The sequence below is a fragment of the Acinonyx jubatus genome, chromosome X (assembly GCF_027475565.1).
Source record: "Acinonyx jubatus isolate Ajub_Pintada_27869175 chromosome X, VMU_Ajub_asm_v1.0, whole genome shotgun sequence".
Taxonomy (NCBI): domain Eukaryota; kingdom Metazoa; phylum Chordata; class Mammalia; order Carnivora; family Felidae; genus Acinonyx; species Acinonyx jubatus.
The window spans coordinates 19,620,883-19,749,436 of record NC_069389.1 but is presented as its reverse complement, the minus strand read 5'-3'; the positions used below and the strand labels follow the sequence as shown (position 1 = coordinate 19,749,436).

Genomic DNA, 128,554 nt, shown 5'->3' with positions numbered 1-128,554 from the left:
GGAATAAGTGGAAGAAAACAAGTACGGAGGACCACTAATCCAGGTGCTCTGGTCTGCACAGTTGGACTTTCTCCTGCAGATCCCATTAGTTTCCAGGCTGAAGACACTTTGCCAAGGTGACATTACCCTGGGGATTTCATGTCCCAAGGAGGGTCCCACTTTCTCCCTCAAGGAGAAGGATGAATTTGTATAATTTGTACAACTTGTGTGGTTTACAGAGCAGGACTTCCAGAGTGGCCAGTTAAGGAGCTCAGCCGATCCTCTCCCTTAAAAGCAATGGTAAAGTTAAGCAAACTTGTCCAAAAAATGTAGACTCTGGAAATTGACCAAAGGCATACAACAAATCAGAGAAGCATTTATTCAAGATGTGCTGAACCTCTAAGAACAGTGGGAGTCTGGGATGTTTCGGCCAGGGGCTGTTCCCATCTCAGCTCCCCTTCCCCCAGCCATGTGGCACAGAGGTTCTACCAGGCCCTCAGAGGGGCCTGCCTTTATTTGGTATGGACAATCCCATGTCATTGTTGCCAACTCTGCAGCTAGCCTGGGGTCTCAGTAGGGATTGGTTTTGAAGGGTGGCAGAGAGACCAGCCAGAAATTTAACAGACCTTGGGAATGAGACAGCCTACTTTATCCCTGGTGGTCCAGAGAAGGCTGTGTTCACGGACAAGGCTGTGTGCACCTAACGGGAGACTGAAGAGGGCCCTAGCGAGCTACTGGTCCCCGAATGGATGTGAAACCTTGCAAACCCAAAACAAAAGCTGGAATAGGGTTGGAAACTACTCAGAGTTTGAGTGCATTCCCCAGGCCACACACAAATTCATTAGCAAAAGATGGGAGCCTTACTGGCTCAAGGTGTTGAAGTGTGTAGCTTCTGCTTAACCGCTGGCTGACCACTAAACTATGCAAACTCGGGCGGTGCCTGGAAATCCAGGCTTAAAAATAAAAAATTTAAAAACCCAAACAGCACACATAAATCAATGGCCATACACCGTAGGGGAGGGGAAAAGGTGGGGAAAAGACCACAGAATTCGTCGAGGCAAATCACAAAACACACTACAAACCAAAAAATAGCAAAAACACCACACACAATCCAGAGTTGCTACGATACATTATCTAAAATGTCAAGTTTCCAACAAAAAATTATGGGACATGCAAAGAAACAGGAAAGTGTGACCCAGGAAGATAAGGAGCCAATAGAAAACTATCCCCAAGGGATCAGAGTGTTAATGGAAATCAGTATAATTATAGTTTTGTATCCCGTATTTCACGTAAAATTGTATTAGAAATAATTTCACCAGTCATTGAAATTTCTTTGAAATTAATATTTTTAGTGATTGTTTAGTGTTCCATAATATAGTTATACCATAATTGATCTAAACATGCCTCTGTTGTGAGACGTAACTACATTTTTAAACTTCTTTACACACACACACACACACACACACACATGCACACACTGTCCAAATTTAGAATTATTTCCTTAATATAATTTCCTAAAGATGAAGTTTTAAAATGAACCATTTAAAGTCCCTGGCAAGTATTACTAGAATAAGCTCCAGGAAAGTTGTACAATATTATACCCACATCAGCAGTGAATATGAGTTTCTTTATTACACCTTGACACCTTGTACTTTAATAAAGAGGAATAAGCAATGTAATAGGTGAACACTGTAGTTTAATTTCAGCTTCTTTGATTATTGTGATTGTTGAGTAATTTTTCACATCTATTTGCTATGTATGTCCTATGACCTTTTTCAATGTCATTTTTTTCACTGGCATTTTGAGATTTTATTATGGATTTGGAAGAATTCCTCATCAACTATGCCTTGCCACACTTGAGCATATTATTCCAAATGATGACTAGGTATCTTTAATTACTGGGGCAATTTAAAAAACCGTACAATCAAATTTCATTAAATGTGAAAAGCAAAACAGAATTTAGAGAAAAGAGATGGGAATTGTACTGATGGAGCAAAATGATTAAGAATCGAATGTATCTGAGAGATAGCAGCTGATAAAGTTAGTGAGAGGCATGGTGTACATTACAGATTTTTAAAAACCCATTCAAAAGTTAACAAATAGCATTCTTAGATCTGGAGTATGAGAGGTTTCTCTGTCATGGAAACATACATTCAGACTTTTACTGAATACCTGTAGTGTGTGCTGGTAGGAGTGGAGTTAGGTGGGAGTGAAAACAAGATCCGCTCTGCTCTCAGTCTGATGGGGAAATAATTAAAAATCACTTAAGGCAAGAAAAGGTGCTAAATAGAGGAAAAAGCAGGCTGCTATCGGAGCTCAAAATTACAATTACTATTGATGAGAATCAGGAAAAGGTTTATGGAGGAACTGGCATTTCTACTTCATTATGGAGATTAAGATTTCTCTAGGTGGGAATATAAAAAAGAGTTCTCAAGAAAGGATGTGCAAAAAAAAGTACAGGAGGTCACATGAGGCAGGAGGTTCTGACCCAGGCATGCACCCAAATCAAATCTATCAGTCTTCAAGTGGATTCTAGTACTGGTAGGAATAAACATAAAACAGCGCCTACAATAGTTGCTGTGAATGAACAAAAAAATGGCTGAAGACTCATTTTAACTCAGTAACAAAATGTTTGACTCTGAGAATTTAAAAAACCCTGACTGGGTGCCTGGCTGGCTCAGTGGGTTAAGCGTGTGACTTCACCTTAGGTCATGCTCTCACAGTTAGTGGGTTTGAGCCCTGCGCCGACAGCCCAGAGCCTGGAGCCTAGAGCGTGCTTCCGATGCCGTGTCTCCCTCTCTCTCTGTGCCTCTCTGCCCCTCCCCCGCTCGCACTCTGTCTCTTGAAAATAAATACATGTTAAAAACGTTTTTTTTACAACACCGACCATGGAAGATTTAGACCCCATAAAAATAACACAATAAAACTGTCAATAGCAAAACTTTATACAATTACATTTGTAACCTTAAGTTGGGGTCCCTGGAAGCTGACTTCTAGAGGAGAATCAGAGTATAAGTAATTAAGAGGTCATTTCAGAAGGCATCAGTAGGGTGGGGGAATTAAGACAGATGAGGATGAGCCAGTAAAGGGTACATCATCAAGCAGCTTTCGACCAGAGGTAACTGGCTTCTATACCGCCCCCCCGCCCCGCCCCCACACCCCAGGGAACTAGGAAAAACCATGTAGAACATAGCTAAGAGTCATCCCCCCAGAGGACATGGAAGCTGGGGTGTTTACCCTCCAATTTACCTGTCATTGGCTGAGGATTGTCCCCGGGGCACATCAGCTCCCCAGCACTTCTGGCCTGGCTGGGGTGTCGGGCTCCAAGAACGCCCGCAGGTGGGTGGTCGCAGGTGTTTGCACTCAGAAGCCAACCACTGTTCCTGTGTACTGAAGGGTGGGTGCCAAGGGGGCCTGGGGGGGGGGGGTCACTACTACCTGCTACATTTGTGAGCGATTCAAAACACTTGGAAGAACCACATTTTCTTGGGGCGCCCGGGTGGCTCAGTGGGTGAAGCATCCCGACTCTTGACTTTGGCTCAGGTCATGATCTCCGGTAGGAGAGTTGGGAGCCCCTCTTAGGTCTCCACACTCACAGCCTGCTTAGGATTCTCTCTCTCCCTCTCTGTCCTTCCCCAGCTTGCACCCGTTCTCCCTCTCTCTCTCTCTCTCAAAATAAATACAGAAACTTAAAAAACTCACATTTTCTTTAAAAAATTTTTTTAATGTTTATTTTTGAGAGGGAGAGAGAGAGAGAGAAAGAGAGCGCGCGCGAGCGAGTGGGGGAGGGGCAGAGAGAGAGGGAGACGCAGAATCCGAAGCAGGCTCCAGGTTCCGAGCTGTCAGCACAGAGCCCGACGTGAGCCTTGAACCCACAAACCGTGAGATCATGACCTGAGCCGAAGTGGGACGCTCAACCGACTGAGCCACCCAGGCGCCCCAAAACTCACATTTTCTTGACAAAATTTAGGCCCACAAAATTCACAACATGGGAAACTGGCAGACCTAATTGCCACAGAAGTAAACTCACTTGAAAGAGGTTAAAATGTAAAAATTTTGATTTAGACAAGTTTTCAAACAAATCACAGTGACATTTTTACGAATAAGAATTTTCCAGATGAAAATAATTTCATTAACATAAAAGCAAATAAAAAACACTAGAAATGTTTTATCTGCATTAGGTAGAAAATTGATATTAAGGAATTGAAGTGATTTGAGATTGCTTGGGAAAAGATGTTCTTCATAAAATTTCTTCAATGTTGGCGCGATTCTGATTAGAATGTTTGTACTAACAAACATGGAGTCACGGTGTCCTCGGGCTCAAAACAAGCGGAGGATCGAAACATCCTGTTCTTGAGTTGCTAGAGGCCAAAAACTGAAGAGGATTTGTGCCAGGGGAAATTGCACGGGTAAATGCAGAGTGGAAAAGCATATGGAATGCTTTGGGAATGATGAATTCCTTACTGACAGAGCTATGGGAGCAGATGTGAAGCAAAAAAAAAAAAAAAATTATGTTCATGAATATTCTGTAGATCTGCAGATTTCTTTGTTGAAGGAGGAGGAGAGAAAAATTGGATCTACAGTCCACCAGTAAACTCCTCACAGCTTTCCATTAAAACATCCCATGTCCTCATAGAAAAATAATAAAAATCCATTAAAATAATGAGAGTTTGACAGACAACATAATATAAAATTGTGAACGGCCTTGAAAATAATTGTAAGGCAAATAGAGTTTGAGAAAAAGGGACACATACTTCACCGAATGGAGCACTCGGGCTTCCTTTCATGAAAGAGAGCAACTGGAGATAGATTAAAACAAACAAACAAAAAGGTACATTGTTCTTGCTACACCTATTGTGTCCTGACGCAGAAATTGGGGCCTTTACTCGCCAGAAGACTGCGCATTCATAGCTCTTGATCCCAAGGAACTATACTGTCAGGCAGGAAGTCTTGTTCCTGAGTTTTGCCCCTTGTCTGGAAACCCCTCTGTGTCCTCTGCCCACCTCGAGTCCCCATCCTCTCTGTCCCCTCTTGTCCCCCAGTCCCCCACAACCTCCAGTCTACCCACTGCATTTTTACATTTTTACATTGAAACAGAACAACCTTGGGGAATTTTTTTGTTATTTATTTTTTTAACGTTCATCTGTTTTTGAAAGAGTCAGAGTGTGAGCGGGGGAGGGGAAGACACACACACACACACACACACACATAGAATCTGAAGCAGGTTCTGGGCTCCAAGCTGTCAGCACAGAGCTCAACGCGGGGCTTGAACTCAGGAACCTCGAGATCATGACCTGAGCCAAAGTTGGACGCCCCACCGACTGAGCCAGGCACCCCGAAACAGAACAACCTGGTTAATCAACTAGGTAGGAAGTAAGGGCAGACTGGCCGTGGCATAAAACGTATCCTCCCCCATTACTCACTCACTGTAGGTGACCACAGACATAGGAAGAACCGTTTCGCTTACTGTCATTGGGTTCCAGTACCACAGACGGAGACAATAAGAGGAGGGTGATAACCACAGGAGAACAAGGAGGTACAAAAAGGGAAGGCCTGTTAGAAGCTGGAACGTGGACAGGAGGCCATGCCCATCAACTAACCCGCTTTGCAGCTGCAGATATCAAGGGGTTGGAAACTCTACCCAAACGCATACAAGCGGGGACTAAAGGCAACCCGCACATTCTATTGACACACTAAGTCTGGAAGGGTCTTAGATCTACAACCAAAGACAATGGGATAAAAGAAACAGTTGGAAGACTCAAAGAAAGGAAATACTTGTGGAAAATTATTGGCTTTCAGAGACAGAAGAAAAAATCAAACTATTTGGCCTCTTCAAAAGATCGCAAATAACCATAACTTCTGTGCATGAGAAGCAAAAGGTCATAGGTAGACGAAGAGCAAAAGTTGACAAGGTAGTTGACTCAAGACTGTAAGAAAATTCGTAAGGCATCAACAAAATTAAAAGCCATATACAGTCAGTAAGGAATAGAAAGGCTAACGTGAAAAACATCCTTGAGATAGTTTCCCAGAATGCAGGTGAAAATGACAGAGACGTTCAGTTCTTCACCACACGCTTCGTGAGCACCTACTAGGTGCCAGTTACATCCAGGTACTGGACCCAAAGACCCTCACGTTCTTTGTCATCAGAGTGGGAGAGGCAGCATTTGAACACAAATTAACATATAACTGCAAATTATGGTGGTTGCCACAACTAAAAACTGGCACTATGAAGATTGCCTGGGAGAAGCTAGTTCTGATTGGGGGGTTAGGGAGTGTCTCTCTAAAGAAGGAGTAGATAAAAAAAAAAAGAAGGAGTAGATAGCTGGAGATACAAAGGATGAGTAAGAGAGGACGAAACAATAGAAAATGGGCAAGGGTCTGTAGCCTTGCAGCAGAAAAGCATGTGGGGCAGCAGAGAGACTGAAAGGGGACCGGAGCACCTGGCTGAGGAGAGGAAGGCGGGGAATGTGGTGCAAGGTGTGGCGGACAAATACGAGGGCCACATCACACAAGGCCACCGAGGCTGGGTGAGAAGTCTGTATTTTACTCCAAGGGAAAAGGGAAATCATCGAAGGGCTCTAAGTAGGTGGCGGATGTGATTTATGTTTTCAGAGGCCCTCTGGTCCCTAGAAAGGGGGCAGCATAAAACCGGAAAGCTCACCGAAGCAGGCAGGGCCCTGTAAAGGGTGATGGCAACTTGGACGACGGTGGTGGCTGACACTGCAGGCAGAGAAGAGAATGGCATTCGGACACGCTCTGGACATTACAGCTGGCAGAACCTGGCAGTGAATTGGTCATACGAGGTAACGGAGAAGAGATGGCGCCCAAATGACTCCTGGGTCCCTCTTGAACACAGGGCGTGTGATGATGCTCTTAGCTCTGCTGGGAAAGACAGGGGAGCAGTTGGGGAAGGGGTAGCAGGAGTGCAGGTCCCGGCCCATCAGGTCTCAGAAGTCTGTGAGGTGTTCAAGAGTGAAGAAGTCAAAAATGTCACCAGATATGCCAATCTAGATGAAACGGAGAAGGAAGTCCAGGACCGGAGAGATACATCGGCCAACCATCTGCCATGACAGATAGTACTTAATCGTTTTGACTCCGTGTCCCTTTTCCTTATGGAAATATTCAAAAAGGTAGGCAAAACAGTACGCTGAATCTTTACCCATCATAGTACACATAATATTTTGCCATGAGAATGCTAAGTGTCCTGAAGAGAATGAGAAAGATTCCAATTCCCACCGACTGCTCCAGCCTGAGCTTCCTCCTCTGAAAAATGAGAATATTTCAGCCCACCTCAGGGAGTTCTGGTGACAATAAAAGAGATGAATGATGTCAACGGTGTGTGGTAACCAATGTTAAACATTAATATTGTAAAAAAAAAACCCATTAATATTGTTATTGTTGAGTGGGCAATATTGATCCAAAGTGCATCAAAGTTCGTGAGTGGAAGCTCAGGGGAGAGTACTGAGATCAGGGAGCTCTTACGGAGAGAAGAACGAAGAAAACAGAAGCTGCGGCCACAACTCTGGCAAGTTTGGGGTTCTCTGAGAGGTGAAGGGAGTCGAGGACACGGCAGGAATGTGACGGAGTAAAATTAAGGTTCCAATGAAGTGTGAATTGTGCACGTAAGACTCAGGCAATGGGCAACGGAGTCCCCAGTTTATGGTCATGAAACTTCACGTGAAAATGCAGTAAGAAGTAGTCAGAGCCTGACATGATCTGGTCCGGTGAGGAGTTGGGAAGGTTTTCCCCGTAAAGAAAGACCCCATGAGTAGCCAGAAAACAAACGGATTATGAATAAAAGGGTTACCGAGTCCCGTGCTCTGGAGCACAGCGTCTGCAACTTTAAGGCGCACACAACCCCCAGCCCCCACCACCGGGGGCGTCGTGAACGTGCTGTTCCGCCGCAGCGGGGCCAGGACCTCCCGGAGGCTCTGCATTTCCAGCAAGCCCCTAGGCCGGGCCTCTGGGCTGAGCAGCGGGGGTTCCTGGGATCGCCCGCGCGCGCGCGCGGTCGGTGGCTCCTCGCGCTGACCGCTCAAGTGTGTCGCTGAGAAGTCGTGTGCCGCTGCCAGAAGGACAGTGGGCAGGGCGAGGGGCAGAAACTCATTCCCTAAGCGGCCGGGCCCGGGGCGGCCGGTGCCTCGTAGGCCCTTCCAGGGCCTCAGGGCCCAGGAGGCTGGGAGGAAGCCCTCCGGAGATCAATACCGGCACCCACGTCCCCGCCCCCGGGAACTCAACGTTCGGAGGTGGGGAGAGATGGTAGAGACGGGGAACACAGACCATCGCCCACGGACAGGTGCTCACCGCTCCTAGCCAAGAGACGCAGTAACGAAAGCTCGCAGTAACGAAAGCTCGTCGGGGAACCAAGGTTTTCCTAAGCTTGGGGAAGATCTCTCTCTCTGTGTGTGTGCAGACTGAAAGAGCTCCCCGCACTTCGGGGAAAATCACCTACCCACGCACAGACACAGTTGGCAACAATCTGTAACCACAACTTGGAACTACAAAAAGCCCCACAACCACTGAGGCGGGAGGAAACCGTCGTTCGCTGAGGGCTCAGCCCGTGTTCTGCACGCTACTCGCGGCTCTACTGAATTCTCTCCCCTAAACCTCACGGCTTCCAACCAAGCCGCGCGCGGTGCCCGCCTTGACGTCGACTGGCCTCGGGAACCCTGAGCGAGTCTGGCGGGAGCCCTGTGCGCTCCAGCCGCCTCCGCTGTCCTCCAGCCCTTGCCGGAGCAGACGGGCGCCTCTGGGCTCCCCGCGGCCCAGTCACCCTGGACGAAAGAGAGTGTGTCTTCCTTCCGGTCTCGCCGCGGAACCGCTCGGTCGGTTGTCTGCCGCGTGCGTGCCCTCGGGTCGGTGGCGGAGGCCGAGAGGCCGCAGTGAGATGACTGGCCAGAGGCTGAGGCCGCTACGGTTAGAAGCCCTGGCAGAACGAAAAGGTCGGAGTGAGGGAAAACAAGCCGATGGAAGGGAGGAAGGATGGCTTGGCCAGCAAGTGCAAAGGGCCCAAGGCGGGGAGGCCTAGGACTTGCCCCGCTTTACACACGATGCGGGCAAGGACTGCAGAGGTCAAGTAACTTGCCCAGAGTCACACATCCAGAGCTCTCCACCGCTAGGCTAGAAGGCAACAAAGTCAGTTTGATGTCAGGCTTCTCTGCAACATCAGTCTTCGGAAGAAAATGGACCAACAGCTAGGGTTTTTAGAGAACAGGGTTATACCGGAGGATTCCTACGCGCGGCCAAATGGTCTTTCGCAGTAATGGCTGGCAAATACTAAGCACACGCTGGCAGGCACTCTTCTAAGTGCTTTGTATATATTGACTCATTCACTCCACCAACCCCCGTCATTTTACAGAGGAGAGAGCTGAGAGTTTAGGTAACTTATCTAAGAGCCAGGACGGGGCCCAGGCAGTCGGGGCGTCTGCGCCCCTGCTATGAACTGCTCTTCCCTACTGCCAGGGTTCAAATGTGTATCATCAACACCCACTTCCTGAAAAAATTTAATACACACCATAATAACAAGAGATTAAAAAATAGTTCAAAACTGAGAAAATTGTGTGAAAATGACAGTTTTTAAAAGTCTAAATGATTACTCTGTATCAAAATGTAACATTTTAGTAACAAAGACAAGAGGGAGGAGAGTAAGAGTGAGCTCAACTTGGCCAAATCAGGAGGAATGAAAAGATGACCATTTTGGGGCACCTGGGGGGCTCAGGCAGTTAAACGTCCAAGTCGTCATTTCGGTTCAGGTCGTGATGTCACGGGGGGGGTGATGTGGACCTCTGTGCTGGGTGCGGAGCCTAAGATTCTCTTTCCCTCTCCCTCCCCCTCTACTCATCCCCGGAGCACACACTGCCATTTCGCTTAAGAAATACTGATAATTTAAGAAATATAGGCCACAGAATGCTTTTTCAAACTGTTGTCCCATGTCAATATTTTATTTAGCAGTTTTCCAAATACAGCTGGTGCCATAAACTCCTCTAAAGGAAAGGAATAAAGTTTTTGTCTTTTTTAAAGGGTAGATGGTAAGGGTTTGGTTTTTTTTTTTTTTTTTTTTTTGGTACTATGGACTCACAGATTTACCCTTATGTCATGTATTTCAAACCACTGCAATTATGTTTACTGATGCTCTAATTATCCCAACTGGGCAGGGGGTACTTTGAGTCCTTTTGCCATGTCTTCGTGTCTCTGATAGATTTATTGCCATCAAAACATCTTGTATGTGTTCTTCCCCAGACCCACAGAATGCTTAAAGCCCATAGCTACCAGTCCTAAAAGGAGTGTATGTGCCTTCCAAAGCAATGAAGTAGATAAAAACAAAGAAAATACTCATGAGAGAGAAACAAATCATAAAACAAAGGAAATGGCAAAGAAGCATTTAAAAACAGCATAGAAGAAGATGAAACGTAATATACTAAATATATTCATTATAATGATAAATATCAATGGAACCTACTTTTATATTTAAAAATAAAATTTCCCACACTGGATTTTTAAAAATCAGTTCTATGTTAATTTAAAAAATCACACAACTGCACAAAAAAGATCAGTGTAAGAGAATGGGAAAAAATACAAGAAGCAGACACAAATAAAGGAAAACAAAGGATCAAAATACTTAAATTAGTAGAATTTGAGACAAAAAACTAAGCAAAATGGCATGAAATGTATACAATCAAAATATGAAGGACAGAGATTCAGTCACTTAGTGATAAAAATCAATGTCTTATTTAAAAGCTTCCTGGAAAAAAGACATGTATATGTACTAGACAATATGACTTTTTTCCTAGTGCCCATGGGACACTTACAAAACTTGAATATATATGTGCACTAACAGTGGCACTTAACCGGGGTTCAACTGCTGAAGAATACGCGCAGGTCCCAAAATGACAAAGCCTACAAATGTACAGTTTATTACAGGGAAAAGACATGCTATGGCAAAAGCCTGAACGTCAGAATATACATCACAGCCTATGGCTCACAGTAGGGGTCTGCCGCAGCCAGGTGCAGGTTCCTAACGTCCCCTTTCTGTAAGGGCCAGGCCAGATGTCTCCTGGATTGGGAACCACTGACGTGTGCACAGAACCCTTCAGACCCAGGCAGACTAAAATGAAGTATCTGCTGATGTTGTGTATTCTATGCTGGTCACCGAGGCACATTCTGGCTGCAGAACGAGCAGAGCCCTGGGGTGGGGGCTGGGGAGGATCACTCCAAGACCAGGTGCAAGTCTTCAATCTCATTGTTATTAATAAACAATGCCGACGAGCTGTGTCAGACTGCTCTGAAATTCTTTGGACTCATGGTTACAGAGACACTCTACATCATTGTTTCGTGCTTTGACCAGGAGTCGTGTCAAGCAGGAGCTTTAATTTAAGCAAACAGCTCAGGTTAATTACAGAACTGCTGTGATTAACCTTTACAGCACAGTGGCAAAACACTAAATGTATCTCAATAATTTGCAACATGCTGAAACCATACAAACCCTATTTTTGGGCCATAATTCAAAAAATGAATAAATGTGATGAATACAAAGTAATCAAAATGCTGATTAAAACCAGGTACTTTTCAAAGGATGCAAGTCTGATGGAAATTAAGAATGTTGATATCAAGGGTCAGCAAGGATCTAGGGGAACTAGGCCTCTTCAATCACTGCTCCTGGAAACATACATTAGTAGAACTTTCCCTGGTATGTCATGGTAATCTGTATCTTAAAAAGGTACATTCTCTTGACCCAGAAGTCACATATTTGGCATTTCATCCTGAGCAAATAATTGAGGGTATGGGCACACTTGGATGTTTATCACAGCGCAGTGGATAATAGCAGAATATTGGCAACGATCAAAACCTCCAGAAAAATGGGCCTGCTTCAGTAAGTTATATCCATATATCATTCAAAATAATTTTGTAGAGGTCTATTTGTGGCAGGCTATGTTAGATACATGTGTAAATTCCTTTATATCTTTTCTATACTAACAGAACCCAGATACTATTCACGGGAGCAATGTTCACTGCTCCAGGCACAAAATCATGCAAATTCAGTCCCCACCTTCCCAGCTTCCCTCTTACCTGGCAGTGACCATGTGATACGTTTCTGGTCAATGAAATGTAAGGAGAAGTCTACTACGGGCTTTGAGAAAGTTTTTTTTGCTTTCCTAATGAAAGAGAAAGATGATGTTGATGCCAAAAATCATCTACCGCAGACTTTATATTAAGTGAGATTAAGCAAGAGTTGGTTGGATTTTCTGTTATTTGGAGCCCCAAGTGTCCCTCGCTGGGGTGGACATTATGATGTTCTTCCCCAGATCCCCCTTGGGGACTTCCAGATTCTGAGAGTGCTGCAGGCTGACCATCGTCATCTGTCCGGTGTCTCTAGGAATTGCATGCAGTAGAAGTTGGCTGCCTTGCCTTCCCAGGGACAGCCCACATCAGACTCCACAGGAGTAAGAAGGCCCAGCCTTCTTTCTTCAGTTTGGGATAAGGCTGCAGGGCCCCTTCCAGATTCAGAGCTGAAGCCTTGGGACTGATAACTGCATCATTGCCTAACGTCCCCCCGAACCGACTTAACTCCTTCCCTGGTGGCATTGATCTTAAAAATACTCCTTAATAAACTTCCTGCACTCAAGTCTCTGTCTCAGAGTCTGTTTCCTGCACCCAGAGCATCAGTGACACATTTATTTACATAAACAGTTGTTCAAAATATGTTGCTAAATGACAACAGGTTAGAAAGCACTATGCATGGTGTTTTCTTATTATACAAATCATACATCTGCATAGGAAAATTTTCTGCAAAGGAAAACACTAATATTTTAACAGTAGGACTTGTGTTTGCAACAATATGCTGGCTAGATGTTTGGAGAAACTTCCTTCTAGTTCAGAAAACAGTAAATGCCAAAGAAAGGAGTTTTAATATTTCAGTCTGTAGAGCAGTGGTGGGAAAGTAAAGGAATTCCTGGGAGGGGGGTGGGGCCGAAATGATAGGAAAGCACAAATCCACAAGACCTACAGATCATATTTTCTCTGGAAGCACCTGCTGATTCATGGTAGTCTAGAGCCAGGTTCTGACAAACTATCACTGTGGGGGATAGTCGACAAATCACAGAGCCCAAGCAGTGTGAGAGGTCAGCTTGGAGACCCTCTCATAAAGGCAGGAGAGCCCAAGAGCACCAGCCTCAAGAAGTTCAACTGGAAAAAGCCCACCCTGCAGACAGAGCCGTAAGAAGCAAAGTCTATGGGAACATCCAAATACAAGCAAGTTGACACAGGTGCGGGCCAGGTCCAAACCGGAATCTCTGTGACCCAAAATGAACCCTGTGCCAAAAGCAGACTTCAAAGTGGACCTTGGTAGTACCCATAGAAAACTGCCAGAAGAAAACAGAAATTTTTCTTTGGAGGAATACATTTACAGACTTCAAAGAATTACCATAAAGTTACAAACTCAGAATTTAAAAAAAATCACTAAACCCCCAAGGGTCCGCATAAACATCAAACATCAGCATCAAACATCAAACAGAATCAGGCACGCAGACACAAACACCAAACCATAGACAGTGGGATATTCAAATACAGAGTATAAAACAACGACGTTAACTGTGTATAAGGGATTAAAGATAGGGTTGCTAGAATAAGGATGCAGGGAGTATAAACACTGGACAGAATTGAAAGAACATCTAATAGGAGTTTATACGATAAAAAGTAATAATTTAAGGTAGAAACTCAAAGGATGCTATAAGTAGCAGACAGGACTAAAAGGAAAATTAAAGCATTAGAAGATCGATCTAAATAAATTACCAATACAGGGCAAAAAGTCAGAATGATAGAAAACAGTATTAGGAGTGAAGAGAAACAGAGTATAGATAAGGTTCAATGTATGTTCCAAGTAGAGTTCTAGAAGGAGAGAAAAACAATAATCGAGGAAAAGGCAACATACAAAGAGATAAGGTTTCAAAAATTATGAAAGACACCAATCTTCAGATGTAGAAACCCAAGAATTCCAAGGAGGGTAATTAAAATAAACCCATATTTAAGTACATACTAATAAACCTGCAGGATAACAAAGACAAGCAGAAGACTTTCCAGTAACAGTAGCTGGGAGACAAAGGAATGGTATCTTTGAAGTGGCAAGAGGAGTATCAAGCTAGAATGCTAAACCCGGCAAATAAACTCTTATGAGTGAGGGTGAACTAAAGGTATTTTCAGGCACAAAAAGATATCATTAAAAGAACTTTTTATTTTAGAAAGAGCACGTACCGGGATGGGGGACAGAGAGAGTGAGAGAGAGAATCTTAAGCAGGCTCCAACCCCAGCTCAGAGCCTGACGCAGGGCTCGATTCCACGACTGTGAGAGCATGACCTGAGCCAAAACTAAGAGTCAGACGCTCAAGCAACTGAGCCACCCAGGCGCCCCATCTTCCAGAAGGATAAAAATGATTCTGGGAAGAACACCTGAGACATAAGAAGGAACAGTGAACAATATTCGACATTGGACCGGGAGTCCTAGCTACTAAAAAAAGGCAAGAAAAAGAAAAGGCACACATATCAGAAAAGAAATGAAACTTTCTATTGACAAACAACTTGCCTATGTAGAAAAATCCAAGGAGTTTACCAAAAAACTACTAGAACTAAAAAGTGGCTTTACCAAGGCCATAGGACATGAGGTCATTTTTGTATACAAAAATCAACTGCATTTCTGTATGCTAGCAATTAGCAATTTGAAATTCTTTGAAATTCAAAATTTTAAATAGTGTGGGGCACCTGGGTGGCTCAGTCAGTTAAGTGTCTGCTTTTGGCTTGGGCCCTGATCTCAGGGTTCATGAGTTCAAGCCCTGCGTCAGGCTCTCTGCTGTCTGCATAGAGCCCATTTTAAATCCTCAGTCCCCCTATCTCTCTGCCCCTCCCCACTCGAGCACTCTCTCTCTCTCTCTCAAAAATAACATAACATAACATAACATAACGTAAAAATTTTAAATAGTGCTAGTTACAAAAGTACCAGAAACATGAAATCCTTAGGTATGATTCTTTTTAATGTTTATTTATTTTGAGAGAAAAAGAGAGAGATCATGTCCGAGCACATGAGCGGGGGAGGGACAGAGAGAGGGAGGGAGAGAATCCCAACCAGGCTCCACTCTGTCAGCATAGAGCCCAATCCGGGGCTCAATCACACAAACTGTGAGATCATGACCTGAGCAGAAATCAAGAGCTGGACGCTTAACCGACACAGCTACCCAGGTGCCCCCTCAGGTCACATTCTTACAAAATACGTGCAAGATATGTATGCTGAAATTTCAAAACATCAATGAAAAAAATCAAAGAAGACCTAGACAAATAATGTCTTCATACATTGTAAGACTCATTGTTAGAATGTCTGTGGTAGGCAGCCTTTGAGATGGCCCATAATGGGGGGGTGCCTGGGTGGCTCGGTCGGTTAAGCGTCTGACTTTGGCTCAGGTCATGATCTCACGGTTCATGGGTTTGAGCCCCACGTTGGGCTCTGTGCTGACAGCTCAGAGCCTGGAGCCTGCTGGGATTCTGTGTCTCCCTCTCTCTCTGTACCCACCACCGCCCCCCCACCCCCTCCGCTGGTGCGCTCTCTCTCTCACTCTCAAAAATAAATAAACATTAAAAAAATTCTTTTTAAAAGATGGCCCGTAAAGGTCCCTACCTTCTGGCATTCATGCGCTTGCACAACTCCCTTCCCTGGAAGGTAAGCTATATCTAGTCATGCACTTCTACTAAAAAAAAGGTTGGCAAAAATGATGTTTCCTAAATGAGATTGTAAAGGTCTATGGCTTTGGTCTTGAGCACTCTCTCACTCTCTCACTCTCTCACTCTCTTGCTCTGAAGAAGGCTAGGTGCCATGTCGTCAGCTGCTCTGCTCTACAGAGAGGCCCACAGGTCAAGGAACTGAGGTAGGATTCCAGTCAATAGCCTTCAAGGAACTGAATCTTCCCAACAACCATGTGAGTGAGTTTGGAAGCAGAACTTCCCCTAGTTGAGCCTTCACCTCGGCCCTGGCTGACAACTTGATCACAACGTTGTGATAGGCCTTAAGGCAGAGGCACCCAGCTAAGCTGCTTCCAGATTCCTGACCCACAGAATCTGTGAGGTCATAAATATTTTCTGTTGTAGACTGCTTACTTTGGGGCTCGTTTGTTATGCAATAACAGATAACACACTGTCAATTCTTCCCAAATTGATAGGTAGATTCCATCCCAGAAAGACTTTTTGTAGAAATTGTGAAGCTGCCTCTAAGCTTTATATGGTAAAGCAAAGGAACTAGAAGAGTGAGAACAGTTTTGGAAAAGAACAAAGTTGGAAGACTCACAGTGCCTGATTTCAAGCTGTGACATACAGCGGGAGTAATCAAGACAGTGTGGTAAAGGTAGACCCATGGGGATGTGGAACAAAACAGAGAGTCCAGAAATAAACACACACATATATGGCCAAACTGATTTTTGACCAATGTGAAGGTGCAATTTCTAGAAAGATAATGTCTTCAACAGATGTTGTTGGAACCACTGGACTTTCATATGCAAAACAAACAAACGAGAACTTCACTTGGCACCTCACATCAGGTGCACAGATGAACTAAGTATAGATCACAGACCTACGTGTAAAACCCAAGACGATAAAACTTTTATTTACGTACTTATTTATTTATTTATTTACTTATTTACTTATTGTATTTATTATTTATTTATTTATTTACATCCAAGTTGGTTAGCATATGGTGCAACAATGATTTCAGGAGTAGATTCCTTAATGTCCCTTACCCATTTAGCCCACCCCCCTCCCACAACCCCTCCAGCAACCCTGTTTGTTTTCTGTATTTAAGAGTCTCTTCTGTTTTGTCCCCCTCCCTGTTTTTACATTATTCTTGCTTCTCTTCCCTTATGTTCATCTGTTTTGTATCTTAAAGTCCTCATATGAGTGAAGTCATATGATATTTGTCTTTCTCTAATTTCGCTTAGCTTAATACCCTCTAGTTCCATCCATGTCATTGCAAATGGCAAGATTTCTTTTTTTTTTTTTTTTTGATTGCTGAGTAATAGTCCACTGTGTATATATGTCACATCTTCTTTATCCATTCATCCACTGATGGACATTTGGGCTCTTTCCATACTTTGGCTATTGTTGATAGGGCTGCTATAAACATCAAGGTGCATGTGCCCCTTCAAAACAGCACTCCTGTATCCTTTGGACAAATACGTAGTAGAGCAATTGGTCGTAGGGTAGTTCTATTTTTAATTTTTTGAGGAACCTCCGTACTGTTTTCCAGAGTGGCTGCACCAGCTTTCATTGCCACCAACAATGCAAAAGAGATCCTCTTTCTCCGCATCCTCACCAACATCTGTTGTTGCCTGAGTTGTTCATGTTAGCCATTCTGACAGGTGGGAGATGGTATTCTCATTGTGGTTTTAATTTGTATTTCTCTGATAGTGAGTGATGTTGAGCATTTTTTCATGTGTCTTTTGGCCATCTGGATGTCTTCTTTGGAGAAGTGTCTATTCATGTCTTTTGCCCATTTCTTCACTGGATGATATGTTTTTTGGGTGTTGAGTGTGGTAAGTTCTTTACAAATTTTGGATACTAACCCTTTATGTGATATGTAAGACAATAAAACTTTTACGAGAAAACACAGAAGAAAATCTTTGTGACTTGGGTTGGACAAAGATGTCATCTCTGACACTATAAGGACAGTCCATGAAAAACTGATAAATAGGGCTTCATCAAAATTTTGCTCTTGCAAAAACAGTTATTAAGAAAAGGAAAAGAAAAAAATAAGAAAAGGTAAAAGGCAAATCACAGCCTGAGAAAAATCTTTGCAAAACACATATCTGATAAAAATATTGTAAGCAGAATACATGATGAACTCTCAAAACTCAATAATATGAACCCAAACAACCCAACTGAAAAACAGTAAAAAAACAAATTGTAACAGGGGCGCCTGGGTGGCTCAGTCAGTTAAGCATCGGACTCTGGATTTTGGCTCAGCTCATGATCTCACGGGTTTGTGGGATCGAGCCCTGAGTGGGGCTCTTCACTGTCAGTGCAGAGCCTCCTTGGGATTCTCTCTCTCCCTTTCTCTGTTCCCCTCCCCCACTTGCGCTCTTCTGTATGCACACAAGCTCTCTCCCTCTCTCTCAAAATAAATAAATAAACATTTAAAAAGTTGTAAGAGATAACTTCACTAAATAAGATGTATGGATGACAAAAAATACCAGGAAAGTTGCTTGACATCATTAGTCATTAGGGAAACGGAAATTAAAACTATAATGAAACACCACCCCATTCCCTCTATAATGGCTAAGATTAAAAAACTGATAATATCAAGGGCAAAGCAAGGATGTAGGGCAACTAGAACTTTCATATGTTGCTGATGGGAAATGCAAAATGTTACAGCCCCTTTGGAAACCAGCTGGGCAATTTCTTACAAAGTTAAACACACATAGGCTAAATCATAGCCCCCCAGATATACCCACATCTAATCCCTGGCATTTGTTAAAGTCCCTTTATATGGTAAAAAGAACAAGCTGCGGGTGTGATTCAGTTAAGGATACTGAACCGAGGAGATTATCTTGGATCATCTGGTGGGACTGATGTAATCACAATGGTTCTTATAAGAGGGATACAAGGAGTCAGAGTAAGAGGAAGTGACGTGATGATGGAAGCAGACATTGGAGTGATAAGCTGTGAAGATAGAAGGGTCTCCATTCATCCTCCTGTATTCCACCTAAAAAAGAAATGCAAGTGGCCACTAGAAGCTGAAAAAGGCAAGGGAAAGGAGTCTTCGTGCAGAGCCCTGAAGGAATCAGCCCTAATGACACCTTTATTTTAGCCACTTAAGATTCCATGCTGGACTTCTGACCTCCAGAACTGTAAGAGAATAAATTTGTGTTGCTCAAAGCCACTAAGTTTGTGGTAATTTGTTGTAGCAGCAATAGGAAACTAATACAACTTGCCACACCACTCAGCAATCCCACTCCTATTTATCCAAGAGAAATGAAAACGTGTTTAGACAAAAGGCCGCACGCTAATGTGTATGGGAGCTTTATTCAGAATAGTAAAAAACTGGATACAACCCAGATATCCTTCAACTAGTGAGTGGGTACACACACCGTGGTACATCAGTAAGATGGAATAATATTCATCATTAAAAAGGAATGAGTTACTGAAGCATGCAACAATGTGGAAGAACGTCAAATACGTTATGGTAAGTGAAAGAAGCAAGGCTCAGAAAGCTGCAGACTGTGTGATTCTATTTACATGGCATTCTGGAAAAAGGCAAAACTATAAAGACAAGAGAGATCAGTGGTTTCCAGAGGTAGGGAGTTAAGGTTGGACACAAATATTCATAGCAGCATTACTCCTTAGAGTCAAAAAGTAAAAACTATCCAAATGTCCATCAGCTGATGAACAGATAAATAAAATGTGGTCTATCCAAACAATGGAATACTACTCAGATGAACCATTGATACGTGCAATGACAAGATGAATCTCAAAGTTCTGTTGAGTGAAAGAAGCCAGACCAAAAAAGAGCACTTACTATTTGATTCCATTTATACAAAACTCTAGAAAATGCAAACTCATTTATACTGACAGAAAGCACATGAGAGGCTGCTTGGTGGTGGGGGCTGGGAAAGGCAGAAGGGAGGGACTAAAGGAGCACAAGGACACTTACGTGGATGCTGGAGGATATGTTCACTATTTTGATTGTGGTGATCGTTTTATGGCTATGCATGTATGTTGAAACTTACCGAATTGTGTCCTTTCACTACATGCAATTTACTGTATGTCCATTACACTTCAACAAAGCAGTTGAATTTTTTAAATTAAAACTTGTATATTGTGTGTTATGTATTGAGAATATTTTTCCCTGGCCCAATTTTCTATGTGAAGATTGTAATCACAGTCATGCTTGACTAGGCACCCACCATTTATTAGTTATCAGAAGCAGAAAAATAGGGATTAAAAGGCTGCTATGTTTCTCCTCTTTGAAAACTATTCACCTTTTACTCACAGAATTAAATTTCTTCAGTCACTGCCCTTCAACATTTGGCTAAAATGTGAACCGTTTTAGTAAAGTCAGGGAGGAAATAAATAAAAGGTGAGAAAACATAAAACTTAAATTTAAAAAGTCCTTTCAATACTGCTTTGTCCGTTATCATCCTTGATCTCTCATCTCAGTCTGACCAAAATACTATTAAGTATTATTAATTTCACCAGGATGGATCTTCAAGTCTGAAACCAAAGGAAAGAAAACATGGAGTTTTGTCAAAAAAGTAATGTGACTGTAAGTCAGCCCCTGTTCCAGCTCTTCTTCATGGGCAAAGGCAAACATTTTTGGACATTTAAGGAGTCATGTCCCTTCTCAAAAGATTACTGGAAGCACTATTAATGGCATATGAAAAATTAACAAGAATGAGACAAGCTCCAAATAAGAGAAACACTGGTGTGAGGTCCAAGTTAATGTTCTTCCCCACCCCCATTATGGATGTCCAGTTGTTTAAGCACCATTTGTTGAAAAGACTATTCTTCCTCCATTGAATTGCTTATTCCTGTTTGTCAAAAACCAATTTGGTGGATTTTTTCGGTCTATTTCTGGGTTCTGTTCTGTTCCACGGATTTATGTGTCTCTCCTCCACCAACATCACACTGTCGTGAGTACTGTGGCTATAGAGCGTATCAACATCTGATAGAGCGATTGCTCCCACTTTATTTCTCTTTTTCAAAATTGTTTTAGCTATTCAAGTTCCTTTGCCTTTCCGCATAACTTTTAGAGTGAGCTGGTCTATATTAAAAAGTCTTGCTGGGATTTTGACAGGAATTGTGTTAGACCTGTGTATCAGTTGGGAGAGAACCGACATCTTACTATATTGTCTGCCAATTCATGAATACGGTATGTCGCTCCATTTATTTAAATCTTTGGTTTCAGCAACATTTAAAACCTTTCAGCATACAGATCCTTTACATGTTTTTTTTTTCTTTTTTAGATCCCTACCTAGTTTGGGTGTTTTTTTTTTTTTTTGAGGGGGTCGTGATTTTAAACAATATATATTTATTTTGAGAGAAAGAGAGAGAGAGAGAGAAAACGAGTGGGGAAGGGACAGAGAGAAGGAGAGAGACAAAATCCCAAGCAGGCTCTGCACCATCAGCAAGGGACCTGATGCGGGGCTCGAACCCATGAACCTTTTTTTATTATTATTTTTCAATATATGAAATTTATTGTCAAATTGGTTTCCATACAACACCCAGTGCTCATCCCAAAAGGTGCCCTCCTCCATGCCCAGCACCCACTTTCCCCTCCCTCCCACCCCCCATCAACCCTCAGTTTGTTCTCAGTTTTTTTTTATTTTTTATTTTTATTTTTTATTTTTTTCAATATATGAAATTTATTGTCAAATTGGTTTCCATACAACACCCAGTGCTCATCCCTAAAGGTGCCCTCCTCAATACCCATCACCCACCCTCCCCTCCCTCCCACCCCCCATCAGCCCTCAGTTTGTTCTCAGTTTTTAAGAGTCTCTTATGCTTTGGCTCTCTCCCACTCTAACCTTTTTTTTTTTTTCCTTCCCCTCCTCCATGGGTTTCTGTTAAGTTTCTCAGGATCCACGTAAGAGTGAAAACATATGGTATCTGTCTTTCTCTGTATGGCTTATTTCACTTAGCATCACACTCTCCAGTTCCATCCACGTTGCTACAAAGGGCCAGATTTTGCTCTTTCTCATTGCCACGTAGTACTCCATTGTGTATATAAACCACAATTTCTTGATCCATTCATCAGTTGATGGACATTTAGGCTCTTTCCATAATTTGGCTATTGTTGAGAGTGCTGCTATGAACATTGGGGTACAAGTGCCCCTATGCATCAGTACTCCTGTATCCCTTGGGTAAATTCCTAGCAGTGCTATTGCTGGGTCATAGGGTAGCTCTATTTTTAATTTTCTGAGGAACCTCCACACTGCTTTCCAGAGCGGCTGCACCAATTTGCATTCCCACCAACAGTGCAAGAGGGTTCCCGTTTCTCCACATCCTCGCCAGCATCTATAGTCTCCTGATGTGTTCATTTTGGCCACTCTGACTGGCGTGAGGTGATACCTGAGTGTGGTTTTGATTTGTATTTCCCTGATAAGGAGCGACGCTGAACATCTTTTCATGTGCCTGTTGGCCATCCGGATGTCTTCTTTAGAGAAGTGTCTATTCATGTTTTCTGCCCATTTCTTCACTGGGTTATTTGTTTTTCAGGTGTGGAGTTTGGTGAGCTCTTTTTAGATTTTGGAGACTAGCCCTTTGTGCGGTATGTCATTTGCAAATATCTTTTCCCATTCCGTTGGTTGCCTTTTAGTTTTGTTGGTTGTTTCCTTTGCTGTGCAGAAGCTTTTTGTCTTCATAAGGTCCCAGTAATTCATTTTTGCTTTTAATTCCCTTGCCTTTGGGGATGTGTCGAGTAAGAGATTGCTACGGCTGAGGTCAGAGAGGTCTTTTCCTGCTTTCTCCTCTAGGGTTTTGATGGTTTCCTGTCTCACATTCAGGTCCTTTATCCATTTTGAGTTTATTTTTGTGAATGGTGTAAGAAAGTGGTCTAGTTTCATTCTTCTGCATGTTGCCGTCCAGTTCTCCCAGCACCATTTGTTAAAGAGACTGTCTTTTTTCCATTGGATGTTCTTTCCTGCTTTGTCAAAGATGAGTTGGCCATATGTTTGTGGGTCTAGTTCTGGGGTTTCTATTCTATTCCATTGGTCTATGTGTCTGTTTTTGTGCCATCGAACCCATGAACCTTGATATCACGATCCAAGCCGAAATCAAGAGTCAGACACCCAACTGACTGAGCCACTCAGGTGCCCCTGTTTTAATTCTCAGTTTGCACATGTTTATTGCTAGTTTACAGGAATAGATGGATTTTTTTTTAAAAGAATAGATGGATTTTTGTCTGTCTTGTACTCTGCAGCCTCGCTGAACTCATTAGTACAAGTGTTGTGTAAGAGTCCTTCGGATTGTATATGTAGACAATAATGCCATCTCAAAACAGCCCAGTTTCAATCTTTCTTTTTGATCTTATTTCTTTCCTTTTCTTTTTTTTCAGTAAAGCACTGGCTGGGACTCCCAGTACTATGGTTAATAAGAATAGTGAAAGTGATCCATTCATGATAAAAACCCTCAGCAAAGTAGGTTTAGAGGGAACATACCTCAACATAATAAAGGCCATCCATGAAAACCCACAGCGAACCCATCCTTAATGGGGAAAAACTGAGAGCTTTTCCCCTAAGGTCAGGAATAAGACAAGGATGTCTACTCTCACTACTTCTATTCAACACAGTGCTGGAAGTCCCAGCCACAGCAATCAGACAACAAAAAGAAACAAAAGGCATCCAAATCAGTAAGGAAGAAGTAAAACTTTTGCTATTTGTAGATGACATGATACTATATATAGAAAACCCTAAAGAGTGCATAAAAACAACTGCTAGAACTGATAAGTTCAGTCAAGTCGCAGGATATAAAATCACTGTACCGAAATCTGTTGCATTTCTGTACACCAATAATGAAGCAGCGGCAAGAGAAATTAAGAAAAACAATCCCATGTACAATTTCACCAACAATACTAAGATACCTGGGAATAAGCCTAACCAAAGGGATGAGAGACCTGGACTCTGAAAACCATAAAACACTGATGAAAGAAATTGAAGAGGACACAAAGAAATGGTAAAATATTTCATGTTCATGGGTTGGAAGAACAATACCCAAAGCAATTGACGCATTTAATGCAATCTCTATCAAAATAACAACAGCATTTTTCACAGAAGTAGAACAAATAATTCTAAAATGTGTATGGAACCAAAAGACTCCAAACAGACATAACAATCTTGGAAAATAAAAGCAAAGCTAGAGGCGTCACAATTCTGAACTTCAAGTCATATTACAAAGCTGTAATTATCAAAACAGTATGGTACTGGGGGGCCTGGGAGGCCCAGTCAGTGAAACGTCTGACTCTTGATTTCAGCTCAAGTCGTGATCTCATGGTCCATGGGATCAAGCCCCACATGTGCTCCATGCTGACAGCGTGGAGCCTGCTTGGGATTCTCTCTCTCTCTCTCTCTCTCTCTCTCTCTCTCCCTCCCCCATTCTCTCTCCCTCTCTCAAAAAAAAAAAAAAATAAATAATAAAATAAAATAAAATAAAATAAAATAAACCAGCATGGTACTGGCACAAAAATAGACACATAGATCAAAAGGACAGAATGGAAAGCCCACAATTATATAGTCAATTAATCTTTGACAAAGGAAGAAAGAGTATCCAATGGAAAAAGGACAGTCTATTCAACAAATGGTGTTGGGAAAACTGAACAGCAACATGCAAAAGAAAGAAACTGGACCACTTTTTTACACCATTCACAAAAATAGATTCAAAATAGATGAAAGACCTAAATGTGAGACCTGAAACTACAAAAATCCTGGAGGAGAACACAGGCAGCAACTTCTCTGACATCAGCTGTAGCAACATTTTTCTACATATGTCTCCTGAGGCAAGGGAAACAAAAGCAAAAATAAACCATTGGGACTACATCAAAGTAAAAAGCTTCTGCACAGCAAAGGAAACAATCAACAAACCTAAAGGCATCTATGGAATGGGAGAAGATTATTTGCAAATGATGTGTCTGATGAGTGGTTAGTATCCCAAATGTATAGAGAATTTATACAACTCGACACCCAAAAAACAAATAATCCAATTTAAAAAATGGGCAGAAGACATGAATAGGCGTTTTTCCCAAAAAGACACACAGATGACTAACAGACGCATGAAAAGATGCTCAACCTCACTTACCATCAGGGAAGTGCATATCAAAACCACAATGAGAATCACTTACACCTGCCAGAATGGCTAAAATCAATAACACAAGAAACACCAGGTGATGGCAAAGATGTGGAGAAAAAGGAACGCTTGAGTAAATGCAAACTGGTGCAGCCACTGTGGAAAACAGTATGGAGGCTCCTAAAAAGTTAAAAATAGAACTATCCTATGATCCAGCAATTGCAATGCCGGGTATTAACCCAAAGAATACAAAAACACTAATTTAAAGGGACACATGCACCCCTATGTTTATAGCAGCTTTATTTACAATAGCCAAGATATGGAAGCAACTTAAGTGTCCATTAATTGATAAGTGGATAAGGAAGATGTGGTATATATACATATATATATATATATGCACACACATACACACACAATGAAATATTATTCAGCCATAGAAAAGAACGGAATCTTGCCATTTGCAATGACATGGATGGAGCTACAGAGTATATTGCTAAGTGAAATAAGTCATTCAGAGAAAGATGAATGTCATATGATTTCACTCATATGTGGAATTTAAGAAACAAAACAAACGGAGGCACCAGGGTGGCTCAGTCATTTAAGCACCTGACTTTGGCTCAGGTCACGATCTCACAGTCCATGCGTTTCAGTCTCGCATCGGGCTCTGTGCTGACAGTGTGGAGCCTGCTTAGGATTCTCTGTCTCTTCCTCTCTCTCTGCCCTTCCCCTGCTCTTGTTCTCTCTCTCTCAAAATAAATAAATAAACTTAAAAAAAGAAACAAATGAGCAAAGGGGAAAAAACCAGAGAGAGAAGCAAACCAAGAAACAGGCTCTTAACTATAGAGAACAAACTGATGGTTACCAAGGGAAGACAGGTCAGGGGATGGGATAAATGGCTGATGGGCATTAAGGAGGGCACTTGAATGTCTGGAAATGTTGAATCACTGTATTGTACACCTGAAACTAACATTAGACTGTATGTTAACTAACCGGAATATAAATAAAAACTGTTTTTAAAAAAAAAAGAGTGGTTAGGGGCACCTGGCTGACTCAGTCGGTTGAGCGTCTGACTTCAGCTCAGGTCACGATCTCATGGTTCATGAGTTCCAGCCCCGCATCAGGCTCTGTGCTGACAGCTCAGAGCCTGGAGCCTGCTTTGGATTCTGTGTCTCCCCCTCTCTCGCTGCCCCTCCACTCCCCCGTCTCTCCAAAGTGAATAAACATTTTTAAAAAATGGTGAAAGTAGACATTCTTGCCGTATTCCTGATCTTAAGAGGAAAGTCTTTTACCATTAAGTATGAGGTTAGCTATAGAATTGGGTTTTTTTAGAATGCCCTTTATGAAATTGAGGAAGTTCCCCTATTTCCTAATCTGCTCAGTGTGCTTATTATGAATGAGTGTTTAATTTTGTTAAATGCTTTCTCTGCATCAATTATATCATCATGTAATTATTCTACTTTAGCATGTTGATATGATAGATTACACTAATTGATTTGTGAACACTGAACCTTTACATAAACTCTACTTGGTCATGGTGTATTCTTCTTTTTATACATGGCTGGATTTGATTTGCTATTTTTTTTTTGAAGATTTTTGTGTCTAAGTTCATGAGTGAAACTGTTCTGTAGTTTTCTTTTTTGTACTGCTTTTGTCTGGTTTGGGTACTCTATTGTCCTCGAAATGAGTTGGGAAGTATTCCCTCCTTTTCAGTTTTCAAGAATAGTTGCTATAGAATTGGTGCTAAGACTCATAGAATTTTAAATCTGGAGGACACTTGTGAAACCACCAAGTGCTGATTGCGACCTTGATATGACTATAGAGGCACCAGAGACTCCATTTTTTTTCTCTCTAGGTAGCCAAATTCAATTGTAGATATCTATACCTTGGAGGATTAGCAAAGGAATTAAAGTGACTATTTTTGACACAGAGAAAAAAGAAGATAGGATGGTCAGAAGGAGCTGAAGAGTCATTTCCTAAGTTGACATTTGCTCTCTTCACTGCCTTACAAACTCAGGAAATGACAACTGAATTCAAATACTGAGGAAAGAATGAGCCAAAGCAGTAATGGCTGGTGAGCCTTAGGTCCGTTTTCCCCAGAAGCTGACTCTAAGGATTCCAGTGCAAGTAGTTTATTTGGAAGGTACAAAAACACACAAACAAAAATCTCAGTAGGACAATGAGGAAGTTACTAGAGAAGTAAGACAAGGAAGACAAGACAGCCAATAGTATGCGTTAAGTTTGTTACCACTAAGGGTGACTAGAATTTAATGTGCTGGGGAGGTTCTGAGAACCAGTATCACACACACAAACACACACACACACACACACACACACACACACACACCTCAGTTCTCCACCGAAGACAGAAAGAGCTGGGATATTTACACACCGACTCATTTCAAGCACTGAGGGAGAGCCCCTCCGGAGGGGTATAAATTGGCAGTTTGTGGCTTGCTGCGTAAAACCCAGAAGCAGTGGGCTCCAGTGGGAAAATGCCCTGAACAAATGTTGGTCTGCTTACCACCAACCACACCAGTTTTACCGTTGCTCCCAATATTTATTTCTTTTCCAGGTTTGGCATTTGTCTTTCAATCCACTCTTGTCTACTTTTTGTGGCTGTCTATGCTGACAATTTACAAAATCACAATTTCCCAGGTTTAAACTTAAGAGCGAGGCCATTAAATATGTATACAGAATTTTATGAATAAGAAAAGAAAGGCAGCCAGGGGCTGGTAAGCTGGCAGTTAGGCTGTGTGTACCAAAGTAGTAAAGGCAGAGGGACATGGGCAGCATGTCTACAGCACCTGCTCCAGCTGGGTAGGGGAATCGCATTTTGGAGACAGAAAAATTACCTTCCAGAGGAAGAGTTGTATTTTTTTAGGAGGAAAATATGAGCACCATGATTTCATTTATTCCGAAACTGTTGAAGATGTAGAGATATATTCCTAGGAGTGACACCCTAACATTTTTGTCAAAAATAATATTCATTTGATGCCATGCTTTCAGAAATAATTGGGCAAGAGACTGGCGATGCATGGTCTCTGCATAGAGCATTTTTTCTTACTTGAAACTGATATAACCTGATTATTATGCTCTGATCCTACTGTCTTTAGTATGTTACAAGAATTACATTAACTTACTTGTGCTAAATGAGAAAGCATTCTCAATGAGAAAAAAAAAGTAATGGATTGCATGCTGAGAATAACCTAAGGATTAATATTTAAAGTTTCTCCAGAGATGATGTCATAATAAACCTCACCGGGACAGATAGTATCATGGCACTAGTCATGGACTTCCGGAAACGCTGATCCAACATCTTTGAACACTGGAGGCCTTTTATTTATAGAAACCCGTAATAATTATTGATCCCAAATAAGCTCAGGTTGTGTTTGATTCTTTCTTAATATTCCATGATGGAATGGTGTAATTTGTGCCATTTATTTTTTCAGTCTGGTCCATAACTATCATATCTCAATATTTTCACTTTCAGAAGTTTGCATATCTCTGCACGTGTTAGACAATTTTGGAGAATATAATTTGACAGGTTAATTTGCATGCCAAGGATTGTCATAATTTAATATTATGAGGCAGAAATGAATATTCACTTTTCCAAAAATACAGAAGGAAATGACTTCCTCTTGGAGAACTTTAAAAAATGATACACATGAATATTTTAAACTTAATGTCATTTCTATGAATCATAGCTGAAGATAATACTGTAAAATGATAGAGTAGGGTTGAAAAATTTGAGGTTTTGGGCAATCTTCACTTTCCTATCTTCTTGGTCCACAAATCTGAACATCTTACCTTACTTGCAAGCAAAGATTTAATAGTACAAGTGAAATAAGCTTGTGTTCCTAAAGCCTCATTAATTTTATAAACATTATATATGTATATGTATATGTATATGTATATGTATACGTATATGTATATGTATATATAAGATACTCACTAGGAAACTACGAAAATAAGCCAGAAATCTATTTTAAATTAAACTACAGTTAAAATACTTTACTCAAGTACTGTTCATAAGCAGGAAGCCTTGATGTTTGATTTTAAGCAAATCAACGTTTCTTCAAGTTGTATTATTCTAGAAGTAATTAGCATTAGTTAAAGAGACTACTATTGCTTTATCATAGGAAAAAGTTGTAGAGAGCAGCAAGTTATAAAATCTTATTATTCAGTGTCCTTTTTTAAACTTAAGATTCTGATTATTTAGAAATATGTAATGAAATTTCCTCCTCTTCTTTTTTTGTAATTAAAAAAAAATCTTTATTTATTTTTGAGAGAGAGACAGAGTGTGAGCGGGGGAGGAACAGAGGGAGAAGGAGACACAGAATCTGAAGCAGGCTCCAGGCTGTCAGCACAGAGCCCGACGCGGGGCTTGAAACCACGAACTGTGACATCATGATCTGAGCCGAAGTCGGACACTCAACCAACTGAGCCACCCAGGTGCCCCTCCTCCTTTTCTTTTTAAAAATCCTTTATTGCTGAGTCCCTACAAATAGTTCCTATGAAATTTGCAATCATCGGCAGCAGTGCCTGGTAAATGTACTAGCGCTAAAATCAGCCTTGAAAACAGACAGAGGTTTCTGTACAAGCGGTTCAACAGTTAATAATTTCTTCGGGAAGGCATTGCTGCACGAATTCTATTCTATTACCAAGATTCCCTTTGTTAGCTAATATATGTTTTGCACATAAGGCCTACCGCTTTTGGAGATGCCTTCTGATTTGGCAACCAAGCTAACGTTGCAGCGCGAACTGTAACAATTTGTCCCTCAAGAAGATTCTGTCAGTTGCCTGAAATAATGAAAGTCTTTAAAAAATTACTTAAAAAATAAAAATATTTTCATAGTGCCCCATTCAGACATTTAATAAATGTTCAGTACATAGTTGCTGAATTAGTATTTTGGTTGTCATTGTTGTTAATAATAAAGAGCAAGTGTCTAGATACACCTACCAAGTCACCGGAAACACAGAGGGCAGAAGAACATGTTAAGCTATCCCAGAAGAATTCAATCAGCAAAATTCAGATCATGGGAGATGCTACAGATAAACAATCCAGTTTGTCAATAAACTGTAAGGGGGGAAAAGAGGTGGATGGGGGACCCACAGATTAAAAAGAGGTAAAAGCCATATAAAAATAATAGGCGAAACAAAAGCGTAGTGTTTGTCATTTGCGGATGCATGTTTACGTGACGAAACTATAAAGCAATGACATGATTACCATCAAAGTCAGAATTGTGACTACTCGCAGGAGATGGGGAGCAAGTGGGGAGCTGCTGGGGTGGTCAGCCATGGTGCTTTTGCCGACATGGATGGCACTTACAAAGTTCTGTGGCCTTACAGTAATTCATTAAACTGTGTATTTGTTTTATGCGGTTTCCTACAAATGTGTTATACTTAACTAAAAAGTTTAAGAAATCAGCAGCCAACATGAGGGCACAACACAGAAGGGAGAAGAGATGTCCAATAGCACGCTGTTTTGGCATTTCTACCAGACAGATGCAATACATACAAACGACATTGAGATTAGAGGGTCATAGTAAAATGTAGTAAAATAATTAGGAAGTGATGAGTTTTGAATAACTAACTGTGTCTTTAATACGATAGTTTACTTCATTGTAAGTTTATACAATGTCATTTTTAATAATGGCTGTATTTAACAAGTGGCTTATGAAATTTCCAGAAGTTTCACAACCAGCTTGAGCCAGCTAAGCATGACCTACTCTGGCACACTCATGTCTTCGTCCCAACAATTCTGCTTTCTTGTGTTAAATTTTTTTTTTTTTTTGGTTTTAAAATCAAATGCATACTTGCAGAGAGTTTTAAATGTCAAACAGCTCTACAATGATAATTGTAAAATCTACTAGACTCTGCCTCTCTTTCCACCATTTCCTGATCCTTAGAGGCAACCATTTCAATTCCTACTTTAACTGATTCTGTTGAAGACACCAGTCCTAATGGATGAGGGGCCCACCCTACTATAGTATGACCTCATCTTCACTAATGACATCTGCCACACCTCTCTTTCCATGTAAGGTCACACTCTGAGGCAATGAGGGTTAGGACTTCAAAATATCTTTTCTGGGGGAGAGGACGGGACACATTTCAACCCATAACAGGGGCTTGGAGTTCTAATTGCTTACACAGATTTTCAGCCAAATCCTTTTCCTTCACCCTTCACTTCCAAAGGTAACTAGTTTGTTACTGCCAATTCCTGAGTCTTGTGGGGGGTCCCATGGTATAAAGTGCTTTGTTTCTTAGCTTTCCTCAAGGTCAGTTTAAGATACAGTTTCTCAGGCCTGCTATGTCAACTACCACTTGTAAGTTTTCCAACCGACAAAATTTTGTCGCTCTTCTCTCTGCTATTATGATTGAAGGTTTATGCCTTAAAAAATCTCTTTACTGTTATTTTATTGGGGTTTGAGGGTGGAGCTGAAACTGAGATAGATAGTAAAGCCAGCATTATTAACCGGAAGTTCTTCTACATGCATCTTCATTCTCTCCTTCTCAAATGACGCCTTCTTTCGTAATTCTCTCGCATCTCAAACCACAACAAAACTTTTAAGGAAAGAATTTCTCTAATCTCTATACGTGTGACTAGTGGATGGATAGATAAAGATGGGATGAGGAGAGGGAGAGCCAAATTTGGTTGATTTAAAGCCCATCTTCTTTGATACCACTCTGCCTCCGTGAAGTGGATGAACAAACAAATATAGTGGTCACCACTCACAAAGAGAATGGCTGGAAAGCCATCCGACAATGCGTATGAACAGCTATAAGAATGTTTAAAATCTCTGATGCGGTAAGTAGTGCCACTCTCAAGATTTTATCCTGAGGATAGAATTCAACAGAATGAAGCGACGATGTGGACTTTCACTAATGAGAAAATGGTGGACTAAATATTCTGAACCATTCCACCGCAAAAACCATAGAAAGTCAAAAAAAATACAGAAAAAAAAACCCCATCTTTTTTTTTAAAGGTCAACTTTTCTTTTTTAACGTTTATTTATTTTTGAGACACAGAGCACGAGCAGAGGAGGGGTAGAGAGAGACGGAGACACAGAATCCAAAGCAGTCTCCAGGCTCCAAGCTGCCAGCACAGAGCCCGACACGGGGCTCGAACTCCTGAACTGTGAGATGAGGACTTGAGCCAAAGTCAGATGCTTCACCGACCGAGCTACCCAGGCGCCCCCAGAAAAAACATCTTTTAACATGTATTGTTGGGCTTGTAAGAAGGAAAATCCTCAGGAGTGAAAAAAACAGAGGGAGCTCCAAACTAACTGTGGTCATGACTGATGACTACAAACATATTCGCCACTCTCAGGAACCTAAAGTCTTGGGTTTTAATGACCTCATGTGTGTGGGAGACAAGATGCTGGACTCGGGGAAGGTAGTGAATTGGAATGGAGACTTCTGCATAAAGGACCTCTGTCTCAAAGGACAGTAAAGTAAGACAAAATGGAGGTAGAAGAGAGAGAATGCAGAAGAATCAATCTGCAGCATAACTGAAGAGCACAAGGTACAAACAGAAAATTTTTAAGCTTGTCAGAGAGAAAGGAGAGATCATCTAAAAGGAACAATAACTAGTCTGGCAGCAACAACTAGACTGGTTTGCTGAGAGAAAACCATTGTCTAGGTAGAATTTGATACCTACTTAAATTATGTATTTAAGAATAGGGTGAAATGAAGGCATTTTTCAGAAAACCCAAACCTGAGAGTTATCACCAAAAGAGGCTCATTAAGGGAACTTTTAAAAGTATACATTAGGATAAAGAAAAACACGATCCCAGGAGGAAAGTCTGAGATTTGTACAACAACGATAATGTCTGATTTGGAAGTTAATAAGATGGTGCTAAAATATTGAGTAACAATAACTTTTAAGACAAAAGGATGGTGATTAGCCATCCTAAGGCCCCTGGATAGTTTGGGACGGAGGGCGGAGCTGTTGACTTAGATTTTCAGTACACATACTGAAATTTAACAATAATCACTAACAAGAGAAAAAGAGTGTCTAACTTCCAAAACAATAGAGGGGAAATGTGGAATCAAAAGAATAATCTAAGAGAAAATAAGAAGGGGGGGAAGATATAGAAAAAGCAGGATAGAGATTACAAAGTAAATTGGCAAACAGAATTCCACATACCGACAACTAATTAAAACCACAAAAAAGTGTAAATGATCTAAACTCACCACTGAAAAGAAAGATATCCTCAGATTGGACTAAAATGAAACAAAACAAAACAATCCAGATATTTGCTATATCCTAGAGAACTTAAAATACAAAGACATTGGTATATCAGAAATAATTAATGGGGCACCTGGGTGGCCCAGTCGGGTAAGTGTCCGACTCTTGGTTTCGGCTCAGGTCATGACCTCACAGATTGTGAGATCAAGCCCGGCATCGGGCTCTGCACTGCCGGTGCAGTGAGCAGGGGAGGGGCAGGGAGAGAGGGAGATGCAGAATCTGAAGCAGGCTCCAGGCTCTGAGCTGTCAGCACAGCGCCCAATGCCAGGCTCGAACCCACGAACTGTGAAATCACGACCGGAGGTGAAGTCGGACACTTAACCAACTGAGCCACCCAGGGGCCCCTAAAAACATTTTTTTTAATTAATATTACCTGCTGGAATAAACAACCCCTAAGATCACTGGGGCTTAACACAACAAGGTTTCATTTTTGCTCACATCATAGTTCATTAGGCCAGGCTGCTGCTCTGGCTGTCATTCCTTCAATCAGTGACATAGGAATCTGGGATCTGTTGATCCTAGTTCTGCCATCTTGGAGTTCTTTGCCTTTGCCTTGCCTTATATGAGAGAGCACATATAAGGCTATGCATGGCATTTTAGGGGCCAAGCCTAGAAGTGGCATAGATCTCTTCTGCCCACATGCCTCAGTGGTCCCAACATAACTGCAGAGAGCTGGGCAATGTGGTCCTGTGTTTTCCCAGGAAGAAGAAATGGAATTGGTGAGCGTCTAGCCAGGCCCTGACACATAAAAAGGTTGAAAATACAAAAAGATGGAAAATGATATTCCAGGTAGACACTAAGCAGAAGAAAGCTGGGGTGGCTGTCCATATTGGGCAAAATTGTCCTCAAAGCAAATGTGTTATTAGAAATAAAGATAGTAACTACATAAAGATAATGTTCAACTTGCCAGGAAGAGACACTCATTCTGAAATTATAGATGTATCCGATGATATCTTTAAGTAACATAAAGAAGAAATTGACAGAATTATGAGGAGAAAACACTATATATACCTTGCTCACTAATTGTTGTCATGCAGACCAAAAATTAGTAGTATATAGAAAATGTAAATAATACAATTAACAAGCTCAACCAAAAGGACACAAATAGAAACTTGTATCCAACTACAGAAAATGTGCACTTTTTTTTAAATTTTTTTAACATATATTTATTATTGACAGACACAGAGAGACAGAGCATGAGCAGGGGAGGGGCCGAGAGACGGGGAGACACAGAATCCGAAGCAGGCTCCAGCTCTGAGCTGTCAGCACAGAGCCCGATGCAGGGCTCAAACTCACAAACCGTGAGATCATGACCTGAGCCGAAGTCAGATGCTCAACCGACGGAGCAACCCAGGAGCCCCTGCACTTTTTTCTTAAGAGTGCAAGAAACATGAATGAAAACTGACCATGTACTTGGCTATAAAGCCAGTAAGTTTCCCAGAATTGGTATCAAATTATGTTCTCTGATTACAGGGCAATTAGGTTAAAAATAAGTAACAGAAAGATAACCAAAAGTAAAAAGATTGTATGAACATGTTCACTCTAGTGTTAATCACCAACAACAGTGAAAAATTAGAATCACTGAAATATCCAATGATATGGGTATGGTTAAGTACATTATGCCACATCAACCCAATGGGCTACCATGTGGCCATTAAAAATTATTTTTTAAATGCACTATGTTTAGATATAATATTAAGTAAAAATTTTAAATCTGTAAGTTACTTATGATTACCACCATGTGAACATATGTGTGTATTTATTTTTTAAGTTATTCATTTATTTTGAGAAAGAGAGAGAGAGAGAGAGAGAGAGAGAGAGAGAGAGAGTCCCAAGCAGGCTCCTCACCACCAGCACAGAGCCCTATGTGTAGCTCGAACCCACAAACTGTGAGATCATGACCTGAGCTGAAACCAAGAGTCACACACTTAATCTACTGAGCCACCCAGGTGCCCCCAAATATGTGTGTATTTAGATTAGAAAGATAAAAGCAAATGAAAACGTTGTTATAGTGATGAGATCATGTGTAATTCTACCTTTAAAAAGATTTTCTGTGATGTGGTTACACTGTTTAATGTGAGTTAAGATAATCAATAGAAGACATAAACTCTGTCTGGCAGCTGATGCTACTTATGCCTTAATATCCATTATCCTTTTCTTTTATAACAATAGAATTTTGGTTGGGTACATATCTGCCCCAAACAAGTGTACATTTCCCAGTCTCCCTTGTAGCGAGGCATTGAAGTGGGACAAAGTCAGAGCCAATGAAATATGAGAAGTGGGTGCCCTGAAATGTAAAGACTCTGTCCTTCCTTTGTCTTCTTCTTTCATCTTGTTATCTCAAATCTTCCTTAGTTTTGTTGTTACACATACTATGGATAGACTGAACTGGATATACATTTGATTGAATGAGGGACTGCCTCCCAGTTTAATGAATGACAGTACATATGACTCATGAGGACAAATACGTGTTTTCTATTCAACCAGTGTCCAGTACAAGGTCTGAAAACAAGGGGATTGTCCATCCTAATTTTGGATATCAAATGATAATATATTATAGTGAAGAGTACATGTTTATATTAAATATATTCTAGTGGGAATCATATGCATTTACTCCAATATTCCTTATCATTTAAGAGAACGTTTTAACAGGGGTACCTGGATGGCTTAGTCCGTTAGGCGTCCGACTCTTGATTTTGGCTCAGATCATGATCTTACGGTTTGTGACTTCGAGCCCCACATCAGGCTTTGTGCCGACAGCACGGAGCCTGCTTGGTATTCTCTCTCTCTGCCGATCCTCATCTCGTGCTCTCTCTCTCAAAATAAATAAATAAATGAACATTTAAAAAAAGAGAGAGAGAATGTTTATGGGGCACCTGGGTGGTTCATTCCGTTAAGCATCTGACTTCGGCTCAGGTCATGATCTCGCAGTTTGTGAGTTCGAGCTCCCCGTCGGGCTCTGTGCTGACAGCTCGGAGCCTGGAGCCTGCTTTGGATTCTGTGTCTCCCTCTCTCTCTGTCCCTCCCACGCTCATGCTCTGTCTCTGTCTCAAGAATAAACATTTAAAAATTTTTTTAAAAAGAGAGGATGTTTTAAAAGCAAATGAGATTCATTTATAGGCTGCTTTGCCTGAGTTAAATCAGCAGTCGATCTTCACATTTTAAATTGTAAACCAAATAAAAAATTGTATTTTTATAGTTCAATAAAGAATACACTTTGTTTAATTATCATAGCTGCTGGTAAGGTTTGATATAATCCAATAGCCTAGATCACAAGAAGTATCAATAATTTATACTATATCAGGAATAAAATTATCAATTCAAAAGGAAATTGATGAATATTCCTCAAAACAATTTTAATATTTGAAAAATATTCACATACAAGTTGAAAGCATGCACAACGTTCTGCCCCAGGTCCTTAGGATCCTGGATAATGATTAGGTATGCTATGTCATGCCTACTGTAGCAAAAAATTCATTATTATTTTTATTATAATTTAGAATAGGTCTATCACAAGGTGCTCTGTGAAGACAACATGGCAGTTTAAAAAAAAAAAGGAACTGGAAGCTGACTCAAGAGCAACCTTTTCTTCTGTGAATTCTGATATTTATGCTAAGCATGACCTGTTCAGATGCTTTTCAAAAATGAAGGAAAATCAAAATTGAATAAAAATTCCAGGGACTAATTTGCACATCATTTCTTGACTCAAACTGTATACAGCTAGTTCGAGGGCATCTACTAGAAATAATTTATTCAGATTAAAATTTTGTCAGTAAAAAATATTTGTACTTCTAGTAATACAAAAAGGGCTTAAGAATCGGTCACACATTTATTTGGTTAAGAGAGCATCCTGAGGGCTTGTGGACATTTCATTGTCCTTTAATACTCATATTAGCAAGACAAGCACATTGTTAAATGATTTGGGTTTCTATCAGTTAGCTGTGCATTAATATGATGGAGAACTATTAATACATAAGCCTTGACACCAGGCAAATAATTCCTTTTCTTCTTTTTTCAATTCCTCATCTGACATGGGTTCAACTTTCATGATGTCAGAAGATGGGGAGGAGAAGATGACTGTCTTTTTTTGCTTTGTACGTGATGTATCTGTCTGTGGTTCCTAGGTAGAATTATAAATAAAAGACGGAAAAAAACTGGTTTTTACTACTTTGTTTTTATAGTGACTGTTTATACTTAGCCTCCTCGTAAAAAACTTAGAGCAGATTCTTTAAGAATTACAAAGTAACACATCAATACGCACTGGTTGTCAATATTCCTACAACGTAGGAATATACTGAGGGCGACTTTACACATACCGCTTTTGTAAGTTTAGATAGAAATGGATTTTGTTTTGACAAAAATCACCATTAGCATCATGCTGAATTGACAGCGTCAACGTACAGAGACGACAGTTTTTCATTGCTGCTGTTGTCGTTCACCACCTCATACTGATGCGGAGCCCAAACAGCCAATATTTATCAGGTTAGCTCTGTTGTTGAAGAATTTTTAAAACATGGGGCACCAAGAAGAACATAGCTTTAGACTATCTAAGTAGATACCAAAGGCATTTCAACCTTCACCGTGGAGATAAGGAAAATTCTACTTATAGAAGTAGAATTACATACAGTTTGAATAGTGTACAAAACAATGAATTCAGTACAAGTTCAACTTACAGTCCCCACAGAAGCATTTTTTTCTTTAGCCATCTTGTAAGCTTTTTTCATTTTTTCAACTTTCATTTGAGCTTGCTTAGATCGACGACCCAGATGTTGAATTTGACTCTGCTGTTGGTAGGGCCCATACAAAGGTTGGCTAGTTGGAAAGGATGAAGGGCATCTAGAAAAGATTTGTATTATAGACAGAAAAAAATGCACAAAATAACATTTAAATGTACAGCAAGTTCCCTATTTTTTTAAAGCATCTTCCAGCAAATGTATCATAGACCTCAGTTTTTGGAGCAGTACTGCATGTAATTTTTTAGGTCAAAGTTATCATTTCTGCTTAAATTCCACAGCACAGTTCCTTATCTGTCACCTATGAAGGTGTATATATGAGGACGTGGACCACAATGACGGTGAAAATGATAAAACATGGTACCAATCTAAAATCCGTTTTCCTGGAAAATACCATGTAGTAGCCACTTGAATCTTTTTTAACATACCATATACTAACACCAAAAAATGGGTAAATTTCATAATGGCCGAAAACAAGCTGTTTTTATCAGTGCTGGGATCAGATACAGGTGGTGCCACGCCCTAAGCCTTACCACTGCAAAGCACATAGGCCCAGCTTCCAACTGACAGCATTGGCCTCACTCAGCCCGAGGGCTTGCTTGCGAAAACAGGAGCCCATGTGTGGAAGAAGTGCCCGAGAGTTACTACCTCACCTCCTAAGCAGTCCTTAGCCAATGACTACTGCACATTGGCATATACATATCCCAGCTCCCTTGCCCCCGCAGGATAAGTTGAGTCACGTGTTCTACAATGGCTTGGACATTCCCGGGAGGGATTAAACTCCACTTACCCGCAGAGATAACCTGTTTGCTGACACACACTGTTTCGGCAGCCTGCCCCTCCCTGTTTCCCTTCCATGGATGGTTCTGGGGATCACCTCCCAGATAAACTACTCATACTCAAATCTTTGATCTCCCAGGAGATCCCAAACTAATACTGCATTCATAGAAACCTGTAAGAAAATACTTTTACCTCTTTAATTGATTTAGAATTTGGCTACTTAATTTGGCTCTTCCAGTGACTCATCTTAGACAATCAATGGCAAGGGTTCAAATAGCAAGGAGCCGACGGTTATACATGGTGGCAGAGAAAATTACATCATTTATTTGGCCTTGGTGGTAATAGGGTTAAGTTCTATATTCAGTGCTTATATGGATGAGTTAGAGAAAGTCTATTTCATGATGACAGACTGCCCCCTACACCAGGCCATCTGTCTGGCAAATGTATACCCTTGATCATAAAATATATGGGCTAAATTATATTATTGGGGCAGCACCACTCATCTCTAGCCCTGAAAAAATCCAGCGCATTTGCCTGATGCTGCGTCACCACTGTCTTCTTCATGTACTAACCGAGTATTTTTTTCCTTTCAAGTATGACTCTGTGGAAATTGACTACCAATACATCCTCTTCAATCTGATTACCTCTTTCTTTTTCTCAAGAAAGAAAGCTCTTCACTTGTAAATAAGATGGGCTAGGTGAAACTTGTAATGGAAAGAAAAAAGGAATATAATGAGAGCAGTCGTATTCTGTCCATACTGTTTCAGATCATAATACAGTCTATTTTGCTACAACATGAGTTTCTATAATATGAATTGGCTCACATGTTATTGCTAAAGAAGGGAATAATGTCACTGTAATTTATATGCAATTTGTCCTCAGCAAGGAGAGCCGGGGTAGCAAGAGGAGAATTAGAACCTTCGGCAGAAAAGGAAAGAAGGTCCTCAGCCCTGTGTGCCACAGGCAACGGGAGCCCTTTTGGCTGTATTTATGAAAACGAGAATTAGCACCTGCATCTAGGGCTCTCTCCCCAGAGTGGCACCCCTCAGCCCACGATCCACCCTTACGGCGCTCCACCATACTCCCCACCTTGAGGGGGTTTCGGTTATTGGCAGGTTGCCCAGCCTCTCGTGTCCACTTACAAGGCAACCACACTAGCCCAGGGCCACACTTCCATCTGCGCTAGCACCGTGCCCACTACCTGCTCTCATTAAAGAGATGCCAGAATTTCCACTCGATCGTTCTACATGTTTTATATTTTCTGTGCTGGCCTCCAGCCATCCTGAGCTGCCTGTCTGCTGGTGCAAGTTATCTCCCCAGGTTCCAACTGTCCTTTTTGTTAGTGTTCTGTTTACAAAGATGCAGAAGTTTAGAGCAATCTGCCCCAACCCTGTTTTTCCCATATGCCCTATTATTATCTTTCATGAGCTATTTGGCAGAAAGTGAACATTTTCAGAAATGCCCCTAGTATCGCAACCCAGGTAAAATGTCACTTTTACCTAACTTCAGAAACAATCCGTAGCTGGTGCTTACGCATCTCTTCCGTTTGTGGCTTCTGTAACAGATACTTCATTTCTTTTTGTAGACGGTGTGAGATTATTCCAGACTCTGCATAATGAACTATGTCATATATTATCATTGTCCTGGGGATGTTTTTGAGGTTTAATTTTCGCCAGTAGTTATTTCTGCCACCATAGGATGCAGGAGTCTCATCCAGAAGACTGGAGTACTATATGGAAACAACAGGTAAGAATGACTGGTTGTGGGTACTCTAGAATGTTTTTAGACACATTTCTCAAGGTTCACGTGTCCAATGTCACTTCATCAAAAAGCATTCCCTGATCCCATCTCTGAACTTTATCAGCAACGTTCTTCTATGGCTTCTTACCGACTACTTGATGTTTCAGTTATCTGTGTACTTAGCTCCCCACCGGAAGTGTGCAGGGTCCTTGTCACGCAGTATCATGTACACAGTACCACACTCACTAAGTCTTTATTTAATGCATAAACATTTTAATGGCAAATATATGATCTGCATACCTGGTGGTACTTGTTCCTAACATGCTTAGGTTGAGAGGACATTTGCATAAGCCTTTTCAGAAATAATGAGTTCATCTCTGGTACTAAGGGTCGAATTTCACTATTTTCATTTATAGTATTCGTAGAAATCCCACTGCTATTTATTTTTTGAATTTAAAATATCAAATTAGGAAGGTTAAAATTCAAATATATATAATCAATTCAACCTTATAAAATGTTCATTTAAGAAATAAAAATAGGGGAGATGCTCTAGCCACTGCCCTTACCACGGCAGCCATGATCTCCCTAACGGACACCCAGAACGTTGGAATGGGATTAACAAGATTTGGAGTGTTTTTCCTGTTCTTTGGAATGATCCTTTTTTTAAAATTTTTTTTTAATGTTTATTTATTTTTGAGAGAGACAGAGACAGAATGCGAGTGGGTTAGGGGCAGAGAGAGAGGGAGACACAGAAGCAGAAGCAGGCTCCAGGCTCTGAGCTGTCAGCACGGAGCCTGACGCGGGGCTTGAACTCATAGACCTTGAGATCATGACCTGAGCCGAAGTCAGACGCCCAACCGACTGAGCCACCCAGGCGCCCCATGATTCTCTTTTTTGACAAAGCACTACTGGCTATTGGAAATGGGCTTCTTTCCTGTGGTCACTGGCTTTATTAGAAGAGTGCCAGTCCTTGGATCCCTTTTGAATTTACCTGGAATTAGATCGTTTGTAGATAAAGTTGGTAGCAACAATATGGTATAACAACAAGTGAACTGAAGACTCATTTAAAATATTGTATTATTTATAAATCCTTTGAGGAATATTCAGCACAAAATGAAATGACATGAAATAGCTTGTAATGCTCTTCACAGAAGTTTAAAACGTACAGTCTACAAAGTACCAATAGCAGTTAACAAAGAAGAACTGAGAACAGGCTTCTAATCAAGTGATCTGAGAAGTCAGCGAGCAAACTAAAGGAGATGAAATCTATGTTACAATACTTATTGAAACGCTTGAAGGCGATTTTTATTGTTTATCCACAATGTGTGAAACACAGCCGTCCTTGGAAAACTGCAGTGCCTGTTTCTTTCCTTTTTATTTTGAGGGTGCAGGAACACGCATAGGCATTTGTTTTCTAGAAATATCCACTGGAATGGCAAAAATATTTCTAGTTGCACTGTGTCTCTGAAAGTGATGCATGAGTTAGCTTGGATTATGTCATTTTAATGTATTAAACCCAAGAAAAACCTAGTTTTGATGGATGAATCACCTTTTTTTAATATATAAATGTATGGCTAAAATAAAACATTGGTGGTTCTTCTGATTCCTAATATTTTAAAGCCAGATGAAAATCTGAACTAGATATTCACTGTTGGAATACACAAAGGTCATTTATTCTTCATAAATGAACACTCAGAACTACTCATGTGTCTTGAGAGTCTGACCTGATTATCTGTATCCTACATTATATGTAAGCATCTAACAAAAAGAGTTCTTGACCATGAAGTAGTCTGTTACATTGAATAGTCTTTTATTTAAGATACTAAATGATGCAAACCTAATGGATTTTTCCATGTCATGGTGTTTTCCTTTCTTTCTTTCTTTTTCTTTCTTTCTTTCTTTCTTTCTTTCTTTCTTTCTTTCTTTCTTTCTTTTTCTTTTTTTAATTTTAGCAGTGGTTTTACTATTTTGCTTTTCATAAATCAAATAACTATTGGTAATGTTTACTTTAAGATGTAATATGTTAAAAGGTTAAACTTATAGGTATTTGTTAAGGGCTTTTCATGTAAGGCCGAGTTTTCCTTTATTTTTAGCCTTTTCATAACATAAAAATCAATACACATGATGAATGCTTCATAAGATGCTTTGTCTTGAGTTCATGGAGAAAATATCTGAATTCACATGCTAAAGTTAGTTTACAGTAATTAAATGGGCTATAGTTTCTTAAAAACATGACACTAAAAAAATGTGTTGTTTTTTCTACTATTGATGCTTGACTGGCAGTAAGAAACAGTAGCTGTTTCTTAGCAGTTTTCCAAGCTGGCAACTTTTCTGGTAGATGTAAGAACACATTTCAACAGCCATAGTACTATTTGTTTTACCACTAATGACTGCACTATTTACCTTTTTTTTTAACAGTTGCAAAGCTTTTTAATGCGCAAAATTATAATTTAAATCTGTGATTTTTATTTACAAACATGTCTACAAAATATATCATAGATTGCATTATTTTTGTATGCACAATGCACAAAGAACTCCCATTTCTGCTTGTCAAAAGAAGGAAAGACTTGGTCCACAGTTTAATAGTTCAGTCTTGTGGATTACTGTCTTTTGGTACTGGCATTTGACTTATGACATAATCAGTGAAACTAGATGATATTGACAAAATGAGACTCCTACCTCAATAGTTCATGGAATAATAAAAGACCTAGTGTTGTGTCTAATGTTCTTCAAAAAAGTAATATCCTCATTTGGAGAGTGTCAGATATATACATATTTTGGGGATCGACTTATACAAGTTGCCCTGTAGGACTCTTCTACATATTTTTGACTGATCCATATTATTTTCAGTGGCTAGATAATTCTACCTTTTTAGAACAAGAACAGTATCTGTTAATGTAATGAACATTTGTATTATTTAGCTCCTCTGTAGACATGTATTTCTACCAAAATGTTCTTTGCACCGTAACAGATAACTTTTTCAAAATCTTATTTCATAAGCATTATTAGAAGTTGTGTAAAGGATTTGATAATTTCCCAGTCTTTCGTAAGACTGAGGGGCTGGAGCAGTTTTCAGTTTTCAAAGAGCCAACAGTTAATCTCAAATTTGAGTTTGGGACTGCTTGGCAGCGCTATTTCTTATTCAGAACCACTGATGAGGCTCTATTTTTAAACATATTAGTCTTCTGACAGAAATCACTGTACATTGCATTGTTTCTTCCTTTCCAAAATGAGCCTTCTTTGTGACAAAAATGTACTTTGATTATTGCTATACAGATGGAGGAAAAGGTCTAATACTACCTAGCCTTAAGTGTATCTGGCACTGTTCAAATGTATTTTCTGTAACACAAACATTCTTGCAATGTTTTTCTTTTCCCCTTATAAATTGTAATTCCTGGAATACTGCTGCTTTAAAAAGTCTCAGAGTCATTTTATATGATCTAACAATGGAATATTGTAAATACACTAGTCTTACCTCTCAATAAAAGGGTACTTTTCTGTGGAAAAAAAAGAAAGAAAGAAAGAAAGAAAGAAAGAAAGAAAGAAAGAAAGAAAGAAAGAAGGAAAGGAAGAAAGGAAGGAAAGGAAGAAAGAAAGAAAGGAAGAAAGAAAGAAAAATAGGGCCAGGGGAGCCCAGGTGGCTCAGTCAGTTAGGTGTCCAACTTTGGCTCAAGTCATGATCTCGCGGTTCGTGGGTTCCAGCCCCGCATCAGACTCTCTGCTGTCAGTGGAGCCTGCTTCAGATCCTCTGTCCCCCTCTCTCTCTGTCCCTCCCCAACTTGTGTACCCACACTCTTCTCAAAAATAAATTTAAAACTTAAAAAAAAACTTTAAACAAAAAATAAATAAGTAAATAAATGGAATAGGGCCAGAGGATCTACAATGCTGGGAAACAGAATATCAGCTAGGCATTTAGGGTATCTCTCGCTCTCTCTCTCTCTCTCTCTCTCTCTCTCTCTCTCTCACACACACACACACACACACACACACACACACACACAAGCAGTCTTTCTGTTGATTATTTAGGCAGGTAGAAATTTTAATTACTACCATTTGATTGAATAAGCCCAGTCCTCCAACAACACTTTCAATTTCAGTTTCCATAGTGTAAGTTAGTAATTGTATAAAATGCAAACTTTGCTGAGAGCTCTTCAGTCCATAGGTCACTACATAAATAGCAGATGTGTGTAGTGATTAGTGACAAATCAGGTCGCTTCTTCCAAAATGTGTCACTGATTGGTCACCAAGGATCTGTTTTGTTCAGTTCACACAGAGACAGCAAAGTATGTAGTTGTATCACCTCTTTGTCTCCCGGTGATAAACCCATGTGACATTTACCAAAATATATATATATAATAACACAGAAATAAAAGATAATCAAAAGAATAGGCCAACAGAGAAACACAAAGTGATAATGTTGGAAATGTAAATGGAGTTCTACAAGAAATAGGTGACCAAGGGGATACTGACATTGCCGTCATTCAAGAGCTTGTGGCTGGGCAGCTAGAGGAGCTTGGTGAAGGTGAATTTACCAGCATAAATGAGGAAAGTGGTTGTGACAACAAGGATGAAGCTGGCCCAGAGGAAGTGACGCTGACAAAAAAGATACTTCACATTACCAGAACTCTGAGATTTCACAACATTTAAAGCGTAGGGGTGCCCGGGTGCCTCAGTCGGTTAGGCGTCCGACTTCAGCTCAGGTCATGATCTCATGGTTCATGGGTTCGTGCCCCACACCGGGCTCTGTGCTGACAGCTCAGAGCCTGGAGCCTGCTTCAGATTCTGTGTCTCCCTCTCTCTCTGCCCTTCCCCCATTCACGCTCTGTCTCTCTGTGTCTCTCAAAAATGAATAAATGTTAAAAAAATTTTTTTAAGTGCAAAGGACAGGGGCACCTGGGTGGCTCAGTCGGTTGAGCGTCTGACTCTTGATTGCAGCTCAGGTCGTGATCGAGCCCCACGCCAGGTTCTGTGCTAACAGTGTGGAGCCTGCTTGGGATTCTCTCTCTCCCCCCCTACCCCGCTCTCTCTCTTTCTCAAAATAAAGAAACAAACATAAAAATTTTTAAAAATAAAGTGCAAAGGATAAAATGTTGGTAGGTAATCTAAACTTAGGAAGGAGTAGGACAATTCACCAAGGCATAGAAAAGATGCTCACTACGTATTGTAAGTTACACGAGAAGAAGAAGAGGCAAGTGCAGTTGAAACCACTCCTGATAAACTGTTTTTTAAAGCTTTATTGGGATTCACATCCCATACAATTCACCTATTTAAAGTATATAATGCAATGGTTTTTAGTATATTTACAGTTTATATGTTTTTTACAAAGAAATGAAACACTCTTGATCCTCAATGTTCCTAATGTTTAAAATTATAGGGTGATAAATGTTTTGCTTTTTTTCCATTTTCCTATATAACAGATAGCAAGAGAGTTTTTAATGTTTTGATAAGATTTAAAAAAAATTTTTTTAATGTTTATTTTTGAGAGAGAGAGAGAGAGAGAGCAACAGCAGGGGAGGGGCAGAGAGAGAGGGAGACACAGAATCTGAAGCAGGCTCCAGGCTCCAAGCTGTCAACAGAGCCCGACGAGGGGCTCAAACCCACATACTGTGAGATCATGACCTGAGCCAAAGTCAGACGCTTAACCAACTGAGCCACCCGGGTGGCCCATTGACAAGATTTTTTTTAAAGGCATGGCACAATCATGATTTTTCCCATTGATTATTAAATTTGCTTTGCACAGTTTCAGCTTGCACGATCTTTTTTTTTTTTAAAGATTTTATTATTAAGAAATTTCTACACCCGATGTGGGGCTCGAACATACAACCCCGAGATTAAGAGTTGCATGCTCCACCAACCAACCAGCCAGGCACCCGTGCATGGTCATTTTTAGGGCCCCGCACTACCGTGTGAAGTGAGCACTGTTTTACTTGCTGAGAGTGGAGCAGTAAAATGGGTAGACACCTCAGAACTATCAATGACCTGCTCTAAACTTAGCTATGTGACCTTGGGCAGGTTTTTAAAAATCTTGTTAAACTCCATGTTTCTCATCTGTTAAAGGGTCACATAATTCACAAATTTGAAGATTGAAGGAGATAGTAGGCAAATGAAGAGCTAAAAACAGTGCTGTGTCCATAAAGGGCTCAATAAATGTCAGCAATCATCATGTCTCTCTCTCCCAATATGTCTATCTGGGGACTTCTTCCTATGACACCAATCCTTGGCTTAGCCACAGTCTGCAAGTACGTGACCCATGTCCTTAGCAAAGACAGTCGGCATCCCCAAGCGCTACTTATTTCCCGGTTCAATTCTCTCATTTTCCAGGTTAAGGCTCTAAAGGAAAGAAAACACAACTGGGAGTCTCTAAGGCACGGCAGTAATTTCATGTGTCACACTGACACAAGTGAGTGAATAGTTATTATTATGAGCCAGAATTTTGGGATCCCTTGTTTCTTTAGGACTTGTAAAATGGCGGTAATAATAGTACCTACTTCTTAGGATTGTTATGAGAACAAAAGGAGTTGGTATTACAGTAGCGTTTGCTATTATTATTATTTAGGTATCTAGTTTACATTCACTGATTTAGCACTGCTGTCCAACCTGTTATGCAAACCAGAAACCGAGGAGCCGTGTCGGACACCTTCCCTTAGCTTGCCTCCCTGTCACCAAGGCTCCACTCATTTTATTCTCTAACTATCTCTTGTGTCTCTAGCCTCATGGCCCTCAACCAAGAGACCACCATCTCTCCTGAAGTACAGCAGAAGCATCCAAACTAGGAGAAAGCTCTTGCTGTCTGTCCTCAAATCCATCCTCTACACTGCAGCCACATGGGTCTCTTCACTTACTAGATTAGATTACCTCATTTCTTAACACACTGTACCAGCTTCTAGTTGGACACAGGATGAAAGAAAAGAAAAACACCTCACTATGGTCCAAAGGCCTGCCTGAAGCTCTCTTACCAGCCCTCCAGGCCACCGACATGCCAAACCCTCTGCTCTCTCTTCTCCAGCCCCACAGACCTGCTTTCAGGCCCTGCGTTTCTTCCTGCCACAGAGTCTCTGCCTGGGGCGCAGCACCTGCTCAGCCCCAGACTGAGGCTGTGACACATTGTTGATTGCCTGCCCGTCAAGCATTTCCCACTTCTCCCTTGCCTCCAGAACCCTGTTTTGTTTTGTTTTTTTTTTTCCAAGTATGGAACAGTAATATGTTCCAGGAAGGAGGGCCCCAGCATATGAACCATGACTGTTCTAAGTCAATCATGGAAAACGGTCCCACGTCCTTTATCAGTGATTAGTTTAGGGGGAGCATGTGATCCAGTTCTGACCAAAGGAACCCGAGGGGAAGTCTGCTGGGGGCTTCTGGCAAAGATTTTTCTTCTTGAGATAAAAAGGAGAATTACGCTTAGGAGTCCCCTTGTTCCTGCCTTTGAAGGAGGTTGAGAACGTGATAGGCATCTTGTTACCATGTGAAGGAAGAGAAGAGCACTGGAATGAGCTGACCCAGAGCCCTGACGTCCTGGGGCTGCTGCATTAGCTAGCCCAGGACCCACCTACCTGTGCACTTTGGACATGGGACAATAAACGTCCTTTGTTGTCTAAGCCTCTTGTGGCTGGGAACATTCTGTTACTAGAAGCACACAGCATCCAAACAATAATCGGACCCTTCATTACCAGGCCAAATCTCCATCTTGCACTATTTTAGCACCATGTATTTGAATTTTTGACTTTTTTACTGAGATAAAATTCACGTAATCTAAAATTCACCATTTTAACCATTTTAAAGTATACAATTCAGTCTAAATAAACATTGTATCACTACTATCTAACCACAAAACATTTCCATCACCCCCAAAAGAAAAGCCACATTCAGTAGCTATCACTCCCCAAATGTAAAAAGCCAAATATTATACGATTCCATTAACAGAAACTACCCAGAATAGGTAAAGCAGAGACAGGGAGACAGAAAGCAGATCCGTGGTTGATAAGGGCTGGAATGATGGAAGAATGGGGAGTGACAGCTTAATAGATATGAACTTTCCCTTTGGGGTGACAAAAAGGTTCTGGAACTAGATGGGGGTGGTGTTTGCACAACATCATGAATGCACTTAATGCCAGTGAATTGTACCATTTAAAATGGTAAATTTTGGGGGTGCCTGGGTGGCTCAGTTGGTTAAGCATTCAACTCTTGATTTTGGCTCAGGTCATGATCTCACAGTTTGTGAGTTCAAGCCCCACGTCGGGCTCTGCAATGACAGTGTGGAACCTGCTTGCAATTCTCTCTCTCTCCCTGCCCCAACCGCCCTCGCTCGCTCACACGTGCTCGCTCTCTCTTTCAAAATAAATCAACAATAAAATGATAAAATGGTAAATTTTACATTGTGTGTATCTTGTTACAGTGAAAAACATGTATGATCCTTTCTTCTTGGAGTACAAGGCCAGAGGCTTTTTTTAATTGTTGTTTCTAATATCTAAATCTCAATTCCTTACTTGCATGTAATCTTGCAGGGTGACAATATCAATTTCATCAGTTATTTTGAACTTCTGGAAAAAACGTTCCTCTTCCATAACTTGATGACAAAATCTCCTTTTCCCCATTATTTTGCAAGCATCGGCCACTGCCTATAAAGAGAATAGAAAATAGACTTTTAAAACAGTAGTATAATAGCAGTAATTACCAGTGCACGATTCACATGTTGTTTCTGACAAACACATCAAATGTTGTTCCTTCCTTCTGGCAGCTTGCTGGTCAATAAAAATACTGTATTTACAAAGAAAAGACTGTATAGGAATTTTTAAACCACTTAAAATTTGTTTCCATAACCATGTCTACATAGTTTTAAAATGTAGGTGGAGCAGTAATGAGTTTACAATTCTCAGAGAAACATGTTTTTTTTTTAATCTGTTTTCCCCCCTCAAAAAAATCCCATTCTTTTCCCTTAAAAAAACAAAACAAAACAAAACAAATCTCTAACGTCACTCATGCTGTCAGGGCAAAGAAAACGTCCTTGGTTGTTACATCGGTCGCCCTGGGAGCTGCTCTGAAAGGTGTCACCGGGTGCCTCTCTTTCATGTGTTAGCTAATCCCTCACCCCCAAATGGAAACAGGGACGTTTCAGATTGCTTAGACTTCCCTGTTTCACACTTCATTCTCAGGGGCCAGAGAGTAGCAAAGCAGTTTTTTTTCGGTCCGAAGTGTCAGCATTTTATACTCAAGGAAAGCACCTGAGAGGGCAGAGGTACAGGAATGACAGTAAGTGCGGAGGACCAGATCCCATCCAGCCCTATTTGCACCGTACCCTTCCACATACACCCATCCTTTGCTAAGCGCTATACATAGACTGTGAGTAGAGACTTAAGTACTCCCCACCCTTGTTCCCACCCCCCATAAGTATGTGCTGACTCTTCTAACACATATTTATATTACATATCTATGCTTCTGGCCACAAAGCATATGCTTATGAGAAGGGAGACTGGTGTAGATGAAAATCCAAATATCTTTAGATTCCAGATTAGTCTCTCTTTTCCTTTGTATCTCAGAATGTGTATTTGTGAAAGCATGGGAACTCCGTGTTATAAGGCTGATAGGAGGCTGGCTGAGACGAGATCGAAATTTGGAATCTCTGTTCTTTTTTACTTAACATACAATGTAACAATGAGGCTGAATGTATTTCCCATTTCAATTTTTCACTTTTGTTATTAAGAATATTGCTTTTTAAGTTTTTCTAATTCCAAAGCTTAAAACACAGACACATATGGAAAAGGAAAGAATATTCAAATGGTTATAGTTTTATTCCTAATGCGCTACCTGCAAGGGACAGAAACAGCTTATGTGATGGAACCTTCCTTTACGCAGATCATCTTTGTTTTCCATTTCATTAGTTTCTTTATACACTATGCCTCTAAAGAGAAGGCAGTATTGGCACGTATCTCCATTATGCTTTCTTGCAATTAATTTCCTGTGGGTTCTCATTAACCATCCTCACAACGATACTAGAGGTAAAAGCAAATAAATTGTACAGTGAACAAGTCTGAAAGCCATATAATTTCTGTTCTGAGGATTTCTTTAGATATAACTATATTTTATTTTAGCTCAAGTTACTTGGTAAGGGTATTTCTTGTCAGTTCTTCCCCACTCTACTCCACTCAGCCACCACCCAATCCCTCCCAGCCCTGGTTTCCTTATTTGCACAGCGCCTCAGCTGTGTGGCTCAGCTGTGTCGGGCCCAGCCCAGTATCCAGCCAAAAAAACCCTATGCCTGGCAGCGCAGGGCAGGCTCGCTGCCCACTTGCGACAGGGGTTTGAAAAAAGTTTGCCCTCCGACGGCCAGGATGTTCTTTCTCAGGCATCTGCCGCGTAAGGCCAGATTCGGGAAAGTACTTCTGGGTAGGAAGGGATGGGAGAGAAGAGCCCAGACCCAGGTGAAGGGGAAGGGCGGAAACTGGGCAAGAAGCCCAGGACAGCAGCCAATCAGACTAGAATTCAAGAGGCAGGTTCCATTCTTAGTGGGTGACTCAAAAGGCCCAAGAGGGGCATCTCTAAATGTGACACCTCCCCTGATACCTGGCATCACTGTGGCTCAGAAGCCCCCACAGCCCTGCCGCTGGCCCAGATCCACACCTGCGCTTGTCAAGTTACTCTGCTATCTGAAGTCACTTCCCCGCCCGCCTGGAAATTGACACTCTCGAAACTAGCAAAAGCTGGCATCCCTGCACGGGAACCGTGTTTCTGGTTTGGAGCAGTACAGTGATATACAGGCTCAGAATTAATAAAACCACCACAACCGCTGGTGTTGTTTCAACCTCAAAGTGCGCACAGGGCAGCGGACAGACTGAGAGTATGCAAGCCTCAGCTCTGCCCCTGACAAGCCCCTCCAAGTTGCAGCTTCCTTGCAGTCAGAATGGGAGTAACATGCACCTCACCAGAGTTATCAGGGGGCCGTGGAAGAGAACACATTTAGCAGGCCTCCTGACTCAAGATTGGTTAAGAACGCAGGCTCTGGAGTCAGGATTACTGGGTCTTGATAACGGTTCCTTCGCTTTCTAGATGTGGGACCTTTGGCAAGTTACTTAGTCTTTTAAAACTGAGGATGACAACAGGCTGTACATTCTAGAGTTTATGAGAATGCAATGATAATGCACACGAAATGTTTAACATAGTACTTGATAGTGCTCAATAAGGGCAGCTAATATTAATAATAATGTTTTTCCTTTTTACCTAAATGCCCAATCCTCAAAAAGAACAGGGATCTTCAGTTGAAACTAATGGTTGCTGGATATTAATGTGTGAGAACAGGCAATTACTCAGAGGCATTCCAGGCCATGGTGTGTGCAGCGGGCAACTTTAGTGCTTGTCAAACTCCATTGTACGTAGGGTCATCTGGGGGGGGGGGGGTCTTGTTAAAATCCAGGTGTTGATTCAGTGGGTCTGGGGTGGGGGCTGACATTCTGTACTGCTAATAAGTTCCAGGGGATGCCAGTGCTGCGGGTCTGTAGATCACACTCTGAGTAGCAAGGCTTTAGAATATTCTAAATATAGTTGGGAGGATGAACTATAGTGACAACCCTCTGAAAATAAGCATTGCTCTGAAAATAGATCATCGAAGTAGGTAACTGAAGTGAGATCTCTTTTTGGTACACATGGCTATCTGATTGTTCTAGCACCATTTGAACTGACTTGGCACCTTTGATGAAAATCAATTGATCATCTATGAGCGGGTGTATTTCTGAATTCTCTATCCTATCTCATTGATCTATGTGTCTCTTTATGCCATGACGACACTGTCAGGATCATTTTAGCTTTTTAAATCTTGAAATCAGCTAATGTAAATCTTTGTCCTTCTCTAAAGTGGTTTAGGCTATTCTACATCCTTTCACTTGTTTTTATGTGTGTGTGTGTGTGAATACCTGAGAAATACCATCGGGAAATGGTAAGGAAATGAAACTAGAAATGGAAATAACAACTAGGGAAAAGACAGAACAATAACAAAACTCTGTGAAACTCCCCTTCTTCATAAGTGAACTTAGATTACACGTCTGAACTAAAACTGACTTGTTTATTTCATATTAAGAAGTAAGTGGGGGCACCTGGCTGGCTGAGTTGGTAGAGCATGTGACTCTTGATCTTGGGGTCGTGGGTTCGAACCCCATGTTGGGTATAGAGATTACCCCAAAATAAAATCTTAAGGGGCACCTGGGTGGCTCAGTCATTTGAGTATCTGACTTGGGCTCAGGTCATGATCTCCATGATCTCACGGTGAGTGAGTTCGAGCCCTGCATCAGGCTCTGTGCTGAGAGCTCAGAGCCCAGAGCCTGCTTTGGATTCTGTGTCTCCCTCTCTCTCTGCCCCTCCCCCGCTCTCTCCCTCTCTCAAAAATAAATAAACATTTAAAAAATAATAATAATAAAATAAAATCTTTAAAACAAGAGAAAGTGAACTTAGAAAAGTTGGATCAGTTTGCTAAACACACAATTTCTACATTCAAAGGACCTGAGTAGACTTAGAGTGAGAAAAATTCTACTTCTACAGGTTTTCTATCAACCATGTATCCAAGTGTTAGCAGAGTTTGTTACAAAGTTGAACTAAAGGGAAAAAGGAATTCTAAACTGTTCTCTTGTGTTCTGATCATTTAAATCCCCTTAGAATATTTAGTGAAAAACTCAAACTAAATAGTGCTATCACATTTTTATAATAAGATCAAAATTTTTTAAAAATATATTTGTGTGAGTATTTTTTATGGAACAAAAGAAGGAGACACAGTAAACTATTAACAGTGATCACCCCAGGAAAGTGGAAGTCACAGCACAGAGAGAAAAGGCATGAGGTGGTTTTCTTTTTAAAAAAACCTCTGTGCTATTTCCTTTTTTTCCCAACAGTTACTTTGTAATTTAAATAAAAACTGAATTTATTATACAGCATTTTTATGAGTTTTAATATACACACAGTGCTTTCCAGTCACGACCTCTAAGTTTTTCATTTGCTCCAGCTTGTGGACAGTAGGGGCCACCAAGGGCAGATCCAAGAGAATTTCAGTTCCTGGAAAAGTCTCATTATGTAACCTCAGAAAACCAAGAATTGATGATATTTTATAGGAACAACGACAAGCTCATTCTGTACATAAATGTAGCACGACTTTATTCCTCAAGATGTAGGATAAATATCAACTTTTGCATTTGAAGTTATTCTATATAAATGAACAAATATTGTTTCCGGAACACCATATTCCATATGAAAACACACAGTCCATTTGATACATTCTGAAACTGAATTAAATTTTCTCTGATATTGCCTGAGAACACAGAGAAAAGCAGTCTCTTTTTATTTTCTAATATTCTTCAGAGAATAAATGCCGTACATCCTGAATCTGATCAGAAACTCCCAGGGGCACCTGGGTGGCTCAGTTGGTTGAGCATCTGACTCTTGATTTTGGCTCAGGTCATGATCTCACAGTTTGTGGGTTTGAGGCCCGCATACGGCTCTATGTTGACAGTGCAGAGCCTGCTTGGGATTCTCTCCCTCCCTCTCTGCCCCCCCTTCCTCAAAATAAATGCATAAATATATTTAAAAAAAAAAAAAGAAAACTCCCAGGCTGTATGGTCTTCTATCCTGAACACATTCCATTACTGATGATTTCAGATGGACCATACTTTTCATGTAAACTATTTCCAGAAGGCTACAGGAAAATAACCTTTGATGTACGGTTTATAAGAGGCTAAGTATAAGAATGCACATGTTTTTCTCAATCATTGTCGTGTATAAAGGCCAAAGGAGCAAACCTACACTGTAGATCCTTGTTATTAAAAGTAGGGTCCGTGGGCCAGCAGTAGTGGCAGCACCTAGGAACTGGTTAGAAATGCAGAATCACACATCCTGTCCCAGAGCTAATGAATCAGAAATTACATTTTTTAAGTTTATTTATTTATTTGGGGGGGGGAGAGAAGAAGTGGGGGAGAGGTGGAGAACGAGGGGGACAGGGGACTCAAAGCAGGCTCTGTGCTGACAGCAGAGAGCCTGATGCGGGGCTCAAACTCACAAACTGTGAGATCATGACCTGAGCTGAAGTCAGACGCTTAACCAACTGAGCCACCCAGGCACCTCAGAAACTACATTTTAACAAGATTCTCAGATGATTCCTATGCTGTAGATAGAATTACTGTATATATACTGGTATATATACCCAGAACTCAGGGCATTGCAGGGCTCGAACCCATGAACCGTGAGATCATGACCTGAGCTGAAGTCAGATGCTTAAGTGACTGAGCCACGTAGGCGCCCACAAAATTTTAATACAAAGAAAAGTGATGAGTATTTTTAGAGCCTTATATAGGGAATTCATTCCAAATATTTTTTAGCTGATAAACAGAGACACTCTTGAAACATAATGCTTAAAAAAATATTACCCGCCTGCTGGGCTGTTTAATGGTGAAATAACTTAGTCTGTACATTTCAAGTGCAATTTAGATACTACATAGATGTTAAGAAACTAAAGCAACATAAAATGTACATTGTGAAAGAAACATCACCTCACTCGATGGCTTTAAGAATTTTTTTCCACTGAAATAGTTGTAACCATGTCCTTCGGTATGAAGAAAAATTTTAAATACGATGACAGGTGGAAATGTTTCACCACTAAATCTGAAATAAAGACCCAAAATTAGTCATCTGGCATCAGGCTTGGGGCTGTTACTTCTCCTCCGTAACAGGTAACAAAATGGATTACAGAGGTGAAAGAGTCACACTTTGGTGTGTGGGCGCACAACTATTCTCATTCGTGTGTCAGATTGGACACATCATGGAAAAGGAGCCACTCTCAAGGCAACTTGTGGCCTAAGAGTCATGTCTCTGTTTCTCCACATAATAAATGAAAATAAGAACAACACATTTACTCTGTAATTATACCCTGAGAACTTATGAGGACTTAAGAAAATAAATTTCTAAGTTTTCTTCATTTTAACTAAGTGCTTCTTGAAATAAATCAGTATAGAAATATTACCTGAATCTAACTTTACACTTCATGCTAGGATCTTTCACAAGCTCAGCCTCTAAGGGGCTCACTTCCTTCAGTATTTGATGTGCCACACGAAGTTCCTGAAATAGATGATGATGCTATCAATGGAAAATGGTACCCTGCCCAGACGTAATTTACTGAAAATAACAGAGGTGGCATGGTGAAGTGAACAGTACACCAGACTTGATGTTCTAAAGACCCAGGTTCTAGTCTTGGCTCCTCCGTTTATTACCCGTGTAGCCTTGAGTCAGTTACTTCAACCTTTTAGCCTCCAAGTTTGAGTAGGTGTCCCTCCTTGAGATCCCAGGCACTGTTTTTTCCCTCTGACAACACTTTTCACAATGTACTCTAATTAACTATAAACTAATCTGTGTCTTCCACTAGACTGTAAGGGGCGTGAAGATACGGGATACTGTCTTTTTACTCTATCATGTGTTCTTAGCATTTAATACAGTCCTTGGAATACAGCAGGTGGTTAACAAATATTTGGTATTGAATGAATCACTGTAAAATGAGGAAAATAACTGTAATGTCACTAGCTTTTAAGCACCTTTTATATACCACCTGCTCTGTTAACGCCTTATATACATAACCTCATTTAATCTTTACACCTCAGCAATATTATTCAACCATTATTGTTCTCAGCTTTCCAATGAGCAGGCTGAAACTCTGGGGGTGTCTGTAATTTATTCAAAGGCACGCGGGTAATAAATGGACAAGCCAGGATGCAAACATAGATCTCTTTGACTCTAAAGCCCCCACCCCCTGCCCCCATATGACCCGGCCAACGTTTATGCCTATGACAATCACATAAAAAAGTACACCAAAGGCCTTTTATAATGACAAATCATTATTAATGTAAGGTAGGATCTTGAAGTGCCAGGACAACAGATTTTTTAAAAAAAGAATTAATTTCCTTTTTTCTGTTACCCTAAGCATCTAAAGTTATACCAAAACCAGTATTATGATCATTAAATGCCAGTGCCATACATGAAGACAATGAACGGGTAATGGACCTGAACCGGCACCCACTTACCTGAGTGGGTTTTCCCTGAGGTATTCTGCTTACTGGCATCAGAAATGGGTCTGTGGCTCAGATGGTGAAGAAGTGTACAAGCTGCTCAGAGCTGCTAAAACTCCCTTAATGTGACTATCACTAATTACAGACTACTGTAATCAGGGGTGATATGCTTAGAATATTTGGTACTGTATGAAGGAAAGCTTAATACTCCGCTGGCGTTGCCAGAGTTGTTCTTTTGGAGAGTGGAGGTGGGGCATGCCCACCTTTGGGGTGTTTTTGTTTTTGCTTTCGTTTCTGTTTTGTACTTAAATAGGACCATATTACTCACACTGCCCTGCACTTGCCTTTTTTCACCAATGAGCTATCTTAGCTGCCTTTGTTTGTATTGCAGAATCACATGCAAGGCTGCGAGGTTTAACACTACGAAAGCACCAAGGCTTATTTAACTAGCATCCCATAGGTGAACACTCTATGGTTTACTTTCTCTGCTGTTATAAACAATACTGCGATGAAACTGTACATGTGTTGTAGAATGCATTCCTAGAAGTGAGATTGCCGGCTGGAAGGTAAGGGCACTTTTAATTCAGAGATTTTTCTTGTTGATGATCACTGGCCCACATCTTCAAATAAGAAATCGAAATTTTTAAAAGATCTTATTTTGGTTTCAGAAAAGGAAATAATAGTCACGTCATTTACAAATAAATCCAGAAATATTCATTTAGGGCAATCCTAGAACCGCATGCGTTATTATTAGGTTCAAATAGGACATCAAAAAAAGGTTACATGTTCTATCTTTACTTCACACACCTTTTAGCTTGTAAGTAATTAAATCTTCCAGAGAAAACAAAAAGCAAAATACATACTGCTGCACGAATCGTGTGCTTTAGGAGTTGAAATATTGTTTGGTCCATATGAGATAACCAAGCTCTCTGTATCCTTTGGGCTGAAATATCTTTATTAGTTCTGAGAGGGAACAAAAAGAGGTTAAGATGAGTGAAGTAGTTTCCATTTTCCTAAAATCTTGGGGAACTCTGAATTTCTGCTTCTTCCCCCTGTACCATCCCATCCCCCACCCTAAGACTGACCTATGAGGAACATTTCGATGTGGTAATTGGAACTGGTCATTTGCAGAATTTAGTCAGAATGAGGATATAAAATATTTGAGAACATTTCCCTTGAGATCAAAAAAAAGTCCCAGCTAAAACTGTATCAGCAAAAGTATATATATTATAAATAAAAACGTGTGAAGGGACAAATCTGCTTTCTTGAAACATCTGTGACCTAAAATGATTCCATTACAGTTAGTTCTTTAAAACACTGTCCGACTAGTCCAAGTCAATGAAAATAGCATGCAGAATACTCAAAGTTACGGTAGGTCCAATTTTCTTCTGGGAACAGACAACCATGCCCCAAAAAGAGAAACTCCCTTCTTTGATCTTTGCTTGAACCAGGCTCACCCCGTCAGGTCAGGTAAAAGAATTATTTTACTTTTGATCATGTGTCAGCACTAGCGAATTGTAGGGACCACCCTTTCCCAACCTCCACTCCCCATCCCATCATTACCCCTCACAAGGCTTCATGTAAAGAGAAGTAAGTACTCTTTTTTTTTTTTAACCTTTATTTATTTTTGAGACAGAGAGAGACAGAGCATGAACAGGGGAGAGTCAGAGAGAGGGAGACACAGAATCTGAAACAGGCTCCAGGCTCTGAGCTGTCAGCACAGAGCCCGACGCGGGGCTTGAAGTCACGAACCGCGAGATCATGACCCGAGCCGAAGTCAGCCGCTTAACCGACTGAGCCACCCAGGCGCCCCAAGTAAGTACTCTTATATAAAGTCACCATTAGCTGGCGAATGCAGACTACAAGACGCAGAGTTGAAAAGGCCTGAAGTATGGAAACAAAGCTTTAAATCCTAGCTGATGCCATTCATTAGCTAGTTAACCTTATGCAAATCACTTACCTTCTCCCAGTGGCTGCTTCCTCATTTATAAAATGTAATAATAAGACTGCTTCACAGTTGTCAGGATCAAAGAAATGTGTGTTAGCATGCTTTGCAAATTATGAAATACCATAATTATTATAATTACTATCCAATTCAAAAGTAATTTTAAAACAGACAAAAAAACCCCTCTAATTTATAAAACAAGAAGTGTTTGATTAGCTGGGTAAATACCGTATGGAAACTGACCCGTGGTGGAAAATGATAAAGGGCGAAAGACAGCTACTTACTGTTGTACTGCCGTTCCCTTTACAGTATTTGACAAATGCACTTTGTGGTCTTTTCCTGAGCATGGCTTATCTGGTTTCAGAACATCAGTAACTGATGCCTTTGAGAAGCACTTCCAGTGCTTCATTTTCCTGACGAAGTACTCTGAAAGTACACAGATTCAGCATTTGAGGTCATAATCTATATTATTGCACTGTTTGGACAAAACTGAACTGCCATATGGTTGTTGGGCTAATAACAGAACCCTTTACAAAGGAAGGCAACATGGATCTTAATGTTGCTTACAGTTTGCATGCTTTATGTACTAAAAATATTCTGAGGTATATGGAAAAGACAAGTGGATCTATCCATAGCCTTCTAACTGGCCTTCAGTCTCCAGTCTGTGTGTCCTTCTGGGTTCCTCCACACTGCAGCTGAGTTAATCCCGTAGAGCAATAATCTAGCCTTCTCACTCCCTAACTTAAAATCTTTCAGGGACACTTCATTTCCTCCACACTGAAGTCCACACTCCTTAGAATGGTGTTCCAGACTTTTCTGTCTAGTGTCCAATCTCTCAAACATCAAAATACCAACTTTCATCAGCATTCCTCTCTAGACTGTGAGAACAAGAACTTGTCCCCAAAATTAGTCAATGTTTTACACACCTGTACCACTGATCATGCCATTTCCTCTCCCTGCAGTGACGTCTCCACCACCAGCAAACATCAACTCAGGCTCCAAGACGCCAGCTAATTGATGCCTCTTCTCTGAAGTTTTCCACCCTCTCTTTTTCATACAACGGCTCACCCTGTCTCCAAGGTCCCATAATACCATACACGTTTTTCTTTTACAGTACTTCTCATATTGCATCATAATTTGTTTTCTTGGCGGTCACCCCAATAAGCTTGTTGAGGGCCGGAGGCATCTTGCTAACTATGGGATCTTCTGTGCCTACCGAGAGTGCAGGGTTTTTACATGCTTGCCTGAGAACTTTCTGTCCTGGTTTTATCATGAAATAGCAGTGAGACTTTGGGCAAGTTCCTTAACCTCTCCGTAGCTAAGCTCCCTCCATGGTAAAGTGAGAGGGTGTATACTAAATGATTCGACCTTTGGTTTTCCATCCTTTAACACATTACTCCAATTTGAATGCAGTTCCGAAATTCAAAGTCACTGCTTAGTCTCTTCTACTAAAGCAGGGACTCTTTATCCTTTCTTCTGGTGCCATGGACCTGTATGGACAGACTCTTTTTTTTTTTTTTTTTTGGAGAGAGAGAGACAGAGCATGAGTTGGGGAGAGGGGCAGAGGGAGAGAGAGAGAATTTCAAGCAGGCTCCATCCCATGACTCTGACATCATGACCTGAGTCAAAATCAAGAGTCAGATGCTTAACTGACTGTGCCAACCAGTCGCCCCTGGACAGACTCCTTCTAAGAATTATGTTATTATTTTTTTAAGTTTGTTTTGAGAGAGAGAGAGTGTGTGCACACGTGGAGGAGGAGCAGAAAGAGAGAGAGAATCCCTAGCAGTCTCCGTGTGTGGGGCTCGAACTCATGAGCCATGAAATTATGACCTGAGCTGAAATCAAGAGTCAGTTGCTTAACTGACTAAGCCACCCAGGCACCCCTAAGAATTATGTTTTATAAATTCATAACATAAAACACGTATGATCACAAAGGACTCCACAATTATATTGAAATCACTGTGAAAACATTTTCAAAATCAAAACTATAGGAATTTGTCCTCTTTATGCATTAAATGAGAGTTCTCAAAACTACTGTACTCGTCAAGAGGTAATGAGCAGAAATGCTATGTCAAGATGTCTGCTACGACTGTACCATTATATGAAAATATCTGTGCTTTCTACTGGGGAGAAAGTCGCCAGTACTGCTGATACTACTGTGCTTTACTGCCTATACTATAATTGAAAGAAATGCTAAAGTTCAGCTACAGATGAGTGAAAATAAAGTTGTAATTTTTTCCCCATCTAAGTTCATACACCCCCTGAATTAAGAACTCTTACCCTAATTTATCACTATACTTCACACTTTTATATACACGTGACATTCCATTACTGATACAGAGCCTTCAGAGTCTTTTCAATATTTGTCCTTGGGGATATGGATGGGGATGGCTTGGAATATACAAATATCTGGATCAAGAGAAAATCAGCCCATAACATCTGGGAGTTGGCCTGACACTCACAGCTGGGCTTTGGTGTTACCCTGGCTTCCTAACAACACCCAAACCAGAGCAAAGCTGGGCTTCCTTGAATTCGCTCCCACATGACCCAACCAAAGCCCAAATCTTATTATACATCTTTCTAGCACCCCCTTAGTGAGATGCCCCGTTGTGCCAAGTTGTGAGTTTTCCTCGCAGCAATCAGAGATATACTCAACTTGTACAACTACAAGTGGTTGAACACTTGTCTTTGGTCTTGGGCTGGAAGGCAGCGACATGCCACTACACAAACCACAAAAATCTTCCAGATGCCTGCCTGGATGAATTTACACTTTCTATGGGGTGAGGAAGCATAACACAGATTGAAATATGAAACCCTCATTATGAGACACTATAACAATTATTTAGGCGAGATCACAGGTTTTAAAGGCAGACTACCTAGGTTTGGATCCCGGGTTCCCGCTTTTTCGGTGTGGCCTTGTACAAATTACTTCTTTGTGCCTCGGTTTCCTAATCTACTAAACTGGGACTAATAATCATACTCATCTACCTGGGTTGTTGGAAAGATTAGATGAATATGTGTAAGGAGCTTAGATTAGAGCTGAGCACATAGTAAACACTACGTTAGTTTCTGCTATTCTTGTTAATAAGATAAGTATTCTCATTATTACCTATTTCTAGTAGTATGAAGGGACATGTGATTCCCAGGGACGGGTATACGCTTAAGTATTTTAAAGGGAAAAAAGTCAGGGCCTTTCGAGAGTAAAGGACATGGAAAATTATATTAAATTTAAAACCTTAGGAACTTCCACCCCACGGTAAAAAAAAAAAAAAAAATCTGAAAACCTTTTGTGAGATAAATCCAGGCCCCAGAGGTCGGCGACTTCCGGCCATGAGACTTTAAAAGCAGCTCGATACCCGTCGAGCGCCCCCGCCCGGCGCCCTCGGAGCAGAGGATTCCCAGCCCAAGTCGCTGGGCGCCCAATCGCGGCAGCGAAGGCCTATTCCCAGCGCGGCGCGGTGCCCGGCACCTCCCTCCTCGCGCCCCCGCGTGTCGCCCACACGGAGCTGGCGCTTTCCTGCCGCCTAGCAACGGCTGGCGCAGGGGCGGAGCCTCCTGGAGGCGGGGCTTGCGTTCCCAGGCAGTCTGAGGAGCGACGCGCTGCAGCTCGGCGACGCCGCTACCAGACCAGGCTTCCGAACTAAGCCTTCGCGGGATCGAATTGGCTGTACGGCAGTCACCCGAAGCGCGGACCGCTTGCGGTCAGAGGAATCAGGGCCCTACCCGGCCGCCGTAGCGACCTCTCTGTAGTGGGCGGGGCCGAGGCCGGGGTGACCCCGCGGGAGCCACCTCTGCCAGCAACATGTTCAAGGTGAGAGCGTGGAGCCGGGTCACAACTGTCACCGCCCCCTCCCGGCCTTGTGGAGCCCTGCCCGCGCTCTCGTGGGCCTCTCCGGGGGCCAGGCCCGGCTCGCCCTGAGGCTTTTCTCGCCTCTGGGCCAGCTGCGTCCCGACCCAGCTGTTCTTTCACCGGTCACCTAGGAGCGAAAGGTTGCTGGGCGGAGGCGTGAGATCCCGGGATGGGTGGGTGGGCCCTGTGGGTCTTGCTTTCGTGAATAAAACACTTTGAAAAGTTAAAGTCCCCCCCAGAATAATCACACACACCCCCGATGGTGCCCTCGGGTTCGTGTGTAAGGAGAGGCCAGCTCAGGGCACTGCAGGGTTCGGCTTTGGTTGCCTGGCAGGATCAGGTTTCAGAACCTGACGTGTGAATGGGGGAGGGTCACCTTCGGAGAAGCTGCTGCAGGATTTGGGGAAGCTGGTATGGCAATGTGGGAATGGCTGGAAGGGTGGTAAGCTGCAACTTTGTTCCCCTCTCAAGTGAACATTATTTTGTATCGACAAGTCGACCCCCTTGTTTTACATTTTACAAGTTCATTTCCTTTGAAAGAGATCGCCTTTCAGAGTGAAGACTTTGTTTCAAAAATCTGCATTTTAAACTTGAAGCCATCATTCTATTTAAAAAAAATAAATGATGTTTTCTATCGTGAAAAACAAATCATAAGCTCCCAGAAGTTAGTGTACAACATTGAGTCTTCAAGAAGCACAGCACCTGTAAAATAGTGCTAATGAAATCTCAAAATTGTACTACTCATTTAGAAGTTTTATTGTGCTCCTGCAATGTGCTTAGGGCACATTAGGACACGCTATAAAATCAGAACATGGATTCAGCCTTCCAGTCTTGGCATTGCCACTTTCCAGCTGGGTGACCTTGGGCACATCCCTTAACCTTTCTGTGCCTGTTTTCCTGTCTGTAAAGTTGGGGGAATAGCATATACTTCATAGGGTTGTTATAAGGAGTAAATAAGTATGTTTAAAGCACTTGGAAGAGCCTTTGGCATATAGAAGTGCCATATAAGTGTTTGCTTTTAGTTTGTTTTCAGGCAGCTCACAGTTTAGTTACGGGACAGATCCCATAAGCAGTTTACATTTGTGTTGAACACCTATTGTGTGCAAGGAGTTCAGCTCAGTTTTAGTGTTGCAACAACAAAAGATGTGCTGTGATCCGTTTATATGGGTATCAACAATGTACTGGTGGTAGTAGAAAGGAGAGCAGGATCTCCTCTGCCTCAGGGGTTCCCCTCTGCACCAAGTGTTCTTAACCTGTGGTCTTCAGCCCCTCCGAGGGTCTGTAGATAGAATTCAGGGAAGTCCCTAAACCCTGATGTGAAAAAACTTCATTTTCACCAATTGCCAACTGAAATGTAGCATTTCCTTCAGTTACAAGTGTACGTAACTGTATCAGTTAGCTTTTGTTAGGTAACAAGCCAATGCAAACCAGTGCCTTAAAAGTATAATGATTTGTTATGTCTCACGGTCAGTGGGTCTGCCTGGGCAGTTCTGCTGGCATCTCCCATTGGCTGAATTCGGCTGGTGGCTAGACTGTAAGGTGGCCTTATTGTCATGTGTGAGGGCTTGGTGCCTCCATTGTGCCTACCTTGGGCTTCCTCACATGGTCACTAGGTCCTAAGAGGGCAAGTCTGATTGTGCAAACACTTACCTGCTTGCATCACATGTGCTGATGTCAAAACAAGTCACATGGCCAAGCCCAGAGTCAATATGGGGACATTACTCAAGAGTCTGGCTGTGAGGAGATGTGGTTCATTGGGAGTGATTAATTTAATAAGCTAGTACAGCAATAAAGCACACTAGTATTAGCAATACTCATCACCAGTGGAAGTCACAGGACCAATACATATCATAGACATTTTCGTAGCACAGTTATTGCAGATCTCAAGGTATCAATCATTTGTGATCATCACGACTTCAATATTACAGTAGTTATAAGACTCACTGTTAAGTCTTTTTATTTAATGAGCTAATAAGCCTATATTCCTATATCTGATTTTGAGTTTTAAAAATGTTTTTCTAACTATTGAAGTATAGTTGGCATTTTATACAGTTAGAAGCATTATTTTGAGTAGGGGTCCATAGGGCTCACCAGACCACCAAGGAGATGTATGGCACAACAAAAGGGCATAGAACCCCTGGGGACTTCAGGGGAGGCTTCACAGAAGAGACATTTACATTTAGGTTTGAAAGCCAAGTAGGAAGTACTAGTATATCTCAGGTTAAATTAGTCAAACATGTAGTTTGAGTAGAAAAGATCACAACAAACCTTGGCAGACACCTAAGTGTAAGGAATAGGCAGAGGAAGAGGGGAGGCTAGAAATCTGGTAAGTAGGTGTACAAAAGGGTGACGTTTAGAAAATCAAGGGAAAAAAGTTTCATGGACAGACTATGTTAGGATGCTTTCAGCTGGGAAAACCCACTTGCTTAAATAGTAAGGAGAATTATCTCACAAAGTCTAGAGGATGGGTGGACTCCAGTGGGTCAACAATGTCATCAAGGACCTGGTCCTTTTCTTGGCTTTTCATAGTAAGATTGATTTTCCTTATGGTTGCAGCGTAACAGGCAGTAGTAACACGTTTTCTCATTCACTAGAGCAAGGGAGAGGACAGAACTCCCACGCTTGGATTACCCTCTTCCTTCAGTCTGATTGGACCAACTTCAGTCACATGTCTGCCCCTCAGCTGATAACCATTGCCAGGGCAATGGCATGCTCTGATTGGCCAAGACTAACAAAATCAACTGGGGATGGGGTCAATTTATCTCAATCACCGGGGAGAAAAATGAATTTATGAACACAGCAGGGAATGGAATTCAGATGTGCAGTCAACAATGTCCATTACAGAGAGATAAGTTAGATGAATTTGGAGAAGTGCTCATTAATTTGGGCAATTTGGAAAGCTTCCACGACCTTTATACATGTGGGTTTACTGATAGAAGTGAAAGCTATATTAACGTGGGCTGGTTACTGAGACATGAGTAAATGGACACATTGGTGGTGGGGTTGATAAGTTTGATTTTCTCCTTTAAGGGAAGGAGAGAGGAATATGGTTGGTAACTGGAGAGGCCTGTTAGGTCAAGATTATAGAGTTGTTTTTGTGGTTGTTCCACTATTCAAGATTTGACAGTGTTTATGGCCTTAGGGAGGAATGTAGGGAGGAGCCTTTTCTTTTTTTTATATATATATAAACTAAAAAAATTTTTTTAATGTTTATTTTTGAGAGAGAGCATGAGCGGGGGAAGGACAGAGAGAGAGGGAGACACAGAATCTGAAGTGGGCTCCAGACTCTGAGCTGTCAGCACAGAGCCTGACACGGGGGCTTGAATTCCCGAACTGCAAGATCATGACCTGAGCCAAAGTTGGATGCTTAACCGCTTAACTGACTGAGCCACCCAGGCGCCCCAGGGAGGAGGCTTTTCTAAGAGAGAATCCCTCAGCTTCAAAAAGGAGGAAAGATGTTGCCTTCCTCCTATGAGGTAGAAGGAAAAGGGTGGGAGTGATGGTGGACCAGTGGTTCTCAGCTGGACAGTACCACCCAATTGGGATACATTTTGGGAACTCGGATTATGCTGCACATGTTTAATTTCGTTGTGTTGAGCATTTATATACTGAAATATAATTCCTATTATAAATCTTTTCCTTTTGTTCTCCATTATGTTACCATCAAATCAGGATACTGGCCTCTCTTTTTTCGACTTATGCGTGTAGTGGGTGATGAATTTTATTTCAAGATAGCAAAGCAGTCACTTAGAAAAATAGTTGTCATAAAATGGCGATGTCAGGTTTAGTAGTTGAGGAAGGTGAGAACCAGTGCCTCTCAAAATTTGTACGTGCAACTCTGATTTGATAGATCTGCGGTGGGGCCTCAGAGTCTCCCTTTTTTTTAAAAAAAAATTTTTTTTTCAACGTTTATTTATTTTTGGGACAGAGAGAGACAGAGCATGAACAGGGGAGGGGCAGAGAGAGAGGGAGACACAGAATCGGAAACAGGCTCCAGGCTCTGAGCCATCAGCCCAGAGCCTGACGCGGGGCTCGAACTCACGGACCGCGAGATCGTGACCTGGTTGAAGTTGGACGCTTAACCGACTGCGCCACCCAGGCGCCCCTGAGTCTCCCTTTTTTAACACACTTCTGGATAGTATAGATGCTGCTGCTCCCCCATCATACTTTGAATAGCATAAAGTGAGGCAGATTGGTAGATGAATGGTTCCTTGTGTTTTCCAAAGGTGAGTGGTTTTATGAATATGGTGGGATTTGGAAGAGGCAGTGACCAAGGAACAAAAAAGATCAGTAAGAGGCTTTGATTGCTCTGCTGAGAGCTGCTTTCGTGAGCTCTGTCATGATTGCTTCCTGGAAGTGGAGACTAGCAACTGGCAGGATTGATCTGGGTTTGAGAGTTATCAGCTTGGGTCAGCCAGGACTGAAGGGAATAGGGATTGATAGTATAGGTGTTGGTGGAAAAAGTACTCTGTGTGTGTGTGTGTGTGTGTGTGTGTGTGTGTGTGTGTGCGTGTTTGTGAGAGACTAGTTATGTGCACATACAATTAAAATATTTGAACTGTAACCATTGTTTTGATTTAGTTATCCATCTTCAGGTCAGTAGAGGGCACTGGTGGATTAAAAAACATATTTGAAAAGCTGCCCAGTTCTATTCGAGGAAGCAGTTTTTCTGGGTGCTGCTGCTGGAATTGAATATATACACCCCATCTCCAGATTCGTGTTACTAGATTTCATTCATTACCCAAATGTTTATCATAGTCCAGCTATGGTGAGCACTGTGCTACACCCTGGTGGGTACAAATGAAAACTCCCAGTTCTTACCTAGGAGACAATTTGCAGATTTGGCTGCACACAAGAATTATTTGAGAGACATTTTACAGGGCCCTGCGTCCATGGGTCTGATTTACCTTTTTTTTAAAAAAAAATTTTAATGTTTATTTATTTTTGAGAGAGAGCATGCGAGCGGGAGAGGGGCAGAGAAAAGGGGAGACACAGAATCAGAAGCAGGCTCCAGGCTCTGAGCTGTCAGCACAGACCCTGATGCAGCACTTGAACCCAAGAACTGGGAGATCATGACCTGAGCCGAAGTCGGACACTTAACTGACTGAGCCACCCAGGCGCGCCAAGGGTCTGATTTACTTTTTTTTTTTTTCAACATTTATTTATTTTTGGGACAGAGAGAGACAGAGCATGAACGGGGGAGGGGCAGAGAGAGAGGGAGACACAGAATCGGAAACAGGCTCCAGGCTCTGAGCCACCAGCCCAGAGCCTGACGCGGGGCTCGAACTCACGGACCGTGAGATCGTGACCTGGCTGAAGTCGGACGCTTAACCGACTGCGCCACCCAGGCGCCCCTCTGATTTACTTTTTAAGTGAGGTCCTGGAACCTCTGATTGAAAAAGCTCCATCCCCACCCCAACCCCACCAGGTGAGTGAAACTAAGGTTAGTGGCTCAGAAACTGCCCATTCTGATGTCGTGTAGTAAGTGCTCTGATGTAAAAGGGTTGGGGGAGATATAGAGCAGTAGATCACAACTTTGGCTACACATTAGAATCATCTAGAGGGCAAGGATCTCTAGGACTGGGATGTCGTCACCTACTTTGTAGGGTGAGTAGCCAACCTTGACAGCTACTAACTTAGAGGAATGAGCACCAGCAGGGGGCATCAGGAGACTTTGTAGAGGAGTACATGCTTGTTCTGACCTCTGGAGCTGGGCAGAGGGACGCAACTGGAAGGGCCTTCCCAGCAGAGCAGAAAACCAAGGACACAGAAGTAAAAGTTCCACATTGTGTTAAGACAGGCTTCCCCATGTTAACTATGGGCAAGAAAGATACTCAAGTTCTCTGTAGCTGTCTCCTCATCTGTAAAAAACAAGGCTAAGACTAGCACCAGCCTCACATTTTTGTGTGGATTAAGTTAACTCAGACCCAAGCACAGTGCTTGGCATAAAGTAAGGGCTTGATAAATGTGAGCTGTTACTTTTAGTTGGCTTCTTGTAGGAGGCTGCTGCAGTAGTGTTATGGTGGTGCACAGTCTTGGGGCTTTCCAAAAGTATTTTTTAATTTCAAATTTTGGTTGTTGATTAGATGTGGCACAGGAGGGAAAAGGAGAATCTGAGGGTGCTGCCCAGGCTTTTAGCTTGGAAAATTGAGTGGCTGTTAGAACTATTCAGGGAGATGGGAACGTAGAAGAAGGCTGATGTGGATTTGGGGGAGAAAGGTGATCATTTGATTTTGGAGAGATTGGACTCGTTGAAGTGTCTGTGGACATTATTATGCAGTGACCAGTTGACATGGAATCCAAGGGTATGGACATTGGTTGAGAGACGAGGGTTGGAGATGGAATCATCAGACGCCTTGAGGGAGAGAATTTGGCCTCCTGAAAACTGTGGCAGTTTCTTCCCGAAGGGCAAAAATGTGACCTGCCCTTAGAGCTCCCTGCTTAGAACAGCCTGAGGTGACTGTGTCCTTAGTTGTAGGGCATTATTACCTCACATACTCTTTGTGGCTGTTTGGTCTTGATGTAATGCCTCTATTGCCCATCTTATTTTCTGAAATTAGTTTTCTTATCATGAATAGTATATCAGTAGTACAAAATGAGGGGAGTGGGCACCTGGGTGGTTCATTCGGTTAAGCGTCTGACTTGATTTCCACTCAGATCAGGATCTCATGTTTTGTGAGATCGAGCCCCCAGCCCACACAGTGGGCTTTGCACTCACAGTGCGGAGTCTGCTTGGGATTCTTTCCCTCTTTCTCTCACTGCCCCTCTCCCCACTCTCTCAAAAATAAATAAATTAAAAAAAAAACTGAGGGGAGAATACTACTACTAAATGGAAAAGGAAAATCACCTGTAGATTATAAAAGAAATGCTGCAACTTTATTTTACTTGAATATTATTTTAAATGGCACATATTTTGAAAGATAATAAAGATTCCCTCCTACAATTTAAGCATCTCCAAAGGTCTTCTTGAGAAATTATAGTGAATACATATATTTATACATACACACATACATATTTATTGTGTACATATATATATAATGCATACATATTTACTCACGTAAATACATATTTATGTGCAAGATTAATTGGATTCTTTCCCATTTGTTACCCTTCAAAGATGTCGCATGGTAGATCACAAAGAAGAAAAACCACCCAGCCCTTGATGCATTCAGAAAGCACGGGCCCAGGTTCTAATTTATTGTTGTTTCTGGTTTCTGGCTAATCAACTTGAATGAGGTTTCTTAGTTTCTGAGTCCCCTTATCATGGTACTGTAGGGACAGTAATATGCCCCTCCATTTTGCACATGATTGTTGGGGGTTCAAATAAGATCACATGTGACAAGAATGGTAAATGAAGCGCTGTATGAACGTAAGCTGTTTTCAGCCCCTCCTGTATCACATCTGTCTACTGAAGTGATCTAGAGTTTCAGATTAGCATCCTGAACTTAGGACTGTCACAAGTAGATGAAACTTGGATAAATTCACTTCTCATTTAGAACTGAATTCTGCTCAGGACACTATAACACTCTTCCTTCTAAAATGCACACTATAACACTCTTCCTTCTAAAATGCTAATGGCCCCCTGTGTGCAGCTAACACTGGAAGAGGAGAAGGAAGAAGTAGATGAATTGTACCTTAAAAGAATGGGGAGCAGAGAGAGAACAGTAGATAATGGACTAGACATTTATGATAAATGAATTTATTACCCCGTGAGGCCTATGCATATTTGTAGACATTTATGATTAGAGGATCTCTATGTATACCTGCTCAAGACCTATGTCTTTTCTAGGCTACACTGGAACTTTTTAGAAGCTAAGAAATGAACTTTGATATTTGTTTATATGGTACGTTTAAAATTACTGCAAGTAATTAGATGCGTAAGACATCTCTATAGCAAAGAAACGTATCTGTTTCCAAAACTTGGCACTTGACTTATTTATAATATGACAGGAAAGTGCCAAAAGATTTTTGAAATGAAAGAATTAAAGAGTTGATTTTCCCCAATAATGCTTAAGTGGAATTTTATGGTTCGTGCATGCAACATGAAGGTTTATGTAGATATTTTCGGGGGAAAGACATTTCAGTCTGAAGTTCAGTCTTAGAATTTGGAAGTTACTTGTTTTTTTACTTTGAGTTTTTCCTAATTTGTGCGTGGCTTCATTCCAGTTCTATTAGAAAACAGTGCCAACTTCTTAACGTAGCGAGTTTTAAAACTTGTGTTTGTTGTATACTAAAATAGTTGTAGAAGCAAGAATTTAGAGCAAGGGTTGGAGAATTTTTGACATGCTAAGAGACTCTAACTTTGAATACTAAGCTGAGTTTTTATGATAATGGCATTATAATACAGTTGTATTTTGAATATTGTTTTACAGGCACTTTAAATAGTCACCTTTGTCTTCCTACTTCTTTCTGACTCTTTGAAGCAACTCCGTGTGTTTTATTCAAAGCCCACACTGGCTCCGACTTAAGGATGTCTTTGTTTGGTTGGGTGACAATGAGGAGCCCGAGATAGATTCACAAGTGTGTATTAATAGCTCTGGTTGGGAAGGGATATCCATCGGTTTCTTTTTTCAGATATGTCTGTTAGCGGTCTTTTTAAATAGGATAAATGAAAATAGTAAAGGTTTCTTTTTCTTTTCTCCCCCATCCCACAGACATCAGTCCTTGTGAAATAACAGAATGTTTTTCTTTGTGCTTGCTGAAATGAATCTTCTCTCCCCTTAGAGGTGCTGATTCACGTGTCGTATTATGACACGGGTTAAACTGGCAAGTAAGTAAGCACCAAATGATACGAGGACTCCAACAAGCTTCCTGAATCCTCTGTTGATGGCTTACCTCACTTGGCAAATATTGACCCTGAGCCTGTTTGTGGACTTGCCTCGTTGGGGAGCACTGTTAGAAGTTGCTGTGTATAGTCCAAATATTGACTTTTCTTGTTTTTGTTCCGTGTTTTTGCAGAGATTTTCATTATGAATCTGGATTATCATCAGCTGAATAGAGCCTAACACAGCAGCTTTTTTTTTTTCCCCATAAAACAGTTTTGCAGTTTTTTCCTTAAGGACGAAAATGCCGTGAATAAATGAGATGAGGTTGAAGGCAGTTGTCGTCAGTGGGTTCCGGTGTCCCCTGTGCACACAGTGGTTTCTAAGGAAATGAAACCTGGGTTTAGATAATCGACTTTGCTTTGACAGAATAGCCCTTCCTCTTAAAAAGTGTAGATTTTTTTTTTAGTTACTTTAAAACATAGAAGCGTTTGAAAGACAATTCTTGAAATAAATTGTTCCCTCTGATTTTTTTCTTACCTGTATCCCTTTAACTCGAGATAGAAAAGATTCATCTTGGGGTGCCTTCCGAGAGAGAGAGAGAGAGAGAGAGAGAGAGAGAGAGAGAGGGAGAAAGGGAGAAAATATCTATGGGGGTTTAGGTAAGCAGTGGTAAATTTCTGTCTGAATGAGGAAGTTCAAGATAAATTTGAAACGTGGTAGATTACATGTCATGTGTGTTCTAAGTCTGTGAAACCAGTACAGCCCAACCAGATGACTCAAAACCTGCCTAAAGGAACAGTGATCTCACTCATTGGCCTTGAGGTTTCCTTCCTATTTATCAGACAAGTTTATTATTTTTGCATGAATTTAACAAAAACCGATAACTATTTTTAAAGAGTAGAATATGAAACAGTTGCCAATGAAACATAGTTGCTTTGCTGACCTAATTTTGTGGTGAATTCTACCCTCCAGAGATAAAATAGAAGTTGGTTTTATGTTAGGCCAAGATAATGTTAATCTTGAAGACGACAGCCTTATCTCCTCAGATCACAGTTTGTTTATAGTGGATGAGGAAGAACTGGGAGATACCAGTTACTCTACTACAGAATTACAGAAATGAGTTTCTCATAAAATAGTTCTGTGTTTGTCATGGTTGGAAAACCGTTTTTCTCTTTGTAGGTTCAAGTCTGAACTCTTAAAATACTAGCTTCCTAACCCGTTTACTATGAAACAGACTGAAATGATTGCGGTTTCTGTTGTTGGGAAAGTGTAAACGCTCCCAAATTTATACATGCAAATAAATGCCCATCCACGTGGCCGTTTTGGAAGGACAGATTCATTTATCCTGTCAATATATTTCTTCCAAAACGTGGCATCACTGATCGATAGATTTATTTAAAAAAATGTCTTCATGGATCAAAATATTTTTGTCCCTCTTCATTTGGAGTTACCTTCATCCTTTGTGGCAAATTCTTTAGAATATACTGAGGAACAGCCACTTTTGTTCTTTGCATAATACCAAATAAATCACTGTATGTTGTGAAAACTATAGGAAATACAGAAAATAATGAAGAATCACCCTTAATCCCACCACTTGTACAGCTAACCACTGTTCACATCTTTTCAGATCTGTTTCTGGGCATACTTACACATTCCCTCAGTTTCACATTTTCAAAAAACTGACAAATCCCTCTTCCCCTTTAAACAGTGCCATTTTCTAATCTTCTCTCGCTTTTATTTCAAATATACAGAGGCTGCTTTTCCTTCAGGCTCAAAATTTGATCTGAAAGCATTTAGAAGTGTAAGCCGTATGATCATATATCAAAAGTAAATTCCCTTTATTAATTTCTTATATAAATAGTTGCACTAAATTCTCACTCACTATTTGACCTGTCAGAGTTACTACTTTGAAGAGAAAACATTTTTGAGGAGGCATACTGTTTATTTTTCTTTCTGGCTGCGTTGATTTTCTGTAATTAAAAAAAAATTTAATGTGTATTTATTTTTGAAAGGGGTGGGGAGTGGTAGTGAGAGAGGGAGGCACATCTGAAGCAGGCTCCAGGCTCTGAACTGTCAGCACAGAGCCTGACGCAGGGCTCAAACTTACAAACTGTGAGGTCATGACCTGAGCCGAAGTTGGACCCTTAACCAAACTGAGCCACCCAGGCGCTCCTGATTGATTGATTGATTGATTGATTTTTTTTTATTTATTTTTTTTACCATCTTAACCAGTTTTTTTATTTTCATTTTTTGGTATTGTGGTAAAAAAGAAACCCCACACATAACAAAAACCCTACCATCCTAACCATTTTTAACTGTACAGTTCAGCAGTGCTAAATATATTCACATGGATGCATAATAATCTCCGGAACTTTTTTATCTTAGGAAACTGAAAGTCTATATCCATTAAACCATTCCCCATTTCCTCTTCCCCGAGCCCCTGGTAACCATCATTTTACTTTTTGTTTCTGTGATTTTGACTACTTTAGATACCTCGTATAAATGAAATCATACAATATTTGTCTTTGGTGACAGGTTTATTTTATCTAGCATAATGTCCTTGACAGTTGGGTTGCTTCTACTTTTTGGCTATTGTGAATAATGCTGCTGTGAACGCTGAGTGTGCAAATATACCCTCGAGACCCTGCTTTCACTTTTTTGGGTTAAATATCCAGACATGGAATTGCTGGATCATATGGTAACTCTATTTTTAATTTTTGTGAGGAACCTCCACACTGTTTTCCTGAGTGGTTGTACCATTTTACAGTCACGCCCAGAGTGCACAAGGGATCCATTGACTCTATATCCTTGCCAACATTTGCTGCTTTCTTGTTTTTTTGATAGTGGCCATCCTAAGGGATAGGGGGTGAGAAAATACCTATTTTTTAAAAATAGTGTATAAGTTAATACTGAATAACTGTTCCTTTTATTTATTTTTTTAAATATTTATTTAGGAGTGCCTGGGTGCCTCAGTTGTTTAAGCATCTGATGCTTGATTTTGGCTCAGGTCATGATCTCACTGTTTGTGAGTTCGAGGACCACATCTGGCTCTGCACTGTGTCAGTGAGGAGCCTGCTTGGAAGTCTCTCTCTGTCTCTGTCTCTCTCTGTCTCTCTCTCTGTGTCTCTGTCTCTCTCTCTCTGTGCCTACCCTGTGTGTGCACGCTCTGTTTCTCAAAATAAACTTAAAAAATTTTTTTTAAATAAGATGTTTATTTATTTTGAGAGACAGCATGGGAAATGTCCCCACATGCATTTATTTTCCATGGTGACAGGTATAAAAATGGTCTTGTGTAATAACTTTGGAAGCAGTTGCACATTTTAATGGATAGGTTATATGACCGCTAACTTATAATAGCTAAAAATGTAATAATTAAAACATCAGGTTTATTTATGCAGTTTTCTAAAGTTTATTTATTTTTGAGAGAGAGAGAGCATGAGCAGAGGAGGGGCAGAAAGAGAGGAATAGTGAGAATCCCAAGCAGGCTCCGTGCTGTCAGTGCAGAGCGCAAACAGGGATCGATACCACAAACCCGTGAGATCATGACCTGAGCTGAAATCGAGAGTCGGACACTGGACTGAGCCATCCAGGTGCCCCAACTGTTCCTTTTCAAGTCAAAACAGTAAAGATAAATTTCAGGATCCCATTGTCTGTATTCTTCTAACCCCCTTCTCAGAGAAAGAAAGCCTATATTATCAGTTTGTGGCCTTTCAGATGAGAAAGGATTGCTATATAAAAGCAGGTACTATAGAATGCTCATTACGGCAAGAAGGCATTTTTTTTTTTTGATTTCACGAATAAAGACTCATTTAATTTCTCTTTATTTGTAATTCAGTTTACAACACATTACTAAGGGCAGCAATGTAGCCTGATTTGGGCAAAATTGTTAATTGTTTTCATCATTTTGTTTTACCCTAAATTCTTTCACATAGTTTATTTTTCATTTTATGTTCTTTTTTTTTTTGAAACAAGAATTTCCTCAAAAGTATTGTTAGTTTTCATAGGCCTTTTTTTAAAAATCCACTTCAGATTTTTATCTCTGAAACAACTGAAAAGAATCAGATTAAAAGCATTTTGTTTTTAATGAAAAATGTTTTCAGATGGAAATTCTTGCAGAAAAGGTTGATCGAAGATCAAAGAGCTGGTGTAACATTTGGAGGAAAAATACATAATTATGCCTCATTTCCTATAAATAGGAGAATATCTAATTTTAAATGACATTTACTGTAAAAATGTCCCCACGTGCACTTATTTTCCACAGTGACTGGTATAAAAATGGTCTTGTGTAATAACTTTGAAAGCAGCTGCACATTTTGGTGTACAGGTTATATGACCCCTGAGTTATATAATAGCTAAAATGTAATAATTAAAACACTGGGTTTATTTATGCAGTTTTTAAAAGTTTACTTATTTTTGAGAGAGAGAAAGAGCATGAACAGGGGAGGGGCAGAGAGGGAAGGAGAGAGAATCCCAAGCAGGCTCTGTGCCACCAGCGCAGAGCCCGACATGGGGCTCCAACTCCCAAACCGTGAGATCATGACCTGAGCTGAAACCAAGAGTCAGATGCTTACCTGACTGAACTCCAGTCACCCCTATTTATGCAGTTTTTGATGCCAAATTATTTTGAGTATGTTATCAAAACCACATCTGACTTTGATATTAAAGGGGAACTTCTTGATATAGAACATTTTTTATATTATTAAAGCAGCAGCCATGGTTTATGGTTCTGTATTTGCTCTGTTTAAAGATCATATCTACTCATGTGTATAGCTGGAAAGATAGTGGTGTGTCAAATCATCCGCAGGTTCCAAACTTTTGATTTCTTTTGTTACTACTTTTTACAGAGGCTGGTCCTAATCACAGTAAGTCTTAAGTCTTTTGGGTGGCTGCTGAAGGAAAGAAATGTGTAAACTTTCTGATTATTTAGGCTGCCTTCTCTCTGCAGTGGTTTTCCAGAATTTCCAGTTGTGGTACATTATTCTTTTCTCTGTGTTCCTCCTGTCCTTTGTCGGTTAGTATGCTCATCACAAGTGGTATAATTATTTGTCCACTGTTTTAGATTGTGGAGGCAGCAACCACATCTTACCGTCTTTGAAGTCTGTTTTCATTGTTTCATTAAAGAGTTGCTTTGATGTTATCCTTCGTGTGGCTTGTAGGACCATTAAATGAGGTGGGGAAACTCGGAGAAAAACAGGATTTTGGAGAAAGGAAGTTCATTATGAGGTAGCAATGAAACACTTGCTGAAGATGTTCTTGGGGAGTCCCACACACGCCTGAGGCTTAGTGAGGGGCTGGGATTGGGAATACAGATTTGGGCATCAGTAGCTGTAGGGTGGAAGTTAAATACTTAGATTTAAATGAAATTGCTCTAGAGCGAGAAGGAGAGAGGGTTAAGGTTTTACTCTGACTGACCAACCTTGAAATGGGCAGAGGAAGAGAAGGTCCAAAAGGAGAGGGAAGGAGTGCCCTACAAAGCATGTACAATGGAGCTACATTAGAATCCTGGCAACTGAAGGAACAGAGTATGAAGATGATGGAGGGGTCACCAGTTTCGGGGTGCATCCAGGATGCCAGATGTCCATTGGAGTTTTGTAACTGGGAGGCCACTGGTGGGCTTGGGAAGGACAATTTCAGGTACCTTGAGTAGTAAAGGGAGGAGGGAATGGAGTAGAGGAAGCAAGTAAGAGTCTATTTTTCTAACTTTGTATTGAAATCTTACATACAGAAAAGTGCACAGATCACAAGTGAATTTCTACAAATTGACCATACTAGCATACCTAGTACTCTAGAAGCCCTCATGGCCCTTCTGGTCACTCCCCATCTTGCTATGGGTATCCACTGTTCTTTTTTTGAAAATAGTTATTTAAGTAATCTCTATATCCAACATGGGGCTCAAACACATGACCCTGAGATCGAGTCGCATGCCCTTCTGACTGGGCCAGCCAGGCACCCCAGTGGTATCCACTATTTTGCCTCCTAACCATAGACTGTTTTTAAAGTAAATTTGTCAATGAAGAAAGAGGAGGATGGGTGGTAGAATGAGAATTAGGGGTGGAGGGTATTGGTTGTGTGGTGTTTAAGATGGGAAACATTTTCTTCAATGTAAATAAATTCCATAACTTCTCCAGTAGGTGGCCAGTCACTGTTTCTTTTTATGTTTAGGACAGTTTTCATTTAATTCTTTCAAATGTTTTTAAAGGTAAGTATGTTTGAGTGTTTATACAAACTTAAGTTTAATAACTGTTCCCCAAACATCTGCTTGTGAAATACTGATTTCCTAAACTTGGCTGATTGTGGGAATAGATTCTTCAGCCCCAGCGGTTTACTGAATCAGACACTGGGTGGGGGGCAGGGCAGGGAGGGAATGTGTTGGAATCTATACTCCTAAAAAAAGACTCCCCAAGTGATTCTGAAGTCTCTTGTGTACACAGGCCTGCAAAGCGAGGCTTACATTTTATCAAAAAAGGAAACTGGTATATATTTTAAATGAAGAGCCTAATAAAATAATAGATCTGTAATTTGGGAAGAATAAAGGATCACACTTCTCAAAAATGGGAGAGACTATATACTGGATTCTCCATAAAGTTTAAAAAGAAAGTAAGTTGTCAGGGTGTGAGCCCTACCATTCATGAGCACGCTTGAGTAATTCTCAAGGTGGCTTATTTAGCTTGAGGTTTTTATTTGTCTTTAAAGCAGTTTTAGGGGCGTCTGGGTGGCTCGGTCGGTTAAGTGTCTGACTTCGGCTCAGGTCATGATCTCACAGTTTGTGGGTTCAAGTCCCGCGTCAGGCTCTGTGCTGACAGCTCAGAGCCTGGAGCCTACTTCAGGTTCTGTGTCTCCCTCTCTCTCTGCCCTTCCCCGCTCACACTCTGTCTCTCTCTGTTTCTCAAAAATAATAAATTTTAAAATGTTAAAAAATAATTTAAGGTAGTTTTACTGGGACACAATCAGAAAGTGGTCCTGGAGCTACAGAGTCCAGGGTAGTCCACTTTTATTTGCAAAACAAGGACAGTTTAGCTTTCTGGGTACCCATTATGAGCTGAGTGTTTATGACCTCACCAGTTTCATATTTTGGTTGACTGTGTCCAAGAATCTCCTTTGCTGCTGTAGCTGAAGGATAAACTCAATCTTAGGCCTGAGGGGTTTTTTTTTGTTTTGTAATTTATTTTTAAAATTGTGACCCTAGTCTTTTTGAGTAAACTCATTACCTTCCCAGAAACTCCGTAAGGCAAGGACCGTGACTGCTTAAGTGTTGTGGCATATTTAGCACTGTGCCTACATGGAGTAGGTATGCAATAAATACTTGTTTTTGAAATAAGATCGTCGTTGAGCTCCTCTAATCGTTAGAGCTCGTGTACCCCTGCTTTCACAACCAGGTTTGTTTTGCTCTCCTCTGTTTTTGATGACCTTCAGTGGAAAGAGTAAGAAGCCGAAAGGCTGTAAGGCAATGGTGGCCTTACCCCATTTACAACACTTCTTTGTTAGGGCCCCATCCAACCAACTGCCAATCCTAGTGGTCAGTTTACATTGATGAGTAACCCTCTCTGGGCTATGGAAAACCAAATGTTGAAAGACATTGCAAATGTCTAAGTTGGAGAATATACCTTAATGAGGGAGAGTTTAAGGTCTCTTGCTGGGGAGGGGCACCTGGGTGGCTCAGTGTCCGACTCTTGACAGTCGGCAGTTTGTGGGTTTGAGTCCTCCATCGGGGCTTTGTGCTGACAGTGCGGAGCCTGCTTGGGATTCTCTCCCTACCCCCTCTCCCTTTCCCTACCTCATGTGCTCTCCCTCTCTCAAAATAAATAAACTTTAAAAATAAATAAATAAATAAATAAATAAATAAATAAATAAATAAATAAATAAAAAATTAAAAAAGATATCTTGCTGGGGAATAGAATCAGAAAGAAAGAAGGTGTAGCCGCACTAGCCGGGGAACTTCAAACCCCCCTGAGGTTTGCAAAGCTAGGGGTCACTAGCTCACCTTTATCTGAGTCAAATTTTAGTTTTCTCTAAGACTGAGGGTCTCTTACAGCTGTATTCAGAACCTCAGACAAGCCAACACATTGCAGTCCTTACTTGGAGACCCCCATCTAACAGGATAGGTTGGATCTAAAGCAGTGAAGCTATTGCATCTAGTGAGTCTGTAGCTCTAGCTTAGTACTCATTGAAGAAGCAGCTCTTAACAGAGTGGGCTTGACTTTAGTCTATCAAGCCAAAGTCATCTAATCTGAATTAGAGCATGTCTGATCTCTTGGAAGGGGCATATGTACCCATTTTCTGAGCTAAGCTATCTGCCCTGAGTAGAGAGTGAACCTTGCAAACAAAATTCTCGAGGACTCTCACTTGGGACAGTGGTGCTTAGGCCAGGTGTAGGCACAGCCTAGAGGTTCCAGCTCCTCGTCAGAAAAGATCCATGGAAGATCTCACTTCTCAGGAGGTATTTTCAGTCTGGTTGTACCATAATGGGTCCAGACCCGTCATGGAGAGAGAATACGTTTGTGTTCCTGTCTCACACGAGGCAACCCAACAGTAGTGTCTGTGGGAGAGAAGGTGATAAAGTCAGAGCTTTAGTGATTATGACCCAGACCTTGGAAGTTGATTGCACCTTTCTTCAAGACACCTAACTTCCAGATTAGTGTTCTTTTTCTCCCTTGGGGAACAGAAGATTCTTCTTTGACTCCTCTTTCGCTCTTATACTTTCCTGGAGTGATCTCTGCCCACTGAAACAGCCTTTCCCTTCTCAAATTCTTACATCAAATGGGTTGGCCTGAATACTCAATATGAGCTCTAACAAGTTATGATAGCCACCTGGCAGCCCCCCCTCCAGAATCCCCATTTGTGATGACATCTGGTCTGGACAAGGCAAGAGGGGTAGTCTCTCACTAACAGGAGCATCAGGCTCATCTGCCTGTGCACCTGTTATCAAGGCTCCTTAGGTGGGTTTGTGTCACAAAGGTCACTAGCACCTGGTTCCTTAACATGGTCAGATTTCTTTAGGAATCGCCCTTGGCCCACAGTTCCCACTCATTTTGGCACAAACGTGGTGCGGTTTGGGTGCACGTGGGTTTTTTGAGATATAGTTTACATATAGTGAGATGCACAGATGTTAAGTTGTATGGATCTTACAGTAATTTGAGTTTTAACAAATGTATATATACCTTTTGTGACCCAAACCCCAGTCAAGGTATGGATCATTTCTGTCATCCCAGAATGTTTCTTTGTACCCCTTCTCAGTAAGTCCATCCCCTCCCCATGCTTCGCCTCCCAGGCAAGACTATTCTGATATCTAAAACTGTGTATTATATCTGAGGCCTTGGCTTAAAAAAAAATGTTTTTTTAATGTTTATTTATTTTTGAGAGAGTGTGAGTGGGGGAGGGGCAGAGAGAGGGAGACACAGAAATCCGAAGCAGGCTCCAGGCTCTGAGCTGAGAGCACAGAGCCCGACGGAGGCTTGAACCCACAAACCGTGAGATCATGTCCTGAGCCGAAGTCAGACGCTTAACTGACTGAGCCACCAGGTGCCCCCAAGGCCCTGGATTTTTAACACACGGATTTTCTTGAAGTCTGGATGGTTAGAGATGTCAGAAAATAATATTTGTTCCAGCAAATCAGTGCTTCTCAATGTGGTGGTGGGGGGTGCGAGGTGGGATGCCCCCCAGGTGTCTCTCGCAGTGTCTGGAGACATTTTTGAGTCATGACCGGGAGGGGTGCTATTGGCATCCAGTAGGTAAAGGCCAGGGATGTTGAGAAGTCCATAGTGCACAGGACAGCCCTCACATCAAAGAATGATCTAGCCCCCAGTGTTAATAATGCTGAGATTGAGAAACCCTGAAGTAAATTATGTGCTCTCTGCTAAGAGAATTGTGGCCCTAGGGAGTGTTAATCTGTAGATCTCCCAAGTCTCCTGGGGTGAGGTTTGTTTTTGCTTTGTTTTATTTGTTGAGACCCTCGGGGAAACTGAAAGAGCAGCTGCTGGAGGGGCCTTGCTTGGTTGCTCCACCCTTGTGTCCACAGTTCTTGCTGTGGGATGGGTGGGAGTGAAGGTGGTTATGGAGGGGGCGGAAGACTGATGGGAGAAGGGGAAGAAAGCAACTTGAGCAATAAAGAGCCAGTCTTTGCTTAATATTAAAACTAGAAAAGTGGATGAGAGAGAAAAATAAAGTCAGAGTAATCAAGAGTCCAATAAAATGTTAAAAAGTAAACACGATGAGATTGAAAAGATGAAAGGGAGTGGTAATAATCACTAAGAACGTAAAGGTAGAGACCTGAATTAAAACAACAGAAGGCCATGGGGTGAAAAATGAAATATGTGAGAGGTAGATAGGATTAAGGACTGAAAGCTGGAATTTAGAATTAAAAAGGTCAACGTGAGGCATTACATCAAACAAAGATGAAGGTAGAGGACAGTATGAACCCCAAATGCTTGGAGGCCCCAGTGCTGGATGGGCAGTGGGAAAGGGCGAGGCACCAGCTCTTGCCGATAGGAAGGGAATCAAAGTCCGGGGTGGGGCTGGCTGGCTCAGTGGAAAGTCCCCAGTTCAAAGTAGCATTGTCAGACCCAGGGGGCAGAGAGCACTGAGTTGGCACCTCCAGATATCAGCAGCCTAATAGGCACTCTCCTGGGGTGCCAGGAGCAACCACACTGACTTTTACCCTGGAAGCAAAAGAAATTTGTGGCAATATTGCCTTGAAATCAAGCCCTTTCAAGGTGAATACTTAACTACTTCAGGGTATGTTAACTATTTTTAAACCAGTTAAAGTCATAACCATTCTTTTTTTATTATTTTTTGTAAAATTTCATTTTGGAGAGAGTGAGAGTGCGAGCAGGGGAGGGGGCAGAGGGGGAGAGAGAGAGACAGAGAATGAATCTCAAGCAGGCCCCACACTCAGCACGGACACAGGGCTTGATCCCACCACCCTGGGATCATGACCTCAGCTGAAATCAAGAGTAGGGTGCTCGACCAACTGAGCCACTCAGTCGCCCCATAGTCACTCTTTTCAATAGCGCTTAGCTCTTTATTTGCTTCTGAAATATGAGAATTTCCCTTTTTGTGTATAACTCCAGGCATACATTTCAACAGACATTTTTGTTATTTTTTTAGCATCATATGTTTTGTGAATATTATGGAATAGCCTAGTCTTTCACATTGCAGGCACTGCAAATCTCAGTAATATGATTTCCATGTGGCTAAATCATGCCTATGTAGTGAGAACAAGTCAATCACTCTTTTTTTTCCCACCTCTCTTCCATCTTTTCATGCAGGCAGTAAACAGTTACTGAGCATTTCTTATGTCCTAGGCACAGTCACGGGCACTAGGGAGACAGAGTAAGACACAGCACCACAGTGAAAGGGCTTCTAATCTAGTAGGGAGAACTTGGTAGACATAAATAAATGGATAAATAAGGGGAAAAGAAAGAAAAAAAGCTATGTATCTCCCTGCTGTTAGGCAGTTGTGCAGAAAGACAAAGCAAATATAAGACATTCCAGGTAGAGCAACCAGCGTGTTTAAACCCAGGAAGCTGGGCAACAGCATGGGAGAAATCTAGGGAGTTTGTATGCTGCGGGAGAAGGCAGAGCGGCAGAGAGATGAAGTGACAGAAGGTTGTTAGGATCGGATCATAATGGGCCTGGTTTGGCCCCATAGAAGTCCTAGATAATAAATAACAAAGGATCTCAAATAAGAGTAGAAGATGATCAGTTTGTAGTTTACAAAGATCATCCTTGTGTATTGTAGTGGTTTGAGTCGTCAGAGGGCTAGGTGAGTAGTTAGAATGCAGCTAAAACCATCCAAGAAAAAAAATGAGGGCCCAAGGGAAGATTGTACCGGAGGGGATAAAGTGGAGAGAGTGAATTGAGATCATTTAATAGTCAGAATGAACAGGACTTAATCACCAATTGGATGGGCTGGTGGTAGTGAAGATGACCTCATAGTTTCCAATCGGGTGGTCGGGTTTGGTGGTGACACCATGCCTGAGAGGAAGTAGGAGAAGAAGGGGGCAAGTCTGGGGTAAAGATGCTAGATGGTCAAGTGCTGTGTAAATGTAGGGGTTTATTACTGGGGGAAAAAAGCCTTCTGACTTCATTCCACAGCAGACATCCGTCAGGCCAAGTGTGGAGTTGGAGACACAGACAAGATCCTGACGAGTCCATTTTGGACCTGCTTGTGAAAAAGTAGAAATGTCCAGGAATAATCGGATAAACTGGTTGGGAGCTCAGGAAGGAGCTCTGGGCTGGGACTGCAAATCTGGGAGTCACTGGCTTCACGTTGAAGCCCCGGGTGTGAGTGACCCAGTGAGGGAGAGCAAGGTGCAAAAAGATACTGAGTTGGGGAACTGAGATCAGGGGAGAATCTGAATGGGAATGGAAAGGGAAAGCTTGTCAAAGTTTACTTATTAGAATTACAGAAATAATCTTTGCTGTGCTCAATGAATCACTAGGTAAGATCATTAGAAACCTCTTCCATTGTTCGGACGCCTGGGTGTCTCACTCAGTTGAGTGTCCAACTCTTGATTTCAGTTCAGGCCATGACCCTAGGGTCATGGGATGGAGCCCCACGTCTGGCTGTATGCAGAGCATGGAACCTGCTTGGGATTCTGTCTTTCTCCCTCTGCCCCTCTCCCCCAGCTCATTCTCTTTCTCTCTCTCTCTCTCTCTCTCTCTCTCTCTCTCTCTCTGTCTCTCAAATAAAGAAATCTAGAAACCTCTTCCATTGTTGTTGGTGGAGGGTACGTGTATGTGAGAGAAATAGAGAGAGAGACTATTTTATAATTTTAAATTCATTCCATAGCATTTCTCTGTTATTTTTTTTATGTTTTATGTTTCTTTTTTTTTTTGAGGGGGGGAGGGGCAGAGAGAGAGGGGGACACAGAATCCAAAGCAGGCTCCAGGCTCCAAGCTGTCAGCACAGAGCCCGATGTGGGGCTTGAACCCACAAACCGTGAGCCATGACCTGAGCTGAAGTCGGACACTTAATTGGCTAAGCTACCCAGGCGCCCCTCTCTATTATTTTTTAAAGTGCACACTTGTGTGTGTGTGTGTGTGTGTGTGTGTCTTTTATTTTACTTGACAGGCTAAGTAGAAAAACTTAGGAACTACTGTCTTGGAAATTAAGGTAAAGGTGAGCTAAAATTTGAAGTCCATGAGTGCGCATTTTTAGTTTCTGACTTCCATCAAACTTCAGGAATACGTCTATTTCTCATAAAGCTCAATAAGCCTTCCAGGGGCAGAAGTTGCTGAGTTTACAAAAATGCTCATGTTATGCACATTCAGTTTGTTGCATTGATAGAAGGCTTAAGACTGCTTCTGTGTTTCAGGTAATTCAGAGGTCTGTGGGGCCAGCCAGCCTGAGTCTGCTCACCTTCAAAGTCTATGCATCACCTAGAAAGGATTCACCTCACAAAACTTCCGTGAAGGTTAATGAGGTAACATGCCATTCGTGTTGTGATATATTTTGAACATCTGCTTTAGTTACCATAGGAAGTATGCAAATGGTCTGTCAGGAGATATGACAGTTCAGAGGACATGTAAAAGGAGGAAATATATTTCCTGACAGCTTTTCTTCATGGGAAGCTACTAAAGTATAGCTTTTTCAAAAAATAAACTTTAATTCATGGTACTTAGCTAAGGGCATAATTAAAGAATATTGCCTAATTTTTTTTGTGTGTGTGGGGAATCTGCTATGTCCCAGTAGATTGTAAGCACAACTCAGCTCTAAGTGATCTGCCTCATCCTAGACTGCTTTGCAAGCCAAGAAAACATTTGCATTTTTCCTTTTCTAACAAATTAAAGACCTGGGTTCATTCTTCTTGGCCAGATTAGTGGCTCATAAATAAATGCTTAATAAATATTAGATAAATAAAACAAGAAATCTTCTCTCCATTGTTTATATTCTTTTTTGTCTTTACTTCCCACTGATTATTTTGGGTATTTGGTTTCTGTTGACTTAGTGTATAGTCACATAAAGATATACCTCTAATCATGGGCCAGGTTACTTGAATGGGTTTACCTAAAGCTAATTAGTTTATCTTTTGCCCTTTACACTCTTCTTCTCAGACCTTGGGACATTGGCAACATTGGCATTTTTTGAGGGTGAAGAAGGCAACCATTAGTGACTGTGTACAGTTTCTTTTCTGGGTGGGGAAGAAACTTACTGTCCTGCTTAGATTAGTACCAGACTGATCACTTGAACTCAATTTTTAAGCGCCCCCCCCCCACGTTAGAGTAATAGAATTGTTTTTCCAAACTGAAGCTAAGGTGAAATCCCAGATGCCAGTATGTAAAATGGATGAAGGGGGTTGCTTTGTCTGCCACCGCTAGAATGGGAGGAAGGTAGGGATACCTCATAGTCCTGTCTTCTTGGCCTTGTCCTTACTCATAAGTACGAAGATCCTCTGAAGGAAGTTTCAGGGCGCATGTAACCCTTAGAGCCACTGCAGTCTGTGAATTATTAGAAACATGATGTTTACCAGGGCACCTGGGTGGCTCATTTGGTTAAGTGTCTGACTCTTGATTTCAGCTCAGGTCATGATCTCAAGGTTTGTGGGTTCAAGCCCCACGTTGGGTTCTGTGCTGACAGTGAAGAGTCTGCTTGAGATTGTCTGTCTCTCCTCTGCTTCTACCCCGCTTGTGCTCATTCTCTCTCTCTCTCTCTCTCTCTCTCTCTCTCTCTCTCAAAATAAATAAATAAACTTAAGAAAAAATTTTTTTAAAAAGAAAAAAAGGAATATGATGGTTACCGATTTGCCAACTGATTACATTCTCTCATGGCTGTATATACCTTTTTGTTTCTATTTGTTTTGTTTTTTAATATATGCAGCTTTCACTCTACTCCGTTCCCGAGAGTCCATCTAAATATGTGGATGAGCCAAGGACCCAGCTTGAAGAAAGCATCTCACATATCCGACATTATTGCGAGCCATACACAAGTTGGTGTCAGGTACAGCTGTTCTGAAAGTGGAGTGATGCTTTATTGTTTAGAGTCAGTAGTGAAATCTCTATATTGTCTGCGTGTTTTCGGAAAAAGGCACAATAGAGGACTCTAACTTAGGATGCCTCACTGACAGCGTTCACCAGTGCCATCTCTGAGGGGGACAGAGAGCCCTAGCTTCCTGGTGGCAGCTGTTGCCATAGCTGCAGAGAGGATTTCCCTCCTACCGGGCAGGGTGTAGCACCTTGGCTAGAGAGTGGGCTGGTAACTATCTTCTTGGTCGCAGCTATGAAAACATCATTGTCTCCCAGAGGGAGATTTGGGGCTGGAACTCGAGTAGAAGGAAAAGGATATAGTGTCAACATTTATATCAGAATTAGAAAGTTTTAGCTTTGCACAGTGGCAGTATCGTAGCCAATGATGTTTATCCGAGGCGCGATTATTGCTAATTGAAAGTTTTTCTCCCCCTCGAGATTCTACAAATGAGTACCATTTTAACAGGAATGGTTACACAGCATCTTGAATGCTATAATCAGAGGGTAGGTAACCAAAAATGTGTGGGACTACATATTTGAGTACTGAACTGTTTGCCCCAGCCACCGAAGAGCTACATATGCAGATTGGCTTCCGTCACTGCTCAGGTTTTAGATCAGGCCCTTGTTATTATGTTCGTGGAAGCACTTTTGCAGTTTTTAACATCTGAAATGGAAGTTTACACTCTACAGAACACTTTTGTGGGCTTTGATACTTAAAGTATTTGTCATGTGTGATCTGGATTTCAAAATGATAATAGATTAGTAAAAAGTGTGTTAGATGTGTGTGACATGGTCTAGGTTTACTTTGCTTGAGATTTACAAACTGAAGTTTCATCTAGAACGTGTTTTAAAATGTGTAATTCCACTGTCTGTGCCAGTGCTGAATTCTTTTCACCAATTTAGAAGAAAATAGTAAGCATAGACTCTATCACCAATATAAATTAAGCCAGTATACTTAAGTATCATAACCATATTATTGAGTTATGAATATCTGAAGACTTTTACATAACATGTTGTAAAAAGCTTAGACTTTATTCTCTTGTTCTAGAAGATTTTTAAACCATCTGGTTAAGATAAGGTCAGCAAATTTGTGCAAATATTTTTGTATCATGTAGACATGACTACTCTTTTTTTAAAGCTTTTTTTTTTTAATGTTTATTTTTGACAGAGAGAGAGAGGAAGAGACAGAACGTGAACAGGGGAGAGGCAGGGAAAGAGGGAGACACAGAATCCGAAGCAGGCTCCAGGCTCTGAGCTGTCAGCACAGAGCCCAATGCGGGGCTCGAACTCACACTGTGAGATCATGACCTGAGCCGATTTGGACGCTCAACTGACTGAGCCACCCAGGCGCCCCACACGACTACTCTTATTTCATGCTCTTTTTTTTTTTTTTTTTGGTTATAAAAGTACTTTGTCTCTTAACCTTTCAACTTAAGATTGCCTTTTGTTTTTTACTTTTTCACCTGTGCATGATGCTCAGTGCAGCAAAATACCTCTCTAGATGATAGAATAGTTATCAACATGTTTGTTTGCATGACTTCTATATAAAAAGACTGTTTTGTGATTACAGTAGCTTTATTTTTATACAGAATGTAGCCTTATTCAATAAATATATTTCTAATTCCTGGCTCCTTTTTCAGCCCAACAATTTCTAGTCCCTTTATTTAAGAACGAATTTAATTTTCCTTAATGGTGAAAAGATTATGTGAACAAAAGAAATAGGTCATCACTCTGGATATGTATCTATAGCTGTTCTTTCTTTTTATGGGCATAAAATACCAATAATTGATTTTAATGAAGCAGTATTCAACTTTTTCATGTTCTTTATGTCCTCCTCTGAATTCAGTATTTATTGTTTTTTGTTAATTTTCCTACTAATCTGTAAGTATATTTTATTTATTTTTCTTCAAATGTTTATTTAAATTCCAGCTAGTTAACATACAGTGCAATATTGGTTTCAGGAGTAGAATTCAGTGGTTCATCACTTGCTGTTTAAGGGCATTTAATAGTATTAGGTTAACTTGTTCTGACTTGGACCAAATTAAATAAAGCAAATCCTTTTCCAGGTGGCAGCTGGTTCTGATACCTTCTGATACCCCTGTGTCTCTTTTCCTGTCTTTATTGTAGACTTCTTAAAGGTGGGGTACCTTCTAGCTAGTCCCTTGTTTTCTTTAGGATATATGATGTTCATGTACAAAGCCATGTAGTTGTTGTTGTTGTTGTTGTTGTTGTTGTCATTGTTATTAAGAGAATGTTAATACTTCATTTACTCCAGGATTGGGGTGTCTCTCAAAACATGGATACAGACTCCCTTGTCCTGTTCAAACTGGTCATTCCTGCTCCAGATGGGCAGTTTTCACATACAGACTCTAAAATCATAGCGTATCAGGAAATGGACTTAATATGAAAGACAAATTTAATCTCACAGGAAAAAATTGCCACTTTAATTATCAAGGGGATTGATTTTTGCCTGTTCTCTCAGAATGTAATAGAAGAATAAAAAGGCTGGGTTTGTTGAAATCACTCTACGTGAAATCTCCTTCCTGTGGTAATAATAAACTGTTCTGAACTGTGGTGAAGGGGAAATTACAAAAGAAAAAAAGAACATAAAAATACCCAGATGGACACTATATCCCTTTGTTCAAAAAGTGTTATTGGGGCAGCAGGGTGGCTCAGTCAGATAAGTATCTGACTCTTGATTTCAGCTCAGGTCATGATCTTGCAGTTTGTAGGTTCAAGCCCCACATCAGGCTCTATGTTGACAGTGCAGAGTCTGCTTGGGATTCTCTTTCTCACCCTCTTTCTCTGTTCCTCCCCTACTTGTGCTCGCTCGCTCTCTTTCTCTCTCAAAATAAATAAATAACCTTTTTTTTTTTAAAAAGAAAGCTTCTCTTTAAAAAAAAAGTGTTATTAACATGAGAATTTATTCAGTAAAGACGATTATATTTGTTGCTTCTCTGTAATCAGCATATCCTTCTCACTCATTTTCTTTTCACCTCTTTAGGAAATGTACTCACAAACTAAACCCAAGATGCAGAGCTTGGTTCAGTGGGGGTTAGGTAAGTTGATTTTTAATTAGGCATAATCAGTTTCTTCATTAACATTGGACTTTTTAACTGGGATCCCATGGATGGGCTCCAAGAGATCTGGAATTCCTTAAAGTTATATGCAGAATATTAGAGCTATGTGGATTTTTCTGGAAAGAAGATCTATTGTTTTCACCAGATTTCGGAGAACTAGTGTCCCGTAAACATTTGGGAAGTCTCTTCAGGATCTCTTCAAGGATCGTTGGGCTAACAAGTTCAGATACACTGGATTTTACTTTTTCTTTACATCTGTTTCCAAGTGCAATGCCCTAACTCACACTAACCCACACTGACTCATCAGTAGGTTTTCAGAATCAGGTTAGCTCATGTGTATGGCTGTTAATACATGTTACAGAACTTTAGAGGCAAGAAGGAACTAGACTGGTGTGCCTAGGGAAGGCCTTATTGCATAAGTAGTGTTCTTATATTTTTTCATTGGGTTTTTATTGTCCTTGATTGTTTGTCACATCAGCTTATGCCATACACTTATAAACTAGGTTCATAGTCTATATTCTGACTAGTGTCCATCAGAAACCAGTGAATTAATAGACATTGATCTTATTTCATTCTCCTTACTGGGCATCTCAGCAAAGAAAAACTCATGTTTTTACAAGTGTTTGTTTCTATGACTGAATAAAACAAGCACGAATATGGTTTATTTCCTTGAGAGGATCATTGTAGAGTGTTGATGTGCTGATATGTGATTACTAACATCCATGAATAATATCATGTATGAGTGGCATCTTAATTTTATTAATTTTATAAACACTTATTTAGTTTTTATTACATGCCAGGAACTAATCTAAGTGCTTTAAAATATTAATGTATCATCCTCATAACCCTAACAGTTGTGTGCTTTTCTTATCTTCATTTTTAATCTGAAGAAACTAAAGAACTCCTGTGATTGAGGAGATCTTTCCATTGTTACCTGTCACTTCCCAGTGACTCATAGCAGTAGGCATTATTGGCAGTGTAAGTCTTGTTTTCCTTCTCTTGGACTGGTTACTACAAAAGCTCTTCAGAAGAAACATTCCATTATGAGTTGTGTTGTCGTCTGCCAAGGCGATCTGTCCATTTCCCGGCAGTCGCAGCCAAGACATGTTACCAGAAGCTGGGCTGTGGCTTCACTGCAGTCTCTTAGCTTATCTCCTTTTCCGTTTCTTTGTGATTTACCCACTTCACCTAAGCTCACCAAGGCCATCTGGGTGCCCTTCTATCAACTGCTCCGTGTGCACATCTCAAATTGAAAACTCCGTGCTGGTAGGCAAAAAAAAAAAAAAAAAAAAAAAAGGGAGGGGGAGTAGAACATTGCTTCAGATGACCCAGACAAAAAGATGGAAAGTGAAAACTAGGTTAAAGGCAAAATAAATAAAAGGCCAGACAGGAATCCATGCAAATAGCACAAGCCATAGAGTAGTATTTAAAATGATCACTGCATTTCCCAAATAACCTAGGAAATGGAAAACTGGCATGTATCTGCTCTTTTTCGGGGGAGAAAATTACCAAGTATTCTGGTTAGTTCAGTTCCGTGTACATTTACTAAGTCACCATCACAGCAGGCATTGAAGATCACGGCCAATTAAGACAGTGGTCACAGCCACTGAGGCACATATCATCAATTACTCACCACTGGCACAAATACAGAGACAGTCACAGAGCACTGTTGAAGGGGCAGAGGAAGGAGACTAGTTTGGTAGAGATTTGAGGGATGGGAAGAGTCAGGGAAGAATTTCTGAGATGAATCTTGGAATAGAGTTAGCCACACCAAGATGTGCGGGTGGAACTTGGGTAGCATTCCGCACAGAGGGCACAGCATGATCAAGGCTTGGAGGAGTGACTCAGTGTTCCATGTCCCGGAAACTGGAAGCAGATAGGGAATGCTCTAGATGGGGTTGAGAGAGAGACATGAAGGCTTTTTAAGTTACAGCCTCTCTGAAACCCATTTGCTAATTCATTCAGTATCCATCAACACGTAGCAGTGCTTTTAGTAAATATCTCTGGGATGAACATCCACTATTAGCACTGAGGGAATATAACATAGAAGTCTAAGCGATCCACCATTCAGGAGCATACGTTCTCCTTGAGGAGACATTAAACACACCCCTGAATAATTAAACACAAGGTGCCGTAGGATTACGTACCAAATGATGATGGTACAGAGAAAAACTATGATGGGATATCAGAGGAGAGAGAGAGGCGTGGTCTGATAATTATAATAGGAAAGGCTTTTCTGAGGAGGTTAGGAATACAGATGGCTCTTATTTGGTGAGACTGGCTCAGTGGACAGGAGAGGAAGCATCATTTCAAATGAAGCCATAAGGCGTGTTGAGGCCTGACACACAGGCTCACATATTGCATTTATTTGTGTTCGTTTCTTCTATCACCATTGACTATTTCTCACGTATACTTGCACTACAAGTTTCCTTCATTGTCCAAACGTATTCTATACTTGAGTTCAGATAATGAATTCACATAGCAAAGGAGACATTAGTCCCTGAGAGTCTCATGTGTTTGGTTCCTGACTTTTAGAGAACTTGAAGCAAAGTTTCAAGATAGCGAAAGATCTGTCCAAGTCTATTCTGTTTCTGTGTTTGGACAACAAGGAATCCCTGTATTAGTATTTCTTCCCTTGTGAATAGTTGATTCAAATCTGTTACATCCAGGGATATGAAGGTAATTGGACATTTCTTTATTGTCAGTAGGTCATCAGACCAGAAGTGTTTGAAAATTGAATACTTGCCATGTGAATAGTAAATCACGTTTATATATCACATAAAAAGAATGTGTTGAAAAAAAAGCATATTAAAATAAAGCAACACATTATTTGAGAAGCATTTGATACTATATATACTAGTTTTATGTAAGATTTTTTTGTTTTTTAATGGGCAATTTATGGAACTGTTTCCTGGTCTGATTCTATTGTAGACAGCTATGAATATCTCCAAAATGCACCTCCTGGATTTTTTCCAAGACTTGGTGTTATTGGTTTTGCTGGCGTTCTTGGACTTCTTTTGGCTAGAGGTAGGTGCAATTTTGTGTGTGTGTTTTTTAAACAGCTCATAAGGGATAGATAAGAGGTATTTGGTTCTTTCTTTTCATTTGCCAGTTGTCAGAATAATGAGTTGGTTCCTGAATATATATATATAATATATATATATATATTATATATATATATGTAAAATTGATATGGTTATTTTCTCCAGTATATTTGATTTTAAGCATATATGGAAATTATAAAAATATGAAATGGAAGAAATTATATACTCTTGGTTAAAAAAAGAATATCATTATCCTTTATAGGCACATTTTCTTTTTATTCTTTTTATTTTTTTAATGTTTAATTTTGAGAGAGAGAGAGAGAGAGAATGTGAGCAGGAGAGGGGCAGAGAGAGAGGGAGACACAGAATCGGAAGCAGGCTCCAGGTTCTGAGCTGTCAGCACAGAGCCCAACCTGGGGCTGGAACCCACGAACTGTGAGATTATGACCTGAGCCAAAGTCAGCTGCTCAACTGACTGAGCCGCCCAGGCGCCCCTATAGGCACATTTTCTTGATCAGATTACTGTCTTTCTTTGCTACACAAAGAGTGAATTTTTGTTAACCGAAGTCTGTCACAGCTGAGAAACTGTTTCTGTTTATTTCACTATTGGGTATGGGTATTAATCACAGTATAAATATAACAGTGATTTTGTTAATTTTTGATGTATCATAGTTTTGGTTATCAGTGATGCTATTAAAAGTTTTAAAACTTTAAAAACATTTAAAAGCTAACGAATGTCAACTGAAATATATCACTACACCATACTGCTGGATTGCAAAACATTTATAGGAAATAAAGGATGATGAGGTACTTCACTATAATGAGATGAATGTGTTATAAACTACTGAAGTTTCACTGACTATAAAATTCAGACTTTACAGAATTTCCAAAATAGAGAGTTTATGAGCCCTATGATCAGACCCTCATAAAAGATTAACTACAGTGACTGCTTTGGTACCCATTCCTCCTATTTTAAAAAGCTATTCTGGGGGTGTCTGGGCGGCTCAGTCGGTTAAGTGTCCAAATCTTGATCTCAGCTCAGGTCTTGATCTCACGGTCCTGAGTTCAAGCCCCATGTTGGGTCTGCGCTGGACATGGAGCTCACTTAAAGAAAAAAGAACCATTTAAAAAGTTTTTCTGTACATGCCGTGATTGTTATTTTAGAATCTAGAGACAACCTGTGGAATGAAGTCCTGTTGTAGTTTCCATGCCTTGATCCCATCTTGTGCAGAATATGTAAGAACTAAAGTTAGAGTTCATTTTTACTAATCGACTTGAACAAGAGTTGAACCAATTTTTTTCCCCCAAACTTCTTTCCCCTCCTTTTTGTAAAGCTGTGCAAAAAAGCATTCCTGTCTTCTTTAGACAGTGTTTGGAAATTATGAAGATCCTAAGGCCAGGGTTCTGGAATCTTGGCTACTGGTAGGGAGTGAGGAATGTGGAATCAAGTGAGATTAGGCCCCCGCCCCCCACATGGTTAGAGCATGGCCCTAAATAAAGCCTCCTCCGCCGGGCGTGTTGCTGTGCTCCCTAGCGTTTATCCCCCTGCACATCCACTGGGATGACCATCCCGAGGAGAACTGCGGACCACACTCTCCTGGGCACAACAGCAGCATAAGGGCACCCACTGCTGCGGGTTCTATTCCTTTGTTTTTGCTTGCTGGTTTATTTGTTCTTCTCTCCTTTTCCTTCTCCTGGGAGGGCTCAGTAGGTTTAACATAATGTAACGCCCTAATTCTTTTTCAGAAAAGTACATGTGCACGTACACATTCCCACACATGTACTCAACAATGGGCCTTTTCCTCAGGGTGCTGGGGTAGGAGGGCCTGACGTGAGCAGCATCAGGTGGTCACTCAGTAAGATGAGCGGGATGGTAGGTATGTTTAGTGGATGGTCGGTGGTTTGGGGCCCCTCGGGTAGATGGTCCCCTATTCTGGCAGCAGCAGGGTGGGCCCAGAAGAGCCCTCCTGGTGAGATTTCTTTTCTTTTCTTTTCTTTTTTTGTCTCTTTAAAAATTTTATTTTTTAATAAAAATTATATACGTTCAAGGTGTACAACATGACATTTTGATAAATTTACATGGTGAAATGATTACTCCATTCAGGCTAATTAATATATCTTCTGTCATAATTACCTTTTCTTGAGATGAAAGCACCTGTAATCTCTGTTAGTTAATTTCCAAGGTTCAATATTATTAACTATAGTCATTATGCTGTACATTACTCTTTAGACTTATTCTTGCTACGTAACTGCAACTTTGTACCCTGTGACCAACATCTCCCCATTTCCTCCACCTTTCTGCTCCTACTAACCGCCCTTCTGCTGTCTGCTTCGATGCGTTTGACTTAAAAAAATTTTTTTTAATGTTTTATGTATTTTTGAGAGTGAGGGTGTGAACCGGGGAGGGACAAGGAGAGAGGGGAACGTAGGATCTGAAGCAGGCTTTTTGCTGACAGCGGCAAGCCCCATGTGGGGCTCGAGCTCACAAACTGTGAGATCATGACCTGAGCTGATGTCAGACGCTCAACCAACTGAGCCACCCAGGTGCCCCTGCATTTGACATTTTAAGATTCCATATATCAGTGAGATCATGCAGTTTTTGTTCTTTCTCTTTTTGGTTTATTTCACATAGTATAATGTCATCCAGGTTCATCCATGTTGTTGCAAATGACAGGGTCTCTTTTTTTAAAGCTGAATAATATTCCATTCATATGGTTACCACAGTTTCTTTACCTACTGCTCCATTGACACATTGTTTCCACATCTTGGCTGTTGTGACTAATGCTGCAGTGAACATGGGAGCCCAGATACCTCTTTGGGCTCCTGATTTCATTTCCTTCAGGTGTATACCCAGAAGAGGGACTGCTGGGTCATATCATAGGGTTTCTTGAGCATAACTGCTAAGGTAGTCCTCCTCAGCTGATGAGGATGGCCGTGGCTGGCGGCGACAAGAGGCACCTCTCTAGGAAGAGAGGTGAGTGGTTGATCATTCAGAGGAAGTGGACTTGGCCTGGTCACTCACAGGTGGCAGGCAGTCATTGCCCACTGTCATTGCCTTCTGTGGCTCCTCCCTGCACCCTCGGCTTTGGCAGCCATTGCTTTTCCCCTGGCAGTGCTGATAGTTACAGCCCACACCACTGGCCTCCTGGGAGCTCTGGGCACGGAGACGAGGGCGGAGGCAGGGGATCGTGCTTCCTTCATGAACTTCTGGGGCCCTCAGCTCATTGTGGGTTCCCATCAGGAGCTAGAGGTTCAAGAGCTGCCACGTGCCAGTTTTCCCTAGATGACCGAAAAATGGCTGGATGTCGGGTTTGCTGCCCTTCACCTGGTCCCCATTTGTGTGAGCTGCTCAGGAACTTAAAGCTTCGAGCTTACAGGTGGGACACCAGGGATATAACAGCATTTTCTCTTCTAGAGTTACTATGTCCTTTCAATCCAAGAAGAGTCTATATTAATAACATTTGTCTCCTGTGACCCTAGTTCCATCTTTGGAGACATGTCTTTTTAAAATTTCAAACCAATATGGGCGCCTGGGTGGCTTAGTTGGTTGGGCAACCAACTTCAGTTCAGGTTACAATCTGGCAGTTTGTGAGTTTGAGCCCCGTGTTGGGGGCTCTGTGCTGACAGCTCAAAGCCTGGAGCCTGCTTTGGATTCTGTGTCTCCCCCCTCTCTCTGTCCCTCCCCTGCTCATGCTCTGTGTCTCTCTCTCAGTAATAAATAAACGTAAAAAAAAATTAAAGTTTCAAACCAATAAGCAACACTTAGGTTATTCTTACTGCATAAGTGTCAGTAACATACATTGTGCTTGCGTCTATCCGTGGCCCATGTCAAAAACCCTGTGCCACTCAGCAGAGACTTTCTAGGTCCAAGTTCATTTCTAGAGAATTCTCCTGTTTCACTCTCCACTAGTTTTCTTAACCTCATTCTCAGGTTTCTCCCGGTTCTGCATGCTGCTTCTATTCTGCCCGTTCCCCTTTTCCCAGGGCTCTACGCGTAGCCGGGACGCAAGGGTGCAAGAGTGCCTGTCTTCAGGGGTCATAAACACACCAGGTTCAGTTACTCTCCACTGACAAAATCCATAGGCAGAGAGATGAGCGGTGGTGAAACAAAGGAATTTATTTAAGTGAGGCTGACACCGGAAAGATAGCAGACTAGTGTCTCAGAGACTGTCTCCAAAATGCTGAAAATGCTTCCAGGTTTACGTAAGGGAAATGTGGAGCAAAGGTCGGTGGATAAGTGCAGGTAGTCAGTAAGGGTCAAGGTGGTGTCTTGCGGTCAGTCACATGGGGTCTTGCTGGCTCAGGGGGGTCCGTATTGCTTAAGGGGGTAGCTTCCATATTCCCATCAGAGGATGCTTTGCTCAGAGTCTTTTGCCTGAATTAAGAGATAAGCTGGAAAGAGGAATTTAATCAATTAGAAAGTGCAGGCTGAGGGTCACCTGGCTGGCTCCATTGGTAGAGCATGTGACTCTTAATCTCAGGGTTGTAGTTCAAGCCCCAAGTTGGGTGTAGAGATAACTTTAAAGCAAAATCTTAAAAAAAAAGGCAAGTGCAGACTGAGGTCAAAATGGAGGTAGTTGAAGACCTCTCTCATACATCCTCTTGCAGTCTGGACTGAAGCTCAACACAGCTGTGGTCTTGGGACGTGGCTTCCTGCTTTCTTGGATTTGACCCCCTTTTTTTGGGTTCCATGTCATCTTCTCCTTGGTTTTCTTTGCCATGTTGTTGAACTATGTGGTCAAGTCACTTTCAAAAAAGCCCTTGTTGGAGGGAAACTTTCCAAATCCTTGCAAGTCTGAAAATTAGTTTCTCTTTACTCTTATTCTTTTTCCTCCCTGAACTCATTAATTAGCAGTGGAGCTGTTTAAACAACCCTAAATATCTCTCTTATTATCTTAGGATTTTATTTTACTCCTTTTGATTTTTTTTTTTTACTTTTGTCATTTCCAAGTACCTCTTTCTTGTTCTCTGAATGTTCCTTTTTCATAGAACTCTTTTTTCTTTTAATGGAGTAGCTTGTTGAATTTATCAAATTCATTCAGTGATACTTAATAACACTTTTAGCTTGGTTTTTAAGTTCTTTTGTTTCCTACCAGGTCATTTTTTCCCCCTTCTTGCTTGTCTTGATCTCCTCTTTTATGTTGCAGGCTTTCCTCAAATGACTGGTGGTCCTTGGTTGTACAGTCATGTTTAAGAGCAAGGTGATTGAAATGCTATTAAGAACTTTTAGTGTAGGGGTACCTGGGTGGCTCAGTTGGTTAAGTGTCCAACTTCAGCTCAGGTCATGATCTCGCGGTTTGTGAGTTCAAGCCCCACATCGGGCTCTGTGCTGACAGCTCGGAGCCTGGAGCCTGCTTTGGATTCTGTGTCTTCCTCTCTCTCTGCCCCTCCCCAACTTGTGCTCACTCGCTCGTTCTCTCTCTCAAAAATAAATTTTTAAAAATGTAAAAAATAAAAACAAGAACTTTTAGTGTATAGATGAGGCTTGCTGGCCAGCAAGTTCTACCTCAGGGTGAGCTGGAAGGGAATTGCTTCTCTATGGAGGGTGCCTCCACCCAGGGCCCACATGAGGAGGGCTCTACTCTTGGGCACAAACTGTCATGTGCACGCACACGAGCTATCTTGGTTCTCAGCAGGAAACTCGTGGCATTCCTTTAGAGATACTTCTCCACCTTTGTGAAAGTCTGCCTGGTTAGACTGGCCACAGGCACTTTTGCACTAAGATGGCACGGAGGAAGGAGAGAGTCACCTAGGCTGTGCATAGGACTCGCCTTTGTGTCCGTCCGGAATCCCCCCCATCTCCCTGCCGCATCTCTCCCGACCCCCCACCCCCGCATCTTGATGCTTGGCTGCCTTCTCCATCCTTCACAGGACCTGCCATGTCTGGGCTGCAGGGGATACTCTGCTTCCTTCACTGCAGCGCCTTCACAGCCGTGTGTCCTCTTGCTTCTGTTCGCCCACCATTTCTGGAAAATTAGATGACACTTCTTTTTTTTTTTTTAATTTTTTTTTTTAGATGACACTTCTTATCTCCCAGTGGCCCCTCCACACATTTCCTTTTTGTTGTGGATTTATTATCTGTATTTTATTCTTTTACTGTTACTTTCATGGAGCATTAGAAAGAAGAGGAAGGCAGTACTTGTGTTTGGTACTTAATAGGAAGCCAGTTTACTGTAAAAGAACATAAACCTTAGAAACCAAAGTGCTGTGTGCTGCTTTTCAGATCAGTCTTTGTTTCTGCTTCCTTAGAAGCGGTGGTTTTCTTGAAAACATTGTGCAGATGATGGAAACCATTCACAGAGGACCACATATTATAGCTGCATTTATGTGAAATGTCCAGAGTAAGCAAACATGTAGAGACAGAAAGTACATTAGTGCTTCCCTAGGGATGGGGATAATGGGGGAATATTGAGAGTGACTGCTAATGGATATGGGGTTTATTTTGGGGGTGATGAAAATATTCTAGAATTGATTGTAGTGATGGGCTGCACACCTCTGTGAATACATCAGAAGCCATTGAATATACACTTTAAATGGGTGAGTTATGTGAATTATATCTCAGTAGAGCTATGAAAATGTGTGGTTCTCTCCAGTGCATATGACATTTTGGGGCACATTCTCTGTTAATGTAGGACCAAAGAAAAGAAGTCATATTCAGTGTTAGATATCCAGGGCAAATTGTGATGGTAAGGATAATGACTCATCTGATGGTATCTACAACTTTTTATTTAATAGGTTCAAAAATAAAGAAGTTGGTGTATCCCCCTGGGTTCATGGGATTAGCTGCCTCTCTTTATTATCCACAACAAGCCATCGTGTTTGTCCAGGTAAGTAGGCCCAGTAAGCTGGGGTGTGCTTTATTCTTGCTTATGTCTGTTTGGGTTTATTGCTTAATTTTCTTATTTTGCAGCTTTTATAGCAGTAGGCTAAAATTTCTTTGCACACATAGATGAACTACCACCAATTTAAATGTTTTTCTCCACTACATGCCTCAGTTCTGGCCCTCCTTCCAATCACGTCAGTGTTCAGAGAATGCACACCCATTTGACTATTAGTCAAAGAAAATGAGGATAACTTTTCTTGGCATAGTTACATGGAAGTCTAAAGACTCAGACTCCAAAGCTGATAGTTATGGGTCATTCTCCATTTGGATGTGTCTGGTCACAGCCTATCCTCCTTGGAGCTGCAGGCATAAGCCTGTGCTCTGGCCCCCCGCATCCTCTTCCTGGTCCTGGTGGAGGACCTCCCTTGCCTTGCTGGAGGCTTCAAGCAAGGCAGTCCCTTCTGCTGGGAGTGCCCTTCCCGGGGCTCTCAGTTGGCTGCTTCTTTCTTTCCCTTCAGGCCTCAGCTTGGTGGCATCCTGTCAAGTAGGAGAACAGAGTGGCAGGCGACATGGGTAAAGCTACGTTTTAGTCTTCTCAAGGTCCCGTAACAACATACCATAGACTGAGGGGCTTGAACAACAGAAATTTATTTTCTCACTGTTCTGGAGGCTAGAAGTCCAACATCAAGGTGTTGGTAGGATTGGTTTCTCCTAGATCCTCTCTCCTTGGCTTGCAGATGGCCACCATTTCACAGTGTGTCTTATAATGTGTCTTATAATAACACCATTCATATTGGATTAGAGCCCTACTCTTATTACCTCATTTAACCTTAATTACAGGCCCTGTCTCCACATATAGTCACATTGTGGGTTAGGACTTCAGCATGAATTTTCAGGGACACAATTCAGTCTATAACAGCTAGACTAGCCACTCGCAAAGTGTGATTCCTAGACCATCAGCATCAGGATCACCTGGCTCATTAGAAATACACATTCCCGGGGCACCTGGGTGGCCCAGTCGGTTAAACGTCCATCTTTGGGTCAGGTCATGATCTCATGGTTTGTGAGTTCAGGCCCTGCATCGGGCTCTGTGCTATCAGCATGGTGCCTGCTTCGGATCCTCAGTCTCCCTCTCTCTCTGCACCTTCCACACTTGCTCTCTCTCTCTCTCCAGAATAAACTTAAAAAAAAAAAGAAATGTACATTCTTGGCCCCAACCCTGACAAACTGACTCAGACACTCTGAGTGTTAGGGCCAGCCACCTGTGTCTTAGCAAGCCCTCCAGGGGATTTGAATGTCCGAGATGTTTGAGAACCACCGATGTAGACTGGACTTCCTCAGGGTGGTAGTGTCTGGACTTAGTGGAACTGTAGACATAGAGTCTCTTGGAAAACTGGAAAGAACAAGACAGGCTGTAGGTTTTCAACTCCTCGACAGCATATGGAGACGGGAACCCAGTTGCTAGAGGTGCCCTATCACGTGGAGACTTAGTCCCAGGAGGAGCAGCAGTACGGTCATTACATTTGGGCTCTCGGGGCTCTGAGCCAGACTGATCTGATGTTGAGGTCCTGGAGTAGTCTTCATGACAGGACTGAGTCTGGATTCCTGGATTGTGCTGCAGTTGTAGGTGGGAGGCCAGTGCCTCCGGCTATGAGAAATTGGTGGCTTTAGGAGCAGATGCCAATAAGATCTCTCTTTTTTTTAATGTTTTTATTTTTGAGAGAGTGCACATCGGGGAGGGGCAGAGAGAGGGGTACAGAGGATCCAAAGCAGGCTCTGTGCTGACAGCAACAAGCTCGATGTAGGGCTTGAACTCATGAACTGTGAGATCATGACCTGCGCCACCCAAGTGCCCCCAGTAAGATCGTTACAGCATGGGCTTGACATTGTTTATAGCAGTCCTGGAGGCAGACAGTTAACATCCCTCTGCCTGCTTCATCTCCAGCTCAGGAACAGTGAATTATGTCTGCCTGCCCTGTGTCACAAAAACAATCATACATCATCTCAGTCTCTTGTGGTTTCAACAGTAAATGGATAGGGTCTGGACAGTAGGCTTGGCTGCTGGTTGAGAAGCATATGTGGCTTCCCCCTGAGTAGAGGCCTTTTTTATCTTAGGTGCCACAGCATATGTTGCAAAAGATCTTTTGTATTCACAGCCAAGATAGTGGAATGAAAATATGAGTTGTATTCTAATTTATTTTTAAAGTCAGTGGGAAGGAGTTTTGTCTTTTATTTTGTGCTTAGAGTAAGCCAGAACAAAACCATTGACTTTATTTTCACTAGATATAAAACATTAGTGATCTGTTTGAGGTGATGAGAAAGTTCTGGAAATGGATAATGGAGATGGTTTTTAATGGTTAAAATGGTAAATTGTACATATATTTGGCTATAATAAAACAAAAAGAGACTCCACTGATTGAAAGAGATCTTCTGTAACTGTTTTAATGTCATTTAATTCCGCTTTCACAAAGTTTGTGTATCAATACCCTGACCTTGGACCAGCCACTTAATTGCTCACGTTTTTTGTTCAGTAGCATTTGGGTGGAAGTATTGTAATAAAACCCTTTTGAAATGGCAAATCTTGTTTTCCTCTCAGAAATTTAAAACACCAAGAATTGTGTTATATACATGGTAAATGCTCGATGGGTCTGAGAGTATCATATATTTTAAGAACAATTAGAAGAACTAGAAGACTCTAAGTTATAAGAAACCAGCTAGTAAAACCACTGGATTTACTAACACTGTGACCTTAGTTAGACAAGTCACTTGGCCTCTGAATATTTCCTTAAAATCTTTGCCTATTTACTGTACAGGGCTATTATTAGAATAGAGTTAATTCATGTGAAAGTACTTTGTAAACTAAAATGCTATACGTAGATCAATGATTATAACAATTAGAAAGAAAATAATAACTGCTTTCAGAAATTTGAAGAAGAAATTTCATGTGGAAGAGTAATCAACATCATATGTCATATATAGGACCAATGAATGCAAATTCCTAGAAGCATATTTTTTAAGTAGGCTCCACACCCCACATAGGGCTCGAACTCACAACCCTGAGGTCGAGTCATACCCTCTACTGACTGAGCCAGCCAGGTGCCCCACTAGAAGCATTTTTTTAAAGAAAACTCAAAACTAGGGGCGCCTGGGTGGCTCAGTTGGTTAAGCCTCTGACTTAGGCTCAGGTCATGATCTCACGGTTTGTGGGTTTGAGCCCCGCATCAGGCTCTGTGCTGACAGCTCAGAGCCTGGAGCCTGCTTCGGATTCTGTGTCTCCCTCTCTCTCTGCCCCACCCCTGCTCATGCTCTGTCTCTCTCTGTCTCTCAAAAATAAATAAAAATGTTTAAAAACAAAAAAGAAAACTCAATACTAGGGGCTTCTGAGTGTCTCAGTCATTTGAGTGTCTGACTCTCGGTTTCGGCCCAGGTCATGATCTCACAGTTCATGAGTTCAAACCCCACGTCGAACTCCATGCTGATAGTGTGGTGCCATGCTATTACAATATCATATTAAGTAGTGAGTTCCTTGACCCCAAAGTATTTTCTGACCCTGGGACCTACCTCTCAGGATGTTGTAGAAGGGATCTTGGATCAAGAGGCAAAATCCCTATAGAAACTTGAAGCCTTTTGTTTTGGGTGACCTGGAAGAACTACGAACATCTTCATTGGGCTCACCTATTTTTTACCTCAGCCCCTACAATGAATGAGTGATTTTCAGCTGGGCCAATATGACTTGGTTGGCCATGATGCACTAGATGAGATAGGCAGAAGCCTTCTTTCTGTGTCTCACTTTCAGGAATTTCATATACCAGCAGCTGACCTCCTACATTTTTGTCCTTATACACCTGTAATTTATGGCAAATTATTTTAAACAATAACTGCACAACCAAACTATGTTTTCTTCTTATGCTACAATTCTTACTCGTTTTATTTGCTTATGTTGCACAGTTTTAATGTGTATGTCCAAAGACTTCTGGGTTTGTCATATGCTTAAATACAGCTCTTTTGAAAAGAGTAAAAAGGAAAATGGAAGATTCTGGTTCTAACCAGTCATGTATGGAATAACAATGGATCTTTTATATTTTGTTTCAAGGTCAGTGGGGAGAAATTATATGACTGGGGTTTACGAGGATACATAGTCGTAGAAGATTTGTGGAAGGAGAACTTTCAAAAGGTGAGAAAGATCTTTTTCATTATCTTCCTTTTGGTGTAAATATATGGTTTTCTAGGGTTTTGTAAAATTCTTGATAACCTTGGTGCCTGCTCTTGCTTCTACTGTTTGTTTTCATTTTGCTTCTAGCTCAGATTCTCTTTTGGTAGCCTCTGTCGGAGAGCAATAAAAATCTCCGTGCATCCGGCTATTATCAGCAGGGCTGAATAAGTGGTGACCATAAAATGCATTCCACTGCAGTCTTAGATCATAATTTCCACTCTATCATATTTATAATGTGCTCAAAGTGTAGCGTATTATCTGAAAGTTTTATCAAAACTGCATTCAAAGGGAACATACTGTGCTCCCAGGCAAAAAACAACTAACCAAACAAGGCTCCTCCTCTTGCTATTTCACTTGTTATAAGCCCCCTCCTTTCCCTTAGCAGGACTGTATCCCTTCATCCCCTAGCCTTCTTGGCCCAGTTCAGGGCATGAGCTGTGGCGTAGTGGGGATCAGCCTCCAGCTACAGACCAAATTCTCTGTGCTGACTCATGGGTGGATAAGCGGAAGAGGAAGGAGGTTGTGTAATTGTAAGGTGTCGTCTTTCGTCTCTTCTTGCAGCTACATAGCTGACTGAATGTTGCCCATGTTTGCTGGAACACTCTACTCTGATAATGAAGAACGGGTATAGAACAAGGCATGGTGTTTCCTCCAAGCACTTGGAGGCATTGCGCAAGAAGGAAGAACTAGGGTTCTTACGTTAATATACCTTCTACATTATAGATTGAAGAATGTTCTTTTTGACTTCTCTCATCTCAAATAAAAAAACTCTTTGAAAATATGAAGAACTATCTCCAAATTGAAATCCAGAATTTTGAACCGGAACTTGGATGTAACATTATAGAATAAATTATAAGCCCTCCTCGTTGTTTACATAAATCATCTTCCAATGAAATCTTAAGACTTATTTTTGTATTAGTGGTATCTAAAGGAATTAGTCTCTATTGAGCCTGTTCAAGCTAGCTTTGGCGAGGAAGTTCTGTATTAATATTAAGTGCCGTTTGGCAATTCCCTTTAAAGAATAAACACTCTTAGTTTTGTTTTCATTCCTCTGATATTTTTTTTGGAAGCTTGCTTTCCTGTTTAAAGAATTCCTTAAGTCCACACTGAGTTTTATATGGGAAAGGAAATAGAATGTCAGGTAAGCTATACACATCCCTAGAAAGAAAGGTGGAAAATGAAACTCATCCTCCGTTCCAAGTGGTCACTGTGGTGTTAGCGCAAATACACGTGAACTGAAGCCATTTGCGGGGGAGGGGGAGCGTGTCTCCTAGGAGCCTCCGAGTGCTCACTTGAGGTGCCCGTTGGCAGCCCAGACTCACTGCATATGAAAGCCGAGGAGGGGATCCCCACAGAGCCGCTAGCTTGGAAAGAGCTTTTTCTGCTCTAGAATCCAGCCCAGGGCAGAAACAACGGGACTGTGGCTGGAATGCAAGTTAAACAGGCCAGCATTTTATGGTAATTTGAAAACGTTAGATGTTAACACTACTCACATTTATATGCGAGTCTTTGGGGAGTGAGATAGTAAAGATGTGTAATTAGCTCATGGCTGGTCTGCCTTTTTACCTCTGGTCTTCTGTGTCCTTGCCCTCTCCAGAGTCCTTGAGAATGTAATGTTCTTGCATTTGTTTACTCTGAAAGCCTAATTTTCCTGATGGTTGTCTGTTCTCAGTAGAAGGTAATAAAATTGATGTTGACTCAACATTTAACACCAATTATAGATGAAGAACAGAAGGCTCTAATCAAAATTTGATATACTTAGATTTCGGGAACTGTTTGGTAGTGAAATGCCATTGTTTTTCATTGATTGCTCTTCACCCTCCTTCTTGGATTTTGTGGCTTTTGGTCGTTTTTGTTTTATTGCTGAGAGCAAAGATTTAAGCTACTCTGGAAGAGGAATCCTTTGGGGCTCAGGGACTGTCTCTTTGAAGGGACCTGGGGCACACTTTATGGTTGAGTTTTTTGTTTATTCCTTAGCTTATTTGGAAATTGGTTTTCAAGTCAGGCTTGAAATTAGCAGTCTCAATTAGATGTAGTCTTATGCATGGTTGTGCTTAGTTATCCCTGTAGTGATCTCACAAATGTACGTGCTTGTGATTCTTTTTGTTTTTTTTTTATGTTTTTATTTTATTTTTGAGAGAGAGAGACACAGTGAGAGCAGGGGAGGGGCAGAGAGAGATAGAGACAGAATCTGATGTGCTTGTGATACTCAACTAGTCAAAGAAATTTGTGGACATTGTGTTTCAAACAGGGCCCTGCAATCTTCAGTGGTATTAATGATGGATGGCCCAGTTCTCCATTATGTTATTTGCCATGGAGCTGTCTTACCTTCAAAGGCCCTAAATAAGTCTGTGGTATTTTTCTGCTCTCTTACATCCCTTTTGCCTTTTAGAAATTAATACTAAGTGTTTGCACTGGGTCTTCGACCAGTAAAGTTTAGATCAGGTGGTTTTTCAGTTTTGTCATTGTCTTTGGTCAGTTAAGAGAAATTTATCTGCTTCAGCTAAAATAAACTCTTTGTCAGAACTGTGCAGAAACGACGGGTGTGTCCAGAAATAATATTATCATCCTAGTGTGGTCTAGGGTGTTGTTTTTTGTTTTTGGGTTTTTTTTTTTTTTTTTGAGATAGACAGTATCTGTTGGATTTTAAACTCTCTTTACAGGGACACCTGGCTGGCTCATTTGAGCATGCAACCCTTGATCTCGGGGTGGTGAGTTCGAGCACCACATTGGGTATAGAGATTACTTTAAAAAAAAATCTTTGGAAAAATAAATAAACTCTGTTTACAGACATGCACACAGAGTTTAAAATCCAACAGTATAATGACCACATATATACCAACCATCCATCTATCTTTTAAAAGATAGGAAATTGCCCATGTCTTCCAAGTTCTCCATGCCCTCCATGTCCTGCCCTGCCTCCCCAGAGGGAACTACTCTCCAGAATTTTGTTTTTCATTCCGTTTTTCATAAGACACTGTAGTTGAACTTGTCTGTTTTTTGCCTTTAAAATATAAAGATATCAAATATACATACAAATAAATATAAAGAGTATATCTAGATGGAGTCTTAACTGTATGTACTCTTTTGTAACTTGTTTTGTCCCCTTAATACGGGCCATATATAGCTATAGTTTATTCATTTTCACTGCTGTAGAATATTCCTTTGGGGGAAAATACCTATGTTGATGACTAGTTTGGTGATTTTCAGTATATTGTTGCACACACAGCTCTGAACATTTTTGTACATGTGTCACGGTTTATTCAGAGCTTTCTTGGTTCATAGGGTCTGCACATCCATTTTACTAGATGATACCAAGTAGTCTTACAAAGCGGTTGCCGCTGTGGTAGCTTTAAAATAGTTCTTCACTCTGGGGTGTGTGTGTGTGTGTGTGTGTGTGTGTGTGTGTGTGTGTGTGTGTTGCTTTATTCTCCAATTTTATTTTAAAAAATTTCAAAACTACAGAACACTTGCAGAAATAGTATACAATGACTCTACCCTTGGTTTAGATTTAGCAATTAGCATTTTGCTACATTTGCTTTGCCTCTTACTTTGCATGTGTGTAGGCACTCACACATGCCTGCATTTTCTTTTTCTGAACTATTTGAGAGTTGGTTATAGGTATCATTGCACTTGCCACTCATACCTAATTCAGCATGTATTTCCAAATAACATGAGCATTCACTAATATAATCACAATATCATTATCACACTGAGGAAAGGTACATAAATATTTACATAAATACTACCTAGTTATGCAGTCCATATTCAGGTTTCTCTGGTTGCCCCAATAATGTGTGTTCTTGCAACACCTTTTCAGTTCATTTCTTATAAGGTGTCAGGATGGCCAAGTGGTCTAAGGCGCCAGATTCAAGGTGCTCAATTCATTTCTTACAGCTTAGTGAGTTAGTATAAGGCAAACACCCTTGTGACCATCATGTAAAAACAAAAAAAAAAAAAAGAATTTTACCAACCACCCCAGAACCCCCTCCATGTAGACAGTTACAGTCCTCTCCCTCCATCCAAAATTACCTAGTACCCTTTTAGAGTAATAACTTCCTTATCTTCCTTTGTGGTTTTATCACCTTGTCACTTTAGTTTTGCCTGTTAGTGTTTCTGACTTTATATAAACCCTTTTAAGTCTTTTCCTCCCCTCTTTTTAAATCACTTTAAATCTACAGGTTCCCCTTCCACCTTTTTATTTTCCTTACAACGTATCTATTAAAAGAACCTGGCAGGGGGTGCCTGAGTGGCTTAGTTGGTTAAGCATATGACTTTGGCTTAGGTCCTGATCTCACGGTTCATGGGTTTGAGCCCCACATCGGGCTCTGCGTTAACAGTTGAGAGCCTACTTGGGATTCTCTCTCCCTCTCTCTCTGTGTCCCTCCCCCACTTGCTCGCTCTCTCTCTCTCTCTCTGTCTAAAATAAGTAAACTTAAAAGAACTTGGCATATTGGACCTAGAGAGTTTCCATTGGTTTAAGCTTTGCTGATGTCACACATAAGGTGCAGTTGACCGTGTTCCTGTCTTCTCTGCATTTCCTGCAGATTGGCAGCTGGATCCAGATGATTGCTTGATGAGGTTCGTGTTTGAACCTGTTGGCAAGGCTGTAGGTCTACGTAGGCACATAAGTCTAGTTTTTGCTTTGCTATTTTGGTGTTAGCAATGCCGAGACCCTTTGATTCACCGGGGATTAGAAAATGGCTATATTCTACCTCTGCCATGTCATTTTTCACATATTAGCTGGAATATTTAAATAAAGAACCACTTCCCTCATCTGCCATTTAGTTACCCAGTTATAGGAAAGACAGGACAAATGCTTCCTGTCTTCCATAACATTTTTTGTTATGTTTCCAATTTTCAAAATAATGAATTGGTTCCCACTCATCCTCAGAAGGTCACCAGTTAGTTGGGTTTTTTTTAAATATAATTTATTGTCAAGTTGGCTAACATACAGTGACCAGTTAATTTTTTTAATATCATCATAGATTTATTGCTTTATACATTTTTGATTTGAATGTTTTGTAATTCTTATTCCTTATTAAAATTCAAATCGTCCCTCTGGCTAGTAGAAGTTGGCTTTGAGCGCTTTTGACATGAGCCCCAAGTAGTCTGTGATGGTTTCCTTGATATCTGGCATGTCAAAATCATCTCAGAATTTCTTTTTTTTTTTAATGTTTGTTTATTTTATTTCTTTTTTCCTTTTTTAAATTTAAATCCAAGTTCGTTAATGTATAGCATAATAATGATTTCAGGGATAGAATTTAGTGATTCATCACTTACATATAACACCCAGTGCTCATCCCAACAAGTGCCCTTCTTGATACCCATCTCCCATTTAGCCCATTGTTTGTTTATTTTTGAGAGAGAGTGAGTGCAGGAGGGGCAGAGAGACCTTGAGACCGAGAATCCCAAACAGGCTGCACTGTCAGCACAGCGCCTGGCGCAAGGCTAGAACTCATGAACCGAACCGTGAGATCATGACTTGACCTGAAATCAGGAGTCAGACGCTTAGCTGACTGAGCCACCCAGGCACTCCTCAGAATTTCTGATTGTAGTTTTAATGTACATTTCCTTGATCACTAATGAGGTTGAGCATCTTTTCACGTTTATTGGTTTCCTCTTCTTGAAACACCTACTCATGTCTTTTGGCCATTTATTGTATGACTGATTTGTTCCTTCCTTAATGATTTATAAGGGTTCTTTATTTTTTTCCTAGATGCTAATGTTTTTGGTCACATGTTTGCAGATGTCTTCTCCTAGTTTGAGGCTTGTCTTTTCAGTTCAGGTGTCTTTTGAGCATCAGAAGTTCTTAATATAGTTGGTTTTATTGACTTTTTTTCCATTGTGGTTTTCACTCTTTGAATCTAGGAGCTTAATAAAAGCCTGCAACTATTTACTGATTGTCCATTGCTAATATGAAACCCTTTCAGATTAGTATCAGCCCAACGTCTGAGTGTCCGAGATGGAAGCCAGTCGTGGGTGCAAGGCCCCAGGCCCACAGATGGCCCTTTTGGAGTTCTTCTCTAATTAGTCAAACACAGCAGTGTGTCTCCGCAAATGGCATGTTTAGTTTTCACTAGGTTTCTAAAAAGATGTAACAAGTTACTATGAAGGAATTGTAGAATGACTGTTAAAGGCCAACAATAACTAAAAAGTAAAATCTTCATAATTCGTTAAAGGGCAGGAAAATACATGAAGAAATATAAACCTGTTACTAATGTGAAAACTGAGCAGAACTTCTGAAGCTGGGCTTTTAATAGTTGTGTTCAGTCCCCTGCTGGCTCAGCAGGAAAATGAAAGGGAAGCAGCAGCCACCACCCTGAGTAAATATGCCCTGCTTTCTCTTCCTCCATTCCAAATTCCTCAGCTTGCTAAGCACACTCAAGTCTTGCTCTGAGTAAGTTACGTGGTTTCAAAATGATCCTCTTGGATATTTCTATCACTAACGGAGAAATACTGCATGATTCAACTTATATGAAATATCTAAAATAGACTCGTAGGACCAGAGAGCAGAATGGTGGTTGCCAGGGGCCGGGGGGGAAGGGAAATGGGGGGGTTACTCTTCAACGGCTATAACGTCTCAGTCACCCACGATGAATATGTTCTAGGGATCTGCTCTACAACATAGTGCTTATAGTCAACAGTACCGTATCAGACACTTAAAAAATTTGTCAGGAGAGTAAATCTCATGTTAAGTGTCCTCAACACAATAAAATACAAATAAAAATAAGGGCAATATGGTGGGTTTTCCATAAAGCTAAATTTGTTCTGATTTTGTGCCTTCTTTAGCTTTTGCTATTAAAAATTCTAAGAAACAAAAGTACCAGGCACTGATTTTTCTTTTTTTTTTTTAAGCTTTATTACTTAGCAAAATAAAAAGATGGAAATACTGGGTGGTGGGGAGCATCTCCTTTTATTGAAAGGCGTAACACTTTGGTATCAGAAAGGTGGACAAGGCAGAATGCAGCATAGCCTGATGGCCAAGAGAGTGGACTCTGGAGTGGGCACTCCAGGCTCCGCCCCGCCCCACCCTGCCTCTTACAAGGTTCCCTTGGAACCTTGGGAAATAGCTGCAGCACTCTGGGAAATGGGAGTAGTATTTCATGGTGCCATTTTGAGGACTAAATGAATTTATCCATGTCAGAAACCCATCAAATAACTCTAGCACATGCTAGCCATGATAGATGTCATGTGACACTGCACATTTTTGCTTCTGCTTGAGAAGATAGTATCTCTTGATGGAAAATGGAACCATTGGGCTTATGTGCATTAGCCAAGAGACCCCCCCCCCCCCACCAGTGTTTTGGTTTCCTATTCCTGCCACAACCAATGACCACAAATTGGCTCAAAGTAATACAAATTTACATTATCTTAGACTCCATAGGTCAGAAGTCTGGCGGCTCCAGGGGAGAATCCATCTCCTCCTTCATTCAGATTGTTGACAGAATTCACTTCAGTTCCTTGGGGTTGTAGGATCAAGATCTGTTTTGCTGGCTGCCAACTGAGGGCTGTTCCTAGCTTCTAGAGGCTGCAGCTTTCTGTGGCTCACAGCCCTCCTCCTCCATTTTCAAAGCCAACCAACTGCAAGTTGAGTCCTTTTCACATTCCATTTCTCTGACCCTGTCTCCTGCCTCCTCCTTTGACTATAGGAACCCATGTGATAATCCAAAATAATCTCCCCGTTGAAAGGTCAGCTGATTAGCAGCCTGAATCCCAATGCCATGTTAATTCTCTTTTGCTGTAGAAAGTAGCAGTCATAGTTTCTAGGATTAGGATGCAGACATGTTTGGGGGAGGCATGATTTTGCCTGTACCATATCCAGTGAACTGGAATGTCACTGGAGTCTTTAACAGGTCATTTATCCTTACCTTTTATTTCCTCTAAGTGACCTTTTACATAGGATAGGTAATGATTATTGAGCACTTGCTGTGAGCTTGGCCCTGGGTACTAAACTCTTTGTGCACAAAGAGTCTGTGAGGCAGGTTCTGTTATTATCCCCATTTTACAAATGAGGAAACTGCATTTGGGGAAGTTAAGTAATTGATCAAAATAATCAACTGACGAGGGGCTCAGACATTTCAGTGGGCTGCTGTACCCTCGAGGTTTATCTGGAAATCTCTTTTCACATGGCAGTGCATACTAATTAGCAATGCATGTTTTGATTAAAATAAATGTTTTGATTTTGCTAATAGAAATTAACATCCATGTTCATGGATGTGGTAAGAAAATTTTCTTCTGTAGCCTAGCCAAGTTGACACATAAAACTAACCATCACAGTGCTATTTAGTTTATTCCTCTAGCCCTATATTGTCCAATATGGCAGCCACTAGCTATTGAGTACTTGAAATATAGCTGGTCTGAATTGAGGCGTGTGCTGTGAATAGAAATTCACAGCAAATTTAGAAGACATGGTACAAATAAAAAGATCGTAAACTATCTCATTTTTGTGTTGATTATATGATGAAATGATAGTATTTTAGATATGTTGTCTTAAATAAAATGTATTAATTACTTTAAAAAATATTGAAACCTGATAGGTATTAAAATTAACTAATAAGGAGAATGAGTTATAAAATATTTCAAATACAGCTGTCTGAAAATGCAAAAACAAATTTAATTTCTGGCTTGTGCTAAATCACAATCTGTCTTTTGAAGTCAGCATGTTGTTTTTTTCTGAGATCATGGCAGTTACTGCCAAGAGAGGTCTGATTTGTGATAGGGTGGAAGGCCTCAATATTTCTTTAGTCATGTTTTGTTACACTGTAAGTGATACGTAACCAAACAAGAAAGATTTCCTAGCAACAGAGTTGTTTTCCTCAACTAGAAGAATATTTTATGTGCTCCTTTTCTTAATGTCCAAAAGATAAAAAAGCTTATGTATTTAGCATCTTAGATTTTTGAGATTGAGATGTTGGTGAATATAGATAGTAGAATGTATAAGACTATCACTACAAGTACTTGGCGAGCATTAGGTTAAGGTAATTCAGACCTAAAATATATTTAACCAGGTAGAGAACTCTTTGGTTTTTATGACAGACCCAATTGCTGGACATGGTTATTGTACTTAGCTTCATAAGCCTCTTTCTTTTAAGTCTCTTTTTGTTCTTCATTAATTACATACCCAAACTTTTTTTTTTACCCTCATCAGATCGCTAGGTTCTACTGCATTTCATTTGTTTATTCAACAAATGTTTGAATACTGTGTGCTAGGAGGTCCTAAGGATATTGTGACCCCACGAAGCTTATATATTAGTGAATGATTCAAACATGAATGAAAGAATTATACAAATTAGGAAGCACATGGGTGCTATGAATGTGAATAAAAGGTTCTCATCTAAATGGAAGCATAGGTGACAAGGGAAAGCCTTGATCTGAAGGATGAATAGCATTTAGCCAGGCAGAAATTGGGATAGACCAGTCTAGGTCAAGGGATACATTTATGAAGTTCTCATCCTGGGAAAGAGCTTGGCAGATTGGAAGAGCAACAGCAAGAAGGCCTCTGTGTGTGTGTGTGTTAGCGTGCCTCTTGAGGAATAGAGTAAGGTACACAGTACTGAGTCCTATAGAGCTCTGTTTGGAGCAACAAGTAGACATGGTTTTTGTATGATGATCCACCAAGCAATACATAGGGCCTTGTTTCCCACAACTCCATTGTCAAGTGGATGTGATTTGTATATAGGGTAACTGTATAATTTATCATCCAAGTCAGGATCATACACTTGAGAGTGAAAGGGGGTACTGTTAATTATGCTGGGACAGTGGGTATAAACTAGTATGACTTGGGCAAGCCAGGATGTATGATCACCGTGCTTAGAGACCAGTTTTCAACCACTCCAGTAAGCCTGGAGTTGCCTAGAAGCCATGCTCTGAAATGACGGGGTTAGGTCTGTGTTCCTCCTTTCTCCTGGCTAACTACAAGAAGGCTACCATTAGAATCTGCACCAAGTCTAGACCACAGAACCCCAGCCCCATCGCCTCCTCACCTGTAGCCTGCTGTCTTCAGGTTGCCATCTCAAGAGAGCTCTGCTCCTTGATGGACATCAGTTCTTATTAACATGTTTTCACAGTTAGAGTGTTGAAAACATACAGGAAAGAAAGGAAAGCCTTAAACATTTAGCACATGAACATTTCCTACTAGAAACTTTCCTCCATCACTTCTGGTGGTTGATGGGACCTAATTATACGTTCCCAGATGGTGGCCAGGCAGAATGGGTGTGGTCCAATTATAACCTCTTTCTCAGTAAACATGTTGTGTGATTTGACCCCTATGGTGGATGATACACAGAGAAGAATAGCTTTATTCTTTATTTTATTTTATTTTATTTTATTTTATTTTATTTTATTTTATTTTATTCTTTAACAATGATGGTGGCATGAAGTAGTAAAGAACTTGTTTCACTCTTGATTTGATATTTTATAGAATCAGCCGTTTGGCTGACTCTCTGTGATGAGGATTAATAGCGATTTATTACAGCAGGGCCCTCAGGGAGCCCTAGCAATTCCTTCAGTTAACTCAGAAATGGGTCATGTTGCCTTATAATAATATTTCATGTTGTATTCAGCCAGATACTGAAGATGAGCACTTTAAGACATTCCACTCTTGTTTTAAGTGTTTCATTGTTTCTTTTTAAACTGTATTAATATTCTTATTTTTTGTTTCATAAGCCAGGAAATGTGAAGAATTCACCTGGGAATAAGTAGACTGCTCCATGGCTCTGCGCATTTTAATCAGGTAAAGAACAAGGGAACTCTGTAGTTCTTTTCAGCATTGTTAGCACCAGCTGAAATGACTTGTCCATAATTTAATGTAATCAATTATAGCGGTTTCAACTTCATATAGGTACATAAAGGTCAGGGTGTTGTTTTCTTCTGTCTTTAATTGTGGGCTTTGGTGCCTTCACTTATGTGTTCATTCCTGAGAAGTATCTGGGTTTTTGGGCAAGCTAGAACTTGACAGTTGGTATTTGGCTACAAAACTACAAAACTATTTCAAACAGTTGAAAAGTGCCATTATTTCTTAGCTTTATGTTTTCTCAAATAACACTTTACTATGGTAGGCATCCTTGTATTCATATAATAGTCATTAAATAAACATTTGTTGAATGCATGACGGTTGTAGAGAAACTCAAGATTATATAGAGATATTATAAGTGCCATTGGGAAATCATAGGTATAATTATTTTTTCTTTAAAGATTGAGTAACCTGAAGCTGGAGAAAATTAGGATGCCAAATGAAGCCAGAAAAATCAGTGTGATTTCTTCTGGTCTTATACTCAATTCGCTGTTTATTTTCATTCATTTGGTCAGCATTTACTCATGAGTACCAGCTAAGTACAGAACATTAGTTATATTAATATTACTTTTTTATGTATTAAAAATTATATGATAGCACTTGCAATCTCCTGATAAGATCATACTGAGTTTGCAGATAGTCTAAATACTCAGCTATAAAAAGTGACTTCAGGGGCGCCTGGGTGGCACAGTCGGTTAAGCGTCCGACTTCAGCCAGGTCACGATCTCACGGTCCGGGAGTTCGAGCCCCGCGTCGGGCTCTGGTCTGATGGCTCAGAGCCTGGAGCCTGTTTCCGATTCTGTGTCTCCCTCTCTCTCTGCCCCTCCCCCGTTCATGCTCTGTCTCTCTCTGTCCCAAAAATAAATAAACGTTGAAAAAAAAAATTAAAAAAAAAAAGTGACTTCAGGGATGCCTGGGTGGCTCAGTCAGTTAAGCATCCGACTTCGGCTCAGGTCATGATCTCGCAGTTTGTGAGTTCAAGCCCCGTGTTGGGCTCTGTGCTGACAGCTCGGAGCCTGGAGCCTGCTTTGGATTCTGTGTCTCCCTCTCTCTCTGCCCCTCCCCTGCTCACGCTCTGTCTCTCTCTCTCTCTCAAAAATAAATAAACGTTAAAAAAATTTTTTTAAAAAACAAAAGGGACTTCATTCTGGTATATCCATAAAGAGGAATGTTGTTATGTTTCAGTAATATTTAATTGCATGGAAACTTGTTAAATGGAAAAAAAATAGCATAATACACTTTTAGAAAGGATAAAGACCAGGAAATACAACAAAAAAATTAAGTATATATCTTGGGATAGTAGAATTGTGGATGTTTTTTATGCCTTTTCTTCTTTTTTTTTTTTTAAGTTTATTTATTCTGAGACAGAGTGTATGAGCAGGGAAGGGGCAGAGAGAGAGAGGAAAATAGAGAATCCTAAGCAGGCTCCACGCTCAGTAAGGTGCCCAAGGCAGGGCTTCATCTCACAACTGCTAGATCAGTGATCACAACCTGAGCCAGTATCAAGAATTGGACTCTTGGGGCACCTGGGTGGCTCAGTCGGTTAAGCGGCCGACTTCGGCTCAGGTCATGATCTCGCGGTCCGTGAGTTCGAGCCCTGTGTCAGGCTCTGTGCTGACAGCTCAGAGCCTGGAGCTTGTTTCGGATTCTGTGTCTCCCTCTCTCTGACCCTCCCCCGTTCATGCTCTGTCTCTCTCTGTCTCAAAAATAAATAAACATTAAAAAAAAAAAAGAATTGGACTCTCAACTGACTGAGCCACCCAGGCGCCCCTGTAGATTTTCTTCTATATAACTTTCTATATTTAAAAAATTTTTTAATGTTTTTATTTATTTTTGAGAGGGAGAGATAGAGCACAAGCTGGGGAGGAGCAGAGAGGGAGACACAGAATCTGAAGCAGAATCTGTGCTGAGCTGTCAGCACAGAGCCCAACGCTGGGCTAGGACCCACAAACTGTGAGATTATGACCTGAGCCAAAGTCGGCACTTAACCGACTGAGCCATCCAGGTGCCCCTAACTTTCTGTATTTTAAAACTGGCTGCAGTGAATATGAATTTTCTTTTATATCTTTTTTAAAAAATCACTGCTACATTGATTATAAATCATGGCTGCTATTTACAATCCACAAAAGCCCTCAGCCTGAGGTTTTTCTTTCTCAAGCTGTCTGCATAGTTTTGGAGACACAGAGAGTCATAAGATCTTAGAATTTGAGAGAAGTCATCTGGCCCCCCAGCCAGCCTCAAGCATAAATACCCTGTAGCCCTGCGTGTTCTAACTTTTCATCTCCACTGATAGGCAGCTCATCCCTCAGGGCAGCCATCTTTGGACAGTTCTGATTTTTAGGAAGCTGTTTGTTATACTAAGCAAAAATATGTCCTTTTGTAACTCTTATGCAATGGTCCTGATTCTGCCTTAGGGGTCACAAAGAACAAACCCAGATCCTCTTTCACATCTCAGTCCTTCATATAGTAACCCCAAGCCGTACTTCTCAAATTTTGTTATACGAACAAATGACTGCAGGAGCTTGTTAAAAGGCAGAGGCCTAGGCCCCACCCCACCCTAGAATCAGCCTCTCTGGGGAGCGGCCCTGAAGGTGCATCGGATGGACCTGCAGTTGGACGAGACACTGGAGTGTGAATGGCCAGGAAGCCACCTATGCCCTCCAGAGACTTTACATTGAATACAATTATGTTTCTCTGCAGGGACGATGAGACTTGAAATCCCGGGAAACTACCTAAATATCTATTTCATCTTTCCCAAATATTCTGGGCCATAGTTCAGCTTACTGCACATACAACCTTGATTTCATTCTTTATTTTTTTACATCTCTATTGGAGATGGTGTTTTCAATTATAAAAGTGGTGCATATTTGTTGTAAAGAAATTAGATAAATATTTTTAAACTTTGTCTTGACCTCTGTTCCTTTCCCAGAGATAATTTCTGTTAATAGTTTGGCATACCGTTCCAGACTTTTTTCTCTGTGTGTAGATGTGTGCACATCCATACCTGCTTTTGGTTTTTTGACACAATGCACTTATATTCCTTGTACTGTTTTGCGAGTACACTGAAACCTCCATGAGGGAACACATCACAATTTTATCATCACACCTAAAGAAATTAACACTAATTTGTTAATATCATCTCATATTCAGGTAGTATGCAGATCTCTCTGATTATCTTTTTGCATTTGTTTGGTTTGAATCAGGATCCAAACAACATTTCCCCATTACATTTGACTGATAGGTCCCTGAAGTCCCCTTTAAACTATAATAGTTCCTTCTCCTTCATTTTCCCCTTGCCATTCATTTTTTGAGAAACAGACCTATTTATCCTTTAGAGAATCCCACATCCTGGCTGTGGCTGAGTGCATCCATTTAGTGTCGTTCTGTTTATCTGTTGGTTCTGCTCTTCTCTGCATTTCCCATAAAACGATAGATCTGAAGGCTTAATCAGATTTACATTCACTTTTGGTAAGAATACTTCATAGACAGTGCTGTGTTTAGCTGTGTTGAACAAATGAGATAACTTGCCTTGTTTCGCTTAATATATTATGTACATATTTTTCTTAGTACTTAGAGATCTTTCTTTCTCATTTCTCCTCTTAGCTGCTTACTAATTTCCTAGTATGGACTACCATGGCCTATTGAATCCTTATCAATAGAGGTTGTTTCCAGTTTGTAGTTCTTTTTTTTTTTAATTTTTTAAAATGTTTATCTAATTTTGAGAGAGAGACAGAGAGAGACAGAGCACGAGCAGGGGAGGGGCTGAGAGAGAGGGAGACACAGAATCCAAAGCCTACTCCAGAGTCCGAGCCTGACGCGGGGCTCTCAAACTCACAAACTGAGATCATGACCTGAGTCGAAGTCGGATGCTTAACCGACTGAGCCATCCAGGCACCTCAGTTTGTAGTTCTGACAGTGCAGTAAATGTATTGAATTCTTAGACAAGTCCAAAACACATGAATAAACTGAGATAGAAAAGGTAAGCTAGAGGGTTACATGTTTAACTTAAGAATTTTTGGTTTTATATTAAAAGATGTATTTATATCTAAAAGATATATTTATATCTCTAAAATATTTATAAACCCAAAATTGCTAAGAAGATTCATTACATATTAGGAAAAGAAGCAATCTGGAGAAGAATTGGCTTGGTCTTTGGTGTGTCTTTGGAGGATGTATCTTCCACTCCAGAAGAGAACAATGGGGTGATGTAAAGAAAGGTATACGTCAGACTAACAGTGATAGAATCATGCTCTCCTTCATCACGTGGGCGGAAATGTAATCGTTTGGTTTTTCAGAAGGGGAGAGATGTGTGTGCTGTACCACTTAGGCATTTAATCTTTATTCATTTATCCATCCATCTGTTTCATTGTGCTCAGGTACACAGCCAGTGGAGAATCTGAATGTAGTTTGGAAGAAACACAAAACCTTTCTGATTTGTAGCTTATGCATCTGTAAAATGGAAATAATTATAGTTTTCTCTGGCTCATTATGATCCTCACGGTCATATGATGGTAATGAGTAATGTAAAGATTTGATATGGCTTCTCAATTTAAACCTAATGAATTTTCAAAAAGCAAAGTTTTAGAGTTTCTCTCTTTTTTTTAGCAGTTTACTTATGGTTTTCTTTTTCTTTTAGTTATAGGTAAACATTGGAAACTCCATGTGGTAAACCAGTATTTCTACAGAAAAAATGGCAAAGAAGTCAGTACTGAATGTAGTAAATTGGCTTTCTTCTTCAGGAAAAACTAAACGAGACTTCTTTGTTATCTTGGGTGATACCATACTCCAAGTGGACTAATTGGAAATCTTTTCACCTAGAGATAATGTCCAGCCTTAGAGCTCGTCACTCTCATGTTGCTATTTATATACATAATTAAAATTCCAAGTTAAAAAAATTGTTCTGCGTTTTTTTAAATTATTGATTGACAGTTCAAGCATATCTGGTGCCCATGTGTGTGGTATGCGTGGTGTATATTGGTGTATATGCATGTTGTGTCGTATCTCTCTGAGTATACATGTGTGTGTGCACATGGGTGTGTGTGTGTGTGTGTGTGTGTGTGTGTGTGTGTGTTTAAGAAAACCATTAACTTGGGTGTCTGGGTGGCTCAGTCAGTTAAGGGTCTGACTTTGGCCTAGGTCATGATCTCACCGTTCCCGAGTTCAAGCCCTGCATTGGGCCCTGTCCTGACAGTTCAGAGCCTGGAGCCTGCTTCAGATTCTGTGTCTCCCTGTCTCTCAGCCCCTCCCCAACTCATACACTCACTCTCTCTCTGTCTTTCTCTCTCTCTCTCTCTCTCTCTCTCAAAAATAAATAAACATTAAAAAAATTTTTTTAATTAAAAAAAAAAAAAGGAAACCATTAACTCCTCTCAGAGCAGTACCAGCTGGCAATCTTCACGGTCCAAGCCCCGCAACTGTCGAGTCGAGCAGGGTGGCTCTAGAGCTGAGAGACGATGCTCCGATGGCCAGTATGAGAACAAAACCTGTAAGTAATAGTTGGCATGACAGTAATTAGAACACATACAAAGGAAACAGTAACCGTGACCCCTTGTTGTGTTCCTTTGCCTCCCAGCTTATCCAGATCTTCCACTTCTTGAATGTCAGCACAAGAGGCGTGACGAAGAGGGCTCTGTCCTCTGTCGGTGGAGGAATGGTATGTGGTTGCGTGTGTGGGTTCTGTGTATATAGACCTTGTACTCACTTTTGGAGCCCCTGCCTGCGCAGCTCACTGAACTCTATTTTCAGTGCTGATGGGACAGCAGGGGAAGAGCATGTGAAAGAGAATTGACAATTTCCAAATTTCAGTCAGATTGGAAATGAAAAGTTGTCTTTGTATTCTTGTAGTGTCAATTTAATTCCTAATTGGTGACCGTCCAAATTTGACAGCATTTGGTAAGATAGCACTACAGAAACAAAACGTGCTCATGTTAATATTAAATACATTTGATGGAGCCAAAATGGCAGGAATGTTGCCAGCATTGTTACCGGACTAATGAGCTGAAGCATATTTGTCCCTAGAATAATCCCTGTAGTGACCCAGAAATCTTTATTTCCTTTTTTTGCCAAAATACTTTTGTGTTACTGTGCCAGCCATCCAAACATATTAAAGCTGTGCCTAAATTTAATAACTCATAAATATACCATTATTATTTCAGGCTTTTCCCATTGGCTTGGCTTCTTATATCACCCCCAGAAAGCAGAGACTCCACAAGTTTCCTCATTCTTAGGATTGCTTGATCTAGAGAAGATGAAGAAATGGCTCACACCACAGCATGCTCTACAGATCATTAATCAAAAGGTATTTGAGTGCCTCCTAACTGTAAGGTATTACTTCCGATTTTGAACACTTTAGTTGATATTGAAACACTGCTTTGAAACCCCTTAACTCTTGCAAGATGGGAGATGGACGTGGGGGGTCACAGCGCCGGCTCCGAGTAGTTTGTAGCCTGCATTTACGACAGCAAGCTCATGACTTTCCAACCAGGGTAACTCAGTTGCCCTTTATGCTATGATCTTTTCCTTCCAGGGTGATTTGTATCCAGTGCTATCTGCCTTTTATATTTTCATGCCTTCCACGAACCCTGAACTGTAGGGAAGAAACAATTTGCGTATTGTAAGATCTTGCATTTCTCTAGCTCTTTATACTTTTCAAAGTGTGTGTTTGTGTCTTCTTGGCTTATTCCTGATCTCAGTACGTTTATACTCTGGTTTTCTCTGTCCTGAGGTAATGCTTTCTACTTGCATTTACACTTTTTATTCTGTTTCTTATGACTGGTTCCCCTTATGATAAAACTATGAATCTCAAGGGGCGCCTGGGTGGCTACATCGGTCTCGGCTCAGGTCATGGTCTCACGTTTTCTTGAGGTCGAGCCCCACATAGGGCTCCAAGCTGACAGTGTGGAGCCTGCTTGGTATTCTCTCGTCTCCCTCTCTCTCTGCCCTTTTCTGACTCACGCTGTCTGTCTGTCTCCCTCAAAATAAATAAATTTTTAAAAAACACTATGAATCTCAATCCAGTTTAGCTGCAACTTAATCGGCACAATTCTATTTGAATAGCGTTAGAGACTTTAGAGGGAATGTTCTCTACCATACAGAGTGATTTAAGTTCCCCTGAAGAGACAAATGTGGTGTGGTCTGTTCTGTGAGGATGTGGTAGCTGGAGTCCTAACAGAGATTGCTTTGTCATAAATCAAGATTGCAAAGCAATTGTTTCAATGGGGGGGAAAGGGAGCAGAGGTGGTAAAGAATGCCTTCATCGGTCTTACCACCTGTGGTACCCCTTTGGATAAAATCAAAACAGTAGTAGATGGAAGAACCAAGGCCAGCTGAGGGACCTCCCACCTTGGCAGTGCAGTAGCAGGTGCCTGGGCCACTGGGTTAACAGCTTTCATTGTTAAGTGCACTGCCAGATCCCAGCCCAGAGGGGGCCTGTGTAATGTGAAGTACTTCCCTAATTGATCATTGACATTATATTCATATGGCCTAAAGGAAATTCAAACTGTAGGTAAAATGTTTGTGTTCACATATACAGATGGAATAGTGTGACTTGCTTGTGGTTAAATAGCAAACCGACAGTTAAAATTAGGCCATGTAGTGAGTACTACTGATTTTTATTCGTTTAAAGATAAAGTTCAGAATCCTTAATTTCAGCCCAAAAGAGACAGATTATGTTTTCCTCCTTGTCCTACATTAATGCACTTTGCACTCATTTTCTGGGAAAGGTTTGATGTGTAGAGAAACGCTTTTCCTTGTAACCAACAGTATTCATGCTTATTATATAAGCTGAATGATTTAATGTGAGTGTAAAAGTTTTCACTTTTTAATCCAATGCACCCATCCAGTCTAATGCAAAAACCTCTGTCAGAGGGACCAGCAATATATTTGTGGGACTAAATTCTCATCCAAAGCTTAATTTTAATTAAAGGTAAATATTTGAAATAAGAGGAATCTAAACTGGTAAGGAAGAAGTAAAACTCTCACTCTTTGCAGAAGACATGATACTATATATAGAAAACCTTTAAGACTCCACCAAAAAACTACTAGAACTGATAAATGAATTCAGTAAAGTCGCAAGGTACAAAATCAGCGTACAGAAATCTGTTGCATTCCTGTACACTAATAATGAAGCAGCAGAAAGTGAAATTAAGAAAACATTTACAGTTGCACCAAAAACAATAAAATGTCTAGGAATAAACTTAAAACAGGTCAAAGGCCTATACTCTGAAAACTATAAAACACCGATGAAAGAAACTCAAGATGACACAAGGAAATGGAAAGACATTCCATGCTCATGGGTTAGAAGAACAAACATTGTTAACATGTCTACACTACCCAAAGCTATCTACACATTTAATGCAATCTCTACCAAAATACCAACAGCATTTTTCACAGAGTTAGAACAAATAATCCTAAAATTTGTATGGAGCCACAAAAGACCCCAAATGGCCAAAGCAGTCTTGAAAAAGAAAAACAAGGGGCGCCTGGGTGGCTCAGTCGGTTAAGCGTCTGTCTTTGGCCTAGGTCATGATGTTGCCATTCCTGAGTTCGGGCCCCATGTCCAGCTCTGTGCTGACAGCTCGAAGCCTGGAGCCTGCTTCGGATTCTGTGTCTCCCTCTCTCTCTGTTCCTCCCCTGCTCGCTCGCTCTCTGTCTTTCTCTCTCAAAAATAAGTAAAGATTAAAAAATATTTTCAAAAAAGAATAAAAAGCTTCTGCACAGCAAAGGAAGCTATCAACAAAACTAAAAGCAACATACAGAATGGGAGAAGATATTTGCAAATGACATACCCTATAAAGGGTCAGTATCCAAAATATATAAAGAACTGATACAACTCAACAGCCCAAAAAGAAATAATCCAATTTAAAAATGGGCAGAAGAAATGAACAGACATTTTCCCAAAGAAACATAGAGATGGCTAACAGACACCTGAAAAGATGTTCATCATCAGGGGAATACAAATCAAAACCACAGTGAGATATCACCTCATACCTGTCAGGATGGCTAAAACCAACGACAACACAAGAAACAACAAGTCTTGGTGAGGATGTTGAGAAAGCGGAACCCTCATGCACTGTTGGGGGGAATGCAAACTGGTGCACCTACTGTGGAAAACAGTATGGAGTGTCTTCAAAAAAAATAAAAATAGAACTACCCTACAATCCAGTAATCACACTGCTGGGTATACCCCAAAAATACGAAAACACTAATTCAGAGGGATACATGCACCCCTGTGTTTATAGCAGCATTATTTACAATAGCCACAGTATGGAAGCAGCCCAAGTGTCCATCAGTAGATGAACGAATAAAGAATATGTGGTATATATATTCAGTGGAATATTATTCAGCCACAAAAAAGAATGAAATCTTGCCATTTGTAACAACATGGATGGAGCTAAAGAGTATTATGGTAAGCAAAATAAGTCAGTCAGAGAAAGACAAATACCATATGATTTCACTCACATGTGGAATTTAAGAAACAAAACAATCGAGCCAGAAAAAAGAGACAAACCAAGAAACAGACTCTTAACTCTAGAGAACAAACTGATAGTTACCAGAGGGGAGGGGGTGTGGAGGGATGGGTGAAACAGAAGATGGAGATTAAAGAATACACCTATCATGATGGAAAAAATATAAAATGATTTTTAAAAAGAGAAATAATGGTTTCATTCACCACCAGCTGAAAGTAACTTGCTTGCAGTTTTGGTTTTCACCTTGGACACCTCCTGTCTGATGTTTTGTTTCCCTTTTGATAGGTTCAAATTTCAAGTCCACAATTGGCTAAGCACATAGTTCTAAAGGTACAGTTAGGGCAGACTCTAGACATGACCAAAGTTCAGCCTTATTTATGTTTAGCAAATGATAGCCAAAGAAATTTCTGGGTGGGGGCACCTGGGTGGCTCAGTCAGTTAAGTGGCTGACTTCAGCTCAGGTCTTGATCTCACAGTTCCTGCGTTCAAGCCTCATGTCGGTCTCTGTGCTGACAGCCCAGAGCCTGGAACCTGCCTTGGATTCTGTGTCTCCCTCTCTCTCTGCCCCTCTCCCACTTCTTCTCTGTCTCTCAAAAATAAATGTTAAAAAAAATTTTTTTTAAAGAAATTTCTCTGTGGATCAAGTGTTTCACTGGTTTACGTTTTGTTCTTTTGGCAGCGCTGAATGAGTGACCTGTAGTTCACACTTAAGGGCCTTTGTCTTGTTAATCAACTCTAGGGCTTTGTTGTTACACTTTAGCTGTGACTCTGGAAAGCAAAAGAAGAGCTAAGGAAGTGACTCTTCTCCTGGCAGCCCCCAGCCTGTGAAATAGTCTGCAGACTCAGCATCTGCGGAGCTGGGAGCTCTGTCTTCTCAGGTACACGTTGGAAGACTCTCCCTCCAGCGCTGGCTTGTCTTCGGAGTGTAGAGGACAGGTGGACAACAGAGTAAAGGCAGAGATGGAGAAACAGATAGGATCCAGCGATGGCTCTACACACTGGAAAGGGAAGTCGTAGCGAGTCCTTCAAACGTTTAGATGATGGCTCGGATTTTAAACACCTTGTTCGCTATAGGGAAAATACCAGCTTTTCATATCAGCTGTCTGGTTTATTTTCCTTATCTCTTCTAAATTAGGAGAAAATGGCCCTCAGTTAATGAGTGTCTGAATCCACGTGTGACTTGCTCCTGAGACCCCAGAAAGACAGTAAGAGAGGGATTTTATTTTATTTTTAATTTTTATTCGCTGGAACAGAGGGATTTATAAGTTGGCATTAGCACACAGCGAAAGGATAGGGAGAGAGAGACAATGTGACTCCTGGTTTTTGCAACATGCTTAGTGGAACTGTTTGACTCCTGAAACTCTGTGCCCGTATAATATTGACCCAAATAGAAGTAACAAATATTTTTTAAAAAATTTTTTGACGTTTATATATTTTTTGAGAGACACAGCATGAACATGAGCAGGAGAGGGGCAGAGAGAGAGGCAGTCGCAGATTCCGAAGCAGGCTCCAGGCTCTGAGCTGTCAGCACAGAGCCCGACGTGGGGCTTGAACTCACAAACTGCGAGATCATGACCTGAGCTGAAGTCGGACGCTTAACCAACTGAGCCATCCAGGCACCCCAACAAAAATGTTTTAAAAAGAATTCCAAGAAAAGCAAGGAAGTTAACATTAGGATCTCATATTTACTTTGTAAACTTTGGTTCTGCGTGTTCAGTGGGGCCCTTCCTGTAATGAACGCAGTATGATACACTTCTCTCCATTTTCAAAATTTTTAGAAGGTTATGGTGTCACTTTTATCTATGGCATTTTCTGGGTCATATCTCTCTGATTTATTTTCTGAATCCTTCTTCAGGCATGCAACCCTCCATTACAACACTACTCAAGAATGTTTGGGGGCATGTTCCCTGGGATTCAAAGTCATGTTGTTTCCGTGAAGAAAAGCAGACTACTTAGTGTACTGTGAGACTTCCTGCTGCTCTTTCGAACCAGAGGTGGTCATAGTGCCCCCGGGGCCTTCCCTGTTTTGTGTACCCCGCTTGCCTCATGTTGGTGAGGGTGGTGACGGATGTGTCCTCCGTTCTACATCCCCTTTCTATCCTATCAGGCAAATGTGATGTCTGCTCCTCACTTTGTGTTCCTGGCTCTCTGTGGACCCCACTGACCTAAAGATGCTTAACCTACTAGTAATAGATGGCTTTGTGTGATTGCTGTGTTTCCTTTGGGACACCTTCTGTTTTTGTAACTCCTTTCTAGGCAGGCTCTGAGATTGACAAAACCTTTTGAAGTTGTTTCTACTCCTATTGAATTCACCGTCACTCTTACATTTCTAAAGAACTAAATTTCCAGACATGAAAACCTTTTCTCTCTGAACTCCCAGATCGCCTTCTAGATTTCATATGTCCTCATGCATGTTGTGCCCTTGTTAGTTCACACCAGTTCTACTAGATCTCTAGTAGACAGCTCTCCCTGAGGTCAAGACAAGTATCTTTTCTTCATGTTCCCACAGTGCTGACCTAAGGTACTGACATATCATAGCAAAATGTGTGCTGAGTGTATTCTTTAAAGTTCAAAATTGCATTATGATTTGCTTTTATTCAAGCCTTTGAGGGAACCCATAAGCACTGGATTTGTCCGAGAGTGTGTGTCCCTCTGTTTCTGACTTCCAGATCTAAAAACAGAGGAAGTTGAGCTCTGTACTCTCTAAAGGCTTCAGTCTCTGTGACTCTTCCCCTTTGGATAAATTAAGCAGCCATTGAGTGCATGGTCTAGGTATTGTGTTATAGTGTGCAGGGAGAAGTAATACAGTTTACGAAGACAAAACAAGCACACTAAACAAATCAGAATAATTATAGGGCAGCCTCATTAAAAAATTTTTTTTTTTTACAATTATTCATTTTTGAGAGACAGAGAGCACAAGCGGAGGAGGGGCAGAGAGAGAAGGAGACACAGAATCTGAAGCAGGCTCCAGGCTCTGAGCTATCAGCACAGAGCCCGACGCGGGGCTCGAACTCACAAACCCTCACAAACTGCAAGATCATGACCAGAGCCAAAATCAGACGCTCAACCAACTGAACCACCCAGGTGCCCCAGGGCAGCCTCATTTTAAAGTACAGATTAACTGGGGCGCCTGGGTGGCTCAGTCGGTTAGGCGGCCGACTTCGGCTCAGGTCATGATCTCACGGTCCGTGGGTTCGAGCCCCGCGTCGGGCTCTGTGCTGAAAGCTCAGAGCCCGGAGCCTGTTTCGGATTCTGTGTCTCCCTCTCTCTGACCCTCCCCCGTTCATGCTCTGTCTCTCTCTCTCTCAAAAATAAATGTTAAAAAAAAAAAATTAAAAAAAAAATAAAGTACAGATTAACTATCTGATAGTAATTCCATATATTGATCTTATGCAAAAAAGCACCCAAGGATATTTGTCTAAAATGTGAACATACTGTACCTAGGCAGTGGTTTTACATTTTTTGTGTACACGAACATTTTTAGAGAAGGAAGAAGAGTAATCAGAGGAAACAAGCTTCTTAAAACGGGACATTGGTTTTGGATGGATGGTTTTACTTTTATTTTTTTTTAAGTTTATTTATTTTGACAGAGGGCAGGAAGCAGAGAGAGAGAGAGAGAGAGAGAATCCCAAGTAGGCTCCATGCAGAAGTATGTGAACCGTGAGATCATGGCCTGAGCCACCCAGGCACCCTCCCCCCAGCTCATTCTTAATGTTTTTGCAGATTTAATATCCTATTACTTTAAAGTACAAATAGGAATTTAAACATCTGCCTTAGAGTAGTACCAGATGAGATCCTTCAGGCCCTGCTTTAATGAATAGATATGTTTTATTTAAAATTAATACCTATCTGCATAATAAGGTGTGCTACTGACCTTTAAAAATCTGTTAGTAGCTTAAACATGCCGCTATACAGTATTTACTATAGTCATATACTTACTTTTTTTTTTTTTTAATTCACGGATAAGATAAAAAAATTAAAAAAAAAAAAAAGGGAGCACCTGGGTGGCTCAGTCAGTTGAGCGTCCGACTTCGGCTCAGGTCAAAATCTCACAGTTCGTGAGTTCGAGCCCCGTGTCGGACTCTGTGCTGACAGCTTAAAGCCTGGAGCCTGCTTCCGATTCTCTCTCTCCCTCTCTCTCTGCCCCTTCCCCACTTACAGTCTGCCTCTCTCTCTCTCTCAAAAAATAACTAAACATTAAAAAAATTTTTTTCAGGGGCGCCTGGGTGGCTTGGTCGGTTAAGCGTCCGACTTCGGCTCAGGTCATGATCTCACGGTCCGTGAGTTCGAGCCCCGCATCGGGCTCTGTGCTGACAGCTCAGAGCCTGGAGCCTGTTTCAGATTCTGTGTCTCCCTCTCTCTCTGCCCCTCCCCTGTTCATGCTCTGTCTCTCTCTGTCTCAAAATAAATAAATGTTAAAAAAAAAAATTTTTTTTTTAAATTTTTTTTCATAAAATTCATGTTTAGGATAAACTTCAACTCACTGAAATGATAATAAATCCTGAATATTAGTAGACACCAATTCGAATGTTTCCTTAAGTAAACTTTAAATTAGAGCTTGAATGAGTGCCCCGGCCTCTGTGAAGAAGAGAGTTAACATAGCAAGCACAAGACTGCCATCTTTAAAAAGGCCTGCTTACATGCTTGGCACTTAGGAAACTCAGTTTCTCATAAGTTCCCAAGGCTGGTAAAAAGCTGGGCACCAGACCTAACACATATATTGTTTGTGCAAATGATGTGATTTATGACAAACACCTGATGTCCTTCTAGGAATTGGGAATTTTGGTAGTTGCTGGGCCAGGGCTGTCTATATGACCAGCCCCCAATAAAAAGGTTGGGTGCTGAGTCTAATGGGCTTCCTTAGGTAGAAGCATTACTTACACAGGTGTGGCTGCACTTTTTTCTGCTGGGAAAAGGAACATGTTCAATGTATCCCCTCCCAGGCAGTGAAGGAGAGAGCCTGTGAAGCCTGTGCATGGATGTCCTCCACCTCTGCCTGTGTCTTTTTCCCTTGCTGGTCTTGTTGTGTACTCTTTGCTGTAATAAACATAAGCCTAATCACAACTATATGCTGAGTCCTGTGAGTCATTTTAGTGAACCTCCAAATGTAGTAATTTGTACATACTCCAAATGTAGTGATTACCTCCAAAGGTAATCTTGGGTATCCCTTGAAACAGCATGTTGAGATGGTATTTGTTTCATCTCTGTTATGCTATCTTCCCCTCAGCTTTAGAGGAAAAATATAAATAAAAGGACTATTATATTTATATTAAATATTTCCAGGTCACAAGACATTAAA

The 128,554-nt window shown here is 41.0% G+C and overlaps 2 protein-coding genes and 1 non-coding gene across 4 annotated transcripts; 2 read left to right on the top strand and 1 right to left on the bottom strand.

The window, feature by feature from the left end:
- Positions 1 to 34,834: 34,834 nt before the first annotated feature.
- On the bottom strand, positions 34,835 to 61,674 carry CXHXorf58 (chromosome X CXorf58 homolog). The gene is made up of 9 exons (XM_053202177.1): positions 61,539 to 61,674; positions 58,539 to 58,680; positions 57,173 to 57,272; positions 55,274 to 55,368; positions 54,804 to 54,915; positions 48,771 to 48,902; positions 40,047 to 40,276; positions 37,708 to 37,870; positions 34,835 to 37,154 (listed from the first exon to the last, which is right to left on the bottom strand). Exons 2-9 carry the CDS (start codon positions 58,661 to 58,663, stop codon positions 36,981 to 36,983), a joined length of 1,131 nt encoding a protein of 376 aa, XP_053058152.1. The 5' UTR covers positions 58,664 to 58,680; positions 61,539 to 61,674; the 3' UTR covers positions 34,835 to 36,980.
- Positions 61,675 to 61,925: 251 nt separating this feature from the next.
- APOO (apolipoprotein O) lies at positions 61,926 to 118,698 on the top strand. Of its 2 annotated transcripts, none has more exons than XM_027054505.2 (9): positions 61,926 to 62,065; positions 84,186 to 84,293; positions 85,688 to 85,807; positions 88,838 to 88,892; positions 91,845 to 91,940; positions 98,693 to 98,784; positions 102,874 to 102,954; positions 113,662 to 113,728; positions 118,425 to 118,698. In XM_027054505.2, the coding sequence occupies exons 1-8, from the start codon at positions 62,057 to 62,059 to the stop codon at positions 113,695 to 113,697; spliced, it is 597 nt and encodes a 198-aa protein (XP_026910306.1). In that variant the 5' UTR covers positions 61,926 to 62,056; the 3' UTR covers positions 113,698 to 113,728; positions 118,425 to 118,698. The 2 variants fall into 2 exon arrangements, with proteins under 2 accessions (XP_026910306.1, XP_053058153.1); XM_053202178.1 differs by lacking the exon at positions 61,926 to 62,065 and adding an exon at positions 62,342 to 62,546.
- On the top strand, positions 86,187 to 86,325 carry LOC113597762 (U4 spliceosomal RNA). The gene has a single exon (XR_008290152.1). It is a non-coding gene; the product is annotated as a U4 spliceosomal RNA (small nuclear RNA).
- Positions 118,699 to 128,554: the final 9,856 nt, after the last annotated feature.

Bases quoted from the DNA above. Each gene is read 5' to 3' on its own strand.
- APOO (XM_053202178.1), top strand. From the start codon at position 62,466: ATGGGGGAGGGTCACCTTCGGAGAAGCTGCTGCAGGATTTGGGGAAGC. The intron at 62,547-84,185 runs GTAAGCTGCAAC...TCTGTGTTTCAG, and splicing joins TGGGAATGGCTGGAAGGGTG to GTAATTCAGAGGTCTGTGGG. The intron at 102,955-113,661 runs GTGAGAAAGATC...TTGTTTCATAAG, and splicing joins GGAAGGAGAACTTTCAAAAG to CCAGGAAATGTGAAGAATTC.
- CXHXorf58 (XM_053202177.1), bottom strand. From the start codon at position 58,663: ATGAAGCACTGGAAGTGCTTCTCAAAGGCATCAGTTACTGATGTTCTG. The intron at 48,903-54,803 runs GTGATGTTTCTT...TTCTCTTTATAG, and splicing joins TCTTAAAGCCATCGAGTGAG to GCAGTGGCCGATGCTTGCAA. The intron at 40,277-48,770 runs GTAAGGAATTGA...GTTTCCATATAG, and splicing joins CCCTGCAAGATTACATGCAA to TACTCCAGTCTTCTGGATGA.